Consider the following 138479-nt stretch of genomic DNA (forward strand, 5'->3'; position numbering starts at 1 on the left):
CGCACTTTAGAAGATGACTTGAGCTGCTGTGCAGAGCGGGGGGAGGGATTAGGGTGCCCCGGGGGCTGCTGTCTTACCTGGTGGACTCTGACTCTGACGCACATGCTGCCTGCTGAGAGAAGCAGAGGCCCTGGCGGCAGATGGAGGAGGTGGTGGGGACGGGCCCGGGCTGCGTGACTGTGGGGTGGGGCTTGGGGGTCGGCTGAGGGTGGGGACCCAGACAACTCTGAGGTTCCTGGTGTTGGCACCTTGAGAGACGGTGAGACGTTCGCCGACACATGGGCAGCTCTCCAGGAGGCCTGGGCCTTTTGACCTCTGGCAGGAGGGTGGGGGTGGGGGCTGTGAGGGATCTGAGAGAATAAGGGCCTCAGAGGCATTTGCATGGCCCTGGATGACGCCTGCGGATGTCCTTCATGGCTGGGGCTTTAATTCAAGCTGTTTCGCTCTGCAAACACTGCCCGAATGCCCGTGCCACAGCAAGCTCTAAGCCAAGGACGCAGAGCCCTTCCCTCAAAGAGCTGACTGGGTGCAGGGGAGACAGACACGCAGGCTCGCATTTATCTGCTAAAACGTCATGGTAGCGTGGACGTAGGGAGGAACCTAGGTGTGGGCTTCCCAGAGGAGGCAGCTCTTGAGCTGAGACTGCTGTGACAGCCAAGCAGCAGAGGGCCTGCCAGGCAAGAGGTTCTCTTAGGTACTGTCCTTGGTGAGCCCAGTTTCTACAACGAAAAGGCCAGCCCTGCCTTCTGTGAGGAGAGGACAGACTGTGACAGCCAGGGAGGCCTCGGGCTCTGGCTGAGGCCCTGGATGCCCTTGGGCTCCTCTTGACTCTACTTGGCTCTTCAGGAGGCTGGCTGGGCCCGCTTACCTCATCACCTTTGTCACCACTACTTAGTGTTCCTTCTTGGACCTCTGAAGACTCACGTCATCCCTTGGGATGCATAGCAAGCACCTCTCTATACCACGCTGCTCAGATACACAGCCACACTGTGGTGGTGGCCCTGCGTAGGCCATGCAGGATTGTTCCTCTCATCCCAAGATCCACATGGCCATCTCCTAGTGGTAAAGGCAGGTGTGGTCAATCTGGGAGGCCCCTAAAGGAGAGGGAGAGAAAACGGTAAAGGAGAAGAGTTGGCTGGGGGGTGGATCGCCTCAGGTGGGCTGTTAACTTTTAGGGAAGTGGCAAACACAAGCCTCCTCTCCACTGTCTTCCCAGGTGTGGCTTCCAGCCATGAAGGCCAAGGGGTTGGAGATTTCAGGTACCTTCACCCGCCAGGTGGGCTCCATCTCCATGGACCTGCAGCTGACCAACAAGGCCCTACAGGTCATGACTGACTTTGCCATCCAGTTTAACCGCAACAGGTGAGCGCTCCCAAGGCCAGTGTAACGAGAGCCCTTGCTGGTGACCGCAGGCAGGGGCCGAGAGCTCTGGGGGGTCTGGTGCCTCACAACTGCATCTCAGGCCAAAACTCTCTAAAGCAATGATTTTTTTCCCTTCCCCATGACCTCTTTATGTGGACTCCAAAGTACCAGGCAGAGGGGTAGGTTGTCTCCCCTTATTTTCGCCTTCCTCCACTGCTCAAAGAGCGTTTGCTGACAAAAATCCCCAGCTCCAGACTAGGAGCCCGCCTTCGGCAAACACCCCACATGACAGGATGGAGCCTCCTCTCCAGGCCTAAGTTGCTGCCACCTCAGGGCCTAGCTCTAAGAGTGCTGACGGGGAGTGGGCCTGCCTCCCAGCCAGCCCCTGTGACACAGGTTTAAACCATCAGACGGGGCCTCTGGGAGTGGTGCTGCTCCGGGCTCCTCACCCCACTAGGTCCCCTGCTCTGGAGGTCCTGGGGAAGGTTTCCTCTCTGGTACCGTTGGGGTCTTCATGGACCAGGCCAGCTAGGCCAGGGCTCTCTGGGGGACCCAAGCAGCCTCTCCTGATGATTCTTCTTCCTGAGCGGCTCTAGTGATGAGCAAACTGAGCCTCTAAGAAGTTGACTGAAGGGGCTGCTTCCTCAGGGAGAGCCCTCAGGCCGGTGGGTCCTGACCCTCTGTCAGCTCTGCTACTTACTATCAGATGGCCCTAGAGTTCATAGAAGCACTCCAGGTTCCAAGGGGAAGTCTCGACGATTACTCACAACAGACTTAGAGCGTGCTGACAACGCCCTAGGTGGCAGGCCCTGTGCCGAGGACTTTAGAAGTATTATCTTACTTTGAGCTACTTGACAGCCCAGTGAGGTCAATGCCATTTTTCCCTTTTCAGTAGATAATGACACCTGGGCTCAGAGAGGACCAATGCCTTGCCCAGGATCACACAGCAGGCTCTGGGGGATCTTCCAGGAAAGCCTGAAGAGCGGGCCACCACAGAGGCCTGGGGTTCCCCACATCGTCTCCCACCATGTCCCAGGCAGGTCTGATTCCCATCGTGGGCAGAGTGCAGGCCAGGTCAGGCAGCTCAAGCTCTGGATCTCAGCAGTGCTACTCATCCCATAGGGTCTGAGCACAGGCCTGCCCCTCCAAGTTTCCATGTCTTGGAAGATGAGAGAATGTATACCTCTCTCTGTTTTTATGAGGGTAGGAGTTGGTATAATATCAAATGCCCAACCTGGGTACAGTGAGCTGTTGCTTTATGGTCCTGTGTGTCATGCTCCTGGGGATCCTCCCCTCCTGATTTACCTACGTGTTGCTTTACTAAGAAGTAGGGCTTTCCTGTATCTCTGGCCAGTTCTAGCCCAGACAGTAAAACCTGGTGTCTCGCTTGGGATGGTCACATCCTTCTTGGAAGATGGGGATTGGTAGCAGAAACTTGGGCATTCAGAGTCTTCAGTTAGAAGCAGCTTATAGTTCAGGCCCCTGATATTAGCTGGAGCTTCTCAAGTGCAGGACAGAGCAAGGCCATGCTCACCTTAGGCCTACAGCTGGCCCAGGGCTCATTCTTCCTGTCCACACAGCCACTGAGAGTGGGGATCAGGAACTTGTCCATCTATCCTGGGCCTAGAGCTCAGGTGACGCCAGCTTACTGGAGAGGCTTCTTGCCAACTGCTGCCCTAGCTCTGGAGCCTGAGGAGCCCACCCATCCCACGTCAGCACGTGCTCCCCCTGCCATTCCCGCGGGGGCTTCTCTCTCCCCAGCTTCGGCCTGGCCCCTGCTGCCCCCCTCCAGGTGCACGCACCACTCAGCCCCAACCAGACTGTGGAGATATCCCTGCCTCTCAACACGGTGGGCTCGGTCATGAAGATGGAGCCTCTGAACAACCTCCAGGTGTGTTCCAGGCAGGGCTAAGCACCCCACTCCTTAGCTGCCCACCTACCACAGGGGAGGAGCCTGCTGGAGGGGTCTGGGGCCTGGCCTTTGTTGGCAAAGGGGTGTGTCTTTGGAGCTGTGCTCTTCGCCAGAGATCTGGCAGGGGGAGACCTGATCCGAGGGGACAGAGGGGCGTGGTTACCAGGGAAGGTGCGTGAGGGAACCTGCTCAGGTGGAGGCACAGGGAGCAGGCCCTTCCTGGGGCTTCACAGGTGGTATCAAGCATCAGGGACCGATTGGGTGGCCTTGTTCCTAGGTGGCTGTGAAGAACAACATTGACGTCTTCTACTTCAGCACTTTGTACCCACTGCACATCCTCTTTGTGGAGGATGGGAAGATGGGTGAGTCCTGAGGGTGCCCCGAGAGTCCCTGGAATATAATGATTGGCTTGGCCCCACGATGGAGTCTGTGAGTCGCTGGCCCCTCTGCACAGCCTGAGGCGAGGGTCACACCTCCATCAAGGACCGCTGGGTGTTGTGTGGCCAGCTCTGTCCCGCAGTGGGGGCCATGCCATGCAGGAGCTGTGTCACTCCTGAATTCTGCTCTGCCCGCCCCTCCACCTTGCCCATAGTCCTTAGACAGTCCTCCCACGGCCCCCCGAGCTGGGGAGCCCAGACCATGTCACACTCGATGTCCATCTCCTGTGCGCTGCTTGGAACCCCTAAGAAGACTCATCTCCATGCCAGGAGGGCTGCCAGCTCAGAGCTGAGCAAAGGCCTTTGCCCACGTCACCTCTCGGTCACCACAGAAGCCCTGTGACACAGGCTGTGATTAACGAGCAGGCTGCTTGGGCCAGAGCAGGTGGGAGTGCATATGTGGGTACTGGGAAGGAAGATTTAAGGCCCAAGGCGGGGAGGAGGAAGCCCAGGATCTTTTGGGAGCAGCCCTGGTGGCCGCTCTCACAGAGCTGAAGGTTTGTTCAGGGAAACAGGAGGGGGCCATGGCAGAGCTAGTGCCTGTCTTCGGCTTCAAGTTGGCACCCCCAAAAGACCCATTTCTTGCTGGATGTTATTGAGTGGGGCCCCAGGTTTATCAGGGTCCTGCTTTCTACATTGGCCCCCCGCAGACCGGCAGATGTTCCTGGCCACGTGGAAGGACATTCCCAATGAAAATGAAGCCCAGTTCCAGATCAGAGACTGCCCCCTCAATGCGGGTAGGACTCTCCAGCCCTCCCCCGCCTTCCCACCCTGCCCACACTGCCCCTCACCTGTACCCCCGGCCCTCTCCCACCGCCGACTGGGGGCCCTTCTCACTCTCAGAGGCTGTGAGCAGCAGGCTACAGAGCAGCAACATCTTCACGGTCGCCAAGAGGAACGTGGAGGGCCAGGACATGCTCTACCAGTCCCTGAAGCTGACCAATGGCATCTGGGTGCTGGCGGAGCTGCGTATTCAGCCGGGCAACCCCAGCTTCACGGTGAGGGTCCCCGCTCCTGCCCTGCCAGCCCTGGCGTGTCTACCTCCATGTTCCGGGCAGCCTCTCCTTCCCTGTCTCCTTCCCGGACCAGGGGTCAGTCTGATGGGGTGCGCTCTAGCCCAGTTGAACCTGACATGAATGAGCATCAGAATTCTGACCCTCGCTTCCAACTCAGTCCCATCAGGTTACCCAGATAAGACACCAAACTGTGTCACCAAACAGTGAGCTGGACTAGAAAATTCTATACAGTAGGGCCCCGTGAGGTGGCCCAGATGGCCCAGGGCCCACCTGACTGGGAAATGGCACTGCTGGGCCCAGGCCTTGGCCCTCCTCCCGCTCTTCCCTTGCCTGAGGGCCTGCCTGGGAGGGTGCTGCCAGCGAGCACCGTGTCCTTCCCGGCCTTTGTGTCAGACCGCAGTCAGGACATGGCTTCCACGGAGTGCGTGGTTGTCCTGGTGGCCGTGCTGCTGTTCAGGCCCCAGAGAGCGCCGGGCTTTGCTTCTCCCCCTGCACCCCGGTCTCTGGCAGGCGTGGCCCTCCAGACGCTGCTCCCCGGGCCCTGCTGGCGGCGCTGGCTCTGAGGTGGGGTGGGGGCTGCGGCAGTGGCTTCGGCGGTGGTAACTTCCATCTCCCTGTGTTTGGTTGCTGCATGCCCACCTTCCCTGCTGGTGCCCGTGGTGCAGGACCTGGAGGTTAGCAGATTGCTCTTCTCTTCCTCTTTCCCCTCCACCCTCCCCAGCCACACTTGCACAGCCCATCTCCTGGCCTGGCTCCAGTGCACCCTGCCTCTCCTAGCCCCGCCTCCCCCTGCTGCTCCCCAAAGCCGGGTAGCCATGTGTGCAGGCCGCAGGCACGGAGCACCCCAGAGCTTCCCAACCAGGTGAACCCGATTGAGGAGCTGGTACTCCCACTTCCCAGCACGCACAGCACACACACAGCCCTTCAGAGGAGATCGGGGCCCCGCAGGGCCACCACTGCCGGCTTCCGGAGCGCCATGCACTCCTCCCCTTCCTCATCGCCCCCTGGGGCAGCAGTGATTTTGGCAGAAGTGCTGGTGGCACTTGCTTCTCCTCTGCCCGCCCTTCGGCTCCCACTGCGGCAACACCGCGTGTGCCGGAACCCAGGAAGACTCCCCGGTGCCCCTGCCCCCATCTCTCCAAGCAGAGGCCTGCGCCCTCTCAGCCCCCATACCTCCTCGGAGACCCCAGGCTTTCCTGGGGAGAAGGGGCCCCAGCAGCTCTGTGGGCCGGGGACCAGGCCCTCCCCGCCGGCCACCAGCTCATGATTCACGCTGTGAGGCCCACGGGGGCTGGGCTGACGGCAGGTGTGTGGGCTGCGAGTATATTTGGTCCACACCCAGCTGGCCGTGGCAGCCACCCCCTCCGCTTTACTACACAGCTGTCCCAGCCGCGCCACCAGCAGGCCACGTGTGCGCACCACACTCTTCCATCTGGCTCTTGCCCTCTCCTCCCTCCCTGGGTTCCTTCCCAGCCCCAGAGAGGAGCCCGGGGAATTTTGAGCCCTCTCCATCCCCTGACCTCTCTCCCCCTGCAGCTGTCCCTGAAATGTCGAGCGCCAGAGGTGTCCCAACATGTGTACCAAGCCTACGAGACCATCCTCAAGAACTGAGGCCCCATCCATTGCCCACTCCAGCCTTCTGCCAGCCCCAACAAGGAGTCCCTGGGAGTGGCAGCACCTCCTTTCTGGAGAGGCTGAGCAAGGCTCCTGGCCACCATGGAGTTCCCTGGTCCTGACTGCCGGGCCCGCGTGGGTCCTCAGGGCAGGGCAGCATTCCTCCTGGAGTGAAATCTCAGTGTACCCCTGTGCTCGGGGACTCCCCTCTTCTGTTGCTGCTGACAGGGTCAGGTGAGGAGGGGACCAAAGGAAATAGAGCCAGAGAGGCCACAAGCTGATCAGGCAGACCCAGGGTTCTTCTCTTCCTTTTCCCGACCAATGCCTGAAGGGTGACTGTGTGGCTCCCTCCTCGGGCTCCTGGCTTCTCATGAAGCCCCCTGCCCCTCAGTCTCTCTTGGGTCAGTGTTAGAGGGCCTCCCCATGCCCGCTCTCGGGCCAGGCTGTCCTGGTGTGTGTGGAGAGTCCCTTGGTGTGCCAGGAGAGCCCCTCTGTCGGGTCTGGGGCTCCTGGGGCCTGCACCCCTACCCTCCCTCTCTGCATCCACCCAGGCTGGGCCCCTGTGGTTGTGCCAGTCAGGCCTCAGCCTCCTGAGCACTGACCCATACGGGCAAGATGGGCAGAAACGTCCAAAGACCCGGCCCAGGCTTCTGCTCCCCGGCAGTTGTACACACCCACTCACCCCACTCCTTCTCTTGCCCCTGAAGATGGTGACTGCCTACAATATAGTCCTTGGCGTCCCCTGTGTTCCTGGAGCAGAGACAGGACTGAGGGATGGGGCACGTGGGTGAGCGGGGTGCTTCCCATCTGGGGTTTCTTTGGGGTTTCTCCTTAGTGTCTGCTGCCCTCCCTGTGGCCTCCAAGATTTCAGTTGTGTCGGACAGAGCATTAGGTTTTCCTGTACTGCTGTTTAATAATAAAGAAAGATTCTGCTTTTGGCAATCACGGACACTTTTTTCCCCCTCCACTAAATGTCAGAACTGAAAATTGCCTCCAAGTGGTGGAGGATTGTTTTCTGATCCCTGCAGTAACTGTAATATTCATAGTATACATACATACACATACATATACATACATATGTATACTACAGTATACATAATATACACACACGTATATATAATGTATGTTTACTCTTATTTTCAAAAAGAGAAAGTGAATAAAAATGATGACATCAAGTGTGTCCCTGGCCGGTGTGTCAGGTCCTGAGGCTCTTGGGGGTGGGGTCCTGGGTCCAGGATCAAGGGCTCGAGCTGTGTGCTTAGCCCCTCCCCTGGCAGTCTGAGGACAGCGCCTTTCCCTCTACCCTGTCCTTAAAAACAGACCTCTGGGGCCTGCTGGTCTCCCAGGCACCGCTCCTGCCCTTGTTCGGAACTCCACCCAGCTGTCTCGCCTTTTGATGTTGGCCAAGAGGGCTGGCTTCTGTCTTGGTTTTCCTCCGCTCCCTGCCATCACGAAGGCTCCTAGGAGCCGAGGGGAGGTACTCTGGTGGGGGGGTCGTTGCAGGAGAGGGAATGGTCGGGTAGGCGGGGCACCAGGCCTGTCTGGGCAGGCTCCTCTCCACCCTGAATCTGCAGCCAGCTGAGTGGGGCTACTAAGCTGGCGCCCACCCAGCTGCCACCAAGGACATCCCCTGTGGCCTAGTGCTGGCGTTGGCCTGGATCCCAGGGGAGGGCAGCCAGACCCTGGGCAGGGCCCCGATGGCAAAGCTGCCTGTGGTTCTCAGTGCCTGGTGGCCCGGGGACCTTCAGCCTGCCTCTAAGGGAGGAGCAGCCTGGGTGCCCTCACCCCATTTCAGCCCAGCCCTTCCCTGCACTGCCCACTTCTGACCCACTGCTGCCTTCTAGCGCTGGGGGGCTGAAAGAAGATCGCATCAACAGGAGTACCTGGCCCTCCACTGCCCCACCTCTGACCCCCGGAGCTGAAAAGTCTAGAGCCAACCAAATCCCTTGATGGCACAATCCAGGTTTCAGTTTACCTGCAAGTCCAGGGCTCAGAAGACCCTTCACTGATGCAGCTGGAGTACCGCCGGCTGTGGACTAGAGGAGAGGGGTTTGGAGCCCTTGAGGAGACTTTCACCCTGGCCTGCATTGTCACCTGTTGCTCCTGACTGCTTGGGGTCTGGCTCCCACCCAAGAGCCCTGTGCTGCACTGCCAGGGTCACGGCTCCCCACCCCTCTGCCACCGAGGGCGGAGTTGTGCAGGAAAAGCTGTCCGCAGTGGAGTGGTATTGGGTGAACAGGTCCAGGACCACGTGGCTGGGGGTGAGGAGAAAGTCTGGCCTGCTCGAATGGAGCACCTGGGGTTTGCCCTCGTGTAAAGCTGTGCTCAGGCCTCAGGCCATTGTGGGCAGGACCTGACCATGATTGTGCCTTTCATCCATTCACAGGGCACCTGGCATGATGGGACCCAGCAGAGTCTTAACACTTGCAGAGAGTGGGGCGCCTGGGTGGCTCAGTCGATTAAAGCATCTGCCTTCGGCTCCGGTCATGATCTCCAGGTCCTGGGATCAAGTTCCAGGTCAGGCTTCCTCCTCAGCAGGGAGTCTGCTTCTCCCTCTCCTTCTGCCCTTCCCCTCTACTCATGCTCTGTCTCTCTCTCTCTCTCTCTCAGATAAAGTCTTTTTTTTTTTTTAATTTTTAAAATTTATTTGTCAGAGAGCAGAAGCAGGGGGAGCGGCAGAGGGAGAAGTAGCTCCCCGCTGAGCAGGGAGCCCAATGCCAGGGTGAATCCCAGGACTCTGAAATCATGACCTGAGCCGAAGGCAGACACTTAACAAACTGAACCCCCCAAGCCCCCCCCAAATAAAAAAAATCTAAAAAAAAAAAAAAAGAAACCGAGGCAGAGAGCATGCTCACTCCCAGTTCCCCAAGCCTGGGCCTTCCCACATCACTGCATCAGAAAAACAAGCACCCAGGGGCACCATTAAGGCCCAGGCTTTTAGGAGACGTGCTTTAGGGGATAGCCAATCAGTCCCAACTCTGTACCCTTTGGCTTCCCTGTTTCCCCGCACCTTACTGAGGACCCATCATGTGCCTCTTCTCTCTCCTCAGGTCACACTGCCTGGTCCTGACGTGCTCAGGCCTGCCCCCTCAGGGCCTGACACCTCTCGGGAGCCTTAGCATCCTGCCGAGGTTTTGAGCCTTCCCAACCAGTCAGGGAATTCAGCCAGGAGCCTGAGGGGTTCCCTGTGTGCCAGACACTGGGCTAAGGCCTGCGGGGTGACCTCATTTTCTTTTCTTTATCTTCAGCTAGTGGTTTGCTTTTTAAAATTTTTTTTCCTATGGAGAGGGCTAGATTCTGGACCATTGGTAAAAGATAAGCCACACAAAAGATCCCTCCCACCCTTCCTCAGTTCTTAGTTTTTCTCCCTAGAGGCAAACTTTGTTGCTAGATTTGGTTTTTTTTTTTTTTTCAGGAATATTCTGTATTAGATTAGAAGCAAATCCACAGAGATATTTACCAAACAAATGGCAGCACATTCCAGATACTACCAGCACTTTGCTTTTCTTAACCTATCAGTATAAACAGACCCACCTCAGAATTTCTTGTGTGAACAGGTTGCCATTAGCTGGTGCCTATGGACGGACATTCGGGCTGTCTCCATCTTCTGTGAGTCCAAGGAACAGTGCAGTAAATATCTGCCTACATATGCCCTTGCTCATGGGCAACAGATGTAGCTGTAGGATCTAGCTCCAGAATTGCTAGACCGGAGAGTATAGCATTTTCTGTTTTAAATCGTACTTCTTGTTTTGAGAAGGCAATGTATTCACATAGCTCAAAATCCAAAAGGCAAAAAAAGAAGTGAAAAATCCTACTCCTCATTCCTCTCTGCAAAGGAACCAATGTTACCTTCCAAAGAGACTCAAAGATGTCTAATACGGCTTTTTCCCCTTTTATACACAATGGGTAGCATGGAATACACCCCGATCTGCACCATATTCTATGTTGGAGACTTCTAGATTATCAGCCCATTACAGAGAGCGTCCTCATGCCTTTTTATAATGGCTGTGTGGTTTTCCATCGAATGGAGGTACCATCCCAAACCAGAAGCCCCACAATGCCCATTGAGTTGGTCTTGGGTGTTGCTAGTACGAGTGATAGCAAAGAATATTCACTTTCTTTTTTTTTTTTTTTTTTAAGATTTTTTAATTTATTATTTGACAGAGAAAGAATGAGAGAGAGCACATGAGAGGGGGGAGGGTCAGAGGGAGAAGCAGACTCCCCGCCGAGCAGGGAGCCCGATGCGGGACTCAATTCCGGGACTCCGGGATCATGACCTGAGCCGAAGGCAGTCGCTCAACCGACTGAGCCACCCAGGCGCCCGAATATTCACTTTCATACATGGATAAATTCCTCAGGCACAAGTTGCTGGGTCAAAGGTAGGTGCGCTCATAATTTTGATAGCTCTTGCTAAAAATTCTCCAATTTACATTCCTGCCAGCCAGGAGTGAGATGCCTCCGTTCCCCCATACCGTCACAGACAACCCAGTGTACAGATGTGTGCCAAACTGATGGTGAAGAGTGGTACTTTACTGTTTTTTTTTTTTAAGATTTTATTTATTTGACAGAGAGATATAGCGAGAGAGGGAACACAAGCAGGGGGGAGTGGGAGAGGGAGAAGCAGGCTTCCCGCTGAGCGGGGAGCCCAATGCGGGGCTCGATCCCAGGACCCTGGGATCATGACCCGAGCCGAAGGCAGACGCCTAACGACTGAGCCACCCAGGCACCCTCCTATTCTCTTTTTTTAAAAGATTTTATTTATTGATTTATTTGAGAGTGAGCGTGAATGCGCACGCGTGGGGGTTGGGGGCAGAGGGAGAGGGAGAGAGAATCTCAAGCAGACTCTGCACTGAGTGCAGAGCCTGGTGTAGGGCTTGATCTCACAACCCTGAGATCATGACCTGAGCTGAGATCAAGAGTCAGATGCTTAACTGACTGAGCCATCCAGGTGCCCCTGCATGTCCTATTCTCTGAGCTGCTTCATACTCATATTTCATATTTTTTGCCCATTTGTATAGTTATTGGTCCTCTTCTTATCGATCTGTCATTATTTCTCCCCATTTTGTTACAGTCTTTTACTTTACCATGCCAAAATTGTTTTTGTATGCTATCTTCCTTTAATCTCTTTTATACTTGCCTGATCTGGTGCTTGTCTGATCTTCATTTGTGCATTTCAATCCTGTTCCATCTGGGCTTTATGTTAGGGACAAGGTAGGGATCCAACTTTCTCTTTTCCCAGATGGTTACCCAGTTGTCTCCACACCATTCACTGAGTAATTCATCTTTTCCCCACAGAGCTGAAATGTCATTTGTAACATGTATTACATTTCCATATGTATATGAGTGCTTTTGTGGACCCTGTTCTGCCGCAGAGAATTTTGTCTATTCATTGGCCACTGCATTTTTTAAAAAAGTATTGTACCTTTATATTTCTATATTTATAGTGCCCTCTTATTCACCCTCTTTGTCCCAATTGAACTTTAAACTAGTTTGTCCTTGGGTGCGTGGATGGCTCAGTTGGTTAAGTGATTGCCTTCGGCTCAGGTCATGATCCTGGAGTCACAGGATGGAGTCCCGCATCAGGCTCCCTGATCAGTGCGGAGCCTGCTTCTCCTTCTACCTGCTGCTCCCACTGCTCATACTCTCTCTCTGTCAAAATCTTTTTTTAAAAAAAGAATAATATATATTTATAAAATAAGTTATGTAATATATAATTTGTAAACTAAACTCCAGACTTTATTCAGATTTGACTAGTTTACCCACTCATGTCCTCATTCTGTTCCCAGATCCCACATTCCATGTGGTTGTCATGTCTCCTCAGGCTCCTCTAATCTGTGACAGTTTCTCAGACTTTGTTTTTTCCTGACCTTGACAATTTCAAGGAGTACTGGTGGGGTATGTTGTAGACTAGCCCTCAATTTCGGTCTGTCTGATGTTTTTCTCGTGGTTAGACGGGGTTGAGGGTTTAAGACCAGAGAGTTGCCCTTCTTTGTTACATCAGATCAGGGGCACACAACATCGGTCTATCACTGTCACGTTAGCCTGATCACTTGGCCAAGGTCGTGTTTCCAGCTTTCTCCACTGTGGAGTTACTCTCTTCCCCTTCCCCTAGTCTGTTCTTTAGAAGCAAGTCACTAAGTGAAGCCTACACTTGGGAAAGGTTGGGGGGGCAGGGAGTAGCTACAGAATGACTTGAAATCCTTCTGTAGGAAAGAATTGGTTTCTTCTCCCATATTTATTTATTAATTCAGTCATTTATATCAGTCTGGACTAATAGATATTTATTTTCCAATTTGGATTTAATCCAAAAGTGCATTATTTATTTTGTTGCATACATTGTTCCAATTTGGCCATTGGGAGCTCTTTCGGGTAGCCTCTGCGTCCCTTTGATGTGGCCCATCCTTTCGTTACTTTGCGGCTTCCCTTGCTTTCTGGCATTACAAGATGCTCCAGGCTCATCTTGTATTTGTCCTGCCCCGACCCTAGCATCAGCCATTTCTCCAAGGAGCATGGTGCCTTTCATTGGCGAGTGGCCTTAGAAACCAAGATCTAAGTGCTGGGTGTGTTTGTTGCTCCTGGGCTAGCACTTCTAGGACCTCTCAGCAGACAGAGCTAGGAAATATTTGTGTGCACGCTTACCCGTGTAGACACACATGTCCCTCCGTTGTTTTGTAACTAGTAGCTATTTGCATATAAAAATGAAATTGTTTTATATGTACAAATCTTTTACCCCTCCCACCTTACTAAATTATCTTGTTTTTTTCTCCGTTTTATCTCATCTCCTCCCACAACTGTGTGAAGTCAAGACCATTGTTATCCCATTATGGAGGGGGAAACAGGCTTAGAGAGTTTAAGTAATTTGCACAGATTACACACTCCTGGGAGGAGACCTCAAACTCAGTCCCACTCTGTGCTGCCTCCTCATGTCCTGAGGGCCTTCAAGAGGCTGACCACTACACTCAGTGGGTGGCATTATAAGGATGACCAAGGACCCACTATATGCCAAGCATTTGAGAGAGGGGTACCCCCCCATCCAGGGCTCAGGGGGTGAGTCACTGTTGGGACAAGTGGACTTGTGGACAAGTGTTAAAGGTCAGGACAGACGATGATGCAAGGTCGGGGTGGGGCCCAGAGCAAATGCTCCTGGGAGCTGGATGCAGTCCAGGGTGCTCGACCCCAGGAAAGGGCTGGAATCGGGCCAGCTGGGGAGAAGCTGTGTGGGCACAGGTGGCAGGGAAGGGCGGTGCTCAGCAGGCTGGCATCAGGAGGCTGTGGGCTCAGGATTCTCCACCTGGTGCCTGCCCTGCCCTGCCCAGGGCCTCCCAACAGCCTCCCAGCCCACCCCACTTTCTGTGGCTTAACCCTTCAGGGCTCAGCTTAGGTGTGGCATTAGGCCTTTCCTAAGGCCCCAACCTCAGTAGGCTGGTGCCTCCCCTGGGTCGCCTCAGCCCCAGAGACCCCAGGCCTTTCCATCTGTCTGTGCCTGGCTGCATGCCTGGCTCCTTCACAAGCCACAGAGGGTAGGTAGGAACCAGCCTGGCCACCATGGGCTCAGCACCAGGTCCTATGCTCCACAGGAACAGATGTATGGATGCTTGATGAGTGCTCTCTGGAGCACCAAATGGGAAGCATGTGAGGAGCCTGGGAGCCGTGGTGCAACAGACAGCACTCCGGCTGCCTCTCCTTGGGGAAGGAGTGAGGGGACCGCCGAGGGAAACTTAGAAATTCACATCCCAGCCCAAGTTCTCTGGCTTGCTAGTCTTTGGGAAGTCTGGCACCTGGGCGGCCCACTCCCATCACTACTCGGCTCAGTCGCCACGAATGAAAGGGGCTTCCTCAAAGTCCCTTCCCACGGGGTCACAGGCTTCAACTGATCTTTTTCTGAAGGCCCTCTGGTCCCTGGGCTGCTCAGATAGTCAGACCTGATGGCTCAATGTCCGGGTTCCAGTGCCCGTGCCACCACTCTCCTGCTGGGAAATCTCAGGAAAACCTTTGCACCCTTGGGCCTCAGTGAGCATGCAGCTATGGGTCGGGGCGTGGGACCTCACAGGCCCTTGCTAAACGGGGACTGCTGCTAGGGGTGCTGGCGCACGAGCTTCCTAGGGAATGGGTCACTCCTGTGCGGTCTGCAGGGCTTTTTAGGAGCTTTAGGACATTCCCCGTCCAGAGTGTCCTCCATCATTCCCAAACCATGCAAACCATGCACTGAGAAAGCACACTGGGACCCAGAGATGCCCCCCACCCACCCACACACAGCCCTGTTTGCTGGTTCTGAAGAAGCCTTGCCCAGTAAGGCACTCTGTCAGAAAGTGAAGCAAGGAAGGTTTTCCGGAGGAAGGACATGCAGAACTAGCTCCCAAGGGTGGTCTTGTTCCCAAGGAGCGAGAAGAGAGGGTGCTCCAGTCAGAGATGCGGGTCCCACCCAGGGCCTTAAGGAAGACCGTCCTGATGTCAGCCCCGCACCCTCCTGAATGCCAAAACAGAAGGGGAGCTTAGTTTATTTATGCTCAGCCTTGTTCGCCAAAGGAATTGAGGCAGCTCACAAAACCCATAAGTCTGAAATGTTATAGAGTGGGGAAGTTGGGTGAAGGGAAAGAATCATGGCAGGAAAGGAAGATGAAGCCAGTAGTCCCCCACTCACTGGGCTTGAAGACCTAGAACACCTGCCAGAGGTAGCCACAAGTCTGGCTCTGAGCTCCCTAGTGGCTGAGGAGAAGAGTGAAAGCAGACCCAGTATGGGAAGATGAAAACACAACCAGTACACAACCTTCTGTGGCCATCACCTGCTTCCCTGGAGGATGCACCCTCTCCTCACTTCAGGGTTAAGCTCCCCTCTCTCCTCCACTTCCCACTCTACGCTCCTACAATTCCTGGATCCCATGTGTTCTAGAACCTACTCTCCTAAGGTAGGATTTTCCCCTCTCTTTCCCTCCCTGCCTCTCCGGTGAGCTTTAAGACTGGGAATGCTTGTTGAAGAGACACCCAAGTGAAAACCTTGGTCAGTGCAGAAACATAGAGCTGTCTGTACCTGTGCATCTGGTCAGAGAAACGGGAGAGCTCCCCTCTGCAGGGAGGAGGCAAGCAGAATCAGAGGATGGGGGCTGGACAAACCCAGACTTTCCAAGCTGTAATGGTGAAGGAGCTTCTCACTAGCTCCAGGGAGGGGGGAATTTGGGCTTCGAGGGAAGCTACAGGCTACAGGTGGAGAAAACTTGGCCTTAGCAGTGACAGAGGTGATGCTGACCAATTTCTGGATCTTTCAGCCTTGTTGGGACAGGGCTTCGGGGCTGAGTTTCTGTGACCCGGTGTGTACCAGGCTCAGCACACTCTGTCCAGCCCCACCTGTATGACGGCCACCTGATATATTGTTTCATGCTGGACATTCACCTCTGTGTGCAGGACCAAAGTGGGAGGGCTCCTCAGAGGAGACCACAGGCTGTGCGTCAGGGGCCATCCACTGCCCCCCAACCTTGGAGAGCCCCCTCCCGGGCCTGTTTTCCTCTCTCAAACGGAGATAACCAGGATAAGGCTGTAGATTGAGTGATCACTAGGCAACAGCTTAGTAAAGGGCCCAGCACGTAGTAGGATCTCAAGCAAGGTGCCTGCGTCTGATGGCTGCGGAGCAGAGAGCTGGCGCAGCGCGGAGACTCGCCCAAGGTCACACAGCTGGGGCTGTAGATTCGACCCGGGCGGCCTGGCTCCAGCGGGCTGGGATTGTCTGGAGCCAGCTTGCGGGAGCGGTGTTTGGAGGAGCGGACGCGGACGTGGGCGGGAAGGGACTTCTATTTTGGAGCGGGTGAGAGGAGCGCGGGACACGGAGGGGGCTGGATCCCTCCCCCGGCTCCCTGCGCCCCAGTCACCTTCCCGCGACCCTTCCCGGGAGGAGCGTCCCGGGCGGGTAGGGGGGAGGTGGGGAGGGGCGGGCCGGCGGTTACCTCATCGCCGCCTCCGGGAAGCTCCGCTCGCTCGCTCGCGCCGCTGGCTGGGGCGGCGACTCAGGGCGCCGGAGCGACAGAAGGACGGGGGGACGGAAGCACCGAGGGGCAGCGCCGCCCCCGCGCCCCGATCCGCTGCGGGACCCGCGCGGCCAGAGGTCGGACCTCGGTGCTCGCGCTGCCGGCGGCGCCTCCAGCCGCGCTGCGGGGCGGAGGCGGTGTCTGCACCGCGCGCGGGGTCTGTTCTCTCCCGAGCTTCGGCACCTGCCGGAGCTGCTCGCGCGTCCTCCGTCGGCCTGCTCGGCTGTCTGTCTGCCCTCCGACCACCGCCCGCTCAGTCCTCTGGCCCGGCCTCTCCCGGCCCAGGGTGCTCCGGGCGGCGATGAGGAGCGCGGGGCCAGAGCGCACCGGGCAGGGCACGCGGGGCTCACGGCGCGCCGCTGGCCCATGAGGCTTTCCAGCGCTGGGCGCGGCAGGGCGCGCGGGCCATGGGGGGCAGCCTGCGGGTGGCCGTGCTGGGCGCCCCGGGCGTGGGCAAGACGGCCATCATCCGCCAGTTCCTGTTCGGTGACTATCCCGAACGCCACCGGCCCACGGACGGGCCACGCCTCTACCGGCCCGCGGTGCTGCTCGACGGCGCGGTCTACGACCTGAGCATCCGCGACGGCGACGGCGCTCGTCCGGGTCAGAACCCCGGGGGTCCAGAGGTAGCGGCTCGAGGGGCGGGCAGGGGCGTGTAACAGCGTGTGTGTATGTGTGACGGGTGCTCGGTGCACACGTGCGTGTCTGCCTGGACAGCCCCCGGGGTGCCCAACTGTGTTCATGGATTGAAGGATGAACGTGTCCTGGGGGGGGTTGTGTGTGTCTCTCTCCTTCTTCACGGCCTGGAGCTGCCCAAGATCAGGCCCGAGGCCCTGCGATTTTGAAAAGCGGCTTTTTCTCACTCGCCTAAAGTGCCTGTATATTTGCCTGCCTCCGCTGGTGGCTCTGGATCAGTGCACGGCAAGCATGGTTGTGTCTCCCTGAGGGTGAGCACTGTATGTTTGGGGCCTTAGGCAGAGCCTCAGTGGGGGGAGGATGGGGCCAGACACAGGTGTACTTTCTAGGGCGGTCATTCTCTGCTCCCTTACTCCTGTGACTCGTTTCGCAATTTGTGCGAAGTCCAGGACAGACTTTGAATTCTTGGAGCTGGATGCCTCCGAGGGGTGAAGAGGAAAGAGCATGCAGAATTAAGCAGGGCTTCCTGGAAGGGGTGACGTTGGGGCTGACCCTGGAAGGATGAGTGAAGTTTTGATTAAAAGAAGTGGCAGAAGCCTGCCAGGTGGAAGGAACAGCATGTGCTTAGCGGGGGAGGCCCGAATGTGTACAGCTGTCCATAATCCATGGTCTCCGAGGGCCTGGGGAATAGGGAGCCCAGGGCTTAGAGGCAGCTGTAGTAAATAGGGAGGGAGGGCCCAAGGGGCCAGCCCCGAGCCGAGCTTTGGAAAGCTGGAAGGAGGAAGCTAGGGGGTGGGCAGAGAGGAGGCCGAGAGTGAGGAGGGCTGGTAGCTCACTGGCTTCAGGCCCGGGTTAGAAATTTTTACCCTGGCCACTGTGAAGACCGTAAGGGCCTAGGGAGTTTGTTGGGGGGAGATGGCGCACAGGGGTTGGGGACGGCTGGGGCCTGAGGATGAACTGTGGGTTTAGTGTCAAGACCCTTCAGAGGGTTTGGCAGTCAGAGAGTGAGAAAGGGTCTTCTGGCAAACTCTGGCCTCCCGCCCCAGGAGTGGCCGGACCCCAAGGACTGGAGCTTGCAGGACACGGACGCCTTCGTGCTCGTCTATGACATCTGCAGCCCGGACAGTTTCGACTACGTGAAGGCGCTTCGGCAGCGCATCTCGGAGACCAGGTGGGGACGCGGCCACAGGTGTGTGTGGGCAGAGGAGGGGAGCTTTTGCCAGACTGGCTGGGCCTTTGCCCAAGGGCAGTGGGTGGGTTCTTCCCCAGTCCTGGCCGGGTCTCGGGCCTGCCAGCTATGAGGTCTTTGGGCCCCTTGGGTCTGGTATTTCCTTGGGGGGGGGGGGTGTTTTGGGCTACGGGGGTGTATATCCCCACTGGGGGGGAGGGGTGTCGGGACGTGGGGTGTCCGGCACGGCAGCCCGCGTCCTCATTTGGCCCACAGGCCGGCGGGCGCACCCGAGGCTCCCATCCTCGTGGTAGGCAACAAGCGGGACCGGCAGCGGCTGCGCTTCGGGCCTCGGCGCGCTCTGGCCGCCCTGGTGCGCAGGGGCTGGCGCTGCGGCTACCTCGAGTGCTCCGCCAAGTACAATTGGCACGTGCTGCGTCTTTTCCGCGAGCTGCTGCGTTGCGCTTTGGTGCGCGCGCGCCCTGCGCACCCGGCCCTGCGCCTGCAGGGGGCGCTGCACCCGGCGCGCTGCAGCCTCATGTGACTGAACTGGACGACGACGCCGATGGTGGGGGGAGGGTGGTTTGATTGGAACAACCGGGTACCTGGATTGGACGAAATTGCCCAACTTCTCTCGGATTGGACAGGACAAAGTCTCCTCCCTGATTGGATGAGGAAACCTCCCAGTCAGTCTCCTGGGCGACAGGACTCTCTTTGAGCCTCATTGGACCTAGCCAGGCCCCAAGCTACATTGGGCTCAAGCAGTCCTTTCTGGGACCTCATTGGGTTACAATCCCATTGGACTTGGCTATTCTGATTGGAAGCTCTCAGGTTGCTCCTGCGGCTTCACTGGACAGACTCTTAAGTCACACCTCTCGGGAGGTAATAAAGGGGAAAACAATGCAAGCGCACCTCCCATTTCTCGGATGGGCTGCAGGGTCTCAAGCTTCAAGGTCAGAGCTGCCAGGCATTGCTCCCTGGCACCTAATGCCTGAATCCCAACATGTAATAAGCGTTCCCCAAAAGGTGTGATGGCCCCAAGGCTGACCCCAAGAAGCAGACACAAGTGGCTGGAACAGTACTTTAATGTCAGGCTCTGCAGGGCCACAGGACCTCAGGAGGGGTCCTCATTGGCCTCCTCTAAGGCATTCAATAATATTAGTAATTAAATAGCAACGCTCATCCCCCAACCGGAATGTACGACAGAGGTCCCATTGTGCCATGTGGTCCCAAGGGGTCTGGTCCCATGAGGTCTGGTACCCGAGAGACAGGGGTGGGGGGGCTCCCTGATGCAGAGGGGTTAAGGCCACGAAGGAAAAGGAAGAGAAGGAATGTGGGCCTGGGGTGGGGAGGGGGCAACTGGGCTGTTTCATCACATCCAGGAATCCGGCTCTGCCCTTGGGCTCACAGAGTGCAGGGCATGCCAGGACCCAGGCTCTGTGGATCCAGATGGACGTCGAGGGCCCCGAGGCGTGGGGATGCGTGAGGGTTTTCGGTCTGGCTGTGTGTCCATCCGGCCCCGTGCCCAGGTCCTTGGGAGCTCCAGGCCAGCCGGGGGGCTTCCAGGTGCGTCTGGTGGGCCCCCCACACCAGGGCAGGGGCTGCCTTCATCAGAAGAGCTGGACAGGACTGGGCCTCGGGGCCCGGGCAGCCCATTGGCCATCCGGCCAGAGTCCCCAGGTTGGCCACACTTGCCACCCAGGACACTGAGGGATGAAGAGGAGCTGCTGGAGGAACAGTAGGCCGAGTCAGGAGCTGAGGGGTCTGGGGCCCGAGCTGGGTCAGAGGCTGGTACTGCGGGGCTCCCGCCAGCAGCGGCCTCAAGGGCTCGGGCATTGGCCAGGAACTCCTCTTCCAAGCGCCGGAACAGCTGCTGCTCCTGCTTCGGGTCAAGCTGTAGCGGGGTGCGGAAGGCACTGGCCGGTGTGGCGCCTGCCTCTGGGGTGGGGCTGGAGACCCGGAGAGGCCGGGGCGCCGCAGGGCTGCGAGCCCGGGCAGTCTGGGGGCTGCTCCTGCCCGAGCCCCTGCTGGCCCTGCCCCGGGGCACCCACGAGTGCTGCCCGTCTCGGTCCCTGCGCACCAGCAGCGTGGTCTGCTCATCGCGGCTCTGGCTCCGGGCCCGCCGGGCGGGGCTGGGGGCCGACAGCTGGGCTGCCCTGCCTCCGGGGGCCCCACGGGGCCGCCCCCGATCCAGTCGGTCTCTGGACTGGCTGCGCGGGGCGGGGAGCCGTCTCGGGGAGGCCGGGGTGCCTGTGGTCAGCCGCTGGCTGGGCCGCTCCCTCCGGGGGCCGGTGCCTGAGTCTTCACCGCGGACACCAAGGGGGCCGCTCTGGGCTGAGGACGCTGAGGAGTCGCTGTCCCCGGAGTAGCGGCGGGAGCGGGGGTGGGGGGGCAGCTGGTCCCGGGCCCTGCGGCAGGGGAACGAGAGAGAGAAAGAGAGAGAGAGAGAGATGGGGCATCCAAGACAGGACTGACATGCAGAAAGGGCCGGGAGAGGAAGGAATAAGCAGCCAAGTGGTTGGGGGCGGGGAAGTCACCTGTGGTGGTGGTGGTGGGTGGGTGGGGGTGGGGGCTGTCAAGGGCTTCGGTCCTCCTGGGGACTTCCAGAGAGAAGTGAGGGACTTGGCAGCAGCTTCCGGCAGCCGGGGCCACCCCCCACCCCAAGGCAGCGGAAGAAGCCAGGCTCCGAGCTCCCCCTCCCCAGGCCTCCGGCTTCCTAGGCAGGCCAGGGGGAAGCGGGTAGGACTGGCCGCCACCCAGCCCCCAGGGCCTGCCCCAGCTGTGTTGTTCGGCTGCTTGGGTTGCCATAGAGATAGGAAGCCAGGCCTGCCCCCACCCACGGGAACTTTTCCCAGGGTGTGAGTCACTCTGGAGCACAGGCTCCTTCGTCATCCAGGCCAGGGCGGACGCACCCCCCCGCCACCCTCGGGACCCCTCACCACCCCCCACCACCCCTTGGCCGTCCTGCCTCTCACCTGAGGGGGGTCTCTGTTCCCTCCTTTGAGGTGCGTAGGCTAATGGGCGTCACTTCTGGCCGGGAGCTCCGTCGCTCGCCCCCAGGGGCTGGGCTGCCAGCGCGAGGGCTGGGGGTGGGCGACACCCTCTGTGGGGAGAAGGTGCGAGCCCTGGGCTGGGGCGGGCGGTGGGCTGCGGGGGGTGAGAGGACAGGTGGCAGGTGAAGGGTGGTGCCACAGACACGAGCGCTCTGCCCGCCCAGCCCCCCCCCCCGCCCCCGCCATGGGCACTGACCCGAGGACGAGCAGCGGCATGGGTCATGCTTGTCCAGATAGTGCTCCAGAGTGTCCCAGCCGCCACCCACGCGCACCATCACGTGGCTTCTCAGCACCTGTGGGAGCCCAGCGTGGGCAGGTCACGGCCTGTCGGATGGGCCCGGCAGCCCCCCGTAGGCCTGCAGGGCAGCCCCGAGCTCTTACCCGCACAAAGATGAGGAGACTGGAGTCTCCCACGCGGTACTTCCCCTCCGAGACTTTGATCATGGGAAACTGGTCTGGGCAGGTGCAGTAGCCCAAGATCTCCCTCACCTGAGGTCAGACAGGAGAGACTGGTGGTCAGGGATCCAGTCCCTCCTCCTGGGGCCTGATGTCAGCAGCTCGAGGCTCAGGAGGAAGCAGGTCCTTCCGGGGAAACGGGGCACGGATTGCGTTGCCCCAGCCTTGGGTGCGGGCTCTACACTTGACCTTTCCCCCACCTGACCAGGAAAGGATGGTGGCGCTGTGGTCAGGTCAGGGCTTGGGACCCCAGTGAGGTGCATCCCTCCAGCCCCAGAGCCTGGGGCAGTCCTGGAAGCCGTCCTCACTCCCCCTTCACCTACTTCACAGAGGCTGAGGCCCCACAGGGAGGCCAGGTCCTGGGAGGAGGCAGGCCGTGGGACACGAGTGCAGGGGACCCACACCACATCGGTGCCGCAGACATGTAGGGTGGGTGTACACATACACACACACACACACAGGCCACACGCCCAGCAAGCACACATCTGCCCACATGCCCCCGCCAAGGCCAGGAGCTGCCAGGCTGGCTATGTGGGCGGCCCTGCCCGCCTCCCAGCCCACAGTGGAGCCCGAGGAAATGAGCAGGTGGAGCCTCGGGTGACCCTGGCCCAAGACAGGGGTGGGGTGGCAGCCTCTGCCCATGGCCAACCGGCTACCCCCTCTGGGATAGGCACATCATAGTCCTAACCTCCTGATAAGAAGGAAACTCTTGGCCAGGCTGCGGGGGCGTCAGGGATACCTAGGTCCCGAGAAGAGGAGGAGGGAGCTGGGGGTACGGTCTGGCACCTCTTGTGCTCACAGTAGAGCTGATCCCGTCCTCCTAAGAGGACTTCTGGCTCCTAGCAGCAGCTCTGGGCCTGGCTTCCCAGATCGGTGATGTGCGCAGGGCTGCGGGGGGTGGGGGGGGGGGCCTGTAGAGCCCTGGGGAGCTTCCCTCGGCACTCACCGAGAGCCTACTGTGTGCCCGGCATCTTGCTCAGAGCCAAGGGTCACAGGCACCCACTCAAACCTCGAGCTCTGTGATGTGGATGCAACTGTCTAGCCCTCGAGTACATACAGAAGGGGTCAAATCATGCGGCCCCTGGATGAGGGAGTATACAGCACTTCTCTGGTGCACGGGGAGCCCTTAAAGGAAGCGGGGAGATCATGCAGTGCAGTTCAGATTTTATCCCTGGCCCAGCGGGGCCATGTGCCCTCCCCCAGCACTTCTCCCTCTCTGGGTGGTGCCCATCTCCTTGGGGCCAGGTGTACACTTGATGCTCAACATGTGCACCACCCCATGGGACAGGCTGTCCCATCCCTGGCACGCGGTGCGGGCGTAAGGCAGGGCCATGGGCGCGCGCCCTCATTGGCGGACTCACCAGCTCGTCGAGGTTGCGCAGGTCGCTGGGTGTCATGCGGGGCCCGCGGGCGGGAGCCCCTTCTGTGGTGGCAGTTTCGGGGGCATCCTCCTCGGCCGTGGGGGCATGGGGGGCCGGGGGTGCAGCACGTAGCTCCCGCTCGATCTCCTGTTCAAACTGCACAAGGCGAGGGGCGAGCAGGCCGAGGCGGGCCCCACGCCGCGCCACCTCCAGCAGGCACAGCACCACGCTTTTCTCGTTCTTTCGCAGCACCAGGTCCTCCGTCTCAAACATGAGCACTTCAGGCACGCCCAGCTCTGTTCGGCACCAGCCGATGAACGTGGCCACGTTGTCGCGGGCCATGAAAGAGCCAGGCGCCACACTGTGCGCCTGGAAGGCCACCCCGCGGGCTGGACGGGCAGTGGCCAAAGCGCGGGCGGCCTCGGTGACAGCATTGGCATGTTGGCACAGGGTGGTGCCCGTGGCCAGCCCCGTCAGGAAGCCATCACCACCGCTGGGCAGACCCAGGCCATACAAGGCGTTGAGCCACTCGGCCAGGTCCTCTTTCATGGCCTCCACGTAGGCCTCACTCGAGCGGAACGGCCGCACGCTCTTGGCTGCCGAACCCGCGATGCCCGCCACGGGGTCGGCCATGCTCGGGCCAGCCGAGTCACTGTGGGTGGGCACGGACACAGGACTGCTGTGAGGACCCAGGAAGCACTCAGTACAGACTAAGCCGCTGACCACCTGCAACTCGCCAGTCATCTCAGGCCAGATGCCTGGTTTTGTGTGCTGGCTGTGAGAAACTTCACTGTACCTCAGTTTCCTTGTCTGTGAAATGGGTACAATAATAGTACCTTCCTTGCAGGACCTAATGAGATAATTTGTATGAATGACTTAGTATCTGTAAATGTTTGCTATTTCCCTCTGGGAGGGGGGTGGTGGGGGACTTGGCTGAATCCTCCCTCCCTGGCAGGCACACATGCATCCTTATTGCCCCCCATGGTAGGTGGAAAGCAGAGCCCTAGAGATGCAGCCCACAGGCGTGGACTCACAGTGGACAGGCAGGACCTGTCCAGGAATCCGGGTCCCAACCGCAGGAATGGTTAGGGCCATCACTCAGGGCTGGTACCCGGCCCACCTCCTCTGCGAAAGTCCCGGGTACTCCGTCAGCTCCCCTTCCCTAAGGACTGTGTCATTATAACAACGACATAACAGCAGTAACAGTAACCGCAATGCCCCTGCCCAGGGCTGGGTGTTACTGATTTTATCTCCATTTTACAGATGAGGAAACTGAGGAGCAGAGAGGGCAAGGGCTCGCTCAAGGTCGCAGAGCAGTGCGTGGCAGAGCCAGGCCGACCTGAGCCGCGCTGCGGATCGCAAGAGCTAGGGGCAGCCCTGGGGGTGCCGGAGCCAGGCCCCGCCTCCTCCGAGGAGCCTCCCCAGCGCCGCGGACCGGGTGCGTGCGGGGCCGGGACTCGGAAGGGCCTCCAACAGCCCCCGCTGGCCTCTCGGCTTCGGCCCAGAGAGGGTTCGGGGGCCGCCCAAGGTCACACAGCCCCGGGGAACGGAGGCCGCAGCTGCCAGGTACCCGTGAGTGCGCGCCAGGCAGGGGTTGCTGGGGGTCCCCGCGCTCACCTCGCTCATCCTGCGGCCTCGGGGAGCATCGCCCCGGCGGGGCCGAGCGGGGCCGGGCCGCCGCAGGGAGGCGCCGCCCGAGCCACAGCGATCCGGTCCCGCGGCTGAGGCCTCCGCACCCGCCCGCCCGCCGTCTCCGCCCCGCCTCCCTGGAATTCGGATCCGGCCCGAGGGGGCGGGCGGGGCCGCGCGCTCTTAAAGGGCCAGAGGTGTTCCGGGGCTGGCGAGGCGGACCGAGGGAGGAGCTGGAGTCTCCTGACTGGAGTGGGGGCGGGACCAGGGCCCCCAGACGACCCCACCAGCCCGGACGCCCCATCCCCGCTCAGGCTGGTCTCTGCGGTCCCTTCCAAACCTCCTTGGACTCCTGGGGAGGTTTGGGCCTTTTTAATTACACCCCTTCCCCGGAGAGCTGCCTCCTCGGGAGGGCCGCACGGCCTGTTCCCAAGAAGAACTCAGGAAGCGATAGGGACCGGGGCTGCAAAGTCACCTCCGTCTGGAGTGAACCTTCCTAGGTCAGATAAGTGAGGCCAGCGTGACTCCGGGTGCGAGCTTCCTACCAGCAGTGCAGGCCTCGTGGAGGGGGAGGATGGCCTATTCTGCCCGCCTGGCGTGCCACTCCTCACTGAATGCTCGCTCATCTTTAACCTTGAGGTTAAGAGAACCCGTTTTTCTGATGAGGACACTGAGGCTCAGAGGGGGTAGGCAGGTGGCTAAGGCCTGCGGATCTGACAACTTGGCCCCTGCCCTTTGTGGGGAGGCCCGTCCCCAACCACCTCTGGCTGCCCAGGTCAGGCACAGAATTAAGGGGAGAGGAGGATAATGAAGTGGCCTGGGTCGGTTTGGCTCCGGAGGGTTAATTGCTGCTGGTTTCTTTTCAAACTGCAGAGGAAGGACCTGGCTGGGACCAGCGGGAAATCCTGCCCCCTGCTGCTGGCTGGGCGGGGAGGCCAGGCCTGGCTGGGCTGCAGCCTCGCTGGCCAGGTCAGGCCAGCCTGGGGGGAAGCACCACCACCCATAGCCAAGTCTCAGAGCTTTCATAAAGCTCCTCCTGTGCACCAGGCCTGCTCTGTGCCCTTGACCTAAACTAGTCAAGTCACCTCTATGAGGGACTCTCTTTTGCCCAGACTGGGGCTCAAGAGAGCAGCTGGTGGAGTCCGGGTTTGAACCTGGCTATAATGGGAATATCCTCATTCAAGGATCAGGGCCATTTGTTGAGTACCTACTGTGTGCCAGACCTGCTGGTGCCAGGCTGATCACGTGCATCATCTCACTGAGTCCTCATGACTCATGGGCTCACAGCCCAGTGTCCTAGATACCCAAGTGGTGCAGGTTCTGATCTACCCTCTCCTTCAGCACTCCTACCCACAAAGAGTGAGGAAGGCCGGTAACTAGTAATAGTAATGCCTGACACTTATGTGGCACCTACTGTGTGCTGGGTCTCTTCTGGCACTGGGAACCAAGAGCAAAATGTGGGGAAGGAAACAGCCAGCTCTAAGGGTTCACAGTGCGGTAGGGAGGCAGCCCCTGGGCTGAAACAGGGATGAGGCACTAGGGAAGAGAGAGCGGTGGAGCCAGGGGGTGTGGCCTGGAAGTGTGGGGTGGGATGAGGCTGCAGTTTTAAATCAGTGGTCAGGAAAGGAGCTAAGGGAAGGAACCGTGTGGATGGTTAGAAGGAGAGTATTTCTTTTTTTTTAAAGATTTTATTTATTTATTCATGAGAGACAGAGAGAGAGAGAAGCAGAGGGAGAAACAGGCTCCCCGCAGAGCAGGGAGCCCGATGCGGGACTCGATCCCAGGACCCTGAGATCACGACCCGAGCCGAAGGCAGACGCTTAACCATCTGAGCCACCCAGGCGCCCTAGAAGGAGAGTATTTCATGCAGAGGGAACAGCCAGTGCAAAGGCCCTGAGGTGGGCATGTGGTTGGTATGTTCAAGAAAGAGTAAGGAGGCCTGTGAGGCTGGGGTGGAGGGAGGGATGAGGATAGAGAGATTGGGGGCGGAGCGAGTAAGCCTTTGTGGGCCCTGCCTCTTTGGAGGGACATGTGAGCCATGGAGGGATTTATTGCAGGGGAGGGGTGTAACCTGACTTAGGTCTTTACCGGTTCCCTGTGGTTGCTGTGGTGGGCAGGGCAGGAACCCCCGAGGAGACCAGGTGCTACCAGTGGGGATGGTGGAGAATGGTGGATTCTGGCTGTATTTGAGGGGAGAGCTAATGGGATATGCTGGTGAATGGGTGTGAATGTGAGGACAGAGTCAAGAATGACTCCCAGATCTGGGACAGCTGATACCTGGGAGAGAGGGCTGCTGGAGATGGGGCAAGGGAACTCCGGTTTCAGGGGGAAGAGCAAGGTGTGGAGATGAAGTAATTTAGTTCTCAAAATAATCCTATGAGGTAGGGTGATTTTATGTGTTCTCATCTTACCATGTGGGGACACTGAGGCCCAGAGAGGGCAAGGGATGTGTGCGGTCAGTAGCTGTGCAGGAGTTTGATTCCTGCTTATATCTACCTTGCTCAACGACAGGGCTCTAGACATAAGAGAGGTCAGATTGAACCCAGGCCCTGCTCTTGGTCACCGTTGGGTGAGATGGTTAAGCTGAGTCTCAGTTGTACTACGTGTACAATGGGACAGTTGCATCATAGAGCTGTGAAAATGGTATCATTAGTTAGCAGTCAGGACAGATGTCTACTATTCCTCTGAGGAAGAGGGGACATGGGGGTGGGGGCTTGCTGCTCCCTATCTCCCATCCCCTGCGCTGTGGCGTGCCATCACAGAGGCCCCCTCCAGAGCACAGACTCCAACAGTCTGATTATAGGACAGGTGGCAGGGGTAGGGCTGACTGGCATGGCCAGACTCCTGGCCCAGGCTGTGGAGGGCCTCAGCTTTGACGCCCTCTGTTGTGTGGTGACCTCTGCTGTTCCTTGCAGGACCAAGGGAAGTCACAGAAACTGCTGGAGGGACGTTAGGGCTATGGTTGTCCTGAACCCATTCCCGCAGGGTGTGCGGGAGGCTGTGCATCCAAGGCAGACCTGGTCTTGCCCGTGGCCAGTGGGCACGTGGCCGGATTTCTGGCCTCCACTGCTGGGTGCCGGGGAACTGTGTGCTTGGCCTGGGTTGCAGGTGGAGGTCAGACGATGGCCACGGAGTCTTCAAGTAAAGCCCTCACTGGCGGGACTCGGCCCTGGTGCCGGGCAGCTCAGGGGCTGGTCGGGTCCACCCCAAGCCCGGCGGGTTAGCCTGAGCCCTGGGGGAGGAGCTCTTTGGGCTCCTCTGTTCCAAGGCGGGTCCAAGCATGACAGCTGCTTGCTCCCGCCCTGGCTGTGGGACAAGTGACCCTCTGCTTCCCTGGGCTGCCTCCTGTGCCCTCCAGGAGAGAAATCAAAGCCGGAAAGCCCCAGAGGGCCCACTTTCCCGCCTGCCTCGGCTGCACTGCCCGTCACTTGCCCTGTGCCCGGCAGCTCCGTGTGTGTGTCGGGGGGGCGGGGAGCGGGAGAGCCAGCCGTTGGCCCTGGGGTCCCGGTGTCCGGGAGCCTGGCTTCCCGTTGCCTCGGCCGCTGGCCCCGGTCACGGCCCTGTCCTCGGCCCCACAGCTGCTGCAGGCCTGGAGCCCCACGTTCCTTCCCCCGGGGCAGGTGAGCCACTCGCTGCGGTCCGCGGTCGCTGTCCCCACCGACGCCTCAGCCTTTGCCCGGGACTGTGGCGCGGGGCCTCGCGGGCCCACGAGGCCGTGACGGAAACGGTTTCTGTGTGCCTGACCAAGAGCTCCTGGAGAGTTCGGAGCAGGCTGTGGGACGGAAGCAGGACTTCCCTGGTGGCCGCAGCCCCGCTTTTCCTCCCCGTCCAGCTCCAGGGGCACTGACGGGCTTCGCGCCGCCCTTGGAGACGGAGCTTGGAAGCCGGGCAGACGTCCCTCTCGGCTGAGAGAAGTCAGCCCTCCAACATGAACACTACCAAACCCCAGGCCTAGGCGCCGAGGACATAAACACCTCTCGCAGGACTATTCGGTGCTGGCGACGAGCCCCTCTCGAGGCGGGGACACGAGCCACTCCTGGGGCAGCCTCAAGCCCCAGGCGGGAGCCAGGGAACGCCGGAGGGCTGCCTGTCACCCCTTAGCACGGGCTGCGGGCCGGGCGGTGGCGGAGCCCTACCCGGAGCTGCCAGAGCCCCGGCCTCCCAGACACAAGACACCCGCGTGCGGGGAGCGCAGGCTCTGCAGGGACACTGCCCTCGACTCTGGCCTGGCCCGCCACCTCATCCGGGAGACGCGGGTAGGCTCCCTCCTCAGCGGCTTCCCGGTAAGGGAATGCAGCGAGGTGGTGCTTGGCACCCCGCACGAGCCCGGGGATGTCGTGGTTAAACTCGGGCCTCAGGGTGTGCACCCGGGCTCTGATGCTTCCGACACCTGCCAGGGCCCCTTGGAGAGCAGCCCTGGCCTGTGTGGCCAGACTCCAGCCAGCAAGGCTGAGCGGGGCAGCTGAGGTCACAGGGGCCTCGGGGGTCATGGCACGTGGGCTGGAAGGCCTTGGCCAGTTGTAAGAATTGCGGTGACTTAAGGTGTCAAGAAGTCACTCTGGCGTCTGGGGGGCAAGGGCTGGAGGGGCCGGGGGAAGCGGGGAGCCCGGCGAGGGGTGGCAAACGAGAGGTGGGGGGCGCTGGTGACTTAGATACTGTACTTTGAAGAGAGCCTGCTGGGTTGGGTCGGGGGCCGGGGCAACACGAGATCAAGGCGGCCAGGAGGACGGTGAGGCTCCGCGCGAGGCGGCAGGCGCCCCGGTTTGCTGAGCTGGGCTGGAGGAAGGGGCCGGCTCCAGCCCTTCTGTGAGCCCATCACTCAGGAGGAGGCCAGCCAGGCAGTGTGGCTCAGAGGCGGCCTTCCTACCTTTTGAGGTCGGTGTGTGTGTGTGTGTGTGGGGGGGGGGACAGCAGCCACCAGAGGGCCGAGGAGGGACCACTGATTTGGCAACGTGGTCACTGGGGACTTTGAGAACTACCCTATCAGTAGAAGCAAGACTGAAGTCGGTTCTAGGGAGTGGGTGGGCACTAGGGGAACAGAAAAATGGCTTGGCACCTAGAGGGGCTGATGAGGGGTTTCCCAGAGGTGGGAGAGCAATGCCTATTCTTGAGAAATGACTCGTCACGTAAAAGATGAAGCCACAGAGATGTTGCATGTACGTCCAGGAGGGCTGGGAGTGCGCCCAGGACCTGTCCCTCACGGGCGCGTAGTGCAAACCCTAAGGACAGCAGGGCCACTGTGAGCAGGGAGGGGCGCACGGGCTAAGAGGTTTCCCAAGGCCTGCTCTCATGGGCCAAGGGATGAAGAGGAAATAATTTATTCCAAATTCTTCTTGTGCCTTCCCCTGGCAAAGGTGACAATCTCTCCTTAAAGCTTCAAACACTAGCTGGTTTCACTTATCATTCTTTAAGCTCTGAAAAACCAGAGTAAGATACAATTTGTGGACTCTGGAAATATGGACTAATATAGTTATGCCGAGAGAAGCTGCGGCTGCGACTTTAGGTTACGCAGGACTCGCTCCACTGCTTCAAGTCAGCACACTGAGCAACTGCGCTTCTGAGCCAGGAGTCCTAGCTGCCAACATGATTTCCAGAAGCGCCCAGCCCCCATTCAGGACTTGTGTGCAGCCCTGCCCTAGCTGGTCTTTGCTGACTGGGTTATGTTTAGGCCTGCATCTCTTTCTTGAGCATCTGGTGATCAACTATTTGCAGACTGGGTTACATCCAGTTGCTTACCTGGAAAACCTCTCTTCCCAGGAAGGCACATTAGGGCCTCAATCTCTGGATGCCTGAAATCACGCATGTACAGGAGGGCATCAAGACTTAAAATCTACTGGCCTGGATCTAAATAGTCTTCACCAAGTCCAAGAAAAGACAAGACTGACCAAAAAGGCCCAGAGGTAAAGGGTCTGGGATTCTTCTCATCTCCGCAATTTCAGAAACACGCTCCTGGGGAAAAGCCCTGGCTTCTGACCTCACACAAGGCAATCAGAGAGAGCTGAACAGCGGCCTCTATTTACCAAGTTCACAAACTCTGACCTGGTAACACCAAGAAAATGTCACATCAAACGGTTCCCATTAGCGGTCACTGATGCAGACCTTTGTTCTGAAGCATGTGGAGCCCAACTTGGAACGCCTGCTAAACCAAGACAATGGCCTGGGAGCCAGTCAGCCACGGTGCCTGGCCCTCCGCCACGGAGCTCCTCCCTGCAAATCAGCCAGACCTGGGCCAGATGTCCCCGTGGCTAGAGCTAGGGTTCTGGGTGAAGGTGACAATGCAACCCCCATTTCCTTGCTGGCAGCACCACACCCGACATGGTGCCATCCTGACCATTTCGGGTTTCCCCTCCCAGGATGCTGGAAGGAGCGCCTATCTGGTGGGTCAGGGTGCACTCCAAGTAGACTCGCAGCGACTGTGCAACAGAGGCCGAGAAGGATGACTGTTTATAAACATTTGGAATTTTATTTAAAAAAAAAAAAAAAACATCACAACCATGAACATTGTTACAGTTAGAGGCCCTCTTGGTTCTCCACAATGATACTGAGCATGCTCACAAGGGGTTCCCATTGTTTAGTCTTAGTTAAACAACCACCTTTAAAAGAAGGAAAAAAAACTCGGCACACTACCATTTAACTTGTTTTAATGTTTCTTCACAAATGGTGAAAAATACTAAAGTACAGACAAGGAATAATCATAATGTTGTGGCCAACATTATAAATATGGAATTATAAATTTAAAACATTTTCTGGTTTAAAAAATAAATCTGGTAGTCAATGCAGCTCTGCGGGGTCTCTGCGTCTAGTAGGGCCGGTCTCTGCGTTCCTGACGGTGCTCGCCTCTGCAGGGCCAAAAGGGGTGAGGGGTGAAAAGGGGCAAAGGAGAGGGAGCTTCCCACCAGAGCCCGCCCCAAGCCCGCCCCATCACGTACTTATCCATTTTTCCAGGTCCTCCGCGCCCGCCTCTTCTTCCTCCCATCTGTTCCATCAAAGGTCCAGGGGGCCCACCAGGGCCGCCCCGTCTTCCTCCACCAAAGCCACCTCGGTCCATGCCCCGGCCACCACGGAAGCCCCCTCTGTCTCCACCACGGCCACCTCTGAACATCCCACCGGGACCACCGCGGTCCATGAGGCCGCCTCTTCCGCCCCGCATGCCACCAGGGCCGCCTCTGCCACGGTCACCACCTGAAGGAAAAGGACAGATCAGCAGCAAGACGGGGAGGACGGGTGGCTGCTCAGGATCTGCTGCCTTCTCCCAGAGCAGACACAAAGCAGACGCTTTACTCGGTCTGCATCTCTGGGGCACACTTTAGAACAGATGATGGAATCTCAGGAGCTCCAGCGCCAAGACTACACTTCCTGGGACACCGACCTGGCTGTGAGCAGTGGACGGCAGTCGTTTACCAAGCCCACCAAGGCAACAAGAGAGGTTTAGAACCAAGATGCTGAGGGGATGCGCCCCAAACCTGTACCTACCCGGGGGTGGAAAGGGTGGTGGAAGGAAGCCTTCGGGCTTCGGGGCCTTACACTGGTTGCATTCTGTTCTCCAGGCGAAGTTCTGGTTTCCACACCCCCTGCATAAAATTACATCACAACAGAAATCGCTAACCGAGCTAAGGCAGTTAAGCAAACGTGAGCAAGCACACACCGTATTCCGCCAGCACAAACCCTGGAGCCTGGTCAAACACCATTAAGAGGATCCGCTGACAGAAAATGGCTTTAGAGCCACAGCCTCATGCAGCAATGCACCCAAAAGACCGGTGGAGGATCCAGAAAATGCACAACCCTGTATGTACACGTGGACCCCAGGAATCCAGTGGGATCAAGACTTCCTTCAGAAGGCTCTGAAGATGGACTGATTAGGCCACCCACCCACCCCATGAATCCGGGTCATCATTATACTCCTCGAGACAAGACAAAGAGAATCCAGCAGTCCTCCTCCCCACAATGGGAACGGGTGGGACAGAGAGTGACTTCACTAGTGTAGGGTCTCAATTTGTCAAGAGAAGTACATACGGATTGGGGCACTGCCAGTCTCCAGCTCGGTGCTGGACATTTCCTCCTCCGGATGGGTTCCCTCGAGAACCCCGAGGCCCTCTTGGGGGAAAGCCACCTCTGTCTCCTCCACGGCCTCCCATACGACCCATGGGGCCCCCAGGACCTCCTGGGCCTCCTGGACCTGCAATAAGAAAGAGCCAGTCACCTCTGTATAGCATTAGATTTGCTGCAGAGGAAATCTCTATCATTAAGGGAATTCATACAGATCACAGCTGTCACCGTCCCTTCATTTGCCGCAGACATTTCTGCAGGCTCAAGGACCCAGCTGCACGCCTCCTGTGCACATTACTTTAGTTCGCTCCCACAACCCGTACAGAACGGGCATTCTCATGCAGACAGAGATACCCAAGCAGAGTAAATAAATAGCAGCCCGGGGTTGACAGCCAGGCACTCCAGCCCCCCTAACCAAGAAACCCGTTCTTCTCTTCTTTCAGTCCTGCAAACTTTTAACTGTCAGCATTCAGTGGTTCAGTATTGATTTTACATGCCTTTTTATTTCTAATGGGCTTGTCTACACTCTAGAAATCAAGTTTCTCAAAGACAAGCGTAAAAAAACATTGACAGCAACACAAAAGCAGCTCAGGAAAGAGGTCTGGTAAATACCTCCACGAAGTGGCGGCGGCATCCCTCTGCCCTCACGGGGAGGCATACCACCCCGCATGCTGTTCATCGGAGGCTTCTTCCGAGCAAGAGAAACCTTAAGTTTGCTCCCTTGAAAATCTTTCCCTGGATCAAGAGAACAGCACCAATTACTCCCAACTTGCAACTCTTCCATCTTTGAGGGACTGGGCAAGGCTAGACCACTCCTAGCTCCCCGACTCCACCACACCGTCACTCTCAACCACCCCCATGGTAGCATGTGCCCCATCCACAACCTTCTCGAAGATCTTCACTGGTAAGCCCACAAAACATTTTCAAAAGATACGTCAAAACCCCTGTACCCTAGGGAGGGAAGTAAGCCAGGGGAAGGCCGAGTGCACTGGCACCCTTGCCCCACAAAGGGTGAGCAGCAGGGACAGAAGTACAGTACAGAGTGGCCAGGAGATGAGAGCCAGACCTGTCCCTTGACACTTTCAAGTTGACTTTGTCTGCAGGAAAGTTCCAGAATCAATGCCAAGGCCAAATATGGATATATTTAAACTCAAATGTATACTGGATTTTTGTGCGGTGATCTGTACTTTCTGCCCATGCTTAGAGAAGCATTTACAATTTTAGGCAAGATGGATTTGTAAATAATGACTCAAAATAAGGGATCTCCTAACCCAGGGCCAGCAATGGGGCCCTCCCATGGCAGAAGGGAGCCAGCCACACTGCTTCCCAACAGCCAGTCGGTGCTCCTCCTCCAGTCTCCCGCTCCTATGGCTCTCAAGTTCCTCCTTTCTGCCACGTGTACCTGTCCCTTGTCCCCAAAACCACTTCGGAGAATGATAGATATTCGAACAGAATTACATACATAAGCAAGCAGGCTGACATGGGCAACATTTGCTACAAGACCCTTCATGTGCCCCAGTGAGCACCCCCTGTTGACTGTGGGGCTCCTACCATCAAACCACTCCACAGCAGCCTTGGCAGTTGGTGGGTCTTCATAGGACACTGTAGCATCACCTTTGGGCTTTCCTGTTTCCTTGTCCAAGTAGATATGGATCATGGGTTGTCCGGTTCTCTTGTTCATCTAGGCACATAAAATAGCACAGTCAGGCTGTGACCAGAAACACTGCTTTTTGGGGGAAAAGTCCATGTGAAATTCAGAAAAGTCCCCTAAATTGTCAAAAGTAGTAATTTTTCATAGACACATTCAGTAGGACGTTAGTTTATCTCTGAATAGTGGAACTAAGCGTGCCTTATTTCCTAAATTGCACAACAAACATATACTTAGGTGATTTTTTCCTCTTAGGTGTAGGTGTCATAAAACCAAAACAGGCCTAACGTTCCAAAGTGTGTAAGTGAACAGTACGGTTCCCACTGCTTCCCTAGTTGTCATCTCCTGGTGTCCTTGCACCTGCCCCAACATTTTCTGTGCCCACGCTAACAGACTCCCAGTGATAACAGCCGCCTCTTACGAGGCAGTCAGGCTTTGATGCCATCACACAAGCCAGTCTAGCATAAAGTGAAAATCACCCTTACATCAGTAAGTACAGTATACAGGGTTTTGAGTGTGCTAGAAACACCCTTAAGCCTACCACAGCCAATTTTTCCTCCACAGGTAGAACACACCATAGCTTTTCAGCTGAACACCAGATCCAACTGGCTTGAATTCAGGAGCCACACTATAGAATATGGCTTCGGGGCACCTGGGTGGCTCAGTCGGTTGAGTGTCTGCCTTCGGCTCGGGTCATGATCTCAGGGTCCTGGGACTGAGCCCCGCATCGGGCTCCCTGCTTAGCAGGGAGTCTGCTCCTCCCTCTCCCCCTGCCCCTCCCCTCTACTTGTTCTCTCTCTCAAAATCTTAAAAAAAAAAAAGAAGAATATGGCTTCATTTGTTTTCTGCATTAAAAGTGCATATGATCAAAGTCTAATTTATACATGTTGTTTAATATAACACCTAGTGATACCTGAGAGTATTGATTTATAGGGCGTTTTTTTTTTTTTTTAAAGCTAACGTTTATAAGATATACATACTAATACTTATGTTTTTATAAAGGACATATACAGACTGAAAAGAAATATGGCAAAATAGCGGTACGAATGATGGGGCTATGTGTTTTTAAAATTTCATTTTACAAAACTGACAGTATATGCTACTTCCTTTTTTTTTTTTTTAAAGATTTTATTTATTTATTTAACAGAGGGAGACACAGCGAGAGCAGGAACACAAGCAGGGGGAGTGGGAGAGGGAGAAGCAGGCTTCCCGCAGAGCAGGGAGCCCGATGCGGGGCTCGATCCCAGGACCCTGGGATCATGACCTGAGCCGAAGGCAGACGCTTAACGACTGAGCCACCCAGGCGCCCTATATGCTACTTTCTTAACCAGGGGAAAAAACCCACACATACCTGAATAAACAACATACTATATACATCACAAGTAGAGAGAAACCTTCATTATGCATCTCCTATGCTCTACCAAAATCAAATCTATTTCTATATAGTTGTAACCACCACAAATGTCATTTGAAAAAGACCATTCACAATAACAACTAAAAATCTAAAAAAATAAAACTAATAAAGACTGGGGCTGGGCGGCTCAGGCAGTTAAGCGTCTGCCTTTGGCTTGGGTCATGACCTCCAGGTCCTGGGATCGAGCCCCATGTAGCACTCCCTGCTCATTGGGAAGCCTGCTTGCTTGCTTCTCCCTCTCCCTCTGCCCTTCTCCCAGCTCGTGCTCTCCCCCAACAAATTTTTTTTTTTTTTTTTAAAGACTTTGAGAATGAGAGAGTGAGCAAGAGCGCATGAGAGGGGGGGACGATCAGAGGGAGAAGCAGAATCATCACTGAGCAGGGAGCCCGATTTGGGACTCGATCATGGGGCTCCAGGATCATGACCTGAGCCGAAGGCAGTCGCTTAACCGACTGAGCCACCCAGGTGCCCCAGATAAAATCTTTAAAAACAAAAAACAAAACAAAAACTAGTAATAAAGACTTGCAAAACCTTTAAGGAGATGGTCTTTACTAAAGACCTAAGTAAATGCGCATATGATACTCATGGAAAAAAACTACTGTTATAAAAATGTCAGTTCTCCTCAAACTATCTTATAGATTCAATAAACACCCAGTTGTGGTTTTTAAAGAACTTCGTAAGTAGAATTCTAAAATGTATATAGAAGAGCAAGGTGTAAATAGCAAAGCATTCCTGAGGAAAAATAACAAAACAGAAGAATTTGCTTTATTACAGATATCAAGAATTAGCATAAAAACAGCTGTGCTATTAGTGCAGGATCATACAAAGTAACTCCAGTACACAAGACCATTACAAATAGATCCAAACCCCCTGCCCCATCAAATAAATACATAAAATCTTAAAAAAAAGGGGGGGGGGCCCTGGGTGGCTCATTAGGTGGAGCATCTGCCTTCAGTCCAGGTCATGATCCCAGAGTCCTGGGATCAAGCCCCGCACTGGCCTCCCTCTTCAGTGGAGAGCCTGCTTCTCTCTCTACCTCTGCTGCTCCCCCCTGCTTGTTTTGTCAAATAAATAAAATCTTGAAAAAGAAAAAAGAAATATATCCAGGTACGGGTGGAATTTTAAGTGATAGATAAAGTACGTATCATCAAGGAAAGGATGGATCCTTCAATAAATGTTGCTGGAACAGAAGGTCTTGTATTACAAATAGACACAAACCAGTAAGGACAAGACTGATAAGTTCAATTACATCAACAGCTTCTTCTACTCATCAAAAGAAAAGGAGTTAGAAACTGGGAGAATACATGTGCAATATCAGACAAGGATCAGCCTTCAGAGAACACAAAAGAACTATATGTAGGGGCGCCTTGGTGGCTCAGTCAGTTAAGTGTCTGACTCTTGATTTTGGCTCAGGTCATATCTTAAGGTTGTGAGATCAAGCCCCTCATTGGGCTCCTGCTTGGGATTCTCTCCTCCTCCCTCTGCCCCTACTCCCTGCTCTCTCTCAAAAATAAAGTAAAATTAAATTAAAAAAAAAAATTCTTTAAAGAACTATGTGTAAAATAACAAATGATAACCCAATGAAGACTGAGTACAAGACTAACAGGCATTTCATAGAAGACAGCATGTAATTAGAACATTATTAACAGGATGACTGACGGGCATTAAGGAGGACAGGTGGTGTGATGAGCACTGGGTGTTATACACAACTTATAAATTACTGAACTAACGTTACATCTAAAATTAATGATGTACTCTATGTTGGCTAACTGAATTTAAATTAAAAAAAAAAAAATTAAAGTGGGGCGCCTGGGTGGCTCAGTCGTTAGGCGTCTGCCTTTGGCTCGGGTCATGATCCCAGGGTCCTGGGATCGAGCCCCACATCGGGCTCCCTGCTCTGGGAAGCCTGCTTCTCCCTCTCCCGCTCTCCCTGCTTGCGTTCCCTCTCTCGCTGTGTCTCTCTCTGTCAAATAAATAAATAAAATCTTAAAAAAAAAAAAAAAGATTTTTATTTATTTGACAGACACAGCGAGAGAGGGAACGCAAGCAGGGGGAGTGGCAGAGGGAGAAGCAAGCTTCCCGCGGAGCAGGGAGCCCGATGTGGGGCTCGATCCCAGGACCCTGGGATCATGACTTGAGCCAAAGGCAGACGCCTAACGACTGAGCCACCCAGGCGCCCCAAATAAATAAAAATCTTAAAAAAAAAAAAAAAAAAAGCAACCACTACCACCCAAAACAAAAATACCAAACGTCATTAGCAAACAGGGAAAAGGATATTAAAACGACATTTGCCAGGCCCTTGGGTGGCTCGGTTAAGCGTCTGACTTCAGGTCATGATTTCAGGGTTCTGGGATGGAGCCCTGCATAGGGCTCCACACTTAGCGGGGAGTCTGCTTGTCCCTCTCCCTCTGCCCCTCCCCCTGCTCGTGCTCATTCTCTCAAATAGATAAAATCTTAACAAAAAAACCCACCACGTTTCCATTTTCTTCCAGCAGATTGGCATTAATTTAAAAATTCAGGTGATTCCCAGTAGCAGTGAAGAGGTGGTGAATGTGGTCTCAGGAATGCTGGTGCCATCCACTAAGTTGCTCAGCCATACTAATTAGTTAAACACGCACACAGCCTAAAAACCAGCAATTTTACACCTGGGTACAGTCGATCCTCATTACTTATAGATTCACTATTCGCAAATTTGCCTACTCACTAAAAATTCAATACTTGTGGTACTTTTGTGGTTACTCACGGACATGTACAGAGTGGCAAAAATTTAAGTTGTCTGATGCATGTGTTCCAATCGAGCTCAAATGAGACACACTGCCTCCCCCACCCCCCCCACCTCAGTCCAGCTCTCTTTAGAGATGACCAGGGGATGGAGACTGTGTAGTGCAAGAAATTCTGTCCCTGGGGCCAGCTGGATGAATCTGTATGCCACTCATGCAAATCACCAAACACTTCAGAACCTCATTTTCTCTTTGTAAGAGAAAAGAGATCTACCAGAGGGAGTTGTTTTTAAAATTTAGAATTATAATGTATGTGAGATGTATGTATCCGTTCACACACTTGCCTGAGAAGCAGTGGTTCAGAATCCACTAATTCAGTCTTTGCAGTGACTTTACAGAACTACTGCAAATAACAAGAACCAACTGTACACACACAGAGACACTACGGCACTGTGCCCCAGGAGATGTAAGAATGTTCACAAACTTAGAAATAACCCAACTGTCTATTAGAGAATATATGAATAACTTGTGACGTATTTATAAATAAAATACAGGATTCCCAAACTTTTTGAGTTTCTGACCTGAGGACCCCGGAACCCCCTTCTCAAAACCCTCGTTTCTCTTAGTTATCCCCACCTAACGAAGAACCCATGTTTAACTCCAAGGGTTCCTATCTGTTCGTTTCTAGTATATCCTAGAATAGCGCTGCCTTATAGTAGTGTTTAATAAACATTCTCCAAAATTATAGGAAACAAACCATTACTGAGTGTCCATCCATGAAAAGAAACGGTACAATTCGGGATGGGCGTGCGGAGAAGGGATAAAATTGGGAAAGAAAAAAATGTTAATGTTCACTATTTTAAAAACTGTGTTGTAATCCGTATTTCACAAAAAAGTGTCCCTCTAAGTATTCTTACAATTAGCTGACAATTATAAAGGATGGAATTGTTAAGTATGCCCAACCACATTTAGCATTTTTCTACAAAAATAAAAGAAAGGTTTTCTTTTTGTTGTTTTGGTATTTTAAGGAACAAACCACAATATGCCCAGAAAGAAAGGTCAGGCAACTTCAGAAGCAGTCAGATCTTCAGAAACTCTAATCATCATCTCTTTAAAATGCCTGCTGATTTGGAAGATCTGCCAACTCACATGGTTATGCTTTTACTTACCTTAACAACTCCACACTGCTTAAAGAAGTCTGCCAGATCATCTAGAGTCACATTGTCATTTAAGCCTTGCACATAAATTGCACTGTTGTCAGAGTCTTCATCTGGATCTACAGGTGGGCCTTACAGAGAAAAGAAAGGAGTTATTATCCTGTATCTACAGGGGCTGATTAACCCACTAGTCACTACTGCTCACTGGTAATTACTACAAAGCTAAGAGAACTACCAGCCACACTAACAAGAATGCCATGGAACTTCTGGTCTCCTTTGTCTAAGGCTATTATGAGTAGCTGCTCCCGATAAAGGGAGCCCTAAACTGCTTCTAAAAGCAAGAATATCACACTGATCTACCAGGCTGCTGAGCTCTAGCATGCACTTACTTCGGTGCTGTTCATTTATAAAGCATGATACAAAATTCAAGAATTCAAAATTACCTAGATCAAGATCTGGTCCTTCGTCCATGGGTCCTGCCAACCAGGAAAGATCACATAAAACACTATTAGTGCACGTCTTGCAAGCTATAAACCTTACAAACACACATAGCTATCTACTATACCACCGTTTGATGGGGCGTCATTAAATTCAAAATGACCCGCACTGCTAAAATGGAGCAGTGCCCCTTTAACATTTGTGAAAGATTTGCTAGGGTTTTGCTTTTTTTTCTTTGCTGGTTTGCTTTTAAACCATTAACCAAATACACTCTCAATGCTTATGTGCCAAATTAGTGTTAAATTTAAGTCAAAATTTTTCCTCCAAACAAACCAAATTTAAAAAATGTATTCTCCCCCATATTACAGAAGCAGTTGCTCAATACTTCAAGTTACCCTTTGTTTTGTAACCATAGGTTAACCTTATTACCCCTAAGACAATGCCGGCAGTACCCATTAGTCTCTTTGTATAGATCATTTTTAAACCGCTTATGAAACTAATAAAAAATTATAGTTTTCTAAAAACTGACTGTATTTTTTTAAACACTATCCATGGTAATACTCAAAAACTTACCACCAGGCTTATTGAAGCCACCTCGCTCTCCAGCGCTGCTGGGGGGATAAACGAAGAAATGAAGGCCTTTCCCTTTAAAAGCCAGTACCGCTCTGAGCCTTGGGGGGGCTCGTGGGGGAGAAGGGCACTGGCTAAACACATCTCCAAACAATGCATCTCTCTCATCTCGTCACTATGCCTTTCTTCAGGGCAGCTTGCTCAAATTTCCTTTATATACAACCTTGCTTGTCTGATTGTACACACCAGTGTGGTTGGTTCCTTTCATTTCGGGGGCTGGTATTAATAGTGCAATACTTGGCAAATTAGGGGGGGAAAAATCGATCCCAAACACCCACCCCATCAGCTGAAAAACAGGGAGAGCTTGTTGTAGAGAGGAGTAGCAAGCTGGGGCAACTGCTTTCCATGTTCATAAAGGTGCACCCTCAACCTCTCCTAGGGGAGAGCCAAGTGAGGCTTCCTAACAAGTCACAGTATAATAAAGCAGGAGACAACCACATTAAACGCCTACAACACACATCAGAGGACGCATCCAGCCAATCTTCAGCATAAAGCCATACAATTCAGGGCACTAATGGATTTAAACAATCGCTGTGAAAGGAGAATTTACAACAAATACCAAGGCTCAACGGACTGGGGGTGCAACTTTATAGACACATCAGTTGAGAACAGTGACGACAGCAGTATAAAATGACTGCTTTACATACTGTAAAAACAGGGGGAGGGAATATGAAGGGCCTTTTTTATTTTTCCTTTAAGATTAAATAAAGGCAGCTCCTCAGTGGGAGGCCCTGAGCTTTTTCTAACCAGTATTGCACCTTTAATACCTGAATATACAATTTTCAAGCTGTTGCATGCAGCTTTGTTTCCTTTTTAAAAGTACACACCATAAAATGTTCTCTCTCTTTAAACACAAAAGTTTACACTTTAATGTTATACAATTCTAGAGTATTATACCTCCTCTGGTTCATTACCAAATAACAAGTATGCAGTTACCAAAGTTACAGAAGGATTCCATTTATACAATGAATACATTTTGTTAAAAATATTCTATGTATATTTTTCCTCTCCATATGGACACCGTGTCTAGTCCCACTTTTCATTATGCTGCCGGCTGAGTACTGAGTACGGGTACTTTTTAAGTATTGAAGTGTATACAAGGCTCTCACTTTGTAACCTGTAGCATATAAATGCGACAAAGCATGTTAAAAAGTTTCCACGTTTAACAGCCAATGAAAATATCAAAATACTGAGGCAATGAAAAAGGGCATGTTAACAACATTGAGTGCCTTACCTGCAGAAGACACTGAAAACCATCACCACACCAGAGTGAAAAAGAGGGGAGGGGAGAATGCCCCTCCTGTCCCCAAGGGATCCAACCGACTGCCTCACAGTCAGTTGAAAAACCTGTGGGAAAGCCATGACTTTTTTTTTTCTATGGCTCCAGGAGACTTCTTCAGAAAGAGGGGATCCCTCTACTAGCAAAGTCTAGCAAAATTAGTAGAATTATCACTTCTGGAGTATTAAAATGAATGAACTTGAAATTGGTTTTGCAATTGGAAAATACTAAGAATTCTAGGTGATTGGAGGAGACGTGATGATAGTAATTTCAAGTGTCTACGTCTATTTTAAAACATCCATAAAGAAGTGAAACCTTTATAATGGAATGACATTCTCCAAATCAGACCGATTTTACTTAATACCAAATTGTTCATCAATTTTTGTGTGTTGTCAAGTAACTGTTTCTTCCAATAAAGATTTCACCAAAGACTTTTAAGTTATGCAGAATATGCAGAACTGCATTTTCAATCAGTTATCTTTCAACAGGATACAAATTTGAGAACACAAAAATTAAAGATCAACTTTTTATCTAATTTTGAAGGCCATTTCTATATAAAAAAAGAAACCCCACCCAATTTTTCCTTGAACCAACAGTGGCACCAAATCCAATTTATACATAATATGTATAACATTCTGCATAACTTTTTTTTTTTTTTTTTTTACTAGTTTATATAGGGACAGAACACACACAGAACTAAACCTTCTGGATTATGTTAACCACCAACATTATACCTCACCTTCATCAAAGTACAGACACCAGAAGGGGAAAAAGGGGTGGGAGAAGGGAGGGGAGGGGCAGGCACAGGTAGCAGGGTTATGCTATTGATCTAAACAAAGTTTTCTAAACCAGATTGTGCCATCAATCAAAATGGTCAAACCGATTTAGACTTCTCAAAATCTCCAACAGGGAGTGATCCTGTAATTATTTACATTACTCTGCAAAAAGCTATTAGACTTTTCTGTGTACCAGGTGCACCTCAGGCCATAGTTCAGGAATTAGGGGACCAAGATCTTCATCATTACGTTCAACAATTCCAAATACAAACAGAAGTTGGGGACAAACATTGTGGAAAACAGCTGCATTCCTTTTCTGCAGTATATATACACCAGGTATTTCAAGACAACCATTCAGAGGCAATTAGTTAAAAAACCTAGGGGTGTTAGAAGGGTTGTGTGTGTTCCATCCCGAGTCTATTACCCACAGAGGCTTTGACCTCTGGAAACCATGAAGGGAACTGAAAGCTCTAGTTTCAAAACCATTCTTTGTTCTCCCCAACCCAACCAAGTAGATTGGCAGGGAAAAAAGCGAACTGCCACTTAATCTATGCCACAAAGATGACATTTCCATGTTTTAGAAGATGGCCTGGGCTCAACAGATTGTCCATGGAAATGTAGAAATAAATTTCTTATGTCTTTCAGTCCCTTCTTTCCATTGAAAATCCTATGGATGAAACAAAATTAGGTAAAAGGAGAAAAGGTTTGCTCTTACCCCATTCCACCGCGTCCTCCTCCCCGCCCACCTCTGCTCATGCCTCCACGATCAAATCCCCCTCTTCCCCTGCCCCGGTTATCAGGGCCACTCATGCTCCGGTTCTCTCCTGGTCCGGAAAATCCTCCAGACTCCTGCCCATAAACACCCATGCTACTGGGGTGGTCCTGTCGGAATGAACCTGAGGAAAGAGTCACATCTGTAAGCCATGGACCAGCATTTGAACCATTGCCTGTCGTACTTTCTCCTGGAAACACAGAATGCTCAATTGCAAGGTACTAACCAAGGCACCATCTTCTTTAAACCTAACAAAGCACCTCTAAAAGTAGGGTCTTTTAAGTTTAACCGAAACTGCTGGTTCATCAAAGCTGAAGTAATCTTACAGTTAGCCTAGAATAAACCACCCAAATAAGAAGAAAAGCCCTCAGGTCAACAGTTTACAGGGTTTTGTATCCTAGGATGCCTCCAAAAGCTACTTCTTTAAACTACTCTCAAGAAACAAAAACCATGGGGCGCCTGGGTGGCTCAGTCGTTAAGCATCTGCCTTCGGCTCAGGTCATGATCCCAGGGTCCTGGCACCGAGCCCCACATCGGGCTCCCTGCTCAGTGGGAAGCCTGCTTCTCCCTCCCCCACTCCCCCTGCTTGTGTTCCCTCTCTCGCTGTGTCTCTGTCAAATAAATAAATAAAATCTTAAAAAAAAAAAAAAACAAAAACCAGGGGCAGGTTTCTTAGGGCTTTAGTATGTTGCTGAAGCTTGGGCTCCATCAAGAAGCACTACTCATCTCATAGCCATAATGAAACACACCCATGGATGGAGTTTCATTAAAAAACAACTATCCAGGTAAAAATTAAATTGTGAATACAGTTTTGAGTTTTTGGTTACTTCTCCATGTGAAACTAAGTGTTCTATGAGAAGGACTTTTTTTTTTTTTTTTTTGCTTTATAGATGTAAAAAAAAAACCCCAAACCAAAATATAGCATTTACTTGACTATCAAAATTGCACTAGTCTCCCAACAGCTATCTGCTCACGTCCTTTTAATGAGTTGGGGTGGGCAGGCCACAGGAGTGCCAGCTTCACTCAGTGTATATAACCTCCTTAAAGAGAGCAAGGCTGGCGTCTTAAAATGTTTTCTCTGGTCAGTTACAAACTCTCTTTTCTTTTTGGCAAGGCATACTAACAATTAAATTGGAGAAAAGCACTCATGTCTTTAGTGGGACATCCAAGTGGTTAGCCAGGATGTTATGTCCTAAAGATGCCCTAGAGTCCAAAACTAAACAACGGTAAAGACCATTTCCCCATGTTCAGAAACTCCAAACATAATCATTCTTATTTGGTTTTCTCTCTTAGCAACTCACTCTGCTGCCCGTAGCTGCTGCTCTGTTGGCTATATTGACTTGGAGCCTGGCTGTAGGATCCAGTTTGGGGGGGATAACTAGTGGGCGGCTGCTGCCCATAGCTGCTTTGTTGACCATAGCTACTCTGCTGTCCATAGCTGCTCGGCTGCCCATAGGTGTTCTGCTGAGAGTAACTGCTCTGATCATAACTAGTCGGCTGTGTAGAGGAGTAGCTGAAAGAAAGAAAAAAAGCTTTTTAGGAAGGAGAGGCTTGTTATTTCTTCAAGCCCCCTAAATATAAGAGACATTCATAGCATATGACATAGAAATCCTTAAAAAACACACTTACTTTCTACATATCAACAGTCTGAATTTAAAATAAGCAAATATTTTTGTATTCAGAATACAGCTTTAAATGCAAAGGAGGGGAAAACTACTGAGAACCAATCTATACATTATACAACCCTTAGAGTCTTCTCTTTTACCTCCCACCTCCTTAAAACCATAGTTTTCAATTAAATTCAAGGCAAATTTGGGAGTTTGGTGTTCCTGCATTAAGGGAAGAATACGCGCATGTGTACTCAGTGGGAAAGCCACAGAGGAAAAGGAGGCAGTTAAGCATGGCAGTTCTAAGCCTGCCTCCCAACAATTCCCGTCAATCATGACAGTGACTGTTCTGAAGGTACAAGGATGCCCAGTGTGTGTGTGTGGCCACACAAACATGGCAATTTTCTCTTGACGTCTGTTCAAGTTGCAAATTGTTTCGCTATATACTGTATACAGTTTCAAACTTCCAGACATGCTTGATCATCTATAACTTTCAGACATGCCTGATCATCTATGAAATCTTAACGAAGAAAAGATGGATAAGGTAACTTCAGAATCATGGCACCGTACAAGAGTATTCAGTGGATCTTCATCTTTCGACATGTCAACCCCAGGCAGAGAAACTAACCAATGATACCTTTCTTACATAGAAATAAAGCTTAATTAAAAGAACTGCTATTAAACTTTAAATGAACTATGGTAATGAAAATAAAAAAAGACATCATATTTAAAAGTACTACTAAACTAAGCCTCCCTCATATTCCCCAACGTGGCTGTACAGACTCAGGAGCCTCTTTTCACGGAGTGTACCTACTCAACTGGCCAGGGTTACTACCCTCAGCAGCACAGGCGGGCTCTGTGGAAGAACTGCTGTAAGCCCTGCCCACTGCTGCTCCACGCTGTACATGTACCCGGCCAACTGTATTTTGTTCCCAAACCTGTTCACACCTGCTGCACTTTCATGCGAAAACCAATGAAACTGAGTGCAAAAAAGGGAAGTGCTACCTCTAGCAAAACTAAGTTAACACTTTAGGACACAATTCAGACAGTTCATTTGAAAACTTGCTTCTAATTAAGTATGAGTGAGAAAACTTGCAGTTCTTCCTCCACTTTACAAGAAACCCAAATGAGACACTGTAGCTGCTGGGGTGGTTAACATGTAAGACAGAGTGCAGAATAAATCTGTAGACGAAAGGCCCTGGCCCAATCATTAAAAGACCTGTGCATGGGGGCACCTGGGTGGCTCAGTTGGTTAAGCATCTGCCTTTGGCTGAGATCATGATCCCAGGGTCCTGGGATCGAGCCCTGCATTGGGCTCCCTGCTTAGCAGGGAGCCTGTCTCTCCCTCTCCCCCTGCTTGTGCTGTCAAATAAATAAATAAAATCTTGAAAGAGTTGTGTATGAATGGACCTCCAAGTTAAGTTAAATATGAAATGATTAAAATGAAGTTTCTTTCTTTCTTTTCCTTTTCATGTCTTCCACTTTACCCATCCTAACTGCATTGGAGGAGGTGGCTTCTACGATTGGGTTTACCTGCTTTCATATACTTCTGTTTCTCATCCATCTGAATTAACTAAAAGAGCAAAATTAAAAGGAAGAACCTAGAATGGTAAAAATGTTGTTTGTGTTTAGAGAAAAAAGTTACTGACTGCCAGGTACTGCTACAGGAACCTAAGACTGAAGTTTTAATGTGTGGTCAAGGCTCATCACTGGGAAAGTCAGATAACCCGTTTCACCTGAGGAAGAAGCAAGCTGGTCAACAGCCTGAAAAAAAAACCTGTTATTCTACTAGCTCACTGGCCATGAGAACAAAGATACTGACCTGGTAGGAGGATAAGATGGTGGTGCTGTGACTGGCTGCATGGGGTAGCTCCCAGGTACCTGGGGATAACTGTAGTTACTCTGTCCATATCCTAGGCTGGGCTGGTTGTAACCCCCTGTGCTAGATTGAGGTTGACTAGTCTCAGCGGGTTTGTTACCATCCTGCGGTCTAAAAGGAGAAATAAAAAAGTAAGACTTTTTCCCTCAACCATAGAACTCCTGGGTAAGACCTCTATAACCTCTGAGCAACGTGCAATGTTAGGACTGAGCTTGGAAGTAAATACAATTGTCAACTGAATTATCTCAAACCCAGTCTCGGTCCAACTGTATTTGCTGGAAGAGAACACTTCTATGAAAGGGGGAGAATTAATCACACCCACAGATGAGATACCAACATGTTCCACTCGTTCCACATTAGCAGCTATCAAAGGCAGTTACAGTATTTTCTATTGCCAATTTAAGTGATCTGGGAGGGGAGGTTGTTTGTTAGGGAAGAAAATGCTTTTTTTTTCCCCCCAAAAAGGACTGTTGGAAGACAGATAAGAAACCTTAACAATAATGCAAAAGTGTCACGTTAGAACATTTATATAAGTTCATGGCATTTATAAATTTAGATTACTGTGAGTTGAAATTTCTCATTTATTAAAACAGACCTGAAAATACATTTCCTAATTTGGACTGCCACAAATAAATCTAACCTTGCCTGAAAGTCTCCATAATGGAAATACCAGAGTAGGGGAGGGAACCACCCCCTCCCAACCCCAGCTCCCAGGAATGCTTGGATGAACTGGGAAATATTAAATAATGAAAACCAATCCTAGTCTCAAAGGAAAAAAAACAAAAACCCCCAGGGTTTTCTATTACCTCTTAGCCCTAAGAGTTCGCAACAAGACTGTAATAAAGTGAGCTATTTTAAGCAAACCGCCAAGAATGAGCAGGCAAACCAGATAGGATGTGGAAGTACTGGTTTCTCCAGAGCTGAAATGGGTCACAAGCCCCCTCTTTCCAGTGGAAAAGGGAGTAGCTGACACTGATCATGAGACAGTTTTAAAGTGGTAAGGACTAAAAATCAGGGAAAGAAAAGGAACAACAACAAAAAATTATAAAAAACCAATTAATATATAACCCCCCCCAATCTATGGCTTGGATATACTGTTGCAATGGATCATCAAATGGGACTTCCAATAGTTGAGAACATTCTGAAATGCCTAGGTCACCTGAAACGGAGCCCTAGAGGAATCAGTGAGTCAGTTTAATCTACCTACTGCACAGGATGTCTAGTAGATGTAAACTACCAAGTAGCTCTGATTACTCACTGTGCACTTTAGAAGTAATTTCATGAGTGTTTGCCAGAGCTAAGTTCTTACCTCTATAGTAGGCAAAAAGTCTAGGTTACAAGTTGATCTCTTGTTTATTCCCTAAAAAGTCTTCTTTCAAATCAGAATTCAATGTTCCTTCAAGATTGTATGCAGAAGCCACCTATGTGCATTGCCTAAAGCAAAGACCTGAAATCTTCTGTTAAGTAATAATCAATACTGTTTACCTGCTAATTAGTCATGGAGTATGAAATTGTTTGCCAAAATATTCACCCCAAAGCAGGGTACCCAGTTAAGAATATATACTTGCCTGTGATATTTAGATAACCAAGCCACTACATAATACAGAAAAAATGTCAATTCCTTCAACTGAGACACCAGTATATGACTTCCCACCTCCTCTGTATTGTGAACTGCCACGTTTTCCCCAAAGAGAAAGCTGTTATCCATTTACAAGGTCAATAAAACCAATCAGTTGTTCTGTTGTGAAGGAAAACACACATTCCATTTTTTTTCCTGGGTTTGGTAAAGTAAATATAATAGTCTCCTCCTACCCTAAAAGGTCACCCTTTTGAAACTGAATGTCTAGAAACTAGATATCTGGCCAGTGACTTTCCTCATCTTAGCCCCTGGATGGCACAATTTCTCTACTAAATGGAGAACAATGTATCTGTGGTGTGTTCTAGAGCATTGCTGTGATGACTATAAGCACATAGCCAACCTCTAACAGTAAGTATTTAAGAGTAACCATTAAAAAGGAATGAAGTCCTGGATTCTCTAAGTGCGTGTAATTGCTCTCTTTCCCGAAACAGGCTGATGTGCTCTGGTGTAAGAACTAGGGGAGTGTGGCCTTACCTTGCAGGTGCGGTGGCTGCCGGCTGCTGCCCATAGGCTGGGTAAGCAGGCTGAGTGCCGTAAGCAGACTGAGCTGCATAGGAGGCCTGGGTGGTAGTAACCGTAGCAGTGGTGGTATCGTAAGCACCAGTGCCGTACCCCTGGACAGGCTGACTGTATGCCTGGGGGGCAGTTGGAGTAGTATAACCTAGAACAAAGGAGAACGACGTCAGATTTCTGGCTCCTCAGAGAGCTGCCTAGACACTTGCTAACAAAACAATTTGTAAGCCACCTACTTTAAAGCATCACAATATTTAGCCCCTTTAAAAGGTTCCCCTCCAGTATGAGTAGCAACAAACCAATATTTAAAGCCTGCGTACCCAGTTTTCAGCATGGCACTCTCTTTAGCTCTAAAATCACACCTAACAGGAGGAAACAGGGTATGCTACAGAAGTGTTGGTACAGAAAACAAGGTTCCTGCTGCACCTTCCCCTCTGGATTAAAGAGGAGAAAAGTCTGCTTTTGGGGATCCTATACCAGTCTTGCAAGCAGGCCTTCTTAACAATTTCCTCAACTAGTTAAGTATCCCAAAAAACTCTCAAGCAGGAATAAAACGTCCCAGAAAGGGAAAAGGCAATGACACATTGCTAAAATAGCTAAAAATAATGATCCAGGTAGTATTTTTAGCATTAAAATTACTTTGCTTTCAGTCCTGAGCATTCCAGCATGGGCAGTTCATTTTTAGTTAAAGGAAACTGAAATCCCAGAAAACATGTGTTTAATTTTCAGTGGGAGATGTCCAAGAACTGCTACTTTTGTTTCAGGTAACAACTAAAAAGATGCTTGTTACCAGCACTAAATTTTGAAATGGAACTTGAGTAATAAGATACTACAAATTACATTTGCTTAAATATAACCAAAACGTTATCTTATTTGACCTTTCAGGTAAATGATTTTAATTAAACTTAATACTCCCCAAATAAACCTTCAAAAGGTCAATGTTTTTCACATGTTGAAACCATCTAAGAGTCTACGCTTGTCATCAAATTACCCACCCTCCATTCTTTTACCTACCACCAGCAAAAAGGTCTTTTTCCTGTTTGGAAATATTCAAAGTAGACCCTAGAGCTAGCCCCATGCTAGTCCCCTAACTAGGTATCACAAAGACCTGCTGCGTTCAGAGGTATGAGGCAAACCAAGGTAGGTTCTCTCCCTAGTTCCTGCCTCTACCAGACCAGGCAGGGATGGAAACCCTTTCATCTGGAACTTGGGTTTGCAGTGTGACAAAATGCAGCTCCTAACCTGAGTCCTTATTCTGTGAGATGTGTTAGAACCTTTCCTGGTGCTGGGCTCTTCTCTCTGACCCCTTCTCATGGTCAATGAACACAAGCCAGCCATGCAATAAAAACTTGGGTCTAGTTATCAGCATTTATATCCATCAAAAAATAGTCCACATCTCACTAAAGTAAAAGAGTTTGAGTACTTAAGACAAATCTTGAATTAAGATCGCTCACTTTAGTTAAAATTTAGGGCCGTAACTTCAGTTAGAATAAAGTGTCCTCACTATACGCACAACTTACTAGCCAACAACAAATACCAACTTCTCTTTGTACAACCTAAAGTGTCACCTCCTGTAGCACAGAGTGTAATACTTTTTTTTCTCCATTCCGAACATTTTAGGGAAATTCTGAAATTAATTATACACAAAGACAGTAATTTCCTTCTCAAAACTGCTAGGTTAAAATGTGTATGAAAGCATAATGCACAAAACAGAGAGCCCCAAGCAATGGAAGGTTTTTGAGTTGGCATGTCACTCATCTGTTTATTTAATTTAAAAGTTCCTTGCAGAGTCCTAATGTCACCCATATAAAGCACTCATTTATTTAAATTTAACTGGAATCTAATTCCACCTACCCTATTACTCCTACACAGATTTTTTTTCCCCTACATGATGACAAGGCCATCTATAAGAGTCACAAGGGCAATTAAAAGCAACAGCAACAACAAAGACTGATCAGAGCAATAACTGAATATTATAAAACTACGCAGTAACTGTTAGAGGCTTGAAGTGCTAAAGATTACGGTAATAGACACTGGGTTAATTAATAATCTTTTAATTAATCTCTAGTACCCACACAAACAGCCAGGCAAATGAGCAAAAATTAACAGAGCAAAATGATTTAATGACAATAAAAAAGATCAACGGCAAAAGACAACACATCTACTTTGTGCTGATGACTTTAAGGAAAAAGGTAATAAACATTACACAAATCAACCAAAATTTTTGTTCAACTTGAACAGTAAAAACTAAAGTTTCTATTCTAATTAATGAAACGAGATTTATATGGCCACTTTCTCTTAAAGCTTAATTAAAAAAAATTCTATTGAGAGAAAAGGGTTTTTTTCCTACATTCCTTTCAGTAATTATCCAATGACTTTTATGTGTAAAGACAGCATGAAGTAAGGAAAAAAGTGTGCTTGAAGCCACTTACTACCTGTGAGGGTCCTAACTTAGTTTGGTTCAGCCTCAGTTTGCCCACCAGGTTTAATTCCAGTCTCTACACTCCAAAGGTTGATGGGAGCATTAAAGGAGATATGTATGGCTCCCCATAAACTATAAAATCCATAAAACAGTCCTTATTAAGTGCAGTTTCTTGCTCATCAAAGCCACTGGTTTCTTTTTTTTTTTTTTTTAAAGATTTTATTTATTTATTTGAGAGAGAGAGAATGAGAGACAGAGAGCACGAGAGGGAAGAGGGCAGAGGGGGAAGCAGACCCCCGCCGAGCAGGGAGCCCGATGTGGGACTCGATCCCGGGACTCCAGGATCATGACCTGAGCCGAAGGCAGTCGCTTAACCAACTGAGCCACCCAGGCGCCCAAAGCCACTGGTTTCTGTATCAGAATGTCCTACATTTTTGTCTTCATGGTGGGACTTGTTCAATTATGACAATGAGAACACAGGACTCTAGAGAACCTAGAAGACCCGTGTTTCCTATAAATGACTTTTTCATATCCCTATAAAATGGTCTAGAGATGCCAAAGGCTTAATCTAAGCTGTATTATTTATTTTCAAGTGATACTTTTTTTTTTTTTAAAGATTTTATTTATTTATTTGAGACAGAGAGAATGAGAGAGAGAGAGAGCACATGAGAGGGGGGAGGGTCAGAGGGAGAAGCAGGCTCCCTGCCGAGCAGGGAGCCCAATGCGGGACTCGATCCTGGGACTCCAGGATCATGACCTGAGCCGAAGACAGTCGCTTAACCAACTGAGCCACCCAGGCGCCCTAAGTGATACTTATTTTTAAAAATGAGGGAAGGTTGGGGCGCCTGGGTGACTCAGTCAATTAAATGTCTGCCTTTGGCTCAGGTCATGATCCCAGGGTCCTGGGATCCAGCTCCACATCAGTTTCCTGCTCAGCAGGGAGCCTGCTTCTCCCTCTATCTCCGCCTGCCACTCCCCCTGCTTGTGCATATTCTCTGTCAAATAAATAAATAAAATCTTAAAAATGAGGGAAGGTGGTCAAAAGCTACAAACTTCTGGTTACAAAGTTTTTATTAAATAAATTATAAAAATAAATACATCCAAGGATGTAACCTACAGCATGGTGACTATAATTAATAAATCGTATTGTATATTTTAAAGTTGATAAGAGAATAGATCTTGAATGTTTTCACTGCAAGAAAAAAAAAAAATTTTTTTTTTTTTTTTTTAAGATTTTATTTATTTATTTGACACACAGAGAGAGTAAGAGCACAAGTAGGCAGAGCAGCAGGGGCAGAGGGAGAAGCAGGCTCCCTGCTGAGCAAGGAGCCCAATGCAGGGCTTGATCCCAGGACCCTGGGATCATGACCTGAACCGAAGGCAGCCGCTTAACCGACTGAGCCACCCAGGCCCCCCACAAGAAAAAAATCTGTTAACTGTGTGTGCCAATGGGTAGTAACTAGACTTTTTGTGGCAATCATTTCACAACATATACAAATATGGAATCATTAGGTTGTATACCTAAAACTAATTATTATATGTCAATCATTAATAAAAATGAAAATAGCTTGACTACGTAAAGTTCAATCTCACAATTTCAAAATTCTGTGCTAAAAATCCAAACTGCATAGTTCTAGCTCCAGCTTTTCCTACAGTTGCAGCTAACACCAGTAAAAGTGTAAACATTTCCCATCCTATTTGAGATATGCATTAGTTACACAGATTAGGAAATACTGCCCATCAAATCCAGGACACTGTCACTCAAGGAGATAAATTACAGATACAGGTTTTTCCCCTACTAAAGACTCTGAGATAAAACTACATATAACTTAGGGAACTGAAAATAGTTTGACAATAAGTTTTTACATTTTAAGACTTTTGTATTGAATATTCTCTTATAATAATAAAGACAGGAATGGGTGGGTGGGGAGAAGGTAGGGATTCTAAAATGTTACATAGCAGCATTAAACATAAAAATCCTTGTAAATTTTTCACATACTCCACTCAATCCTAGCATTAGGATACAATTTATTCTAATTCTCGGAGTAGTTTATTTTTTAGCTCCCTGGAATGCTGTTATTTAAGACATACTATGAATTAAAATAATTCATTAACATTTAAAACAGAAAATAAAACGTATCTGGACTGGAAACCAACCAAGAGACAAACATTACATGCAGGGTGGCAGTCTGTTCCTCTAAATAAATCTACTCATGCAATTTTTCCTTCAGGGAATAGGGGGGAATCAGCTGGGGAATAGTCATCTGAAATACCTTTGGGAAGGTGAACAACTATTATTAAGGCTTGACACAAAATAATGTAAAATAAAGCAAAACCTTTCCCAAAATCACATAAAGAAAAGGACATGGATCTGTGAATGGCACCTGAAGCAATTTCCCATTAGCACCTTGTTGTGTGTGATGTTAGAAAGTTTGAGGGTTAAACAGATGAAAACACCTAAAGGGTCAACATTACAAGGTTAGACAAGATGGAAAGCATTTCCCATGCAAGAATGAGCAGGATAGTCAAACCTGTACTGGTCCCTTCTACTGTGGAAAGCACAAAACAAAAAGTAGAGGGTACACTATCAGATGAAGCAAACAGATGTGAAAATCAGTTTGATTTTAAGCAGCTCACTTTAAGAAGGCTCACTCTTACCCAGTATTACCATTAGCACAATCTTTTATATATTCTCCATTTTGTTATAAGATTATTTGATACACTGAATGAAATAGTTAAAAGGAAATTATCCCACCCACATTCTATGAGAAATCCTTTAGGAGAATATAAGGGAAAGGAAAAAAAAAAAGAAAAAGAAAAAATAGCTCCTTCTAAGAATAAAGGATCCTCAGATGCCAAGGTATGGAATAGAATATACACCTGAGAGCGTAAGTAACAAGATTCTTAGCAAACACCCCAGTGGCTATGACCCAAAAGTCTCTCCAAGGCAGGCCTTACCAGCGGGAGGCTGTCCATAAGAAGTTGCATAGGCGGTCTGCCCATAGGTCGCAGTGGTCTGAGCCTGGGTATAGCTGACATCAGTGGGCTGTCCATAGGTTCCATAACTCTGCTGCCCATATGCCTGCTCAAAGAAAATGGATGCAAGAAGTTCATATATAAACCTTATATTTTAGCCAAAAAACAGACTGACTTATTTCTAAGGCTCTAAAAACTGGAAGAACCAAAGCCAAAAATACTGCTTTCTAGTAAAGATTGTAAAAAACAGACAAGTGATCACAGCATCATGAATGCCTTCTTTCCCTTACCTAATCTGCTCAAATTTTTATAAACCTAACTACAAAAAAGTTCCTGAGATAATGAGGCAAACTCCCAGTTAACTATACAGGGGATTAACAAGACACTCTCAAGGGACGGGCAACAATGGAACAGGTGTATAATTGCTATAGCACTTAGTGTAGCACCGTTTTAGCAACTGGAAACAAATGTTAGGAAGACAAAACGAACCAAGAGAAAGAAAATGAAAATGGGATTAAAATCTGTTAGTTCTAAAAACCAGATTTTCAGCCTGACATAAAAATTTAAAAACTTGCACCACTTCAAAGAAAACGAACTAGAACACTGCAAGTCTTCTGAAGGTTAACATATCAAGAACTGTCTTTTGAACTTGGACATCAGTAATACTTAAAACCTGGTAAGGAATGAGGTATTCTTCCACCTATTAGCAAGATCACATTCTAGATTTGAATGACCAGTTATGTAAGATCTGCCAGAGACATCACCCTTCTGTCTGTCCCAGAAAGTTTCAATGGCAGAGTTATTAGTATCCATTTTAGTCATGGACCATTTCAGAATTCGAAGTGGTCTTGAGAACACTAGGACCCTAATTTCCAAAATCTGTTGGCCTAGACTTTTAAACACAAACTCATGTACTGGAAAGGGCTCAGAAGCTCTGTAGCTAGGCAGCCATACAGAGCTGACCCTGCCATTTACTATGTGACCACTGGCAAATGACCTATCTATGCGCTGCTATTTTTTGTTTGCAAAATATCCTAATAACACCTTCTCCTGCAGAAGCACTGTAAAATTAAATTAATTTAAACATAATACAATATGTAGAAGGACCAATTACTGAGCAAGGCACTTAACTTGAGAGATGATACTAGAAAGGTGTGGAGAGCTAGCAACTCCCAGTTTGGGGATGGTGTCATTTATAATGGCACTCCCACTGTGCAAGTTTAAAACGCCTGAGTACTTCTATGATTACAAGCACATCAGTGCTTGCTTCAGTAGCACATGTACAAGCACGTCATACTTTTCTATTACCCGATTTTTAAAAAAGAGCCGTACTAGCTATTGTTTTAATGGCTGACAGAAATATTTTGTTTGGGGACGTAACCACATATAAATATCTTAAAGATTACCTGGGTGGTCTGTGCATATCCTTGAGTGGGTTGGGCGGTGTATGCACTGTAGCTGTAAGAGAAATTAAATGCAAGAACTGAATATAGAACATTCAGATTCCGTTACAAAATCCTCTACAACTCCAAGAAGCTTAGTATTCTAAAAACATTATAATCAGTCACACCTAAAGGACTGTTATAAAAAGACTGACTTACCCCTGCTGGGCTGCCGCTTGGCTGTAGGTACTGTAATCTAGAGAAAACAAGGAGAGAAAATAATGTGAAGTCAGCAGAGACAAGGAGAAGAAAAAAAAAAGGGGAGGAGAAATTCAGGTGGAAGAAGATAAATTCTTTCAACTGTTTATAGAGAGGAAGTACAGGCCAACACAGGTCCGAATGAGTATCTCTTCTCTCTTAACACCAAACCAAAAAAATAAGTCTAAGCCAGTTAAAGTTCAGAAAGTTTGAAATATAGTGCCAGCTAATGAGGTCAAGATCAGCTGATTTGGCAGATACTTTAAAGGTTCCCATGACCACAATTCCCTCCCGGGCCCCTTAACTGCAGGCTGTCATTTCAAATACATGACCATCATCCTAAGACTAACAGAAAACAAGATGAACCAACAGAAGTTTTACCTTCATATAAAAATGAGGCATGCCACGATATTACAATGTTTAACATCAGACTGGTTACAACAGTAGCTACATCTCCCCCAAAACTAGTTTTTCTATCACCCCCTCACTTCAGCATTTTGAAAACGAACCATAATTCCAGAGCAGGGCTGTGACATGGAATGGCAAAAAAGAAAGTCATCCCAATCCAGTATTTTAAAGGATTTCCTGACTGTATCAGGGCTACATCTCTATAGTAAGTCAAAAGCCAAACACAACATAAATTGCAGCAGAGTTAAGGCAGAGAACAAAGCATGTAATCTTTTTGGGAGTAATTTGGTTTTAGGTAACAACATCTTTTTAAAACTCACAATGATTTCAACTAAAAAAAAAAAAAAAAAAAAGGCCCACAACTTTACTTTTCTTCCCCTCTCTTCTCTTTCTAATCTTTCCTGTAATTTCCCTTTTCATATGAAATGTAAAACATGCACAAAAAAGGACTAAAAACTAGTCCACTGAGGTGTCTATACGAGTAGTGAAAACAAACAGAAAACAAAATGGTGACGTTTTTCACAGCACTACTGAACTAAACATACATGTATGTTAAAATTTAAGGATTTTTTGTATTTTTTTTTTAAAGATTTTATTTATTTGACAGAGAGAGATAGTGAGAGCAGGAACACAAGCAGGGGGGAGTGGGAGAGGGAGAAGCAGGCTTCCCGCTGAGCAGGGAGCCCCATGTGGGGCTCAACCCCAGGACCCTGGGATCATGACCTGAGCCGAAGGCAGACGCTTAAGGACTGAGCCACCCAGGCGCCCCGAGATTTTTTTTGAGAGAGAGAGTGTACAAGCAGGGGAAGCAGCAGGCAGAGGGAGAAGTAGGCTCCTTGCTCAGCAGGATGAGGGGCTCAATCCCAGGACCCTGAGATCATGACCTGAGGCGAAGGCGGACACTTAACCATATGAGCCACCCAGGCGCCCCTTTAAAAATATTTTAAAAAATTCTACCCAATCTTTGCTCTCCACAAGAAATACATACCTTATTCTATGCTAGAAGACAGTACTGCCATTAGTGCTGAACGAAAGGGTCCTTTCTTTTCCAATCGGAAAGTAGCCCCTCATTTGAAAGCAACAATGGACATCTCAGCTCTTCAGGGAGGGGTTTCTACCCCCACTCTATCCAAAGCCTGCCTCAAAGTCTACCTGGCCTGAGAGCACTGTGCTGAATCCATCTTTTAAAGTAGGCTCACCTTTCTACCACTCTACCTTAACTACTTTCCTTCCTCTGTACATCCTTAACTCAGAACCCTGATTCATCATTATCAAATCAACTGCCTAAAGGTTTTGTATAATGAATAAATTGATTTAAGACAATCTAATGGCATTTTAAGGTTAAACCTTAAGGCATTTTCAATAGCACTACAACTCTTGCTTTCTATGTCCCACATAAAAAGTAAATGCAAATCACTTTTTCCATGAGGCATTTACGAAACAGACAAATGAAGCATCAAAAAATATTTCAACCTACGTTTTGCTGAGGTGTCTCATGAGAAATGATTCTAAATTGCTGACATGGAAGTTCAACTTTGCAAGAGGACTTTTACACAAGAACAGTTATGTAAAGCAGAAAACTGGCAAAGCTGATACAGAACAACGAATGATCTCAGATCCGTGTGAAACCATCCCATTTAGTCCCATACTGGTGGGCTAAAGGAGGTAGCAAATTTGTTTCCTGAAAACTTATGTTATCTACCTACAACTCACAAACATTATATGGGCTCAAAAATGTTATTTACACAATGGTTAGATTTTTTAGCAGTCAGTCATGCTTTGTTTTTAACCCCCAAATGTGCAGCTGAAGACTTTCACTAAAAATACAGGACAGGTTGAGAAGAAGGGGCTGTAATCCAGGGGGCCTCTAAAGTGCTGGCAATGTTCTCTTTCTTGGTGGTGACTTAGAGGAGTTTGCGTTGTAATTCTTTGTTAAACTGGACATATACTCTACTTTCCTATACATAATATACACGAAGAGAAAAAACATCTAACATTACCTAAAGTAGTGGCTTTTAGAAACTTTAGAGTACTCACTATCGACAGTAGAGATTTAGAGCTTCAAGCTACGTCAGGAGTTAAAGTCAGTATGGGGCAATTTGTGGGAACCAAAAACTTTGCTATAATGTCAAGAGGTTAAGGGCTCAAAAAGCTCTTAAAAAGATCTAGCCTCACTCCTTCATTTTGAAGGAAAGGAAGCCAAAGTCCAGATAAGTATGTGATTTCCCAAAGTTCCTCCAGCTGGCCTACTACTGTGTGTCTATGTGTAACACAACTGTAATTCTAATATAGTACATGGAGATTTCCAATAAACAGTGAGCAAATTAAACCAAGAAACTGGCATGTCCAGCCACGCAAAAATTTCACCATACACATTTTGACTCCCCTCGCTTCAATAGGGAAGGCAGAGTAGCACTCTCCCTTCCCAAATTCAAACACTGCAAGGAAGAGGAAGGTGGAAAGGGCCCTGCGTTTCGGAAACCACATCCCACCAGGATGTGTCTTGGACTGTGGTATTTCAGAGTCCTCACTTCTAGGGGCACTCTGAACCTTGGCACTAACCGCCGGCATTTACCTGCCTGTTTACTGATCACACAGCTCGGGAAGACTTAAATTGTCTTTAAGTTGCTGGATTCTCGACCCGTTTCAAATTAAATCTCGGAAGGACCCAGAGCTTTTCCGGTCTTCCCTCGACTTCTCCCACTGCTTCTAAGGTCCGGTGTTAGGTGGCCTAAGAATACCCCCAGAGGCAAAAAATGCCCCACCCTACCAATAACCGCAGGTTAGTGCACCAACAGGCTGCGAACTGCAAGTGCTGTTTAGGTTACAAGCTTAAACAACTGCCGTATACAAGACCACCCTAGATTATCACATTCGAGCTCCCGCCCCGGGTTTTCTTTCAAAGTCCAGCACGCGTCTCCTTTCCCTCTTCTAGCAAACCACGAAATAAACAAGCCTGCCGGCTTAATCTAGGCGAAGAAACTTGCGAGACGACTGCTTAAGCATAATTCAAATGCCAACTCGGGCCTTTTGTTTCTCCTAGGTCAAAGAGGCCAGAATTTTCTTTCGGTAGGGATTTCTGGCCTCGCGATCCGGGTTGGTCGTTTTATACAACGGATCTCCCTCGGCGTTTGCTGAAAAACGGCCCCGGGAAGCACTTAATTGCTTTTTAGGGAGGAAAGGAGGTGGGATTAATAAGAGTAAAAACGAAGAAGCCCGGGGGTGGGGGCGCCGATTTGGGGGGGCGCTGAAGGGGGAAGCACATTCCGCCCAAAACCCTGTCGGGCAGAAGTTCGGTCTGGGGCTGGAACCCGCCGAGAGGGCAGCTCGGCCGCACCGGACGCCCCAGCCGACCAGGCCATTACGGGGCGCCCGCTCATAGGTCGACACCCCTCGGCTCACAAACCCGCGAGGCCGTTTTTATTTGCTGCCCCCCCCGCCCCCCCCCGCTTCTCGAAGAAGCAAAGTCGCCCTCCGGCTTGAGCCGCCTCCCTGGAAATGGGAGGGGGTGGGGAGAGTCAGAGGAGCAGCGTTGCTGCGGCTTCTCGAGCGGCCGTCGACCCCCCCCCAACACCTCCGGCTTAGGGGTGCCAGGCTCGAGGCCTTGCCCAGCCCTTCCCCAACCCCCACGCGGGGCCCGGGAGGCCGCAGGCCCCGCCCACGTGGCGGGCGACCGGGTGCGCGGGGCCCGACGGCCGCCACACAATGGAGACCGCGGCAGGCCCCGCGCGCTCCCGCCGCCGCTTGCACCTCGCGCGCCGGGGGCGCCGGAAGGTTCCAGAACCGGCCTTCCCGGTGGGGGGAGGGGAGAGGAACGCGGGCCCTCGAGCTCGTCGGGCCGCGGCGGGTACCTCACACCCTTCTCGGCAGCTCCATTCAGTCGTCCCGGCCACCCCTAGAGACGAGCGGCCCCAGATTTGGGCGTCCCGGCAGTAGCCGGCGCGACCGCAGTTCCACCACACTCACCCGTGGACGCCATTTTCTCTCCTTCCTTCTCGTTCTCTCAACGTCCGTCTCCCTCTCACTTTCCCTCTTGGCGCCGCACTGCGCAGGCGCGAAACCCGCAACCTCGGGCGCTACCATCGGGCCAGGCCACGGGGGTGAGGGAAGGAGGGAAGAACCACAGATTTCTCGTCCTTCCCGCCCGCAGCTCTTGTCCTAATGCTCTCTAAAGGGCGCTGGACTTGACGTGCGGGCCAAAATAGCACAGAAGGGTCTGGAGCGGCGGTGAGCGGGTACTGGTATCAAGCCGGAGAGATTCTCCGTACAAGGCTAAGCTCTTCGGAATGGTTTCGTCCGCTGGCTCTAGGGACCGTCTCTGAAGAGTCTGCCTTGGAGGGACACGGAGGCCGGCGGGAGGGCTGGGGGAAGGGACCCGGGCCTAGAACAACTGCTGACTAATCGGCGGGCGGCGGGCGGCGGGGGAGGGGGTGGCGCGGCGGCTCGGCCGGGGTCACGCGCCCGAGTGCAGGCAGAATGGGCTTGGGGCTCTCGGGCCTTGCCGGGAAGCTGGAGTCCCGACTCCCAGCCAGGGGCCCCACCCGGCATTCCGGGGGCGGGGGGCGCTCTCTGCAGTGAGTACCCCGGACACGTGGCCTGGGCCGGAGGGGGAGGGGGCGGAGGCGGGTGGGGTAGATGGGAGGCCCCGAAGGTAGAGCCCGATCCCGAGAACCCCTCCCCCCTCCCCGTAACGGTCAAGGTTGAGAGGGCCCTTTAATCTTAATCCCCCATCCAATACCCTTGTTTTTACAGAAGGGGAAACTGAGGCCCAAGGAATTTGGGTACTTTTCCTAAAGTCACAAAGCTGAGTCCGACCCACACCCTGGGACCCCCACTCTCTCTGTCACTCGGAAGAATCTACCCCATCCTAGTCTTCTCATTCTGTCCTCCGAGCTTCCCAGTAAGGTAGGCAGGGCCTGATGGTGCACAGCCCCATTTTATTGATGAAGACATTGAGGCCCAGAGGGTTCCAGTTCCAGTTCTGTTTGTCTATGGGCAAGTCTTTCAGCCTTGTAGAGTGCCTATTGGCGGGTGGTTTTGAGGGTGCAAGAGGAGGCTTTCAGTGGGTGTCTTGGCTTTGGGCAAGGCTGGCATCTGTCTGCCTTCCTGGACTCAATCTAGTCTCCCCAGGTAGGTACCCAGGTCCAAGGAAGGGCAGGGCTCACCCAAATCTTTCAGTGGGACCTGGAGCCAAGCTAGAGTCTCTCAGTGAACACATATGGAGAACTTGGGGATGAGTAAGAGGAGGGCACTCCCACCTGCCCTCTGCCTAGACTTCCTGCCCAGGAAGAAAGACAGGCCAAGCTGTGCTTACTAGATAGGATAAGATCCATGAAGCAGGAGATGGGGCATTTGAACTGGGCTTCAAGGGGGTGAATAGGAGTTTGCCTGTTGGAGAGATGGAGGGAGGGACATTGCAGGCCAAGGAGCTTTCTCCATTTTTCCGGCAGGAAACTGACAGGTGGGTTTTGATGCTGAGGTTGCCCTTGGCAAGGGAGCAGATGAAACAGTCTTCCTGTCTCTCTGGGATTCTGCTTCTTGCCTCATGAAATCAGCTCACTGGGAGTCTTGACACAGGCCTGGCCAAGGGTGGGGGGGTTTTAGCAAGTCCTGTGCCTTGTGGGCCAGAGCTTGAACCAGCTAGGCTGGAGCAGCTGCTTCCATGTTGAGGCCTCCCCTGGTTGGACTAGCTGGTGGCTACCTCTACCTCCCACAGTCAGCTGGGATGGCTACAGTTTATCGAGCAGGAACTGTGGGCTGGGTCCTGCCTTCGTCCATTCCTTTTTCTCATCCTATGAGGAGAGGATTTTCATAATCCCCATTTTACAGATGAGGAAGGAGAGGCTCAGAGGATGGAAAACTTGTCCAGGGATGCACAGCAGGGAGCAGTGGAGGGGATCCTGGAACCTTTCTGTGAAAAGGGGGGCTAGGGCCAGAGGGGCTGTGCTCAAAGCTGGAGGGAGGGGATGACTCTGTCCAGTGTCGCTTTGTATGTACTCAGAGTGTGGGATTCCTGCCCCTCCTCCAGCCCTTCTGTCTCACCTCCTTCCTAATCTGCCTGCTCATTGGCTGGCCTCACCCCCTTCGTCAAGGGCAGCCGAGTCCACCTAGAGCTCTAAGGCTGGGCCCGGTGGAGGGGAGGAGTGAGGAAGGTGGCTGGTCTGCAGCTCCAGGGAGGAGGGAGGCAGAGGAAAGCTGGAGATGGCCCTGAGTTTGCCCTGGGATGCTGCACCCCTCTTTTTGGGAGTCCAGAGCCCCAGTTCAACTTCCCTGGCCTTGTGCCTCCCACCCCAGGCTCTTCTTCAGAGCCCTTTTGGCTCAGCCCCTCCCCATCCTCACACACAGGCAGAGGTGATGGCAAGATGGCTAAGCATGTGGTTAGCATCTGAGCTCCTCTATGGGCGAGTTGCTGGGCCTGCCTCTCCAGCTTCAGTTTCTGCTTCTGTAAAATGGGGCTATCCGGAGGGTAGGTGGAAGGAGTTGGATAAAAATTGCGGTAATAACTGTTGTTATCGTTTTCCTTTACCCCTAGCACACAGCCTCAAGACCACCCTTGACACCTTCAGCCACGCTATGCGTGCCCGAGGCCCCCCCGGCCTACCATCCCCGGCGCTGCCTCTAGCCTCCTCCGTTCTGATGCTGCTCCTGAGCAGCCTGTGGCTGGTGGGGGCTGGCCCCAGCCTTGCCCTGGCCCCGGAGCTGCTGCCTTGGCAGGGTGAGGGCTGGCCCCTTAGGCCTTGGAGGAGGCAGGAGGCTTGCTCTAGGGCCTGAGACTGGCTCTCAGAAGCGCCATGCATCCTGCACTGGTCAAGCAGGGATAGGACTCAGTGCATGGGGGAAGGTTGGCCTGGGACAGGAGCGTGCCCAGCTCATCCGCAGCCAAGCAGGGAGGGCAGAGCACCAGAGGGGCCAGCAGAGGGGTGGGAGCCTGTAAGTAGGAATTCTATTCAGATGGCTTCCCTTTTTGGTGGCTTTCCCTTAAAATAAGAACTAAGGCTTTCAGCTTAGTATGAGAATGTCGAGGAGGTGCTGGGAGTTTAAAGGGTGACCCCCGTGGAGTGCCTGCTTCCCAGCAAACGTTAAGTGACTCATCCACAGTCGGATTGCTCTTGGGAAGACTGACTGGTGGGCCCGGCCTGTTCTGGTTAACACAGCAGGAGAGCAGTTGGAGCATTTAGAAGCCCTTGGTCCCCTTCATGAGTAATTAAAGTGCTCGAAGTGGGCACTTTGGCTCCTGGGGAGAGGAGGCTGGCTTAGCGGGCGTCCTGCAGAGGGTAATTGCCAACCTGGGCCAGCCTTGGGGGTTAGGGCCACTAACCTGGCACATACGCTCCTTCTCTCCCCCAGCGCACCGGCTGCTGACCCATGCTCTGGGCCACACGGCCCTACCCGGCCTGCTCCTGAGCCTGCTGCTCCTGCCCACACTGGGCTGGTGGCAGGAGTGCCACCTGGGCACGCTGCGGTTCCTGCATGCCTCTGCCCTGCTCGCCCTGGCTGCCGGGCTCATGGGGGTGCTGCTGGCGGGCCTTGGGGTGTCCAGTGCAGCCGGCGGCTGTGGCTACATGCCGGTCCACCTGGCCATGCTGGCTGGGCAGGGTCACCACCCTCGCCAGCCCCAGGGGATCCTGCCACCATGGCTCCTGCCCTGGCTGCTGCTCGCCTTGACACCACTGCTCAGCTCCGAGCCACCCTTCCTGCAGCTGTTCTGTGGCCTTCTTGCTGGCCTGGCCTGTATCCTTTGCCAGGGCTCAGGGCCCGTGTGGACCTGGGTTCCGTGGCTGGGCCCCCAAGGTGGCCGGGAGGGAAGTGGCACAGGGTGCTCAGGCCCAACAATGTTGGGAAGTGGCTCAGACGCATTCCGGGAGCATCTCCGGGTTCTCTAGCCAGGCTCCGGGCAGGGGGTGCTCAGGGCCAATGACCAGGGGGAGGTGCCAACTACCATTTAAAGGGGAGCCCAGGGGGGCCAGGGTGGCCCAAGCAGGCACCCAACCTGGCCCTCCCCAGTGGGGGTAGCATCTGAGGTACGATGTGCAGGATGAGGGGATCAGGGGAAGAGAAGTGAAAAAGAGAGCCGGCCAGGAAGGAAGTACAAGGCCAGGGTGGGAGGGAGCCTGGGGCTCAGCGCTGAAAGGGGGAACACCTGTGGTGCATTAAATACAGGCTTTTGCTTCAAAGATGCTTCATGCCTGTTGGGGGAAAATGGTGCCTTTGGAGAGAACAGTGGGCGCAGGCTGACCCCCCTGTGGTGTTTTTGGGCCTGGAGACACCAGCTGCCGAGCCTGGCTGAATCCTGGCATGGGGAGTATGTCGCCCTGGCAGAGGGCAATGGGGGGGTGTCAGTGGGCCCCAGGGTGGGCCTTGAGTCGGACCTGAGTAGTCTCACGGGGCTCTGGGGACAGAGCAGGCAGGAGGGGGGGCGGGTGGCTGAAACCGGGGCGGGGGGGGGAGACCGCTTTTGTGGGGAGATACACCTGGCTTCGCCTGTTGCATGCTGAGTAGCTTCTGGCGGGTTCCTTTCCTGAGGGCCTCCACTTTTCCCGAGAGCTGACTAGGGTGAGGAGACACAAGGGAATGGCTGGCACACACTGGGCCCGGGGCCTGGCATGCAGTTTGGATCTCTCCCGGCACCCCCCCTGCTGGTTGGTTTTGGTTTTTCTTGACCAGCCGCCCTGCCCTGGGCAGCCAGACGCAGCCGGGGCCTTCCAGTGGCTGGAGCTGTCGGACCGGCGGCTGCAAGCACTGCAGGAGGGCGTCTTGTGCAGGGCCCTGGCCGGGTGCTGGCCGCTCAGACTCCTTCCTACCCCAGGTGGCCGGGCCGAGCTGCCCGTCACCCATCCCGCCGGAGTGAGGTGAGCGCGACACTGAAGACACTGCCCTGCTGGCAGAAGCTGTGGCGGGGGCTGGCAGTCAGGCCCTCTTCTGCTTCTGCCCCTCCAGGCCTCCCACCCCTGGACCTCCTTACATGGCCTCCCCTAGCCTCTGGTCCCGCGGTGAAGGCTCGGCCCAGCGCCCGCCAGGCCTGGAGCCTGTGCAGCCGACCTGGGAGGGCTCCTCAGAGGTGGGCCTGGCCTGGGCCGGGCCCAGCTTCCCCCCAGGGACCCCGCTGTGGGCAGCCCTGGATGAGCAGATGCTGCAGGAGGGGATCCAGGCCTCACTCCTTGACGGGCCAGCCCCGTGTTCTGAGACCCCGCTATGGCTGCCTAAGTCGTCCGTCTCCTCTCTGCGGTAAGGCGGGTGGCCCGGGGGGGCGGGGGGGCGCCCTGGGGCAGGGGCTGGAGGTGGCCCTGACGTTCCCTCCCTCCGCCCCCCAGGCTGCAGCAGCTGGAGCGCATGGGCTTCCCCACAGAGCAGGCGGTGCTGGCACTGGCAGCCACAGGCCGAGTGGAGGGTGCTGTGTCGCTGCTGGTTGGCAGGGAGGTGGGCACTGAGGCCCTGGTGACGCAGGGGAGGGGTGGGCCCGCTCACCCTGAGGGTCCTGGTCCCCCCTAGCCCTGTCCGCCCGAGGGTCGCGGTGTGGTGCGGGAGAGCCCCCTCCGGCACCCCACGCTGGTACTGTTCAGAATAAAGACTAGGTCATTTTTCAGCCTGGACCTCCTTGGGGGCAGCTGTTGTCTGACTCTCCTGTGCTCGCAGCAGGGGGGAGGGATGAATGAATGCGCAGTGAAGGAATGACCCATTACAGGAGAACAGCTCCTTGATGTGTGGAGACACACCTCCCCCCCACCCTGCCCCGCGTTGTGTGTGGGCAGGGAAGGCCACCGAGGAGAGGGAAGGGGCTCCTGGCCCAGCCCAGCCGCACCCCATCTAAGCACACACTGAGACCAGGCCAGTGGGACATCAGGACATCAGACTGGGGGCCTTTATTGGCTGGAGACCTCTACCTCCAGGGGGCCCCTCCCTCTCCATGCCCCCACCCCCACCTGGGACATGGGAGGGGCTGGGGGCTGCGGGGGGACAGGACCTATGCAAGGAATCCCCAGTGTCCTGCCTGTTGAGCTCAGGGTGGGGACCCAGCACCAGAAATCAAGGAGAGGAGGGGTACGGTGGGCTCCCCGAGGTTTGGCTGGGGAGGAGGGGGTGGCAAGCCTCGAACCTGCCCCCCATCCCCTGCAGGCCTGCATCATCCTACTTCACAGAGGGAGATGGAGGCCCAGGGCCCTGAGCGAGGCCTCACCTCTTGCCTGAGCTGCCCCTCCCTCTCAGTCCACTGTCCCTTCTCAGCTTCATATTAGGCTTGCACGGGGAATCAGGACTAAGACTTGCCCATCCCAAAGGCCTAGGTGGCAGAAGGGACCCTGAGGACATTAATAAATATGGATGGGCGGTCCCTGGAGGCAGCTGGCCAAGTCCAGGCTGGGAAGGGAAGCCTGGCCTGGTCTGCCCCTAGGGCCGCCCCCGCCCTCAGCCTCTCTCGCTGTGGCTCCTGGGGGCCACGATCCGGTAGTTGGCCGCGTGTCCTCCCCTCTTGCCCCGCAGGAGGCTGGGGGTGCCTGTGCCGACGGGGCCTGCCCCCGACCCCTCTGGTTCTGCCGGAGGGAAGGAGAGAGTCAGGGTTAGTGAGGTCTGTGTGAGGTGCCCGTCTCCCTTCGGCCCTCGGGGGGCTGGGGCGCTCGGTACTCTGCCAGGTGCACTCTGCCCTGGCGTCTGGGAGGCAGAGCTGTGAGAAAGAAGGGTGTTTGCAAGCTGGTTAGTGCCTCCCCTCCGCCCCCGGGAGTTATCAGCTCCCCACCCAGTGAGAGCACTCAGGGCCTCTACTGGATTTTCTCCATCAAGTAAGGATCAATGAACCTGCCATGTTTCTGAAATGCTTAGCACGGAGCGAATGCTCCATAAAAGTATAGTCCTTTCCCACATTTTGGGGGCAGAGGCGTGCCCTGAATCATCCCTGTTTCATAGCTGGGTAAGCTAAGGTCAGGGAATAGACTCACTCTCCCCCTCTCCTTGGGTGAGGCCACGTGTGGTCAGGAAGAGTTTAGAAAGGCCAGGCTCTGCCACTGACCTACTGACAGCTTTGGGCAAGTCTAGTCTCTGCCAGGGCCTCAACTGTCTCATCTCTAAAACCAGGAGGGATAGTTCCAGATGTACTCTGAGGTCCTGGCCAACTCCAGTAATTATTGAAATTAGTTCTAATTTGGCCCCAACCTGGAAATGAGCTGTCCCACAAGAGTGAAACTAAATAATTGGCATTCTTGCCACCTGGAAAACTCTTACTCATCCTTCAACACCCAAGCAAGGCCTACCTCCTTCAAGAAGTCTTCTGCCACTAACACTTCGGTCCCCCTCTAAGTTAAATAAGTAGGTCAGGTAGGTGGGGATGGGCTATTTTTCCAGGGCGAGAGGAACACTCAAAGAGCAGAGCCCCAGGATGGGGGACTTGGCTGAGCCTCCAAAGTCCTGTTCAGAAGGACAGACACTTGGACTCTGGTGAGCACCAGCTTCCCACTGGGGCACTGCCAGGGGAGTGAGCTATACCCTCCTAATCCTAGCTGTCTAGCACTCTGACCCTGTGTGCCCCAGCCTCCCATACACCTCTGGGCTGAAATTTGGGGCCCCTGGGACAGACAGGTGTGTGTGGTCACAGTCAAGGGAGATTTCATGCCCTAAATCAGGGAGCTCAGGCTCCAACATCAGCTAGGGCCAAGTCCTGGCCCCACCATGTACCAATGATGTGGTCTTGGGCAAGTCACAGAATCTCTGAGCCTCATCTGCAACATGGGGATAATACCGTGTCATACCCCTGTGGTAAGGGTTTAAGGTGACCAGGAGTGGAAAGTGGTTTTCGCATGCTGGATTATTATGGTCACTAGGTGTGTTTTTGACCCAGCTCTCCTGCAGGCCTGGCCACTGTGAGTTGGTCATGAGATGCTACTCTGACACAATCAGATTCAGGGCCCGTGGTCTCCCCTGGGCCCCGCTCAGGGCCTGGCAGAGCAGAGGTGTCCACGAACTTTTGCTGATGGAGCAAAAAGAGCCAGTCCTTCTGAGGACAGACCCACGGTGGATCCCTGGCCTCACCACTACTGTTGCTGTGACTCTTGAGGAAATCACGTGAGCTCTTTGTACTTCTGTTTCTTCATCTGTGAAATGGGCATGGTGTCACCCACCCAGCAAGCTTGTTACAGGGCTGGATATAAATCCCCCAGCCTGGTGGGCCAGATGTGTGACGGCTGTTACCATCTCCTCATTACTGATTATAACCTAAACATGAGAGCTCAATCTGGGTCTTTAGTTAGCACCTGCTGTGTACAATGGACAATGGGGAAAGTTCCTTCTTCTCTGCTTCCCTCCCTCTCCCCTCCCCTTCCAGGCCCACAACTCGAGCTGGCTTGTGGGGTCACTCTCCCAGGCTGGTGGCCACAGCGAGGGGGCGTGGCCCTTCTCAGGTGACCAGCACTCCCTCCCTGGGCTGCTGGATACAGAGGTGACTAAAGTGGAGATGGGCTACAGGTCCAAGGCTACAGTGTGTCCCTTCTGGGTCCTCTCCCTGTCCTCCCGAGAGGACAGCACCTGAAAAAGCCTGGGATTTGGTCCTTGGGCCCTGAACTGTAAGAGGGGGAGGAGGTCTGGAAGGTGGCCACTGATGTTTCTAAAAGTTAGAGAAGCCCCGTGGCAAGGTGGGAAGAGCTTGGGAAGCCTACCACACACCCCTTCCAGCCTCCAGGCCTTTGTGCACACAGGGCTCTCCATCAGGGCTGCCCTTTCTGTCTTGTGCTCACACACTCACAGGGATCTTCCGTGACCCAACGCAAGTGTCCCCTCTGCCAGGAAGGCTTCTCCACGCTGCAGCCGGAGGGGATTGCCGCTCACTCACATCCTTTGGTGCTCCTGTCCCCCATGGCCCTCATCTCTATAGACCCTGAGGATTCCCCCTCACTTGATGGGCCCAGAGTGGCCACCCTGAGCTGGCACTCAGTAGGTGTGCCCTACAGTTTTGCTGAATGAAGGAGGCTTGGCTGTCATCCTGGCCCTCCTTCCTGCTCGGGGACTCAGTTTCCTCGTCTGTAAAATAGATGTGAAGGTGGACATGATGTCCGAGGCCTTTGTGCTCTGATGTACTAGGGTTGGGCTGTGAGACGGGGCGGCTGGAGGTGGGAGGAGGGCGGCCGTGGGGGCCTCTTCCAGCCTCCAGGCCTTTGTCCACACAGGACTCTTCGTGGGTAGGTGAGGACTGGAGCTCAGCCCTGAGGGTGGCCAATCCCTGCCTCTCTCCACGGCCACCCACAGGCTCGGGTTTAATGGGAGAGAACCCTCCTTAGCCCCACCATGAAAAGCCAGGCACCGGGAGGGGTGCTGCCCACTTGGTGTCTAATCTCCTTCCATACCTTCTACCTCCCTTCAAGAGCCTTCTCAGACTGGGGCCTGCCAGGTTCTCTAGCCTCAGCTGTCACTCCCTTGCAAGCTCACAGAACAGTCTAGCCTCTTGGCTTTGGCTCGTGTTGTCCTCTGCCTGTTTACTCCTGCTGTCCTTGCCTTTCAGGTTCATTTAGAGGATACCTCCTCCAGGAAGCCCTCTCTGAGATGCCCTCCCCCACACACCCCAGCCTGGGGCTGGGGCACTTCTGTGCTCTCATAGCACTCACTCCACCGTGGCGTTCCTCACCCCAGGTTTAACAGTTCCAGGGTGACCCCCCCGTGCCCCTGTACCCTACACTCCCCGACAACAGGACTAGGTCTGTCTGACACTGTGTGTCAGACACAAGGTGTCAGGCACCGTCTGTCTGTCTGCTGGCTGGCGGGAAGGACTAGAGAAGGAGTGTCTGCTGGCCTAGGGCCACCAGTGGGAGGTGACTTCTGTGTCCCTGGGCCCTTCCTGGAAGGGACCGCCCCTACCTGCCCGCCCTGCCGTTACCTGGCCAGATGATGGCTTCCAGCAGGGTGACTCGTCTGGCCAGGAGCTCCAGCTGAGCCTGCTGCTGCAGGAAGCTCTGTAAGCTAGGAGCCTGATGGGAGATCAAGAAGAGCAGACGGTGCGAGTCCGGCCTCCGAGGGCTGGGCCGGGGAGCCGAGGGCAGGGTGTAGGGGCCAGGCACCAGCCAGCTTCGAGGCAGGAGCCCGGGTGTGAGTCTCTATCGAGACCTCGGTCTCCCCTTCTAAGTGGGGACGGGGCCTGCCTGGCTCCTCAAGTGAGCAGATGGGTGGCGACATTGGTGGGTAAGTGCCTGGGGTGGGGGTCTGGCTCTCTCCCTGAAGGGACCTGCAGGATGGGTTAGGAGGACCAGAGGGGGACCTGCAGCTGTAAGGGAGACACTTGGGGCTAGGAAGGCCTGCCCTGTGGGAGCCTCTGGGGGCTTCTGGGGGAGGGGAGGTCGAAACTAGTGGGGGCTATAGTACCTGGAGTACCCTGGGGCCTGAGCCTGGCTTCATCACCCACAGTCCCCTGTATTTCTGGAGTCTAGCTCCATGACCTATTGTCCTGTGGGCTTGGAGACTGGCTCTGTTACCCATGATTTCTGGAGAGCTGAATGAAGCCTGACTTTATTACCCATGACCCCCTGCTCTGCTGCAGTCTGGCTCTGTTACCACAATCCCCCTTACTTTATTACCCACGATCCCCTGCTCTGCGGCAGTCTGGCTTGGTTACCCACAACCCCCTGCTGGTCTGGAGTTTGGCTCCATTGCCCCTAATTTCTTCCAAATTCAAAATCTTTCACCTCTGCTTCCCCTGCAGGCCTGGAAGCCACATTACCCACAATGCCCGGAGGCCCAGGTCTGACCACAGAGGTGGGGGGCCCAGGTCTCTAGGGCCCCCTTTTCACGGGGAGGGACCAGCCATCGAGGGATGGGTGGCCTTGCTCTCTCAGGTCCTCACCTGCCTAGGGCAGGCACCTTCTCCAGCCTCATGGCTGAGTCCAGGCAGCTCCACCCCCGGAGGGCCTGGGGAAGGCTAGCGGGTGGGGGCTGGGCTGTCTGTCCGTCTGTCTGTCTCTACTCACCATAGAGCCCAATCATTGTTTCCAAGATTAAAACCCTCTCAGCTAAAATCTTCAAAGCCTCGCGTAGTTGGTGCAACCCCTCCCCCTGCGGAGGAAAGAGACAGATGCAGCCGTGAAGGGGGCAAGGGAGGGGGCCCTGCAAAGCTTGTTGGTGGCCCATGCCCCACCCTGGACATGCACCTCAGCCCCACACCACCTGCCACAGCCCAGGGCCCCGCGGACAGCCAGGATAAGACCAGCAGAGGACGGGGGCAGGGGGGCGGGGCAAGACAGGTGGAAGCAGCCCCCTCAGTAAGTCCTGATGGGTTCCAGCTGGCTGCTCTCTGCCCACACCCCTGCACGGGTGGCAAGGGGTTGCCGATTCTCAGGGGCTGCACTGCCATCCCAGAGCCTGCCCTGGAGACTGTCACGGGGCGCCCCTGAATCTCTGTTGCCTGATACCTGCATGATTCCTGCCCCATCCCTAGGCCCCATGCACTCTCGTTTACTTAATAGTCTTTAAACTGAGTCACTTTTGCCTTAATACTACATTAATCTCACTCTAATGAATTCCATCAGTGGGAACAGGCTACTGACGGATATCCTTTCCATTCACATCAAAATGAATATGTACAAGTAAAATGAGAAAATGTTTGAGTGGCATCACTTTTGGGAAGTTGTGCTTAAAATGCTGGAAAAGCTGAGGCTCAGGCCCAGGTGTCCACTCTCCAGCCCTTCTCACTTTGGGCTCATCCCTCCCTGGGCTCGGACTATTCCAAGTCCATATTCTGCATGTCCTGGAATCAGGCCCCCAACCCCACCCTCCCTTCTAAGCAGTATCTCTGGGTCTGCAGCCCCCAGGCCCAGGGATGTGGCAGTGGGCCCCCAAAGCCCCTCCCCCACCCCCACCCTCCAAGCAACGTCAGCTGGCACCCCAGGCTCCTGCTAGTCTTCACTTTCACTTCCAATTTGTCTGTCCTTTCCTTCCCCAGCACGGGGTCCACGGTCGGGCTGAACGTCCACACTCCCTCACTCCTTCCTCTCTCCTAGTCCAGACTCAAGCTAGTTCCAGAATGTTGATATCTTAATTCCAACAGAGCACAAGGACAGCAAATAGAGTGATTCCAGCCCTGACATATCTGGGAGTCTCTCTCAGCGTCCTTTACTTAGTACAGACTAAATAAAGGGATGGGGTAGAATATGCCTATTGCTACAACAGAAATCTGACCCTTTAGGGTTCACCAAAACATCTAACAACTGAGAGTCCGCCCAACATGTCCATGAGCCTGCTGTAGCATTGCTGGGACTGTCCATTATAACCCAGCTGTCCTGGCCGCATCACCAGTTTGGGGCTACCCTCGGGCCACTAACTGGCCACTGCAGCCTAATGCCTAGGGTCACCATGGGCCACACACCAAAGTAATCACTCTTCAAGTATTACAGGAGCAGGCTCTAAAAATAGATGACCTTCAAAAATTACATTAAGCCACTCCGGGCATGGACGGTGGGACAAGCTGACATCCTGAATGTCCTGTTAAGAGGGTGTCCCCTGGTGCTCCTGCCAAGAGCATTTAACTGCATCTCATCACCAAGAAACAATCAGACAACTCTAGATGGCGGGATATTCACAAAAAGACAAAGTCAAGAGAAAGAAGAAAAGGACAGGGACTGTTCTAGATGACAAGGCACTAGAGATGTAACAACCAAGTTCAATGCATGAATCTTGATTAGATCTTAGATTAAAAAAAAATAGCTAAGGGGCCCCTGGGTGGCTCAGTCAGTTAAGCGTCTGCCTTGGGCTCAGGTCATGATCCCAAGATCCTGGGATTGAGCCCTGCATTAGGCTCTCTGCTCAGTGGGGAGTCTGCTTCTCCCTCTACCCCTCCCCGCTGCTAGTGTTCTCTCAAATAAATAAATAAAATCTTAAAAAAAAAAAAGAAAATTAGAGAAAACATGTCCAACTAAGTCCTGCTATTTGGATCCCTTCCAAGATGGGTGGCCTGTTGTTTGCACTGGTAATGCCCCAGTCCCCTCCCAGCCTGGATTGAATATCCAGGGCCTGTTGGACACCCCCACTCAGCTTTAACACAGACAGCTCCCAGTTTCCCTGGACAGAACCCAGTGGGGCTGCTTCTCTGGGCTCTCTACTGTAAAGTTTGCCTTAAGGGCTTGCTCCCCCTCACAGTCAAGCCAGCACCAAGTATTGCTTAGTCTATGGACATCCATCTGTCCTCACCGTACCCCCTGCCAATTCCAGCCCCCACAGTCTCTTGCCAGGATGACCACAACAGACTCCTGCCTGGCGTCTCTCTTTCTGCTTCTCCCGTATTGCCCCCTTCTCCCATCTATTCTCCACACGGCAGTCAGAGGAACTGTTGGCAAACAAAAATCTGACCGTGTCCCTTCCCTGCTGTTAAATACTTCAATGACTCCCCACTGTCCGCAGGACAAAGTTCAAATTCCTCAGTATGGCCTCCTAAGTCCTGAAAGCCTGTTTGACCTCCATCTCACCCCTTGACTGTCACACTGTACCATGCCAAGTATTTGCAGCTCCTTGAATACCCCAGCCTCACTCCAGCCCCAAGGACTTTGAACATGATGTTCTCTCTCCTCTGCTTGAACACACTTTGTTTGGTTAATGCACCCTTCAGGCCTCAGCCCCCATCTCCTCTTCCAGGAGGACGCTAAATCGTCCCCCATCACAGCTGAGCCATCTCTGTCCTGTTGCCGCTGGTTACTGGTCTGTTCCACCCTCCCACTGTGAGCACCTTGAGGGTGGGGGCTGTGTCCAAATCACATCTATATGTCTATGGTGCCCAGCCTGGGGCCTGGCACCCACCGAGGAGGGACTGGTTTCCTCGGTCCTGGGAGCTGAAAATCCTGGGCTTCAGTTCCATCTCTGCCAACAATTTGCTCTGCGGAGTTGGGCCTCAGTTTTTCCTGTCTGAATGAGGGGTACAAGCTTTGGTCTAGATGGGCTGGTTCAGCTCAGTCGCTCTGGGGGCAGTGCCTGCAGTTCATGCTCATGACCACTGGGTGTCACTGCTGAGCCACAGTCGGGCCAGTGGTTCAGGTCTACCTGGGGGTTGGTAGGTGGAGAGTGGCCCCCTCAGGGCCCTTCCCCACACTGGACCTCATGCCCACCTATCCCCAACAGAGCTGGTCCCCCAGTCCTCAAAGCCTCATGCTGACCCCAGCCCAGCAGGCCCCCCTCAGGCAGGTGGCAAGCAGGGGCAGAAGTACAGTGGGCGAAGGGGAGGCAGGAAGATGGGCAAGGGCCCTGCTACCTCTTAGGCGGCCCCTCCCAAAGGTGGTCCTGAGTTCGAGGCCTGGGTTGGGGCCGTTCAGGCATCTGTTCTCTTGGAATCCCCATGCGGGGATGGAGCTGCATAGTCTAATTCAGCCTCATTTCACCTCTCCCACCTCTCCTGGGCTGAGTAGGAAACATGTTCCCAGAGTGGGAGTGGCCAATGAAGGGGCCTAGGGGAAGCAGAGGGCTGGGCTCACACCAGTCTACCTGACCCCCAGCTCGTGTCCATATTGGCAATGTGCTTAAGAGGCTCTGGAACCACTAGGGAGTGAAGGGTGTGGGGAGTAGAGTGAGCGTGAGGGGCTGGGAGAGGCTTGCTGGAGAGGTAACAGGGCCCCCAAAGTCATGGGAAGACACAGGGAAGTGCTCGTGCAGGGTGAGGGGCTCCCACGGCTGTATCCATCACTGACCCCACAATCAGGAGCAGAGAGGGCAAGGCAGGCACTGGGTGCATCCCATGTCCTCATTGACCAGTGCCCGCTAGGAAGTAGGGCACCCCAGCCAGACTGCACCAGGGAGGGACCGGGGGAAAGGGAGGCCTGATACCAGCCTTCTGAATAGCTTCCCAGTTTTCTCTCCTGTAGGGGTGTCTGCCCCCACCCCACCCATTTTCCAAATGTGTATGTCACGATGGTTTCCAAGTCCCTGTATTGTGGGATTTTTGGTCCCCTCCCCCACCATGCATCTCTTGAGTGGGCAGATTTCTAGGCCTGGGAACTCATTCACGGCAACTATCTCCAATGATTGTAAAGGTTTCTAGGACCCCACATGTGGTTTCTCTGTCCCCTTTCTCATATACGCTATGTCTCCTGTGTATGTGACAGTTTCTAAAGGCCTTCCTTCTCAATCTTCATGGGCTTCCTATGTGTATAGTGGTTTCTCTCATCTCATTTTCCATGGTTCTCCCATGCATATGATGGTTTCTAGGCCTCTCCTCCCACTCCCCATGGCTCTCCTATGTATGTGATGGTGTCTGGGACCTCGTGTTAATTATAGCTCTTTTGAGAATAGTGGAATCTAGGTCTACTGACCTCATTTACCATGTACGACGTATATGTAATGGTTTTTAGGCCTCCCTTCCCGTGATCCATGGATCTCCTATGTGTACGGTGGTATCTAGGTCCCTTATCCCTTTTACCACAGGGCTCCAGTGTACCTCACTGTTTCTACGCCTCCCTCCCTACGCTTCACAGCTTTCTCAAGGCCTCCTGTCCACTGTTTTGTGTGGATATTGATTTCATGCTTCCCTTTCTTCTGCAGACAGAGCAGAAGCCAAAGCCCTTGCTGGGAAGGGGCTATGGAGGCAGAGGATGCAGTCTGGACTGGGTTAGCCCAAACCACCCAGGAGGAAAGGGCAGGGTCACCCTGGCTTGGAAGGGCCACAGACGGAAGGCGGAGACAGGGACGAAGACAGAGACAGAGAGCGTGGGGTCCACTGATAAGGCTGACCCTGCCTGGTTGGGAGGGACAGGATGGGGAGGGGGCCAGAGTGGAGATCTGTCAAGGCTCCTTCCTAGGAGACCAGGTTGTAGTGGGGATTTGGAGGAGGTGCCCCCATTCCAAATGATCTCCTGAGTGCCCAGGGCAGGAAGGGGCAGTGGGAGGTCTGTGCTCAGCTGGAGCTTACCCAGTGGCTCTTCTCCCCACGGTCTCCTTTGGGGCCAGGTTCTCCCTGCAAGGAGAGACAGAGGTAGAAGGAATGAGAGAGGGAAGGAGGAAGGGAGGGTGGGAGCCTGTGGAGGGGAGGAGAGGAGGAAAGAGGGAAGGAGAGATTGGGAGAAGCTAAAAGACTGAGACAGAGAGTGGCTTGTATTGGACTGACACCAGGTTAAATGCACAAAACAATGATTTGAAGGCAATGGAACATAATAAAGAGCAGCCAGAACTGGAGGCTCTTTGACCTTTTAAAAAATGGAACTGCCCTTGGTAAAAAAACAAACAAACAAACAAAAAAAACCATACATATATAAGTATGTATGTATATTTATACACTTATGGCTTTTCCCCTGAGGGCACACCCCAGCCCCCTTGGCCTGGCAAATAGCTCAAGCAGGAAGCTTTAGTCTTACTGGGCTGAAGAATCACAGGTTGGAGTGCAGACTGCCAAAGGAGGAGGAAATTGAAAGGAAATCCTAGAAAGCAGGGAGCCACAGTAGGGGAGTGAGATCTACATAAATACCCCCCTCTAATCCTTGGATGGTCCGTGAACTACCCATCCTAAAGTCACAAAGCTGAGTCCAACCAATACTCTAGACCAAAAATCAACATTCTTCAGAGGAAGATAACAGAATCCAGATTCTCTTTACTTCATTATCTATATTGTCCAGTATGGACAATTACTAGATATATAAAGAAACAGGAAAACATGACCCACAATCAAGAGAAAAATAAGTCAGTAGAAACAGATCCATACCAACCCAGACACAATTTAAAATATCTGTGATATTTATCATCAAGGAAATGCAAATCAAAACTACAATGAGCTATCACCTCACACCTGTCAGAATGGCTAAAATCAACAACACAAGAAACAACAGGTATTGGTGAGGATGCAGAGAAAGGTGAACCCTGGTGCACTATTGGTGGGAATGCAAACTGGTGCAGCCACTTTGGAAAACAGTATGGAGGCTCCTCAAAAAGTTAAAAATAGAACTACCCTATGATCCAGCAATTGAACTAAGTATTTACCCAAAGGATACAAAATACTAATTCAAAGGGATACATGCACCCTGATGTTTATAGCAGCACTATCTAAATAGCCAAATTATGGAAACATCCCAAGTGTCTATCGATTGATGAATGGATATATAGTATATATATAATGAAATATTATCCAGCCATAAAAAAGAATGAAATCTTGCCATCTGCAATGACATGGATGGAGCTAGAGTATTATGCTAAGTGAAATAAGTCAGGGAAAGACAAATACCATATGATTTCACTCATATGTGGAATTTAAGCAATAAAACAAATGAGCAAAAGGAAAAGAGAGAGAGGGAGGCATACTAAGAAACAGACTCTTAACTATAGAGAACAAACTGATGGTTACCAGAAGGGAGGGAGGGAGGTGGGGTGATGGGGATTAAGGAGGGCACTTGTCATGATGAGCACCAGGTGACATATGGAAGTGTTGAATCACTATATTGTACGTCCCTGAAACTAATATTACACTGTAAGCTAACTAACTGGAATTCCAAAAAAAAACTTAAAAAAATAAAATATCTGTGATAAATATGTTAAGGAATGTAGTGGAATTGATATTGGTGGGTGATGAGATGGGGAATTTCAGGAGATCTGTGAAAACTGTAGGAAAGCATCAGATGGAAATCCTGGAATGAAAAGATAATATGAAATGAAATAAATGAAAAAGATAATACTTGAAATAAAAAATTTGTTAGCTGGGATTAACAGAAGATTGGCCAGAACAGAAGAAAGACTTCTTTAACTTGAAGACAGGTCAATGCAAGAACTCAAACTGAAGCACAAGGAGGAAAAAAGATTTTTTTAAAAAAATTAATGGAGCTGGGGCACCTGGGTGGCTCAGTCGTCAAGCGTCTGCCTTCGCTCAGGTCATGATCTCAGGGTCCTGGGATCAAGCCCCGCATCGGGCTCCCTGCTCCGCGGGAAGCCTGCTTCTCCCTCTCCCACTCCCCCTGCTTGTGTTCCCTCTCTCGCTGTCTCTCTCTCTGTCAAAGGGAAGACTTTTTGCATGCCACCAACCCACCTTACTTGGGTCTCCCAACAAAAATAACACAGGGGCACCTGGGTGGCTCAGTCGTTAAGCGTCTGCCTTTGGCTCAGGTCATGATCCCAGGGTCCTGGGATCGAGCCCCGCGTCGGGCTCCCTGCTCTGCGGGAAGCCTACTTCTCCCTCTCCTGCTTCTCCCTCTCCCACTCCCCCTGCTTGTGTTCCCTCTCTCGCTGTGTCTCTCTCTGTCAAATAAATAAATAAAATCTTTAAAAAAAAAATTTTGTCTCTAAATTTGATTTAAAAACAAAACAAACCAGACTTTTTGTTTCTGGCATGGCACATGAGGAGCTCAGAAGTTGACATTCTGTCCTAATAAAAAGGAAAATCCTGAACAAACTGGAAAATCAACTCTTCTTAGAGCCATCAAAGCAGTGAGGTCGCAGGACAAATTACTACCCCCCCAAATTGCAGAGAGAGGGGTGGGTTACAATTTCCTGAGCAGAAGCCTCACTAGGAACCAGTGCCAGGTAGGAAAACCTAAACATAACTGACGAATTGCTGGAAGCCAACTCTCAATGTGGCCGACGCTGAGAGTTAAACATTCCGGGGGGGGACTCAGTTTGGGGGTAATCCCCACATCTGTGTGAGTTTTATGCAGGAGCTCTGTCAAGTCCTCACAGTGAATGCTGTGGAAAAATCTCCTCGTGCTTTCAGCAGGAGGAGAGGGAAAGGAACCATCTTGAAACACTCCAGAGCATTCTGTTGTTCTCAGCAAGGCCTGCTCTCAGGAGAAACTGTTTTACTGGATCCTAACCTGCTGGGGTCTTATAGGAGCCTAATTGACCTGGGAGTAGGGAAATACCCAACTATAGCTGGCTTTAGCCTTCCACGTGTGGGAAGAGAAAGCCCAGCTCAGCCCCCGCTAGCCATCTTGTCCCAACTAACGGGGAAAAACAACCCCCACCAAAAAACAAAACAAAACAAAACAAAAAAGAAATTAAGAAGTGCTGGTGAAGTTCACAGTCCATGGGTATAGGCTTAACGAAAGACTGAGACTTAACCATAGGACTACGGAACGCTTCCTCCCCCTACACACCTAACCACTACATTACTAAAGTCTCTTTATTGCCGTTCTTTTCACCCAGTACATCATGTTTACCTTCAAACAAAAAATTACAAGGTATTCCATAGGCTGCCTTTGAGTTTTGTTGACTGTTTCCTTTGCTGGGCAAAAGCTTTTTTTTTTTGACACTTTTTTTTTAATGACATTTCAAGATTTTTTGTTTATTTATTTGAGAGATAGAGACAGTGAGAGAGGGAACACAAGCAGGGGGAGTGGGAGAGGGAGAAGCAGGCTTCCCGCTGAGCAGGGAGCCCGACTCAGGGCTTGATCCCAGGACCCTGAGATCATAACCTGAGCTGAAGGCAGACACTTCACTGACTGAGCCGCCCAGGTGCCCCTGTGCAAAAGCTTTTTATCTTGATGAAGTCCCGATTGTTCATTTTTGCTTTTGTTTCTCTTGCCTTTGAAGAAGCGTCTAGCAAGAATTTGCTGCAGCCGAGGTCACAGAGGTTGCTGCCTGTGTTCTCCTCTAAGATTTTGATGGATTCCTGTCTCATAATTAGGTCTTTCATCCATTCTGAACTCATATGTGGAATTTAAGAAACAAAACAGATGAACATAGGGGAAGGGAGGGAAAAATAAAATAAGATGAAAACAGAGAGAGAGAAGCCAAACCCTAAGAGACTCTTAACTAAACAAACTGAGGGTTGCGGGAGGGGAGGTGGGGGGGGGATGGGGTAACTGGGGGATGGGCATTAAGGAAGGCACTTGATGGAATGAGCACTGGGTGTTGTATGCAACTGATGAATCACTAAATTCTACCTCTGAAACTAATAATACACTATATTTTAATTAAATTGAAATTAAATTAAAAAAATTTTTTTAAATTACAAGGCATACTAACAGGCAAAAAACACAGTTTTAAGAAACTGAGCAAATACCAGAACCAGAGTCAGATATAGCACAGATGTTGAAATTATCAGACCAGGAATTTAAAAAAAACAACTATAGGGCGCCTGGGTGGCTCAGTTGGTTAAGCGACTGCCTTCGGCTCAGGTCCTGATCCTGGAGTCCCGGGATCGAGTCCCGCGTCAGGCTCCCTGCTCGGCGGGGAGTCTGCTTCTCCCTCTGACCCTCCCCCTCTCATGCTCTCTCTCTCTCTCTCTCATTCTCGCTCTCAAATAAATAGATAAAATCTTAAAAATAAATAAATAAATAAAAAATAAAAAAATAAAAAAACAACTATATGGGGCACCTGGATGGCTCAGTCAGTTAAGTGTCTGCCTCCAGCTCAGGTCATGATCTTGGTGTCCTGGGAACCCCACATCAAGCCCCACATCGGGCTCCCTGCTCAGTGGGGAGTCTGTTTCTCCCTCTCCCTCTGCTCCTCCCCACTGCTTGTGCTCTCTCTCAAATAAATAATCTTTTAAAAAAACAACTATGATTAATATGCTAAAGGCTTTAATGGAAAAAACTGACAACATGCAAGAACAGATGGATAATGTGAGCAGAGAGATGGAAATTCTAAGAATCAAAAAGAAATGCTAGATTTTGGTTGTCGGTGCTCTTCATAGAGTCAGTTAGCTAAGGGTCATCCCATTCTTCCCAGGCCTCTTAAGAAATATTTCAATTCTAGCAAAGGCCCTGCTTTCTAGTATCAGGAGCCATGGTCCAGAAACACAAATTAAACAGAATTTTAGCCATTTATCTCCCAGACTGTCCCTTTCCTGACATTCTACCTAGAGCAGGAAAAAATAATGAAAACACTACCTGCAGTCACTAGTCCTTCAGTTTCCTGGCCAAGATTTCATATTCCTTTAGAGATACCTTTCAAGGAAAAAGTGACAAGGGAGGGGAACATGGGGGATTTCAAAGGTACTGATAAGGTTCTACTTCTTAAGCTTGGTGTTGGGCACATGAATATATGATTTAATATTATTATTTAGATTTTTCAGGTTAAAAATTTTTTGCATGTATATTTGAAAAAATGCTAGAGATCAAAAACTTGAAACAGAAATGAAGAATGCCTTTGAAGGGCTCATTAGTAGACTCGGCATGGCAGAGGAAAGAATCTCTGAACTTGAGAATATGACAATTAGAAACTTTCCAAACTGAAAAGCAATGAGAAAAAAGCAGAACAGAATATCCAAGAATGATGGGACAATTACAAAAAGTATAACACATGTAATGAGAAGACCAGAAGGAGAAGAAAAAGAAAGGAACAGAGGCAATATTCGAAGCGATAATGACAGGATTTTCCCAAATTGTCAGACATCAAGCCACAGATCCAGGAAGTTCAGAGAACACCAAGCAGGATAAATGCCAAAAAAAATACTATACCCTGGGCAGATCATATTTAAACTTCAGAAAATCAAAAAAGTATCTTGAAAGGGGTGCCTGGTTGGCTCAGTTGGTAGAGCATGAGACTCTTGATCTTAGGGTCATGAGTCTGAGGTCCATTTTGGGTGTAGAGATTACTTGAAAAAGAAAAAGTTAAAAAAAAAAAAAAGTATCTTGAAAGAAGCCAGAGGAGAAATCAACTTCTGTAGAGGAACAAAGATAAAACTTCCATCCAACTTCTCAGAAACCATTCCAGCAAGAAGAGAGCAGAGTGAAATATTTTAAGTGTTGAGAGAATAGAACCACTGACCTAGAATTCTGTACCCTATGAAATTACCCTTCAAAAGTGAAGGAGAAAGAAAGACTTGCTCAGAAAAACAAAGACTGATGGAATTTGTTGCCAGTAATCTGCCTTGCAAGAGATGTTAAAAGGAATTCTTCAAAGAGAAGGAAGTGATAAGTCAGAAACTTGGGATCTACATAATGAAAGGAAGAGCATCAGAGAAGTAATGAAGGTAAAGTACAAACTTTTATTTCCTGTATTCTTTTTTTTTTAAATTTATTTATTTGTCAGAGAGAGAGAGAGAGAGCACAAGCGGGGGGGGGGGGGGCGTAGCAGGCAGAGGGAGAAGCAGGCTTCCTGCCGAGCAGGGAGCCCAATGTGGGGCTTGATCCCAGGACCTGGGATCATGACCTGAGCCGAAGGCAGACTCTTAACCAACTGAACCACCCAGGTGTCCCTATTTCCTGTATTCTTAACTGATCTAATAGATCAAATTGAACACTTTGTTCAAAATAATACCAACAATGTATTTAATTACGTATGCTTATGCATGTGTGTATATGTGTATATAGGTATATTTACATATAATTATATATGAGTGAGATGAATGACAGAAATGATGTAAGGAACAGGAGGGAAGAATTGAGAATATTTTATTATAAGGTATCTGCACTAACCATGAAGCAGTATAGTGTTATTTGCAAGTAGATTTGGGTTAGTTGTAAATGTATATTGCAGACTTTGGGGAAACCACTACAAAAAGTGAAAAAGGAAGGGCAGTTGATGGGCCAAGAAAGGAGAGAAAGTGGAATTATATGAAATGATGAATTAAAACCGCAAAAGGCAGAAAAATTGTAGAAGACAAAAATAGGAACAAAGAATAAGAGCAACAAATAGAAGACAGTAAAAAATAGGGTAAATATTAATTTAATAATCCCTTTAAATCTCAATGGTTTATTTTTTATTTTTTATTTTTTTAAAGATTTTTCTTTATTTTTTTTACAGAGAAAGACACAGCGAGAGAGGGAACACAAGCAGAGGGAGTGGAAGAGGGAGAACAGGCTTCCCACAGAGCGGAGAGCCCAGTGTGGGGCTCGATCCCAGGACCCTGGGATCATGACCTGAGCCAAAGTCAGACACTTAATGACTGAGCCACCCAGGTGCCCCTATTTTTTTATTTTTTAAAAAAATTTTATTTTTATGTAATCTCTACAGCCAATGTGGGGCTCAAACTCACAACCCTGAGATCAAGAGTTGCATGCTCCAAAGACTGAGCCAGCCAGGTGCCCCTAAATGTCAGTAGTTTACATACACCAATTAAAAGTCAAGGAATGTCAGAGTGGATAAAAAACCAAGACCCAACTATATGTTGTTTAGAAGAAGCCCACTTTAAATATAAAGACACATATAAAGCCAAGGGATGGAAAAAGATATACCATGCTGGCACTAATCAAAAGAAAACAGGAGTAGCTATATTAATTTCAGACAGAGCAAACTTCAGAGAAAGTAAAGTTATCATGGATAAAGAGGGACAAATCATAATGATAAAGGGATAAATACTCCATGAAGGCATAACAATCCTTAACGTGTATATGCCTAACAACAGAGCATCGAAATATACGAAAAACTGATAGAACTGCAAGGAAAAATATAGGAATATATAGGAATATAGGAACCTGCTATATCTGTTAGTTGGAAAGTCTACCGTCCTCTGTCAGAAATGGACAGATCTAGACAGGCAGAAAATCAGAGAGAACATAGTTGAAATCCACAATACCATCTATCAACTGGATACAATTGACATCTATAAACTACTTCATCCAAAAACAGATGACACATTCTTCTCAAGCTTACGTGGAACATTCTGGGCCATAAAATATATCTCAGTGAATTTCAAAGAACAGAAATCATACCATGCATGTTCTTAGGCCACAATGGAATTAAACTAGAAATTAATAACAGAAAGATAACTGGAAACTTCCCAAATACTTGGAAATTAAACAACAGACTTCTAAGTAACACATGGGTCAAATAAGAAATCTCAAGAGACATTTTAAAATATTTTGAACTACACAAAAATAAAATGACAACTTATCAAAATTTGTGGGATGTATCAAAAGCAATGCTTAGGTGGAAATTATTGTATTGAATGTATATATTAGAAAAGAAGAAAGATCCTTGGCCTTAGAAAAGTGGAAAAAAGGAGAGTAAATTAAATCCAAAGTAAGCAAAATAAAAGAAATAACAGAAATTAGAGCTGAAATCAATGCAACTGAAAACAGGAAATCAATAGAGAAAATCAACAAAACCAAAAGCTATTCTTTGAAAAAAATCAGTAAAACTGACAATCTCCTAGCCAGGATAATTAAAAGAGAAAAAAGAGACAAACAGATCAATGGAACAGAACAGAGAGCCCAGGAATATAAACATAGTTAACTGATCTTTGACAAAGGAGCAAAGACAATGCAATGGAGCAAAGATAATCTTTTTCAAGATGATGGTGGAACAACTGGACACTCACATGCAAAACAAAAAAATGAAGAAATTATACCAATTCTTTACAGTCTCTTTCAGAGGACAGAAGCAGAGGGAATAGGTCCTAACTCATTCTATGAGGCTAGCATTACCCTAATACCAAAACTGGACAAAAGCACTATAAGAAAAGAAAACTACAGATCAATATCTCTCATGAACATAGATGCAAAATTCTCCAACAAAATATTAGCAAATGGAATCTAAGATGTATAAAAAAAATTATATACCATGACCAAGAGGGATTTATTACAGGTATGGAAGGCTACTTCAACATTTGAAAATCAATTAATTAATCTGTCATCAACAGACTAAAGAAGAAAAATCACATGATCATATCAGTAAGTCCAGAAAAAGCATTTGATAAAATCCAACACCCATTCATGATAAATACTCAGCAAACTAGGGATAGAGGGGAACTTCCTTAACTTGATACTTACTTAACTTACTACTAACATCATAGTTAATGGTGAGAAACTCAAAACTTTCCTGCTAAAATCAGAACAAGGAAAGCATATCTGCTCTCACCAATGGTCCTCAATATCATACTGGAAGTTCTAGCTAATGAAATAAGACAAGAAAAGGAAACAAAAAGTATACAGATTGGGAAGGAAGAAATAAAATTGTCCTTGTTTGCAGATGACATGATCATTTATGTAGAAAATCTGAAAAAAATCAACAAAGAAACTCTTGGAACTAATAAGCAATTATAGCAAGGTTGAAGGATACAAGGCTAATAAACAAAAGTCAATCATTTTCCTATATAGCATTAATGAATTAGGGGAATTTGAAATTAAAAACACATTACCATTTACATTAGCACTCCCCAAAATGAAATACTTAAGTATAAATGAAATGAAATATGTATAAGATCTATATGAAGAAAACCACAAAACTCTGATGAAAGATAGCAAAGAACTAAATAAATGGAAAACTATTCCATGTTCGTGGATGGGTGGCCTCAATATTGTTGAGATGTCAGTTCTTCCCAACTTGATCTATAGATTCAATGTAATCCCAATCAAAATTCCAGCAAGATATTTTGTCGATATTGACCAGCTGACTCCAAAGTTTATACAAAGAGGGGAAAGACCCAGAATAGCCAACTCAATATTAAAGGAGAAGAACAAAGTCAGAGGACTAACATTACCCTACTTTAAGACTTACTATAAAGCTACAATAATCAAGAGAGTATGCAATTGGCAAAAAAATGAATCTAGACACAGGTCTCATACCCTTCAAAAAATTAACTCAAAATGGATCACAGGGGTGTCTGGGTGGCTCAGTCATTAAGCTTCTGCCTTCGGCTCAGGTCATGATCCCAGAGTCCTGGGATCGAGCCCTGCATCGGACTCCCTCCTCGGCCAGGAGCCGGCTTCTCTCTCTCCCACTCCCCCTGCTTGTGTTCTCTCTCTCACTGTGTCTCTCTCCATCAAATAAATAAATAAAATCTAAAAAAAAAAAAAATGGATCACAGATCTAAGTGTAAAATGCAAAACTATAGAACTCCTAGAAGATAACGTAGGAGAAAACTTAGATGACCTTGGGTTTGATGATGATGTTTTAGATATAATACCAAAAGTACAATCCATGAAAGAAATCACTGATAAGCTGGAATTCATTAAAATTAAAAACTTCTGCTCCGGGCGCCTGGGTGGCTCAGTTGGTTAAGTGACTGCCTTCGGCTCAGGTCATGATCCTGGAGTCCCAGGATCGAGTCCCACATCGGGCTCCCTGCTCAGCAGGGAGTCTGCTTCTCCCTCTGACCCTCCTCCCTCTCGTGCTCTCTCTCATTTTCTCTCTCTTGCAAAAAAAAAAAAACAAACAAAAAACAAAACTTCTGCTCCGCCAGAGACAATGTCAAGAGAATGAGAAGAGAAGCCACATACTGGGAGAAAATATTTGCAAAAGACACACCTGATAAAGGACTATTATCCAAAATATAGAAAGAACTCTTAAAACTCAACAATAAGAAAACCAATTTTAAAAAGCTTTTGCAATGGGGCACCTGAGTGGCTCAGTTTGTTAAGTGCCCAACTCGATCTCAGTGTCGTGAGTTCAAGCCCCACGTTGGGCTCCTTGCTGGTTGTGGAGCCTACTTAAACAAAAATAAAATAAAAAATAAAAAATAAGAAGCTTTTGCACAGCAAAGGAAACCAACCAAAAAAAAAAAAGAAAAAGGAAAAGAAAAGAAAGAAAAAGAAAAACAAAAGGCAATCTATGGAATGGCAGAAAATATTTGCAAAACACCTATCTAATTAAGAGTTGATATCCAAAACATATAAGGAATTTATTTTTATTTTTATTATTTTTTAAAGATTTATTTATTTATTTGAGAGAGACAGAATGAGAGAAAGCACATGAGAGGGGGGGAGGGTCAGAGGGAGAAGCAGACTCCCCGCTGAGCAGGGAGCCCGATGCGGGACTCGATCCCGGAACTCCAGGATCATGACCTGAGCCGAAGGCAGTCGCTTAACCAACTGAGCCACCCAGGCGCCCGCATATAAGGAATTTATACAACTCAACTGGAAAACAACAACAACCCAACAAATAACCCAATTAAAAATAGGCAAGGACCTGAATAGACATTTTCCCAAAGAAGATACACAAACGGCCAATAGGTATGTAAGGAGATGCTCAAGATCGCTAATTATCAGGGCACCTGGGTAGCTCAGTAGGTTAAGCCTTCGGCTTAGGTCATGATCCCAGGGTTCAGCCGGGAGTCTGCTTCTCCCTCTCCCTCTGCCCGCCACTCCCCCGGCTTGTGCTCTCTTTCTCTCTGTCAAATAAATAAGTAATATCTTTTAAAAAATCACTAATTAGGGGCGCCTGGGTGGCTCAGTTGGTTGAGCAACTGCCTTCGGCTCAGGTCATGATCCTGGAGTCCCGGGATCGAGTCCCGCATCGGGCTCCCTGCTCAGCGGGGGGTCTGCTTCTCCCTCTGACCCTCTTCCCTCTCGTGCTCTCTGTCTCTCATTCTCTCTCTCAAATAAATAAATAAAATCTTTAAAAAAAAATCACTAATTATCAGGGAAATGCAAATCAAAACTTTAGATATCAACTCATACCTGTTAAGATGTCTATTATATATAAAAAAAAAAAACGAGAAAACAAAAGCTGGTGAGGATGTGAGAAAAAGGGAACTCTTGTGCACTGTTGATAGGAATATAAATTGATACAGACTTTATGGAAAACAGAATGGAGGTTCCTTAAGAAATTAAAAATAGGGCGCCTGGGTGGCTCAGATGGTTAAGCATCTGCCTTCGGCTCAGGTCATGATCCCAGACTCCTGGGATTGAGTCCCGCATCGGGTTCCCTGCTCAGCGGGGAGCCTGCTTCTCCCTCTGCCTCTCTCTCTCTGTCTGAATAAATAAATAAAATCTTTAAAAAAAAAAAAAAACTTTCAATATAGGAGGTGTGTTCTTTAAAAAAAAAAAAAGAAATTAAAAATAGAATTACCATACAATCCAGTGATCCCACTTCTGAGTATTTATCCAAAGAAAACAAAATCACTATCTCAAAGAATTATCTGCATTCCCTTGTTCACTGCAGCATTATTCACAAAAGCCAAGATATGGAAACAACCTTAGTGCTTGTCAATAGATGAATGGATAAATGAAATATGCCATGTATATATGCATGTATGTATGTATGTATGTATATAATGCAACATTATTTATCCTTTAAAAAAGAAGGAAATTTTTCCATTTGTGACAACATGGATGACCCTGGAGGGCCTTATGCTAAGTGAAATAAACCAGAGAGAGAAAGACAAATACTGCATGGTATCACTTATATGTGGAATCTTAAAAAAAAAAAAAAAATGAACACAGAGAAACAGAAACAGAGTAGAATGGTGGTTGCCAGGGCCTGGGGCAGGGGATGGGAAAGTTGATAAAGGAATATCAATTTTCAGTTATAACATGACTAAGTTCTGAGGATTTAACATACGGTATGGTGACTGTAGTTAACGATACTGTATTGTATAACTGCAATTTGCTAAGAGAGATCTTAAGTGTTCTCACCACATATACACACACACACACACACACACACACAAAGTGTGTTTCTTACAGAAAAGTTTCTTACAAAACTAAACATACTATATGATCCAGCAATTGCACTCATTGGCATTTACCCAAATGAACTGAAAACATGTCCACACAAAACCCTGCACATGGATGTTTATTCATAACTGCCAAAACTTGGAAGCAACCAAGATGTCTTTTAGTAGGTGAATGGATAAATAAACTGTGGTACATATGATGGAATATTATTTACAGCTAAAGAGAAATGAGTTATCAAACCATGAAAAGACATGGAGGAACTTTAAATTTAAGCATATTAGTGAGGAGGGAGGGATGAAGGGTAGAGCACCAAGGATTTTTAGGTCAGCGGAGCTACTCTATATGATACTACAATGGTGGATACATAACAGCATACATCTATCAATACTATAGAACGTACAACACCAAGAGGGAACCCTAATGTAAACTACGGACTTAGGGTGATAATGTGTCAATGTGGATTCAGTTGTACCAAATGTACCGCTGTATGTGAGATGTTGATAGTGGGAGAAGCTAGGCATATTTGAGGACAGGGAGTATATGGAAATTCTCTGTACTTTCAGCGCAATTTTTCTGTGAACCCCCCAAAATGCTCTCTAAAAATAACTTCATCAATTAAACAAAACAACCAACCAAAACAAAAATCCTGGCAACCTTACTGATCTAGTAATCTTAGCAAACTCAAAGAGGATGAACACAGAATCACACCCAACTATCTCATGATCAACCTGTTGAAAACCAAAGGTAAAGAGAAAATCTTAAAAGCCAAAGAAAAAAGACGTATTACATGCAGGGGAACAAGAACCACAGCCAACTTCTCATGAGAAGTTGTAATTCTCTATGTCAGCCAGAAGACCATGCATGGAACAACATATTTAAAGTGCTAAAGGGAGGAAAACTGCCAAACTATCATTGTATATCCAACTGAAAATATCTTTCAAAAATTAAGGGAGGGGCGCCTGGTTGGCTCAGTTACTTAAGTGGTTGACTCTTGGTTTCAGCTCAGGTTGTGATCTCATGGGTTGTGAGACTGAGCCCCACGTCAGGCTCCCCACTCAGCAGGGAGTCTGCTTGATGACTCGCTCCCTCTGCCCATCACCCCATGTGCTCGCTCGCTCTCTCTCAAATAAATAAATCTTTAAAAAGAAATTTAAAGGGCGCCTGGGTGGCTCAGTTGGTTAAGCGACTGCCTTCAGCTCAGGTCATGATCCTGGAGTCCCGGGATCGAGTCCCGCATCGGGCTCCCTGCTCAGCAGGGAGTCTGCTTCTCCCTCTGACCCTCCCCCCTCTCATGTGCTTTCTCTCATTCTCTCTCTCTCAAATAAATAAAATCTTTTTAAATAAATAAATAAATAAATAAAATAAAAAGAAATTTAAGGTGAAATGAAGACAGTTTTAGATAAAAGCGGGGAGGATTTGTTGCCAGCAGACCCATACAGGCAGAGCTAAAGGACATTCTTTAGGCTGAAGACAAATGATACCAGATAGAATCTGGAGCTACAGGAAATCATTAGAAATGATAAATATATCGGTAGATGTGAAAGACTATTTTCCTAACTTCTTTCAAAGTCAACTGTTTAAAGCAATAACAACAATGCATTGTTGGGATTATAACAAATGCAGAAGTGAAATATATGACAGTGATAGAGCAAGGTTAGAAGGGGGCAAATTATACAGTTGTAACATTCCTATTTATACATGAAGTGGTATAATATTAATTGAAGCAAATTGTGATAAGTCAAGGATGCATATTGTTATCCTGAGAGCAACTGTGAAAAAGTAACACAAAGTCACTGGAAGAGATAAAATGGGACTGTAAATAGTACTCAGTCTAAATGAAGACAGGAAAAAGGGGAAAAAATTAAAAAGATGGGGTAAATAGAACACAAATAGCAAGATGGTTGACAAATGGAACCGTATCAATAATTCTACATATCATTAAATGTAAATGAACTCAACAGTCAAGACGGTTTAAAAAATAAGTCCCAAGTATATGCTGTTTACCAGAGATATACTTTAAATAGAAAGACAGGGTTGAAAGCAAAAGGATTGAAAAAGATATACTATGCAAATGCTAAGTATAAGAAAGCTGGTGTGTTTATTTTAGTATCAAAGTAGAATACAGAACAAAGAGTATCACTAGAGAGAAAGATATTAATTTCATAAAGTTGACATTAAAATCCTGAACATGTATGCACCTAATAACAAAGCTTCAAAACACACTAAGGAAAAATTGACCAAACTAAAGGGAGAAATAGACAAATCTACAATCATAGGTGGAAAGATGGAGAGTGAAAGAGAGAAATATAGAGTGTCAGACAGAGACACAGAGGAAAGAGAGAGACAGAGAAACAGATACAGAGACAAAGAGTCCAAGTGAGGGAGAGGGATGTGACCTGATCCTAAGAGGTTGACAGGACCCAGAGACAAGGAAAGAGAGAGATGGGCCATGCCCTGGACAGGAGGGAGAGTCAGGAGCTCTGGTTGCAGTGCAAGGAGCCACAGCAGGGTCTGGACCTGCGGGATCCCGGAGGGGGTGCTGTAAGGGGGGCAACATCACTCACCCGCTGCCCCGTGGAGCCTTGGGGGCCAGGCTCCCCACGCAGTCCCTGTGTGGGAGGGAGGAGAGATACGAAGTCAGCTATTGGGGGGTGTGACCCAGGGACCCCAGGACTCCCCAGAATCTTCCACCAAGGGTTGCCTCAGTACTCACTCTCTCTCCCTTCTCTCCTGGGTGGCCAGACATTCCTTTGGGTCCAGTGGGGCCTGGAGGTCCCTGAGCAACAAGACAGGGCCTCACTCTTGTGCTGAGGCAGGATGGGGTGGGCAGGGACTTGGTAGGGCAGAGAGGTCAAGGAGGGAGCCTCAGTTTGGCCTGGGCCTCTGGGTTCTTTATCACACTCCCAGTGCCTGGCACACAGCAGTGACTTTGTACAGCTCAGGGTTCAGAGTTATGGCCCTGGAGTCAGAGAGTCCCTGCCCTGATCCGGAAGTTGCCATGTGCTGGCAGCAGCCCTAGGTCAAGAACCTCTACCTTTCCTGGCTGCATGTGCTGACAATACTTGTTTCTCCTTACATGGACTGAATGAAAAGATTTATGGAAAGTAGTTTGCATATTAAGTGCTCCATAAATGCTTGAATGAATGAATGAAGGATGGATGGATGGATGATGGATGGATGGATGTGTGGACTGATTAAGTGGGTGGGTGGATGAATGGATGGACAGATGAATGAGAGCAACTGGAGAACTACCCACCATGTGTCCAGGACTCCCAGGGATGCCCATGGGACCAGGAAGTCCAGGGGGACCTGGAATAAGACAGGATGTCCTCAGGACTGAAACAAAGTACAATGCCAGGAAGTCCACCATCCGCTCCCTCCTGAGAGCCACAGTCCTAGTCCCTCTGCCATTTCCCAACCCTACCCCTTACCCTGGACCTGGACTCAACTTACCCATGGGCCCTGGGGGGCCTGGGAGTCCAGCTGGTCCCTGGGGCCAGTGGCTGCTGGTCTCAGTGAAGGTATTGGACAGTAATGGGTCCCCTGGGAGGACGAAAGATGGTGAGTCAGCAGGGCTGGGCTGGAGTATGACAGTCAGTCTTTACCTGCCACCTCTGCGAAGCCAGCTGGGACTGCCCTGTGGGATAACCTGCAGTGTGGTTGGGGCTACCAGGCAACTGCTCCAAGGGTCGGGAGTGTGGAGAGTACTGGTCACACAGGACCAGGAGGCAGGGAGACCTGGGTTCTAACCTTACCACAGTCTAGCTGGTGACATCCTGCAAGACTCCACCTCGCTGAGCCTGAACTGCCATACGTCAAGTGGGAATAATAGTAAAAGCTACTGTTTATTGACCACCTACTTTGTGCCGGGCTTCTGTGCATGGGGGTCATGGAGCTCTGGGAGAACTGTACAGTCAGTCTCCCCATTGTACAGATGAAGAAACTGAGGCTTGGGGAAGGAGAAGGAGTGGTGAGATGGAATGAACGGCAGGATGGGGGAATACAGGAATGGTGCCCAGCCATACACCAGACATAGGGCACAGGTAGGATTGAATCTGGCCCTCCAAGCTCTGACCACTGGCAGCACGCACGTAGGTCAGGCTGGGGAGGAGGCGAAGGATACACGTCAGGGCCCCACTGGGCGGGGGTGGGGGGAGCTTTCTGAGCACAGGGCCAGGGAGCACAGAGCTCATTTCCTGCTGCCAGGCCTTGAGCTTTCCGGTGCTCTGAGGGCTGGATCCTGGCCAGCTCCAAGGCTTGGCAGGAGGGCCTCATGCCGGTGGTTCCAAGCACAGGCTCTGGAGGACGCCTGGGTTTGAAGCCAGCCCCCCCCTCCCAAGTCCTGGCTATGTGATCTCCCCTCTCTGGCCCTCAGTTTTCCTCATCTGAGAAGAGAGGAGGACAATGGCATCTGTTGGGAGACTGGGTGACACGTAGTTGACCAAAGGCAAGCCTGGTAAACAGAAGGTACCTGGTAGATGGCAGCGGGACTGGGGTGATGGTTATGCCAACCTTGCCCCCACCCCACCATTATCTCTCGTGACCCCCGAAGGACTCACCATACTGGGGGTTCCGGGTGTGGGGTGGTCCAACAGGGGCTGGGGGCCCAGGGGGCCCCGGGGGACCAGGGGGCCCGGGTGGGCCTGGAGGCCCCTTCTCTCCAGGGGTGCCCACGGCTCCAGCCTGGCCAGGGCTTCCTGGGGGGCCCTGAGGACCTACAATGAAACCAGGGAGTTGGTGGGCATCTAGGAGGCAGGCAGGCCCAGGGTGGCTGCAAGAGGGCAGGACAAGGCAGCCTGGGGGCATGGGGTATAAGAGGGCTCCAGAGGCCACAGGCCCAGGCCTGTCCTGGCTCTGACCTCCTTGGCCATGTAGGGGGATGAACAGCTCTCTTCAGGGGCTTTAGGACAATGGACACTTGGTGCACAGTGGATTCTTAGGAAATACTGATTTCCAGAATGTTCTCTTCTCTCCCTTCCAGGCTTCTGAATGAATTGTTCCCTCTATCAGACCTCCCTTTGTTCTGCCTGGTGTCCACTTCAAGTCATCCTTTATGCCTCAGCTAAGATGTTACTCCTACCAGGAAGCCCTCTCCACCCCTTACCCCATCCAGGCTGGGTCTACGCTTCCTTCCTTGGGCCTCCCATACCTGCAACATCCCCCAGAAGAACCCTGGTCACATGGTGGGGGGCACTGCTGTTTCTCCACTGCCTGGGCCCCCCCTCCCCACTGGTCTGGGAGCTCCAGGAGGCAGGGACTGATCTGACCCCACCCCAGTGCCCAGCTCAGAGCCTGCTAGGGTAGGTGCCCCGGAAGCATGGGTGCAGTGAATGCAAAAGAGGGCTTCAGGGAGCCCAGGCGCAAGTGGAGGGGTGCTGAGCTGAGACACAAGTGGGTGGAAGGGGCCCAGGCTACCTTTGGCCAAGGAAGCGTTCACTGACAGGGCTGACCTGGACAGCTGGGGGTAAGGGCAGTGCTGTGGGCACTCACCTGGCGGGCCTCTCATCCCCACTGGGCCTTGGCTGCCAGTGTCTCCCTTGGGGCCAGTGGGCCCAGGAAGCCCCTGGCCACCAGCTCGATCTGGGGGAGAAAGTTCATCAGCTTGGCAGCGCTTGCCCGACCCTGGCCCCAGCCCCTCAGCCAGCCCTACCATCTCGAGGGAGCAATGGGGCCCTCATGTTCTCTCTGGCTCTGGGTAGCCCTGGGGCAGGGGGGTAGGCAGGGGTCAGTTTCATCCAGGGTCCCTGCCCCCAGGTCCACTGTGTGGGACAGGGGCAATGGGGCTGCCGGGCCCTGTCCCCTCAGGCCCACTGGAGAACTGGGAAGACCGAGGCCCAGAAGGGGGTCAAGCTGGGAGTCAGTAGCAGGGTGGGGACTGGAATCACTCCCTTGATTCATTCCCACATGGGAGCATGCCCCCTACTGACCCACTCACCTCGGAGGCCTTCATCCCCGGGGCTGCCCTGGGCAGCTGGGGAGCCCCAGAGTGGGACGGGGTCCCCGGGGGCAGCTGGGGTTGGGAGCACTGCCCGCTCAGTGACAGTGAGCACTGCCACCTGTGGAGGAAGAGGAAGACAGGGTAGGTCCCAGGGTTTCATCAGGGTCAGGCCAGCTGTGGGGCCCCCGTGTTGGGTGCAGGAGGCCCATGCACCCAGCAGAACCCAGCCTGGAGTGGAGACCCAGGGCTCAGAAATGACTGATTTTCAAACTGCACAATTCATCCTTAGGAAAGCCAATACACGTGGTCACTGCCACCCAAGTGGAGCTTTGGGTCGCTGTGTTTGCTGGGCTGTGCGGTTTTTCCCACACTGACCTGCATCAATAATCTGAAACTTCTCTTGGTCTCTTAAAGCACCACAGGCTGGAAGGATTTTTACTAAATTTGGAGGGAAGTTTGGGGGGGTCTGACATGAACTAGAGGCCCTGGGTGTATACAAAACCACTTTGGGACCCAGTGTGGGGGAGCCTCTGAAAGGTCAGAGGTGTCTGCTGAGCCACTGACCGAGGATTAAACAGGGGCCAGAGGGGCCTGGGTGGCTCAGTTGGTTAAGCGACCGACCGTTGATTTCAGCTCAGGTTGTGATCTCAGGGTTGTGAGATCAAGCCCTTCATCGGGCTCCGCACTCAGCGCAGAGTCCGCTTGGGATTCTCTCTCTCCTCCCCCTCTGCCCCTCCTCTCCTGCTCATGTGCATTCTCTCTCTAAAATAAATAAATAAAATCTTAAAAAGGTGGGGGGCTGAATGCCCACTGACTGGGAGTGGGGGGTCGTGTGGTCCCGTCCAGAGAACAGCTGAAACTCTTGGGCAGACCCTGAACGGAGAACCATGCCTCAGATCTGAGACTGAGGCCCTCATACCGGCTTCTCCCGGGAGGAAGTCCGGGGAGCAGTGTGGGCTTCCTGGAGCTCCCACACCTCATAACCGGGGTTCTAGTACATGCTGTTCAGAAGCTTGGTTTTTCCCCCTGATACATGTGACAAAATGGAGGTGTTGTGGATGACTGTCTGTCTGGAATTCCACCGAGCCATGCACACTAATTCCGCAACCACCCCTTCGGCCGTCTGGTTTCCAAATTTCCCTATCCATTATTAACATTTTGGTAAACATCTTCACATCGACTCTCCTTAAGATAAATTCCCAGAGTGACGGAGGAAAAGATATGCAGATTAAGTATATATGTCTCTATGTGTGCTTAGAAAATCTGGAAGAAAAAATGCTTAAATGTTGACCGTTGCTCCCTCTGGGGACACAAGTGACTGCTGCAGATGGCTTTCTGGTAGGTTTTTCACAGTTCCGAGTTTTTCATGTTTCTAAATTTAGAATGTCTTACTTTTTTTTTTTTTAAGATTATTTTAGAGAGAGAGCAAGAGAGCGTGCATGTGCTCGCATGAGCAAGAGGCAGGGGAGGGGCAGAGGGAGCGAATCTCAAGCAGACTCCCCACTGACTCCGGAGCCCAGTGCGGGGCTCCATCTCACAACCCCCAGATCATGACCTGAGCTGAAATGAAGAGTAGGCCGCTCAATCGACTGAGCCACCCAGGCGCCCCTAGAATGTCTTACTTTCTAATTGCTAAAACCTTTTTATCTTGAAATAACTTGAGATGCCCAAAGATGTTTTGCTTTGGAAACTGGGAAGATAGTATTATTATGGTGGTGTGGGTGTGGGGGATAAAGGGCAAAGGTGACAGGGCAAGTAGGGGACCCGGCCATGGGCTCTGGGGGATGTCTGCAAATCTCTGGCTGGGATGGGGATGGGGCTGCACAGGGGACCTTCGTAGGCCTCCCCGGGGAAAGGAGCAGGCAGGCCATCTGACTCGGAGCAGGCTTCCTGGGGAAGGGCACGGAAGGGAGGCTAGCTTGTTCTGGAGGGGGGGTGGGCGCCTGCTAGGGAGGCCACCTGCTCGTGGGTGCTAAAGCTCAGCTCAGCTGCACTGTGAGAATGATGAGCCGATGGGGTGTGGGGGTGTAGGGAGGGGGTGGGAGGGCCAGAGGAGGGGCAGCTGGTCACCCACCTTGGCCTCCAGCACCTTCAGCCGCTCGGTCAGCTCTGACACTTTGCTGCAGTTGAGGCAACCTGCAGGGAGGGAGGAGGCTGGGCCCAGGTGTCTTAGGTTCCCTGTGGAGCCCCTCAGCCCCGGGGTGGGGGGCAGAATAGAAGCAAGGGGACAGACACCTGATGACCCCAACCCAGGAGATGACCCAGCGCAGGGAAGGGGCTATAGCCATGCCCTGAGGGTCTCCTTTGGCTCCAGAGCCTCCAGAGCAGAACCAGGGACCCACCTCCTGCAGCCTTGGCATCCAAGATGCCTCCTTCCCTGGAAGCCAGGGCAGGAAATCCTGTTGCTTCCCCCTGGGTGGGGCTGGCCTGGGCTTGCCGGCTTTGGGGACTGACACATCACAGCCTGGACTGCGCTGGCCTCAGACGTGCCCCCCTCTGATCCCTCCCTCCACAGCCACCGGCCAGCTCCTCTGGCCTCCCCAGCGATACCCCTAAGTGATCCGTAGCAGTTCTGGCCTGTTATGCAACCTCAACCTCCCAGCGGCCGCCTACTGGGACTAGTGCTTACAGGTTCGTCTCTCCACGATCCTGGGTGTTGGGACGAGTGTCACTCCAGTTCACATCTGAGGACACTGAGCTCAGAGCAAGGGTGCGGTGAGTCCTTAATGAGCACAAAGTCTGGGGTCGAGTCCCAGCGCTGCCCCTTCCTGGCTCTGGGCCTTGGGCAGGGCTGATCTCCTCTCTGACCCTCAGCTTCCTCCTCTTTAACATGGGGACAATGATGCCTTCCTGGGGCTGGGAGATTTAAATGAGTTGACAATGGAAAGCACCTGGCACAGTGCCTCATTCATTGCAGACGCTTAGAAAAGCATCGTTTCAATAAAAAGAGGAAACTGGGGGCTTGGGCCCACGTCTGCCAGTCTGGGGGTCATGAGTCTTGGGGTGCTGGGCCCAGGTCGGACTCCCACTAGGGCCCTGGGGTGGGCACGCCCCTAACCCTCCACTGGGAGACCCAGCCGGCCTCAGGACCATCACCACATTGCCCAGGCCCCCACCAGGCCTCCCCTAAACTGGAGGGACCCCAAGCAGCTGCCCTGGCACCCACCTGAGAAGGCTGTGGGCCGAAGCGCCATCCGTCGCATGGCGTTGCCCGACCATCTGGGCTCCACGAAGCCAGACGAGCCTGCAACTGAGGGACAACGGGGGTGAGGGCCCTGCCGGCCTACACCATTCTTGTTTCAGACCCCGCCCTGCCCATCTGCCGCTGTCGCCCCAGCAGGGATCCCTACTCCCCTTAGCGCAGAGGGAGACAGAGGCCCAGAGAGGTGGGACAGTTTCCCAGGATCACACAGCATGAGCTGGGCTGAACTGGAACAAGACAGCCAACCTGATGGGGTTGGGGACAGCGGCGGGCAATGGGTGGGGGCCATGGTGAGGCTTCCCCAGGGACCCCGGCAAGCTGCATGGGTTAAGAACTTAGAGCTAACAGATGCAAGGCCAGGTCCCAGCCCTGCTACTCGCTGACCTGTACGACTTGTCCTCTTCGGACCCGCCTATTTTCCCATCCGTAAAATGGGCTCTTAAGGCCACTACATCTCCCAGGCTGGTGTGAGGTCCGAGGAAGGCGATGTGTGCGAAGCAGCGCACGGGGCACACAGCAGGCAGCTGGGACATCGCTGTCCACCCTCTCCCTGCCCCAATTGGTAAGAAGACACAGAAGTGGATCCAGCCCTGGTTTTAAATGAAAACCAGAGGGAGGCTGGCTGCCTGGGAGGGCAACGGGGGCTGTGTTCCAGGAGCCCACCCCTGCCACCACCCCTACGGAGAGCCGGCCGCCCTGGCCAGTCTGGCTTTGGGGGCCTGGTTTTCTCCACAGCCAAAGGGATGGGCTGGCCAAGCCGCGGGGGGGGGGGCACAGCTGGAGGGGCTCCAGAGCCAGCGGTAGCAACCGCCCCCCTCCGCCCCCCAGGCCTGCCTTTTAAGGCCCCACAAGTGCCGTCCGGGGGGTGGGGCGGGGGGAGAAGACCCAAATAAGGCCCTGGCCCGGCAGCTCAGAGCCAGGCTGTGGGTTAGTGCAGGGAGTGAGGCGCCGGGAACTCAAACCAGATGGGTGCCTCTGGCCAGCCCCCAGCAGGGAGGCCGCTAGACCCTGCTCACCATGGGGCCTTCGCTCAGACTGGGCCTGCATCCCAAGCACGCCCTCCCTGGGGACCTGTGACTTGCCCCAGAGCAGGGAGTGAATCCCACCCAGGACAGAGGAAGAGGCAGGTTGGCAGCCCAAGACTGGGTCAGGGATTGGGGACAGGTCGGGGGGGGGCATACCACTGTGAGCCATGGCCAATGTTAAGTGCTTTATATACCCAGCTCAATCCTACAGAGTAGGTAATAACAGCTAGCACTTAACTCTGGGCCGGGCACATTCCACTAAGCACTTCTCATATACAGTCTTTTTTTTTTTTTTTTTAAAGATTTTATTCATTTATTTGAGAGAGAGAGAATGAGAGAGAGAGAACACATGAGAGGGAAGAGGGTCAGAGGACGAAGCAGACCCCCCTGCCGAGCAGGGAGCCCGATGCGGGACTCGATCCAGGGACTCCAGGATCATGACCTGAGCCGAAGGCAGACGCCAAATGACTGCGCCACCCAGGCGCCCTTCTCATATACAGTCTTAACTCATCATCCTCCCAAAGCCCTCTAAGTGAGTGCCAGTATCACCTCTACTTTACAGATGGGGAAACTGAGGCACAGAGCTCCTCATTTGTCTATGCTCAGACAAATGGATGAGTGAATAGGAATCTCTCTCCTGGGGGAAAACAAGAAGGCTGGAGCCTGGACTTGAACCCAGGTCGGCCTAACTCCGGGGCCTGACCTCTCTCTGAGCCAGCCTGCACCTTGAGTCAGCCCATCGCGCAGAGGCAGGGAGGCCTGGCACCAGTAGGAATGTGGGCTCCAGAGGAGAATGGGCTCCCCGAGCTCTCCTCACCCTCTTTGCTCCCAGGTGAAGACACAAAAGGCCATTTTATTACCCTTTGCAGGACGCGAACAAAAGAAGCTGCTGTCTCTCCAACCCCGTGGAAGTCTGGGCTTTTTCTGGGATGAAGTTTGGCAGAGCATCTGCCCAGCCCGCCCGCCCGCCCCCGCTACCCTGTTATTGTTTCCCTGTTTTTCCACGGCATTCCTCTAACGTGTCCTGTAACTGTGTCAGTTCCCAAGTCCGCTGCCCATCATCCGTCACCCCCGTCTGGCTGGAATGTGAGCCCCACCAGGGCAGGGACCTAGCCTGGCCTGTGCATGGCCTGGAAAAGTGCCCGGTGCATAGTAGGGCCTCCGTGGCCTCAATACACCTTCTGTTCATGAAGGCATGAGTCGCTGGCTGAAAAATGAATGCAAAGCAAACAAAATAAAAGGCAAAATAATGTGGACAACAGACACAATGGTCTTAAAAATGAGCATAAATCTTCTAACATCACACGAGGGGTTCCCTGAGTTATTTGTGCACTTGTGGTTGGAAATTCTTTTCATCCAATTTGCTTTCATGCATTTCACTGAGAGCCAGAGAGAACTAGAAAAGCTAATGAAAACATGGTCTGACCATCAGCATAGATGTAACTGGCTCAAAGTAATGGCAAGTTAAAATTTTAAAAGGAAGGAAGGAAGGAAAGAGGGAAGGAAGGAAGTTAGTTAGTTAAAGAAATAACAAAACTGTCCAAAAAAAATCCCAGAATATGTTGGTTTTGGTTTCAGGATTCACAAAAACGATCCCCCAAACTCCTCCAAATTCTTTTTTTTTTTTTTTTAAGATTTTATTTATTTATTTGACACACAGAGAGAAAGCACAAGTAGGCAGAGAGGCAGGTAGAGAGAGAGGCAGAAGCAGGCTCTCCATTGAGCAGGGAGCCCGATGCGGGACTCAATCCCGGGACTCCAGGATCATGACCTGAGCCGAAGGCAGTCGCTTAACCAACTGAGCCACCCAGGCGCCCTCCTCCAAATTCTAATAAATGGACAGAACTACTTTAACGGGCAAACCAGGTTGTAAAATGGCCCTTTAGCATAGCAAATCCCAGTAGGGAAAAGGCCGAGGGTTGGGGGGAGGTCTCCTGTTGTTCAAAAATATCACATCCTTCCCACTGGTGTTGGGCTAGGGCCCTTGGAGCAGACCCCAGTAGGCTGAAAGCCCCCCTCACCCCAGCCTGGTGGTCTGTCCCAAAGGGCTGCCCCTCAGCCCAACCTCGCCCTCTCAGGGGCTCCAGGCTGGGTCTAGGATCACAAACCCCAGCTCTATTCTGGAAGCCTGACAGTGGGCTACTTTCCACCACCTGGGAGGTCTCCACCAGTAACACACACACACACACACACACACACACACACACTCTGCCTCCTATCCCCTTCCCGGCCGCGGTCAGTCCTATGTCACCTCCTCCAGGAAGTCTTCCCAGACAGACCAAGGTACCCACCAAAGCTCCCCCCTGAAGCTCTCATCACTCCATACTCCCTGTCTTGATCTGCACTAGGACGGCATCATGGACAGTTTTGAGCCCTGTGCCCCCACAAGCAGCTCCCCTTTCCTCTGCCCAGGACCAGGGTTAAGCTAAGAAGCCCCTTCTCATTGGGTCCTCATGAGAACATGAGGCCCAGAGAGGAGAGGCTACCTGTCGGCACAGCCAGATGGGGCGGTGGGGATTCAAACCCCACGCTAAGCTGGGAACGCAGATGCGAGAAGTTGAGAGTGTCCCTGGGCTTCATCTCTGCCTTTCTCTCTCCGGACAGGCGCTGGGAGAGGGGCTTTCTCATGCACAAGCCACCCACAGGTCTGCCGCGTCCAGTGACCACAGCCACAGGGATGCTGCCTCCCCAGCCCCCGGCCAGGTGTCCTCCTGGGAAGTTACACTGCAAATGTAAATATTTGCTGCTGTTGGCCTGAACCAAGGATGGGGTCAGGGGTGGGGCCGGGAGCTCCGAGAACTCCGGCAGGCCTCTGGGAAGCCTGTCTGTGTCTGGCCTGGCCCGCTCTTCAGGGTAAAATGAGGTTCCCATTCGGAGGTCAGGTACTGGAGAGACAGGAGCAGTGCTGGTAGGATGGGGGCCATGGTAGCCAGGTGGCAGCCTAAGAAGGTCGCAGGCAGAGGGGACAGCTGTTGCCCGGGCTGTGGGGTGGGAGAGAGGGCCAGTGTGGGCCGGGGCTAAGATGGAGGGAGGGCAGGGCTGGAGCACATCACCGGGGCAGCCAGGAGGGTGGAGAGGGGGGCACCGGCTGGGGGTGGAGGATGGGCTGGCAGGAGTCAGGAGATGGGGGTCGCCAGGTCTTGTAGACGGGAGTGGAGTAGAGGGGTGGCGGACCTGGGCAGATTCCTGCAGCACTGAGCCCACAGGATCCTGAATCCTCAGAGCAAAGCATAAACCTGGCCCTGTAACTGGCATTTAGTTAGGGATGGAGAGGTGGTGAGGCCGCCCCAACCTCCCATCTGTTCTTCAGCTTTTCTGCTGTGTGACCTCGGGCAAACTTCTTCCCTCTCTGGTTCCCCATCACAGAAGACAAGCGCTGTGGGGGTCCCCAGATGGGGAAGGGACATGTGCACTAAGGACAGCGGGGACACTGAGGGGCACACAGAGGTCGCCTGACTCCAGGGGATCCCATGGGAGAGGAGGGGTAGGGAGCTCCTCTATCTTTCTGTCTGCGCGGGGTTGGGGCTGAGAAGCGCTTCCGCCAGTCTCATGATGCCCCAACTGTCTGAATGTCCTCCCCTGGGAGTCCCCAGCTGGTGCTGGTGCAGAGGAAAACTCCTGGCCCCGGGTCATACGGATGGACTCTGAATCTGGATGTGACCCCAAACAAGGCATTTCCGTCTCCCAGCCTCGATTTCTACATCTGGACCTCCTGCACCGTGACACGACAGCATGACGCTGGTGAGTATGAGTCATGGTGCTGGGCACGGCAGACAGGGGATGCTTTCCTTCCCCTTGTCACTGTAACTGCGGGAGGGTCTGGGTGGGGGGGGGCGGTGGTGGATGCTGCAGACCCCAGGTCAGAGCCCTGGCTCTACTCTGAGAATCCCAGCTGCAAAGCTTACTTGCTGTGTGACCTTGGATGAGACCTACGCCCTCTCAGCCTCACTTACGTCATCTGAACAATGGAGCTGATGGGTGAAAGATCTGTCTGCTGGGACTCCCCCCAGGCAGGATCACAGGGAGGCCACAGAAGCCCTGTCCTCAGCAGGGCCCACCAGGGGGTCAGGACCAGCGGACGGAGTACCTTCTGGCCTTGGCCCTTCCTCAAATGTTTTCCAGTGGGAGTGGGCAGCGGGTGAGACCCCAGTCTGCCTCCCTCCCTGCCGTCTAGTCCCCCCTTCCCAAGGGCTGGAGGCACTAACAGAGGCTTGGTCAGGCAGGTCCCAATCCTGGCTCTTCCCATGCTGAGTGACTCCAGGTCAGCCCATTCACTTTCCTGAGCCTTGGTTTCCCCATTTGTAAAATGGGGCCCATTCCAGTCTTTTCCTCCCAGGTTGTCATGAACATCAGAGAACAGCCTTGCTCATCATCACAGAGCGAACATTCCCATTCTGCAGATGGGAAAGCCAGGGCTAAGAGCTGTGAATGAGTGAAGCATCTGGAGACTAGGGCCCTGGGAATGGGGGTGGGGAAGCATGGGGAGGCCTGTTTGCTGAGCAGCTGACTGAGAATTGTGGTCTCAGAGGTCAGAGGCAGGATAATCCCAGACAGCCATCACAGAATCCCCAGCACAGGGGCCTTCGGCTCATAATAAAGTACAAGGTGGGTACTTTTCCATCCAGGTGACTTCCAGATAGAGACAAGATTCAGAGAGGTGGAGTGACTTGCCCCAGGTCACACAGCAAAGCGCGGCTGATCTAGATCTGGATTCTGGAATGATGGGTGCTCCCTCTCCTCCTTCAGGCCACCCAGGCTGCTACGGTGATACAGCTCTGTGGCCCCAGGTCCATGTCCCAGTGCTGGGCAGACTATGAGGTCAGTCACCAGCAGGGGAAACAGCTGGGGGAGCTCAGGTTCAACCCAGCTGTCAGAGGAAGGGCAGGGCCTGGGATGGGCCTGCAATGTCCTCACAGTTCCCCACCCCCATTCCCAGGGCTCCTAGCAGAGCAGTTTTCCAGAATATCCGGGTCCGGGCATCCCTTTGCTGAGCTCTGACTGTATGGGTTTGGGAGAGGCCCCTCCTGTCCCATCGATCATCACATTATGCCCACCCTGGGCAGTCACTCCACCTGCAGGGTCTTTACTGTTGCCTTTCATCCTTGAAACATCCCTGGGAGGCAGACTCTAGTATCCTGCCCGTTTCACAGGTGAGAACACTGAGGCTTAGTGTGGGGGAGCCCCAGGCCCTGCAAGAGCACACAGCCGCTTGGTGCTCGTTAGAGAGGGTGCCCCTCCCTCTGAGCGGGCACGAGACGAGGGCCACCTGCACTGCAGCCTCCCCACCCCCCAGCCCAGTGCCCTTGCACGATGACTTGCACAAGACATGGGGAGTCCCCGGCCCAAGGCCGCACAGCTGGGGTGTAGCAGATCTGGCCTGGCCCCACGAGGCCCTGGATACTCCTGTCCCCGGGCTGGGATCGGAGGCCCTGCCGAGGTTGATGGCTGACGTGAGGGGCGGCCCAGCTCAGCCCCTGCCAGAGCCCTCAGCCTTGATCCTGGCTTCTGGATGCGCCGCCGCCAGCTGCGGGACCCAAGGGTACAGGCTCTGCCCCCACCTGCCCCCACCCTCACCGGCTCCAAGATGGCCCCGCAGACCTGGGAAGGTCTGCCCTTGAGAGGGAAGCCAGGGACACAGTGGCCTGCCTTTGTCTGGGCAGGCCCTGCTTGGGCTCAGGCCTGCTTGGCCCAGGTGGCCCCCCCACTCCGGGGATTCACCCTCCCCCCTCCTCCCCCAGCTCCTCTGTGGCCTCTTTGGCAGGAGCCCCTCCTGGCTGGCTCACCTCCTACCCTCTGGGCCCTTCTGCCTGGCCCGCTTTCTCCCAGCAGGGAGGGGAGGGTCCCATTCCTGGTTCCCCGTCACTTCTGCCCTCCCACACTGGCCTGGTGGCCACCTCTCTCTACAGGACCCCTGCTGGGCATGGGCAGTCCCCCGCTCCCTCTGGCCATCCCACTAGAACTGGCGACTCCGCAGCCCCACAGGGGAACCTGCCAGGCCCCCTCCCCACCCCACTTTGTGGTGAGCTCTGCCCCGCACCCTGTGGGACTCTGGGCATGGAACTCCACCTCTCTGGGCCTCTGTTGCCCAGTCTGTGAACCAGGACTCTCATGGGGTCCCAGGGAGGTGAAGCATGTAAGTCTTTCAAGAAGCACCTATGAATGGTGATTTCTCTTAACATTATGTTCTCCTGATCCAGAGGCCATGTCTCACATGTTCCTGTTTCTGGAATCAGAATAGGTCTTGCAACTGATGCTGCTCTGGGGGCCCCGAATGCCCCTTTCCACTGAGGTGCCTACAGGACAGGTTCTTGGGGCTGGTTCTAGGCTGGTCTGGAGGGCCATTCTGGGAACACAGCCCTTGGTGGGGTTCAGGTAGGCAGTGAGGGCAGGAGGCACCCAGACTGCTTAGCAGAGAGGCAGGTGCCCTTGAGGAGAGGGCTCTCCAGGTGAGCATGTGGCCAGGGTGTGGGGAGGCCCGGGCTGTGTCCTCCGCTCCACAGAGGTGTTGGGCGCTTGGCCCTGAGCCACACATGTGGCCTGCAGAGGAGGGGGCTGGGCTGAGAGTGTCCCCCGTACGTGGGACACGCACTACGTGTGGTGCACCCGTCCCTCAGACCCTGACTGCCACTTAGCAATTGTACACCCGCCACCTTCCTGAGCCCGGGTTTCTTCACCCGCAAGACGGATACAAGCATCCCATCCGCGCCAACCTTGACCAAAGTGGTGCTTTGCTTCTGTGAGCTGTGAGCACATCCAACGGACACGTCCAGATGGGTTTTCCCCAAGCTTGGAGGAAAGACTGGGATGGTGTGACTCAAGATGTGAGCTCCACGGCATGTATGGAATTTCTCCAGAGGTCGTGAGAGCCCCCCAAGAGGCAGGCGGTCAACACCTGGGGGGCCAGCAGGCCCCAGCTGTGTCCGAGCCATGCCTCACTGGTGGGCCCCGGTGTGCACGCTGCTGAGCGTGCGGCGCCCACCGACTTAGCAAGGGTTGACTGCTCCTGCCGCGCGCCCGAGGGAAGGCACCCGGCCTGCACCTCAGGGTGGTCCTACCTTCCTCACAGTTCACCCCTGAGTGCCCGGGGCAACACCTCCACTCACGCGCGGTCACCGTCTTGTACATCACCTTGTACGAGGGTCTCACCACGGTTCTGTAGCTGAAAGAAGGGCCCAGGGGACCGAACTCAGACAGAATCTTCTGCCGCCTTTCCCACTCACCTGGATGTCCATGGGGACAATGTCCGGGGTCCTCTGCCGCCTCTGGGCCCCTCTGGAGTCTCTCTCCTCCTGCATTCTGGGAATCAGCCCCTCCAATCCCTCCTAACCCCCCAGGTTGGGGCGGGGGAATCCAGATACTAACTGGACAGGGAGTCCCTGCAAGCTGGCCTGTCCCCAGAAGTGAAGCCTCACTAAGTGAATGCATGTGGGTAAATGGTGGAATCCTTCCCCCAGGAAGCCCTCCAGGTGCCCCAGGAGCAGAAGGGGAGGTGCTGAGATTGGGCATAGGACCACCGGCTTCTGTTCCACCAGGGTCTTGCTCACCTGCTCCCCGGGCAGCTCATGGGCCAGGGGCAATTCTGCAGCACTCGCTGAAGGTAGGTGCCATTTTGCACGTGGCATGAGATGGTCCGGGTCACCACATAGGAGCACCAGTTCCTGAAACAGACCCACAGTGAGGAAGCTCAGGTGCCATGCACAGCCCCTGCCCAGGACCCCAAGGGGATGAGTGAAGAGGTCCAGTTTCTCTGCAGGAGCCCCGAGTCTCTAGGTGGAGAGACCCCTGAGCTCTCAGAGTCCTTTGGGCCCCAGTGGGAGTCTCGGTGGCACTGTGGCTGAGGGGTGAATCCAGAGCTCTAGAGGGGGCAGCTGTGCTGGGGGCGCTCGGAAGGTCTCGGGGAATGAGCTGCGGGGAACAGAATGATGGTTCCCTGCTCAGGATCCCGCAGCACTTTGCACCCCTGTCAGGCTGAATGAAGCTGGCGATTCATGTCGGCCCTCTCCCCCCCCTGGCATGACAGAAGAGAGGCCCTGTCTCTCTTCTCCTTGGGTCCCCCCTCTGTGGGACAGCCAGATGTTCCAAGCATGGAGGACTGACTTCTCCAAATGCCAATTAATAATCATAGTGCACTGCATATATTGAGCACCTACTGTATGCTAAGGGTATTTACATTCACCTTCTTGGTGAGCCAGGCAGGTACCTCCCCACATTTTACAGAGGGGTAAAATGAGGCCTAGGGAGGGGAAGACAACTGCTCCTGTCCCAGAGGTGACACATGGTAGAGCTGGATTTGCACCCAGGAATGTGGATGGCCCAGCCTGGGCGACTCCATCCCAGAGACCTCAGCTCCTGTTTCTTCCCCATCTCCTGAGCCACGGTCCGTGGTTCTGCGAAGGTCCCAACCTGGGAACCTGCTGACCCCAGGCTCGAGGCCACAAAGGAAAAGTCTGGTGGGGTGGTGGGCTCAGGCTGCAAAGGGTCACCTAAAACAGTCCCTCCTTTCCCAGCCCCGGCAAAAAATGCAGGGCCCGTGACCTTGTGCAGGCTGAGGGCTGCTGAGCGCCTGGAATGTCTGGGCCATCACAGAGGCATCTGCCACCACCGAAATCCAGTCTCCCTGTTGCTGGCCCACCCAGAGGACCATGTCCTTGGCAGGGACCTGCCAATTAACTCATTGTGGGACGCTGGGGAAGTCCCCTCCCCGTCCGGTCACCCTGGAATCAGTCCAGGAGGCAGGAACAGCCCCGCCAAAGGCAAAGCGTGGGAAGGGATGGCTCTGTTTAGACCAATGACCTGGCAGAAGCTCCACGCAGCCGGTGGCCAGCCAGCCCATGGGAGAGGTGACAGGGGCTTGTTGCAGCGCTGTTGGGAACGATGCAAGACCAGGAACAGCCTAAACAGCGGCAGGCCGACTAGACACGGAAAACCAGATGCTGAGCTAGAGCCCAAGTTCTCCCCGTGCAGACCACCGTGTCTGGTTAAGTGAAAAACCCAAGTGCAGACCAACAGGTGGAGAAAGATTGCGTTTCTACCCAAATAAGAAAGCCCAAAGACTACTTATACATACATGCACGTACATAGCTGTATGTGCATAAAGGTAGGAAAAATCACAGGCTCGCGGCAAATTGCCACCTCTGGGGGCAGAGACTCCGCTCTGTCTCCTGGACTAACTGTAGCCTTCGGTTATCATGCTTGCCACACACCAGGCACTGGGGCCAGGGCCTTCCCCGCGCCAATTATGAGCACCACTTTACAGACGGGAAGACTGAGGCTCTGGGGTCTGCGATGTGCCGCAGACACCCCGGATGAGCAACACGGTCACGGTTGGAACCCAGGTCCATTTAACCCTAGAGTTTGCACTCTTAACCTCCTGCTGGCAATTTTTCTCCTAATGAGCAGGTGGGGATTTTAAAAGTTAAAAAAATACATTTCAAAAATTGTCGGCGCCTCACTCTGCCCCGTGCCCTTTAGATCCCCTGGGTCTCTACAGCTGTGCTTTTGAACCTGGAGTTTTGTTTGTTGTGGGGGGCCTAAACCCCTTTGAGAAAGTCATGTCGGTTGTGGCTGCTTTCCAGAAACATGCATAAAACTCAGAGTGCAAGTTTTGCGGGAGCTTCCTGAGTGCTGTCCCTCATATGCACACGCACACATACCCGTCCCTCCATGCCCACACCCTGGACTGGGCTGGGGGAGGTGGGCCTGGGACTGCCCACAATTGCCTGACCTGCTCCTCTTTACCGGGGGTGGGAGCTAGAGAAAACAATTTTCTTCTTCCTTAATTAAAATCGCCCCCAGGTGGGTCACTGCCTGGCTCCCTGGTTTACTTCCCATGAGCTAGAGTTTGCTTGAATCCCCTGCTTAGGAGATATGGGGCTGACGGCTGACTAGCCAGAAGGGGATACTCAGGCTATGTGGGGTTCAAGGTCAGCCCCCGGCCCCTCCCCTGGGGCGTGGGGAGTCACCAATAACCACACGCCACCCCTCCCCGACCTTGAAGACCCCAGCGCCCGCTGTTCCCAGGATAAATCCAATCTTCTGCAGAACCCTGGAAGAGGGCTGGACCCTCTGTCTACTTTCCACCAGGGCCGCAGGACCTCTTTCTAAAGCACAGACTTAATGCTGCCACTGCCTGCTGTGAGTCTGCAGTCTGCCATGGCTCCCCATTGCCCTGTGAGCCCAGACCACCCGGTCCTGCATGCTGTTCTCCTGCACCCTCCTGCTGTCCCTCTTCCAGCTTTCTGCACTCCCTCCAAGTGCTGGCTCTCCCCCACCTCAGATGTTTGCATTCAGAGTCCCTCTGCCCGGAAAGCCCTTCCCTCGCTCCAGCAAACTCCTGTTTGTCCCTTAGGTCTCAGTCTTAAGGTCCCAGGAGGGGTGGGGCACCTCCAGGGGTCCCCTTCAGCAGCCCTGAGCTTTTCCCTTCCCTGCAGATGCCGAGGGAGGGCACTGGCAGGGACCAAGCCACGACGGGGCTCAGCCTGAGGGTGCTCAGGGAACGTCTGCTGAATGACTGAATGACCAAGAACAGACAGTGGGCCTGGGCAGAGGAGCCAGGACCCAGGTTCCCAGAGATGTGTACAGTACTTGCAAGCCTGCCTACAATCCTGCTGCCCCTGGGGGCCCTGTCTCCCAGGACGTGGTCAATGAGAAGGTACCCGAGAACCCTCGAGGCTGAGCCTGTGGGATGGGGCTAGGGCAGGGGCTGGGAGGAGGCACTTCCCTTCCGGGCTTGCCACTCGTGCCCACTCAGCACCTCCCGGGCCCCCAGAGGCTGCCGGAGGAGAGAAAACAGGCCAGACCAGCTCAGCCTGGCACGGGCCGCCCCGTAAGGCCCCCCACCCACTTGCCCTCCACCCCCTGCCACGGGGGCCCAGGGGACTTTGTCTCTGCGGGGCCCAAGGCTGCGATCCGGAACAGTGATAGGGGCTAATTGCAGGAGGCAGCCAAGCGGGCCAGGGGCCAAGGGCCGTTATGAAAAGAAGAGGAAAGAAAGGAGACGTACAAGGTGGGGGCGGGGTGATTAGAGCCAGAACCCCACTCTGAAGGCCAAGTTCCAGTCCTGGCCCTGCTGCTTCCTAACTCGGCAACCTTGGACAAGGCCCTGACCCTGTTGGCACCTCACTCGGTCCATCTGCTGATGAGGACGGCAGAATCTCCTCTGACAGAGGAGATTTCACACACACCGTATAGCCCGGTGCTAACAGCTGTTGTTCTTGGACTGGGACGCGGACCCCACGCCCCACAGCTGGGGTCTATCGGCTTCCCTGAGACACCCCAGCATGGCACGTTCCGTGCAAGGTCCTTCCCTTGACTTTGGGATAGGGATTGCCAGGCTCTGCATTTTACAGGGGCGGACCCTGGGGCTCCAAGAGAAGTCACATGGCCGGGTCACCCATGTGGGCGCAGAGCTGGGGTTTGAGCTCCCGGGAGAGGAGCTGGGGAAGAGAATTCTCCCTTCTCCTTGATTCTAGGACTTGCCCCAAGGAAGCCCATCCTGCAGGAGGAAGTGGCCTGGGCCAGGACACTGGTGACGGCTTCTACTCAAGAACCACAGCGCTGAGATGGGTCCATTAGAGGAAACAGGGATTCAGGAGGGAAGGGACCTCAGGGCGGGCAGGAGGCAGCCCCGCGGGGCTTGGGGGACCGACAGGGGGCAGGGGTGAGCCAAGGCAGCTCTGCACAGCCCCTGGGCACCCTGGTTCCGGGGGTCTCAAAGTCTTGCCACATTCCTAGGGCTGGGGCAGCCCCTTGGATGTCTTCCAGGGCCTCCCCCTCCCCAGGCACAAAGCCTCTTTTCTGCCTCTGATCCCTTGGCTGCCAGGGGGTGCCTGGGGTGCTGGGCTGAGGGTGGAGGGAGGGCTGGGGTGTGACGTCTCCATCAATGCTGGGACGTGGCCACCAGGGGAGGTCCTGGCAGCTGGGGACCACAGATTCCTCCAGCTGGGGGTCCCTTCCTCCACCTAATGTCAGTGATAGCAGGAACCACTGTTCGTCCTTCCTGTGGGGGTACGTCCCCCCTCAGAACAGGCCAGTGGTTAGGCGGCAAGGGGAAGAAAGAGCGGACCTGCCTGAGGTCACACACTGAGTGAGCGCCAGAGCCAGGGCCAGAGCCCTGGACTCCTAACCACGAGCTGCAAACCTCTCCCAGACCCACAAGCTGACACCTTCTCTTTGGGTGCCAAGGACACTGGATTGGGAAACTGGCTGGCCTGGATTGAGGTGCCAGCCTCTCCCTCTCTGGGCCCCAGTCTGATCTGTAAAATGGGAAAAACGGCGTTGCCCACAGGGCTTTGGTGATTTTAGACCACTGTGAGACTTCCAGGACTACCAGCTACCTGCCCTGGGCCACCATCCTGCTCCGATCCAGGAAGCCCTGGGGGTGGGGGGCGGGCGGTGAGAAGCCCAGGCTGCGAGGCCCTGCCCTGGACTGGTTGGAGGGCTGTCTGGACCTTAAGCCCTCTCCACCATCATCCTGAGCCTGACCCTGGGAATTCAAGTTTAGGGTCTTGGTCATCTTGGCATCTAGGATCCTTGGGGTTCACATTCATACCCTGGGCAGGTCGTATTCTCCCTCTGAGCCTCAGCTTTCTCCTCTATGAAAGGGGGACCATCAAAATGCATGCCTCCCATGGCAGTTGGGAAGATTCTGGAGGTGGTGGGTGCAGGTAAAATGCCCAGCCCAGGTTAGCTGCGGTCAGCATACGGTAGGTGGTGGCGGCTGTGATATCCGCCACCTGCCTGTCCCTGCCTCAGATGCCTTGGCCACCTCTTCCCTCCAGCCCTAGCCATGTCACCTGCTCTTGCTAGCCCAGCAGGGGCATGCTGGCCCCTGACTACGGGGAAAGGGAATTTCTGAAAAGAATTAAAGAATTGAGGCCCTAGGGGGCGGGGGCCGGGAAAGGCCTTTGAATGGGATGAAAAGGCCTGAAGAGGCCTGGCTACTCAGCATTGTCTGCCTCAGACAAATGGCTGGCCTTCGAGAGGGGACCCCAGCAGGGGTGGGGGCTGCAGCCAGGACAGGGGACACGTTCAAACACTGTTATCACGTTCAAACACTGTTATCACGTCCAGAGAGACACAGATTCGAATCCCAGCACTTCTATTAATGGCCCATGAGCCCAGAAGATTATGTTGATTCTCTAGGGTCTCAGTTTGCTCATCTGCTAAATGGGGACAGTGCTTCCTACCTTACTCAGTCCTTGAAGGATTAATGACCACACTGCAAATAAGGGGCTCCTCCCTGGGGAGATACTCCACAAACACCAACAGAGAATGTCCCCAGCTCCAGAAACAGCGGCAGGAACACAGAATGCCAGGTCCCTGGGGTGGCCACTGACCCACGGATCTGTGAAATTCCACCCCAGTCTTCTTCCTCCGAGGGAAATAAATAGCCGGGGTACTAAAAAAAGCCGAGGGCAGGGAAAAGAGAGCAGGGGTCCCCAAGGGTCAGCCAGGGGATGTGCTGGGCTTTTCCTCCGTGCAGGCAAGGGGGCCCTTGAGCTAAGGCGATGGAAGTCCCAGGAGGCGGGCTTCTCCCCCGTTGTTCCCTTCCCCCTCCTCTGGGGCTCTGGAGGTGAAGTGGTGGGGAGTGGAGGGGGCTGGAGGGGAATGCCGGCTCCGGACACACGGAGTCGGGGATCCCCGCACCGCCGGGAGCCTCCTCCAGATAGCGGGGCTGGCCCAGGTCCCTACTCCCATCTGGCTGGCACCGAAGTGGGGGGCCAGGTCCCCTTCCCAATCCTTGGCTTGCACGGAGGTTGGGGGGACGTGGGGGGGGCAGTGCCTGGAGTCCCGGCCCCGGGGCTGGCAGGGCACAGAGGTGGTGGGAGGCAACCCTTACCTGCGTCCGGAGAACGGGGCTCCCCCGACGCTCCACGCGGCGCCGCCTCCCGGGAGCAGAAGCCCAAGGCAGAGCAGCGCCCAGGCCCGCGGGCCGCCCATGCTGCGCCCGGCGCCCTCCGCGCGCGGCCCCTCGCCGTCGCCGCCCCCAGCCTGCCGTCCCCGCCCGCCCGCTCCGCCAGCCTCCCCCGACGCGCGGAGCCCGGTTCCCAGCGCGGCGACGGGAGGGCGGGCGGGAGGCGGGCGCGGGGCGGGGGCGCGCGTTCCCGGCCTCGCCCGGCCCCGCGGCGCGGCCCCCCGCCCCCTGCGCCGCCGCTGCCAACCCGGAAGGAGCCCCGGGGGGTCGGGCGCCCCCTCCGGGAGGCCCGCCAGGTGCCCACCTGAGCTCGGCGCCCTTCGCCGCGTGACCCTTTGAGGGCCAGGGGCCCAGTTCGGAGGTGCCCTCTCACGTGCTGCAGGCGGGGGAGCTGAGCCCGGACCCAGAGCCGCCACGCCTGAACTAATGATGCCAGGGCCCTCATCCCCTCCCAACATTTTTGAGAGCGCCAGTTCCCAAGGCGCGCGGGATGCATCCCATGCACGCAACAAAGGCTTCCCGAGCAGTGAGCGCCACTGTGTGCGGGGCACCTCGCCTCCACTTCACATCCTGTCTCGGTTTAACCTTCAAACCACTCTTGGCGCCGGTGGGCACAATCATTCCCATTACACAGAGAAGTAAACTGAGGCGCAGGCACTCGTGGCCGTCCCTGCCAGGAGAAGACCTGAGCTGGTCATTAGGTCAGTGTCCACCCTTACTGCCATTTTACAAATGGAGAAACTGAGGCACAGAGAGGCTCGGTCTGTCAGTGGTTGGAAGAGATGGGATTTGAACTCATATCTTCTGACTTCAGAGAGGTCAGCTCTTTTTTATGGGGTGGGGGGAAGGGCAGAGGAAGAGGGAGACAGAGAATCTTAAGCAAACTCCATGCCCAGCACAGAGCCGGTGGCCGGGCTTGACCTCACAAGCTGAGATCATGACTTGAGCCACCGCCACCCAGGTGCCCCAAAGAGGGGTCAGCTCTTAAGCACAATTAGGGAAGAGGGCAGATAGAATGTTGGTCTGGGCCTCAGTTTCCCCGTCTATAACAAGGTAAGGACTGGCTTAGAGTGGAGTTTCTTTATGTGGGGTACTTGGATGAGCTTCTGGGGAGAGACGTGTGAATCCCTCAAAGGTGTATACAAGTGTGCGTGTGCACGATGTGTGCATGTGTGATGGTACTTGTGATACGTGTGTGATATGTGTGTGTGCAGGTATGATGGGTGTTTGTGGTATGTGTGTGAGGCCTGTGTGCAGGTGTGTGATGGATGTCTGTGGTAGGTGTGTGTGTTTATGGGGAGGAACCACAGCTATCATTAGAGGGGACCCCTCCAAAATCTCAGGACAGTCTCTAACCTCCTCTTCTGCCTGGATTGACATGCAGCAGGCAGTCCTGGGCTCGGGAGCCCCCTGCCCAGCTTGGCAGTGCACCAGGGGCCTGCCCTTCAGGATCCTGCTGTGGCTTGTCCAGACCCAGACCCAGGATCTCTGCTAGAAACACTCCAGCAGGCTCTGCCAGCCCCTACCTCGGATTCCCAGGGACCACCTCCCTGGGACTCACCAGGGCTGGGCAGGACGGGAGAGAGCATGCCAATATAGAGGGAGCTGCCCACCCCCCCCTCCAGCCAAGGGGGCAGGTAGCGAGAGCCAGGTTCAAACCCTAGCTCTGCTGCCTTTGCCCAAGCTAGCTTGGGCCAGTCCTGCCCCTCTCCAGCCTCAGTTTCTCTTTGTAAGGACAGCGGTGTGTTCCTTATGTGGGTGTGGCCATGAGATGTCATGGCCACGCCCTGGCATCCACTGTCCCCTGCATCATCTGGCCCCCCAAGCGTGCCCCTCTTCCTCCGAAGACATCATCACAGCATCAACTCTGCCCCCTTGGGGAGCTGCCTCCTTCTCTTCCATGTGCAGTTTTGGGGCACCTACTTTATGCCCTCTGTCTGACCTCCCAAAATGCAGCTTGGTGCCTCTCTGGTTAGCCCTTGTTTTTGCCACAACGAGATCAGTGACTTCATCCCCCGGATGACTGGTCACTCCCAAGGGGCCATCTCCTGAGCCCCATCAAGCCTTGGGTAAGTAGGCGGGATAAAAAAACCCCATCTCCTCAAAGGGCACCTTGGAGGGCATGCAGCTCTGTAGGAAGGAGAAGGGCTGGGCACTAGCTTCTGTCTGGCTTGGAGGGACTGCCAGATGTCTGGGACCCCCCACCGGGTCCCGGGTGCCACGGGAAGCGGAGCCTGCCAGCTCTATTTGCTCCTGTGATTACCGGCATACAATTTCCTTTACCACTGCCACCGAGCTCATGGGAGCTGCAGGCCACCGCAGGATTTCTCCAGCAAGAGAACCCTCTCTAAAAAGGGACCTCTCAACAAGGGATCCTCCCAGGAAAAGGTGTTATCCACATTTGGATGTCAGAGGGGGACCTGTCCTGGCTGAGGCTGGGATCCCCTGGGGTCTCCTATAACCTCTTGGTGGTGCTGCCTGGGGGTTCCCGCCTGGTGTCAGCCCCCCAAAAGCCTGGGTGTCAATTCCAGAGCAACCTGGTGTCAGCCCCCCAAAAGCCTGGGTGTCAATTCCAGAGCTGTGTGACCTAGGACAAGTCACCTCCCCTCTCTGACTCTCATTTCCCTGCCTAAAAGAACAAGCCGTTGGACCTTTTTAAGATCCCTCTGGCTCAGGAGTTAGCTTCTGGGAAAGTGTGAAAGCTTTGGGTCTCCATGTGGTGGTCCTGGGGCATGGCCTTTTGAAAGCCCCCTCTTTTTTTTTTTTTTTTTAAAGATTTTATTTATTTTTTGACAGAGAGAGAGAGACAGCGAGAGAGGGAACACAAGCAGGGGGAGTGGGAGAGGGAGAAGCAGGCATCCCGCTGAGCAAGGAGCCCGATGCGGGGCTCAATCCCAGGACCCTGGGATCATGACCTGAGCCGAAGGCAGACGCTTAACGACTGAGCCACCCAGGCGCCCCGAAAGCCCCCTCTTTAAGCACAGTTTCCTGGGAAATGTCATCCTGTTTTCTGGTCCTCTTTCCTCCCTGCACAGGAAGGGCAGGAAATGCTGCGGGGACCTGGGGCTTGGTCATTTGAGGTTGCAGCGTTTGCTGAGGCAGAGAGGAGAGGGGCCTGTTGGCTCGAGGTCTTGGGCCTGTCCCTGTGGGCCTCCTCCCTCAGGGCCCGGTGCTATCTGCTGCCAAGACCAAACCAGTAAGACAGCAGCTTCCGTTCCCCAGCACTGACCGCGTGCCAGGTGCTGTGCTAAGCATTTTGCTTGCATTGTCTCCCGCCCTCCTCTCTGTCCCCAGGGAGGCTGCCTTAGTATCCCTAGGTGTGCGGCTTGCTTGAGGCCGGCCGGGGAGCAAGAGGTGCCAGCCTACACCGCCAGGCCACACGGGCACCCTCTGGCCGAGCCCCACAGGGGGGCTTCTTTAGGGAAGAAGAGAACTTGGCTCAGATTTAGACGCCCGTCTGGAAGCTGATGACGTGAGAGAAAACACATAGGCACACACACGTGTGTGGACCACACAGGGACACGGACTCTCTCTCTCTCTCTCTCACACACACACACACACACACCCCTCCTGGAGCAGGCCTTGGGGTCCAGGAAACACAGCCCTTCTGTTGTGGATTCACCCACACGTCCACTCGGCCTAGTCCAAACAGGAAATGCTGTTCTCCTAGCAAACAAACGTGGGCTGCAGGCTCCTTCCCCATGAACCCCCACTGGACACTGTGCTGAGGGGCCCTTTCCTCTGCCTGTGTCCCACAGGACAGCCTCCCTGGCTCAGGGATGCCTCTGTGATCATCAGCCCTGTTTGCATACCGGCTGGGCTGAGCCCGGGAGCCCCACCTGATCTGTACACACATCGTCCCGATTCTGGAGGTGAGGAAGCAGCTCAAGGGGGTGGGGGGCCAAGGGGTGCCCACACAACCATGGCAGCAGCCCCGAGGGGCCCAGGCCTCCTGGCCCAGGCAGTGCCTGGGTGTCATGAAAGGGAAGGGGCCGGGTAAATGTCAGTGGCCTTCAAAGCTTCTGCCCAGACAAAGGGTAGGGCCGGAGGGCTAGGCCTTCCCCAAGCCTTTCCAGGTTGGGGAACAATGCCTGCTTTCTGTGCCTTTGATCTGGAGGCCTGGCCCTGTTGCCCCTCCAACCCAGAGCAGGGGACACCCCGCTGGGCCAGGGCGGGGGGCACTGGGGCCCCTCCAAGAGCCTGCAGCTGCCTGGAGAAGTTATTTATGCTCCATGGAGCTGCCCTTCTCGTCCAGTTCATTCCGTCCTCACAGAGCTGGGTCTGCAGCTAGAAGGGAACGGTAGGAAGGAAGCTGTCAGAAAATCATAAATTAGCCCTGCAAGAGGGCCTTCTGCCGTCCTCAGGAATCCTCGAGAGGAGAGGCCTGCACCTTTGGGAGTGGGGGCAAGACAACAGAGTGGCAGGACCGGGCACCTGGATTTGGAGTCAGGAGACCTGGATGTTCTGTGTGATCTAGAGGGGGTCCCTTCTCTCTGGGCCTCAGTCCTCCCATCTGGAAAGTGGGGATGATACAAGACTTGGGGACTCTCCTGTGACTGTGCTTTGTTGACTGTGAAGGGATGGACAAATGAGAGGCCTTCTGCTTAACATTTGTCCCACTTCCCATCCTCTGGTACCTTCCCCCAAATCCCCCCTCCTTTCTCCTGTCTTCCACCTCTGTCCCATCTGCCTCCCCGTGAGGTCCCTTATTCTGTTTCTCTTTTCACACCTGTCCTCCTACAAAAATGGGTTAATGAGGTCTCCTTAGGCAGCATCCACCTAGCTGGGGGGGAGGGGGGTCAGGTAGAAGGAGGAGCTGTGAGCTCCTTCGCACTAGAGTGTCAATGACTAATATGTTGAATATTGTTAAATGTTGGAGGGCAGTTTACAGAGATTCTTCCTCATTTAAGTCCTAAATCACTGGTAGTGGAACTTCTAGGCTGGTAAGGGGGATGTCTGGTGACCAAAGGTCTAGGAACGAGGTCTGCCAAGTGAGAGGGCCTTCTGTGTGGGAAAGTGTCTATCTCCCAGCCATAGTGAAGTGAAGCCTCCCCCCGCCCCGGATACATGTGGAGTGGTGGCCATAAGTCTCTGTGGTTAGATGGCAGGAGTGAAGGGCAGGCAAGAGGAGTCGCTCAGAGCAGAGGCCCCGGGACCCTGCCGGTCCTAGGTGGTTCCTGCTGGGCCATGAGCATGTGATACCCCTGAGATGAATGGTTTCCCTCAGAGGAAGTGCTTCTGAGGGGGAAGAGGAGAATGAGAGGAAGGGGAGAGAGGAAGAGTCAGAGGAAGACAGAGAGATAGAGAGAGGTACTCAGAGAGAGAGAGGGAGGGAGCCAGCAAGCCCGAGATAGATGAAGACAGGTGGGCCAGCGAGATGTAGAAAGTAGATGGACAAAAAAAGAAAGAAAGTAGATGGACAGAGAGACAGAAAAAGAGACAAGCAGAAAGGCACAGAGAGAAGGTGCTTCAGGAAGAGGACCCCAGGTTCTGTGGGAGCTGGGCAGAGGGACGGAGGACCAGGGCACCAGCCCAGCACCACTCCGGAGCCTCATCCATTTCTCTGCACCCCACAGGCTCTGGCCTCCCTCAGAACCCCGCCCCCTGCCCCCAAGCATGGGGAGCCTGTCTCCCCCACTGCCCCAAGCCTGGCACTGGCTGACCTGGGCTGGTACCAGTTGTGTAATAGAGCCCCTGGGTCCAAGAGGAATGGATTCCCTAGCCTCCTGCTTGGCCTGAAGAGTCTTAAGTGGATGGACAGCCATATGGGGGGATGTGTGTTCCTTGAGCACTTGGACTCCAGGCTCTTCCTGCCCCACCCTCTGGTCCAGCCCTGTGGCACTAAGCCTGGATCCTGTGTCCATCTGCCCACCCCTTGGCTTTGTCCCATCCAGCCTTCCCCTTTCATGGGATGTGGCCTCAGTCTCCTTGGTGGCCTTACCCCCTCTCTGACCCTTCCAGTACTTCAGGATCTTCCCAAAGGCAAATGAAGCTAATTCACCATGTGGGGAAACCTTTGGCCTCCCTGTTGCCCTCAGGTTGAAAACTGAATATGGCCTGGCCTGCTCATCCTCTCTCTGCTCCCGACCCTGGGACACCAAATGTGTCTCAGTTCTCCCGACCACCCTGTGCTCTCCAGCTGACCACACAGCTTTCCTATCCTGTCCCTTCTGCCTGCCAATGCCCACTCACCATCAGTCTCAGCTCAGCTATCACCCCCTTTGCCTCTAGGAAGATGTCCTATACCCCCCCAAGACTGGGTCATGTGTCCTGGGCTTCCCCACTCACAGCATTCTGTGCTGGAGCCATCTGTTGATTTGTCTGGTTCCCTTGATAGATCCATAAATAGGCATAGATGCTGGGCCCTTTTTGTAATTTTTCTAAGAGTTCTAGGAAAGATACATGCCCCAGACACCATCAAAGATACATTTGGGTACTTTAAAATTTCTGCATAGAGAAAGGTAATGTGATTAACTGTGGGAAAATTAGCAACGTATCAGTCAGGAAAAAAGGTTAATTTCCTCCACATATAAAGAGCCCTTACAAATCAATATCATCAATGACCCAGTAGAGAAATGAGCAAAAGGTATGAACAAACAACTCGGAATGAAAAGGCATTCACCTTCACTCAAAAGAAAAGCAATGCAAATGAAAACTATGATAAGATAGCACCCTCCAAAACTAATGCTACACACTTAAACCATTTTTGATGAGATGGGTTGGCAAGGGTGTGGGAAAAATGTCACTTCACCTATGCCCTCTTTGGAGCAGTTTGTAATATGCAATAAAAGGCAAAATATATACTCCTTCAACCTAGCAATTCCACACCGAGAAGGTCTCTTATACCTATATTTGCAAAGAACAGAAGGACTCTAGCGCTATTTGTAGTAGTAAAAGACTGGGAGCAACCTAAACGCCCATTGCAGGAGACTGGTAAATTAAGGCACATCCATCAGGGGAATGCTAAGTTGCCACTAAACAGAATGAGGGCAGAAACAAACTGTGGTACACTCTTACAGTGGAATATTAGTCAGCCATTGAAGAAACAGAGTACTGACACATGCTATAGCGAGGATAATGGATAAACCTTGAAAACATTATGCTGAGTTAAAGAAGCCAGACAAAAAAGTCCACATATTGTATTCATACGTAATGTCCAGAACAGGCAAATCCATAGAGACAGACAGTAGATTAATGGTTGCCAGGGGCTGGGGACGGGGGATGGGGAGGGACTGCTCCCGGCTACCTGGATTTTTAGGGTGATGAAAATGTTCCAAAATTAGATAGCAATGGTGGTCCCACGACTCTGAATACACTAAAAACCACTGACTCGAACGTGTTAAAGATGAATTTTGTGGTATGTGAAATACATATATAAAGATGAGGTAGATTAGGAAACACTTTCCAAGATCAGCTGTGAAGTGAAAAACGTTAAGTACAGCTGTATATAAACGCTGCTGCTGCTTGGGGAGAAATTGCAGGAATATATACCCCTGAATACTTGGATCTCGCACTCACTGTCTCGAGAAGGATTCACGAGAAATTGGTAACCAGCTGCCTTTGGGAAGGTGAACTGTGGGATTGAGGGTGTTTGTTTTCACTGTGAATCCTTTGACATGGTTTGAAAAAAAAATTAATACCCCAAAATACACATGACATAGTCATCATTCCAGCCCTGGTAGCAATTTCCTGCAGCTTGGGGTGCCCCTGGGTGCCGGGGTGAGGTTTCTACGCAGATTTCCACCGCTGGGCAGGCAGAGGTCCACTAGACCAAGGCTGCATCAGGAACTGTAGCTCTGAGCTGGGAAGCGGCCCCCTTCCTGCTCTCCCCGGGAGGACCCCCAAGCTCCTGTCCTCAGCAGGCCTGGCCCAGGGCTTCTGGTTGCTCAGGACACACCCAAATGGACATTGTTCAGGGAGGTGATAGAGAGGTGGGAAGGGCCAGAGGGAAAGGCCTGTCCCAGGAATTGGGTTGGCAGACAGCCAGGGCAGCCCCCCCTGCCCCCCCGCCCCCGTGTCTGCAGGCCTGAGCCACGCGAAGCTGAAATTGGCTGAGTCGTCCCCCTGATCCCAGGGAGGGAGCAAGAGGGGGTAGGGAAGACGGAAACAGAGAAGAGGAGGGTCAGAGATGGAGAGAGACTGAGCCCTCAGGTCCGCACAGAGGAGCTTGAGCCTGACACGGAGAGAGGGCAGGTCCTCATAGAGTCACACAGGCAGAGACAGAGATATGAGTCTGAAGGAGGAGAGGGTGGTGGAGAGGAACATGGGGGCGGGGAAAAGGGGGGTCAGCATTGACCTGCTTCCTACTGGGTCAACCCCAGGCCATTATCTATGGGACTGCAGACTGCACACATTATCACAGCGGCCCATGCAGAGATATTCTGCCCAAGCAAGTGAAGCCAGGGAGGCTGATGAACTGCATAGCTAGCCATGGCAGAGTGGGACCCAACGTCTGGCTCCAGACCCCTGGAGCACGTGGTCAGGGCTGTCCAGGTCCAGAATCGGCCCTGTGGTCCCCTGCCCTGTGGCCATCTCCTTCCTGATAGGGGCCCCCGGCCCATCTGAGCTGCTTGTGCCCTGTCCCAGGGGGACATTCCCAGGGGCACACCGACCTGCCTTGGAGTCCTTCAACAAGAAGGACAGCCTGTTTTCAGGAAGGGGCCCAATATGGGGCTAACGTTGTGAGATTTGTAGCCCCGGTTGACCAGGAGGGTGTTTCAGTCCTGCCTTTGTCTTCCTCCCTGTGTGACCTTGGCCACGTTGCTTCCCCTCCGTGAGCCTCAGTGTTCTTGCTTGGAAAATGGAGATAGCAGCAGCTACCTCCCAGGGTAGATTGCTGTGAGGACCATTTACTTTTTTAAAAAAGATTTTATTTATTTGACAGAGAGAGACATAGCAAGAGAGGGAACACAAGCAGGGGGAGTGGGAGAGGGAGAAGCAGGCTTCCCGCAGAGCAGGGAGCCCGATGTGGGGCTCAATCCCAGGACCCTGGGATCATGACCTGAGCCGAAGGCAGATGCTTAAGGACTGAGCCACCCAGGCCCTCCTATGAGAAGCATTTAAATGAGCTTCTTGCCCAGTGGCTGGCACCTCTGCTCAGGGAAAAGTGCCCATGTTGAATCTGAAGCATGTGACACATAGTTTGCAGAATGAGGCATCTGGGCAGCCTGGGGACCTGAGGGCTGGGACAGACAGAAGGGTCAGCCTTTGGAAAAGAGAATGTCGGGGGAAAATCTAGGGTTTCCTAAAGGCTCTTTGCTACTACTCATTGTTGCTTGAAATGCTTCTATTGGCCAATCTCTTGATTTCCTAAAGCAAGGAAACTTCATGTTGAAATTCAAAGCTCTTCTCTACGAGGGCTATCGTATTTATGCAAGACTAGGCTGAAGAGTTCACGTCCTGTCATTTTGTCCGGCTTTGGGGGCTCAGAACTGGTCCTCTCTAGGTACTCAGCCTGCAATTAGGAAGCTTTGCCAGTAGGTGGCGTCTTGGGTTTGCACCCACATCCATCCACTCCTAGAAGCTGCCTTTTGAGAATAGGGCTACTGCGACTTTTTTCAGATTTGTGGGGAAGAGTGCTGTCATCACTTAGCAATGTCTGTCCTGGGTGAAGGTGGGGAAGGTAGCAGCTTCTCTGCCAGGCATCCTGCCTCCTCTACATTGTGCGGTTGAGTAAATAAGCATGTTTTTCTACTTAATGGTACTTTTTAGAATAGTGGGACTCTTTCATATATATATTTTTTTTTTTAGAGGGGGGAGGGGCAGAGGGAGAGGAAGAGAAAGAATCTTAAGCAGGCTCCACACCCACGCCTGAGCCCAAAGCAGGGCTCGATCCCACAACTGGGAGATCATGACCTGAGTCAAAATCAAGAATCAGATGCTTAACCGACTGAGGCACCTGGCGCCCAAGTAGGGCTCTTTCTCAAACACTTGGGTATAAATATTACAATTGCTCATCACTGTTTAAGAAGGGATGCTCATAAGAACATACAGTTTGGGAATGGATACTTACACAGCAAGGCATTTAAAAAAAATATGTAGGTACAGCCTTCCTTACTGGTCATGAACGGTTAAAAATTTCCAATTTTGGGGCGCCTGGGTGGCTCAGCTGGTTAAGCAACTGCCTTCAGCTCAGGTCATGATCCTGGAGTCCCGGGATCGAGTCCCGCATCGGGATCCCTGCTCAGCGGGGAGTCTGCTTCTCCCTCTGACCCTCCCCCCTCTCATGCTCTCTGTCTCCCATTCTCTCTCTCAGATAAATAAATAAAATCTTTTTTTTTTTTTTTAGATTTTATTTATTTCTTTGACAGAGAAGGACACAGCGAGAGAGGGAACGCAAGCAAGCAGGGGGAGTGGGAGAGGGAGAAGCAAGCTTCCCGCGGAGCAGGGAGCCTGATGTGGGGCTCGATCCCAGGACCCTGGGATCATGACCCGAGCCGAAGGCAGACGCTCAACGACTGAGCCACCCAGGTGCCCCAAATAAATAAAATCTTAAAAAAAAAAATTTCCAATTTTTCCCCACAGTAGATTTATTTTATTTTTTCCCCCATAGTTGTTTTAAAGGGAGAGAATTTTTTTTTTCAAGATTTTATTTATTTATTTGACAGAGAGAGAGAGACAGCGAGAGAGGGAACACAAGCAGGGGGAGTGGGAGAGGGAGAAGCAGGCCTCCCGCTGAGCAGGGAGCCTGATGCGGGCCTCGATCCCAGGACCCTGGGATCATGACCTGAGCTGAAGGCAGACGCTTAACTGACTGAGCCACCCAGGGGCCCCATAAGGGAGAGAACTTTTTTTTTTTTTTAAGATTTTCTTTATTTATTTGACAGACAGAGACATAGCAAGAGAGGGAACACAAGCAGGGGGAGTGGGAGAGGGAGAAGCAGGCTTCCCACAGAGCAGGGAGCCCGATGCGGGGCTTGATCCCAGGACCCTGGGACCATGACCTGAGCCGAAGGCAGACGCTTAACGACTGAGCCACCCAGGTGCCCCAAGGGAGAGAATTTTAATGCCTCTTCTTACCTGCTTTTTCCTCCATGCTTCTAAGCAGCTCTGTCTTGGAGCTGAGATCTTTACAGCTTCCCACAGGTCTGCGGCTGTCTGCTAGCTCGGCCTCTGTCTCCGAGAGCCAGTTCTTGGAAGAAACTATAAAGGAGCAAGAAAGCCTTTTTGGCTGCACCCTTCTTAAGAATTGCTGAGTTTTATAAAATAATTCTTTTTCATCAGGAAACCCTCAAAGGCTTCTTAGAATCTTTTTTAGTGGTAAAACATTATAACGACAATATCGTATCATTAACATTTCTTAAAAGAAAATAAGTCACTTGTAATCCATCCACCTTGATATAATGATTCCTCAGGTTTTTGTTGGGATTTGGCCTCCTTTGTTTTTAAGGCCTTTTTTCTTTTTCCCCAAAGAGAGGTTTTAGCTCCCTGAAAAGCTGTCTTTAGACAGCTGAAAATCCTCCATTCTCCTAGCTGTTTGTCCTTTGAAGTCAAATCTGGTTTCATTTCTCCTCTGTACTGAATGGCTCTTTATGGATAGTCACAGGAGGGATCAGGCGGAGGCAGATATAGGCTGTCTTCTGCACGGGCCGGGAGTTGTCAGTTTCTACACACACGGCGCCCTGTTCAGGCACAACGTGAGTAAACGCGAGCAAAGAGGGTGTCTGCGGGGCCGGACACCAGATATCTTTGTTTGTGGGGATTATGGGCTGTGTCTATATTTTCTTGTTTCTAATTGGTCATTTGGGTGATCCCTAATGTATCATGTTTGCAATTTAAAATAGAAGTTATTTTTAGGGGCGCCTGGGTGGATCCGTCAGTTAAGAGTCCGCCTTCTGCTCAGGTCATGATCCCAGGGTCCTGGGTTGGTTGTGGAGCCTGCTTAAAAAAAAGAAAAAAGGAAAAAAACCCACATTCACCACTCCTAGGTATATACTCAAGAGAAGTGAAAACATACAACCACACAAAAACTTGCATGCAGCCTTGTTCATAATCCAAAAGTGGAAACAACCCAGTGCCCATCATTGGTGAATGGGTAAACATTTATGGTTTATCCATGCAATGGAATATTAGTCAGACAATAAAAAAGAATGAGGTCTTGATACATGCTACAATGTGGATGAGCCTCAAAAACAGGACGCTAAATGAAAGAAACCAGTCACAAAAGACCACAGATTGTCAGATTCCATTGCCATGGAATGTCCAGAATAGGGAAATCTATAGAGACAGAAAGCAGGTTAGTGGTTGCCAAGGGCTAGGGAGAAGGAGCAGTTGGAGGGAAATGAGGAGTGACTGCTAATATGTATAGGATTTCTTTTGGGGACAATGAAAATATTCTAAATTTGATTGCAGTGATGGTTGCACAACTCTGAATATACTAAAGACCATCGACTTGTACGCTTTAAATAGCCCAATTGTATGATATGTAAATTATATTGCAATAAAGCTGCAATAAAACACACATTCAAATGGAACTTAAGATTTTAAAGGTGAAAAAAAAGTGTTCCTCAAGACTCTGAGGAAGGAAGATGGGCAGGGGTGGGAGGTGGAGGGAAAGGTCCAGCTGCGGCTGACCTTCATGCCCCCCAGGAACATCATAGGACACCAGCTGGATGGTGGCTGGCGACCATCTGCAGTGAGCGAGATGGGTGTGGGCGACATGGGCCTTCTCTGGCCGAGCTCCCTGCGCAGAGTGAAGACTAGTGAGCCCACACTATAACCCACCGCCATAACTCATGACAGCAGTGGCCCAGGGGCTGTGGGAGCTCAGAGGAGGCCCCTAACTCAGCCGAGGCTGGCAAGGGAGGGGCATCTGAACTGAGGTTTGGCTGATGAGCGATGAGCGAGTCATCCAGGTAGAGCCCAGGGCAGTCCCAGGTTGTGGAAACACGGAGGAGGCCTGAGGGCAAGAGCAGGCTTAGACCCCCCGTGGGAACCAAGGGCAGGGCAGTGTGGTGGGAACGGGGTTGGGGGAGGGCAGCAGAGGGACGGATGCCTGAGGGGTCCCCGGGGCCAAGTGCTGGGTCCAGGCTGCTTGCCGAGGCCCAGTGAGCTGCTGTGAGAGTTAACTCGGGAGGGATATGGGGCTGGCCTCTGGTTTTGTAAGACCCCTCTGGCTGCACGGGCTGGAGGCTGGGAGACAGGTTGTTGCAGTGGCCTGGCTTGGATGATGGTGTCTGGAGCTGTACACCGGGGTTGAAGGGTGACCCCCAGGTCCTAGAACCTGTGAATGTGAACTTTTGGGGACAAAGGGTCTTTGCAGATATAATTAAGGATTGTGAAATCAGCTCATCCTACATTACCTGGGTGGGCCCTAAATCCAATGACAAATATCCTAATAAGAGACACCCAGAGGAGAGACAGAGAAGAGGAGAAGGCCTCGGGAAGACAGAGGGATGCAGCCACAGGGTAACGAATGCCTGGATCCACCAGAGGCTGCAAGAGGCAAGGAGGTATCACCCCACCCCCCTCCCACCCCCGACCCCCCCAACCCCACCCAGAGCCTTGGGAGGGAGGGAGGCGCTGCCGACATCTTGACTTCAGACTTCTGGCTTCTAGAACTGTGAGAGAATACATTTCTGATGTCTTAAATCACCCACTTTGAGGTAATTTGTTACAGCAGGTCCTGGACCCTGATACAGGAGGTCACAATGGGGGATGGAGAGAAGTCACCAGAATCTAGAGATATTTTTAGGAGGTTGAAATAACCTTTCACACACCTCCTCTCCTGAATCCCCCGGCATAGCCTTTTACTCCAATGAGGCAATAATTTGGGCCTCATTCCTCCAACTGAGAGCTACGTCACTCACCTGTAAAATGAGGTAGTTGGTGACAGCCGCCCAGCCGCTGAGGCTCCGGGAGTGCGTAGGCCTGGTGCCTGCCACACCACAAGCATTCAGTGTGTGACCACGATGGTTATAAAGTCCTGAAACCTTAGAGAGTATGTGAAATAGTATTTGGCTTTGCCAGTTTTCCCCGAGCCTCAGAACCTTCCCCTCTGGCCTCCTGGGCATTGAGTGGAGTAATGGCATCATGGACGGAGTTATGGGTTGAATTGTGTCCCCCCAAAAGATGTTGTAGTCCAATTCCACGGAACCTGTGGATGGGACCTGATGTAGAAGTAGTCTTTGCAGAAGACCAAGTTAAGATGAGGTCACTAGGGTGGCCCTAATCCAACATGACCATGTCCTTATCAAAGGGGGAGTTTGGACACAGACAGGCATGCATAGTGGGGAGATGACGTGAAGACACAGGGAGGCCATCTTCGGGCCGGGGAACGCCTGAGGCCACCCGACGCCAGGAGAGAGCATGGAACCGATTCTCCCCCACGGCCCTCAGAAGGAACCAACCCTGCTGACACCTCAGTTTCAGTCTTCCGGCCTCCAGACTTGTGACACAATGAATTACGTTGTTTAAACGCCCAATTTGTGGTACTTTGTCCTGGCCGCCCCAGGGCACGGATGCCAGTGGGAATAAGAGGAGTCTCACTGTCAGGGGGAACCAGGCATTCCAGGGCCTGTGGGAATACCTGGGGGCCAGTGCCAACCCCCCAGCCCCCGACAGTCACCGACAAGGCCTGCGGCCAGGCTTGGCTGCCTCTCTGCTCCCCACCACCCCAGCAGGAGGGCACCAGACACTTCCAGGACAGAAGTCTGGGATGCATTTGGAAACCCTGGCAGAGGGGTTTCAAGTTCGGCCCCATCCCGGTCAGCGGGGGATCTGCCATCTGGATCCTGTTTGCTGTCCCCTGGCAGGGGAATGTGAGCAGAACTGTGGAACACGGTCAGGGAGGGGGTGGCTCCCTTTGTGGCCAGGGCTCCGGGTGGGGAGACAGCAGGCCTTGTAGTCGGGCCCTGGGCCCTGCCACTTACTTGCTGGTTCACCTCAGGCCACTCGTGGCACCTCCCCCGACTTGGTTTTCTCGCCTGTAAAATAAGGACAATAGCAGAATTTACCTCCAGAGGTTGCTTCCAGGATTCAATGGGATAACGCGAATAGCAAGATGCTTGATGAAGGGAAACGAGATTTTTTTTTATTATTCTTTAACAAAAATTGGGGTAAATATACAGAATATAAAATTTACCATTGTAACCATTTGTAAGTGGTTCAGGGGCTTTAACTGGGCTCCCACTGTTGTGTTACCATGCCATGTGTCTCTAGAACTCTTTTCGTCTTGCAAGATTGAAACTGTGTCGCCATTAAACGCTAACTCCTCATTTCCCCCCCCCCCCCCCCCCCCCCCCCCGCCCCCATCATTCTTCTTTGTCTATGGATTTGACCTTTCTAGGTATCAGTGGAAACATTGAGTATACAGTAAACATACAATCCTTTTTTTTTTTTTAAAGATTTTATTTATTTATTTGACAGAGACACAGCGAGAGAGGGAACACAAGCAGGGGGAGGGGCAGAGGGAGAAGCAGGCTTCCTGCTGAAGGTCAGGACCCTGGGATCATGACCTGAGCCGAAGGCAGACGCTTAACGACGGAGCCACCCAGGCGCCCCAAACATACAATCCTTTTGTGACTAACTTCACTTAGAATGTCCTCAAGGTTCACCCATGTTGTAGCATGTGTCAGCATTTCCTTTTGGCTTTTGGTTTTTCTTTTTTAATGAGAAAAATATTAGTGCTTTGTGCTGTGGTGGGCTCCTGGCCACCTTGGGTGGAGGCGCCGAGCAGCCCCTCTGCTTATACGGCTGAGGGACAAGCGGGTACTCTGGTTCTGGAAGAAGCTTGCTTCCTCGACAGTGTTTGCTCTTGGGGCCGCCTGCACCCCTAACTCTCGTTTGGGGAGCTGGAAGGGGGCATTTTCTTAGGGATGCTGGAGCTCCTGACCTGTTTCCTTTTGAGTTTCTAAAGTTTCTAATAGGAGGTCCTGGGGGGCGCCTGGGTGGCTCAGTCGGCTAAGCATCTGCCTTCAGCTCAGGTCGTGATCTCAGGGTCCTGGGATCAAGCCCCACATTGGGCTCCCTCCTCGGCCTCTCCCCGCACTCATTCTCAATCTCTCACTCTCTCTCTCAAATAAATAAATAAAATCTTTAAAAAAAAAAAAAAAAGGAGGTCCTAGGGTTCTGGGAAGCCACATGGGGCTGGAGCAGGGGTGGGGTGGGGTGAGAACATGGCTGTGTGCTCGTGAAGCCTACGTGTATAAATTTGTGGAAACTAATAAGGGGGTGTGGCTAAAATGCTAGGGGGACCCAGTCTAATTTGGGGTGTCTCAGCCAGCATCTGAGAGGGGTCCTAGAAATCTTCCCTTCGGGGTTGCCTCTGAGTTCAAGTTCTGCCATAAATGCAGGCAGGCTGAACCCTGCCTGAGAGAACCCCCAAATTCCCAGACATAGGATGGAGCCCCTGGCCCCTGGGTCACTCTCAGCCTCACACATGGCCAGGCTTGCATTGCTTTCTCTGACGTCCAGCTCCCAGTGCCCAGCAGAGCCTTCCTCCCAGCACACGAGTGAGATGGAGTGGTTCTTGGAAGGATGGTATACTCAAAAGGCCTTGGGGTCATCCTTCTGCACAGTGATCTTCAGCGTCCAGGGAGAAGGGGATACAGTGGAAGATGGGGCTGAGCATGGGGCCTGGAGGTCAAACAGACCTGGGCCCCTCACGGGCCTGAGCGGGGCATCCGACCCACCTTCATCAGCTGTAGTCTCCTTACCTATAAACTGGAGATTGTATTAACCTGGCCTCCTGATAGGGCGGGCGAGGATTCAGTGGGATGATGTACAACTGTGCCCGGAGCGTTAAGAGTAAATGGCCCTGTTACCATTAGGAGGGAAGACAGCTGCCCAGACTGAATGTGCATCGGGACACCCCGTGGAATGGTTTGGTTTTTTTTTTTTTTTTTTGGATGTGTCAGTTCACTTTCTGGCCACTGGCCTCTTCTAGAAGTTGCACACAGATAAAAGGTCCCAGTTAATGAGGATTCTGGTTAAAGTTTTAAAATTCACAGCAAGCCCACTCCGCATAATAATGTATCAGCAACACAACAATCCTTTAATCTCGAAGGAATTAATTGCTGGGCCCAGAAATTCAGGGCACGCTGACAGAATCCTTAATTTCTTGAGCTGATGGTTTCAAAAAGCGACTGATTTTAGACTGGCTTCTCTCTACGCATCCGCGAAACTCCCACAGTTCTGACAAAGGGCGAGATTGTCTTGATGTCTTACTCAGTAAGAATCATGTATGTGGGGTCTGAATTAATGTCAGCTCTGATATTTGCCTGCTGGGTGGAACGTGGCGGACTGAATCCCCGGGAGAGTCAATGCGGGCTCTGTGGCCCCAGGCATACCGGGCGCTGTATGGGGAATGTCCTCACTCGCCCCACACGTTTGCTGAGTGCCCACTCGGAGCCCAAGCTCAGGTTTGGTGTCGGCCATGCAGGAGCAGGCACGACCAGCCCAGAACACAGACCAGAGGCAAACCCATAGTCAGATAACCCTAACTGTACATCACGATAAGGAAAGAATGGCAGGGAGTGAGGCAGGGTATGTGTAGCAAGTAATAAAGACCTAATTTAGATGGCAGAGCTTAGGGGTGGGAGTGCAGGTCAGAGGAAAATCTTTGTAAGTTGACAGCTGAAGGATAAGGGGAATTAACTGGTGGAGAGGGAAGAGACTGCTGCCACTGGGCAAGGAGACACCCTGTGCAAAGGCCCTGAGGTAGGAATACTGTTCCGGGAGCTAGGAGCTATTTTCAAGGGGGCTTACAGGGACTGAGGAACATGGGACAAGAAAAGCAAAATCATGATCGTCACCATCATCATCATCATCACAGATGAAAGTGAAATATCATAAATGCTTCATATGGGCTCATGTGCTCTGGGTGCTGTGCTATTCAGAGGAATCTGGATTCCATTTTGGCCCCCAAAAAGACCATCCTTGGTGAATATCAAGAGGCAGGAGACAGTGAAGGGCACAGGCTTTGGGTCAGATGACCTGACTTTACCTCCTGATGCCCCTTTCAAGAGAGAAGAGAAGGCCTCCAACCCTCAGCACAGAAGCCGCTTTATTTAAAAAATTGTATTATATCATATATCATATGACATTATTTTAAGCAGTGTTAATGAGGGTAAAATTGACTACAGTAAACTGTACACACTTAGAGTGTACAATTTGATCAGATGTGACATATGTCTAAATCTGGAAAACCTTCCTCACAATCAAGATAATGAACCTATCCACCCCCCACCCTTCCCTGAACCCCAGGCAACCACTGATCTGCTTTCTGTCACTATAGATTATTTTGCATTTTCTAGGATTTTGTATAAATGGAATCATACTGTTTGTACTCTATTTTTTTTTTTTTTGGTCCAGCGTCTTTCACTCTACACAATTATTATGGAGTTCCTCCATTGAAATGTCCATCAAGAGTTCATTCCCGGGGCGCCTGCGTGGCTCAGTCGGTTAAGCGGCTGCCTTCGGCTCAGATCATGATCCCAGGGTCCTGGGATCGAGTCCCGCATCGGGCTCCTTGCTCAGCGGAGAGCCTGCTTCTCCCTCTGCCTGCCTGCCACTCCCCCTGCTTATGCTCTCTCACTCTGTGTCAAATAAATAAATAAAATCTTAAAAAAAAAAAAAGAGTTCATTCCCTCTTGTTGCTAAAGCTATCCCGCAGCTTGCTTATCCATTCACCTGTTGATGATACAGATGGGGGTTTCCAGTTTGAGGCTCTCATGAATAAACCTGCTCTGAGCATTTACATACAAGTGTTTGTGTGGACATGACTTTTCATTTCCCTTGGGCAGAGAGACCCAGGAGTGGAATTGCTGGGTCATAGAGAAGGAGTATGTGAACTTGTAAAGAAACTGCCGAACTGTTTTCCAGAGCGGTTATAAAACAGTCTATACGAGAGCTACAGTTGCTCCTCATCCTCACCAACTGCTGGTATTGTCAGTCATTAATTTTAGCCATTCTAGGGGCGCCTGGCTGGCTCAGTTGGTGGAGCATGTGACTCTTGATCTTGAGGTTGTGGGTTCAAGCCCCATGTTGGGTGCAGAGATTCTTTAAAAATAAAAATAAAAAATCTTGGGTGCTTCGGTGGCTCAGTCGGTTAAGCGTCTGCCTTCAGCTCAGGTCATGATCCCAGGGTGCTGGGATCGAGTCCCGCATTGGGCTCCCTGCTTCATGGGAGCCCAATGCGCCCCGGGAATGAACTCTTGATGGACATTTCAATGGAGGAACTCCATAATAATTGTGTAGAGTGAAAGACGCTGGACCAAAAAAAAAAAAAAAATAGAGTACAAACAGTATGATTCCATTCCCTCTCCCACTCCCCCTGCTTGTGTTCCCTCTCTCACTGTGTCTCTCTCTGTCAAATAAATAAATAAAATCTTAAAATAAATAAATAAAAAATAAAAATAAAAAATCTTTAGGGGTGCCTGGGTGGCTCGGTAGGTTGAGTATCGGCCTTCTGCTCAGGTCATGATCTCAGGGCCCTGGGATCGAGCCCTGCATCGGGCTCCCTGCTCAGTGGGGAGCCTGCTTCTCCCTCGGCCCTTCCCTTTGCCCCCCCACTTGTGCTCTCTCTCACTCTAATAAATAAATAAAATCTTTATAAATAAATAAATAAATAAATATCTTTAGGGGCGCCTGGGTGGCTCAGTTGTTAAGCGTCTGCCTTGGGCTCAGGTCATGATCCCAGGGTCCTGGGATCGAGCCCCGCATCAGGCTCCCTGCTTGGCAGAGAGCCTGCTTCTCCCTCTCCCACTCCCCCTGCTTGTGTTCCCTCTCTTGCTGTGTCTCTCTGTCAAATAAATAAAAAATCTTTAAAAATAAATAAATAAATAAATATCTTTAAATAAAGTTAAAAAAAATTTTTAGCTCATTCTGTGTGTAGTGGACTCATGTGGTTTTAATTTGCATTTTCCTAATGACTGATGATATTGAGGTCCTTTTCATGAGCTTATTTGCCATTAATAAATGGATGGGGGTTTTTTTGTTTTTTTATTTGTAAAACATTTGTTTACATTTTTTTGTCCCCCCTGACACACACACACTTTTTAACTGAGTTGTTTATTTCTGTGTTGTTGTGTTTTGAGAGTTCTTTATATATTCTGGATACAAGTCTTTTATAAGATCTGTGATTTTCAAATATTTTCTTTTATTCTGTGACTTGTCTTTTCATTCTCTCAACATTGTCTTTCAAGAAGCAGATGTTCCCAATGTTGGTGAAGTTCAGTTTATTGATATTTGATTTGTGGATTGTGTTTTTGGTGTCATATCTCAAAAATCTTTGCCTAACCCAAAGTTGCAAAGATTTTTTTCTCCGATGTTTTCTTCTAGAAGTTTTATAGTTTTAGGTTTTTCATCTAGGTTTATGATCTATGTTTGAGTTAATTTTCATAGATAGTGCATGGTGTGGATCAAAATTCTTTTTTTAAAAATTGCATATGGATGTCTGTATTTATTTCCCAAGGATGCCAAGACAAATTACCACATACTTGGTGGCTTAAAACAGTAGAAATTTATTGTGTAACAGTTCTGAAGGTTAGAAGTCTGAAATCAAGGTGGTGCCAGAGCCACGCTTCTTCTGGGAACTCTATAGGAAAATCCATTCATCATGTCTTCTAGCCGCTGGTGGCTGCTCGGCATTCATTGGCTTGTGGCCACATCACTCCCAACTGTGTGCCTGTCCTCTGTGTGTCCGTTATAAAAATACTTGTCATCAGGGGCGCCTGGATGGCTCAGTTGGTTAAGCATCTGCCTTCGGCTCGGGTCATGATCCTGGAGTCCCAGGATCAAGTCTCGCATTGGGCTCCCTGCTCAGCGGGGAGTCTGCTTCTCCCTCTGCTCTTCACCCCACTCTCTCTTGCTCTCTCTCTCAAATAAATAAATAAAATCTTAAAAAAAAAATACTTGTCATCAGATGTAGGGCCCATGCAGATAATCCAGGATAATCTTCTCATTTCAAGACCCTTAACTTAATTTCATCTGCAAAGACCATTTTTCCCCCCAAATAAGTTAATATTCACAGGTTCCAGGAATTAGGATGCGGACATATCTTCAGAAAAGGGGTACCATTCAGCATACTATAATTGTTTCAGCACCATTTGTTGAAAGTATTACCCTTTCTCTACAAAAATGCCTTTGTACCTTTTAAAAAATCAATTGACCATATGCATATATGGGTCTTTTTCCGGACTCTTTGTTCTGTTCCATTAAGCTGCTTGTCTATTTTTATACCAATGCTACACTGTCTTAATTGCTATAGCTTTAAAATAAGTCTTAAGACCAGGGATTTGAGTCCTCCAACTTTGTTCTTTTTTTTAAAAAAAAAGTTATTTTGACTATTCTAAGGCATTTGCATTTCCATATAAATTTTATTTTATTTTATTTATTTATTTTTTTTAAGATTTTATTTATTTACTTGACAGAGCAAGAGAGCACAAGCAGCGGGAGTGGCAGGCAGAGGCAGAGGGAGAAGCAGGCTCCCAGCTGAGCCCAGAGCCCGATGCAGGGCTCGATCCCAGGCCCCCGGGATCATGACCTGAGCTGAAGGCAGTTACTTAACCAACTGAGCCACCCAGGCGCCCCTCCATATTAATTTTAGAATCAGCTTGTTGATCTCTACAAAAAAGCATGTTGGGATTTTGACTAGGTTTATATTGAAATATATAGACTGATTTAGGAGGAACTGACATCTTGACAATATGGAGTCTTTCAACCCATGGACATGGTATACCTCTCCACTTATTTAGACTTTTAAAATTTCTCACAAGAATATTCTGTACAATGTTTAACATTTTGATTTTTTTATCCCTAAATATTTCATATTTTATGCTATTGTAAATAGTATTTAAAACATTTTTAAAAGATTTTATTTATTTATTTTAGAAAGAGAGAGAGCACAGGAACTCGAGTGGGGGGAGAGGCAGAAGGTGAGGGAGAGAATCTCAAGTAGATTCCCTGTGGAGCATGGAGCCTGACATGACGGCATTCAATCTCATGACCCTGAGATCATGACCTGAGCCAAAACCAAGAGTGGACGCTTAACTGACTGAGGCACCCAGGTGCCTCAATAGTATTTAAAAATTTTAAATTTCCAATTGTTTGTTGCTAGTAATACTATTATTTTTATATGTTGATTTTGTATCTTGCATCCTTATAATATTCACTAGTTCCAGTAGCTTTTTTGTAAATTTCATCAGATCTTCAACATAAATATACATGTTATTTGTAAATAAAAGCAGTTTTTCTTCTTTCTCTCAAATACGGATGCCTTTTATTTCTTTTTCCTGCCTGATTATATTGGTTAGAACCTCCGGTACAGTGCTGAATAGAAGATGAGAGTAGATAGGCCTGTCTTGTTCATGATCTTAAGGGGAAAGTGTTCGGTGTTTTCCCATTAAAGATGATGCTGGCTGTGTGTTTTTTGTTTGTTTTGGTTTTGGTTTTTGTAGGTATCTTTTATTAGGTAAGAAAGTTCACTTCTATTCCTGGTTTGCTTAAAGTTTTTATCAGGAATAAATGTTTTTCAGCATTTATTGAAATGATCTTACAGTGTTTATTTTTAAGTCTGTTAATATGATAAATTACACTGATTTTCCAATGTTGAAGCAACTTTGCATTCTTCAGAGAAATCCATGTGGTTGTGATGTATTACTCTTTTTATAGATTATATATATTGATTATATATTCAGAGATGGCTTCTGGAATAGTGGTGTGAGGAGCTCTGTGGCCCCTCTCTCCAGAGAAACAACTATAATTGGTAAAATTTATTTGAAAAAAACCAACCATTTAAAATCTCTGAAAATGCTCCTAAGGGCATATAGCAAACAAAGAAACATTTATTCAAGAAAATCTACTAAATCTCAAAAGAGCAAGAGTCTGTAGCATTTGAGCAATGGCTCATTCCCTCCCTCCCCTACCCACCTCAACTCAGAAAGAATCGGCAAACTTTTGGATAGACAGATGGAGATTATGCAATCTGACGAACACAGAGAGAAAAGAATGCAGAGAGGTGCATAATGGGAGCCCCAGAGGAGAGGAGACAGGTAAAGGAGAAGAAAAACTATTTAGAGAAATAATGGCTGAAAACGTCCCCAGATTTGATGAAACATTAATTCACATATCCAAAAAGCTTAATGGACTCCAAGCAGGAAAAATGTGAATAGATCCACACCAAACACATCAGAGTAAAAATGTTCAAAGACAAAGAAATTCTTGACAGCAGAAAGAAAAATGAGTCATGATCTACAAGAGAGCCTCAATAAGACTAGCAGCTGACTTCTCATCAGAAACAATGCTAGAGGAGTGCCTTGGTGGCTCAGTCAGTTGAACATCTGACTCTTGATTTCAGCTTGGGTCATGACCCTGGGGTCCTGGAATTGAGCCCAGCATCAGGTTCCAGGCTTGGTAGGGAGTCTCCTTGGGATTCTCTCTCTCCCTCTCCCTCTGCCTCTCCCCCATTCTCTTTCTTCCTCTCTCTGTCTCTAAAATAAATAAATAAATCTTCAAAAAAAAAAAAAAAAAAGGAAAGAAAGAAAGAAACAATACTTGAAGGCAAAGCAATGAAAGGAAAAATAAGTCAACCAAGAATCTTATATCCAGCAAAAACTATCTTTCAAAACTGAAGGTAGAATAAAGACATTCCCAGAAAAACAAGAACTGAGAGAATTTGCTACATATTAGTGGATTCAACTTGCCAAAACTGTGTTAAGTGTTTTTGTTTTGCTGTTCATGAGTGATATTGGACTACAATTTTTCTATTCTTATAATACCCTTGTCCAGTTTGGTATCAGGGAAATAATGGCCTCAGAATGAATTGGGAAATATGTCTTCTTATTCAGTTTTCTGGGAGTTTGTGTAGAATTGGTATTATTTTTTCCTTAAATATTTGGTAGAATCCCAGGCCCAGAAGCCATTTAGACTTAAAGTTTTGTTTGTAGGAAGACTTTTAACTACATATTCCAAGTCTTTAACAGATAGAGAGGTATTCTGGTTACTCTCAGTTCTTGAATCAACTTTGATAAATCATGTCTTTCAAGGAACTTGTCCATTTCATCTAAATTGCCAAGTCAGTTGGCATAAAGTTGTTCAAAATACTCCCTTTTTGTCTTTTAAATATCTGCAAAATCTATAATGATGTCACTTCTGTAGTGTGTCTTCTTTCTTTTTTTTTACTGGTCAATCTGGCTAGAGGCTAATCAATTTATTCTAATTCTCCAAGAACCAGATTTGGTTCAGTGATTTTCTCTACTGTTTTTCTGTTTTCCATTTATTTGATTTCCACTTTGATTTTTATGCCTTTTTTCTACTTACTTTGGGTCTCACTAATCTCACTAATCTCCTCCTCCTCCTTCTTCCTCTAGTTTCTTAAGGTGGAAGTTCTCTTCAGTTTTTTTTTTTTTTTTTAATTCACTGAGATTTGTTTCATGGCCCAGAATATGGTCTGTCTTGGTAAATGTTCCATGTGCACTTGCAGAGATGTGTGTTCTGCGGCTGTTGGGTAGGGAGTTGTATAAAGGTCAATTAGGTTGAATGTGGAGAGACCCTGGGCCAGTCCAAGCAATGAAGAGAAGGTTAAGGGTTGTTACAGAGATTGCAGGGGTATTTCTCAGTCATGGTGAAGGTTCAGGCTGTGCAGGGATGGCCTGTCCAGGGCCTGTGGACAAACACCTGCCTATGGCAAGGAGAGGTCCAGGAGGGAGGTGCAGGTTCAATGTCACCTTGGCCTTGGGCCTGACTATATTTTGGCTCCCATGGCTGCCTCCCTGATTGCCCCTGTCACAGGCCCTCTCTACTGGGCTGGGCTGTTGCCCAAGTTTCAATTTCCACCCTCCTGAGGGCCCAGAGCCTTGACATGGTGACTGGGCTACTAATGAACCTCTGGCCACATAGTCACACTGGATTCTGTGCCCACTTGGGTGGGGTACAGGCACTGTATGTTTGTGTCCTGGCTTCTCTATTTCCAGAAGGGTGTCTGTCACACAGTCACAGTTCTATGACACAGCCACAGGAATATAGCTAAGGGGACACAACCCTGAGGAGGCCACATCTAGGGACACAACCACAGGGTTGGGGTGGGTTCTTGTAGCCAATCTCATGTCCTCCCTTCTGGACTTAGCAAAATACTCTCTGGGGTCCCAGGTATCCTCAGAAGGTTCTCCTTGGATAATTGGATGTGCCTGTCACATGCATGTGTGTTTCTCAAGCTCCTGCTGCACGGACCTCTGAGATTTCTGCACATCCCTATGTCCACTCCTTCTCCCTCACTTCTCACCACCTCTCCTCTGGGAAGGGCCTCCTCTTCTGGCCTGTTCCTGTCCATACTTGCCAGACAACCCCTTCTCCCCCCCAGCTCAGCCAGCCCGCCCTAAAACCCACCTTGAGTCTCCCCCATTGGCTTAAGGAGTCCAGGGTGCAGAGTAGTGGGGCGTCTCAGGAGGGCTGGCCCCCACCACAGGCATTACACACCATGCCCTGTGCAAGGACCCAGGGTGGGCCTGCTCATGATTCCTGAGGTCTCTGTGTGGACTCATTCGTGCCCTCAACCAGTACCAGGGGCCTCTAATGTGTAGCTAGCGCTGGGACAGGCATGGGAATCCAGGGACCCTGCTCTCCTGGGGAGTCAAGCCAGC

General features: G+C 51.5%; 6 protein-coding genes and 1 non-coding gene across 14 annotated transcripts in view; 4 read left to right on the forward strand and 3 right to left on the reverse strand.

The window, feature by feature from the left end:
- Positions 1 to 7513, forward strand: part of AP1B1 (adaptor related protein complex 1 subunit beta 1) — a 53653-nt gene extending 46140 nt beyond the window's left edge. For 2 of the 3 annotated variants that reach the window (XM_021703414.1, XM_021703415.1), the window contains 6 exons: positions 1217 to 1362; positions 3124 to 3253; positions 3552 to 3636; positions 4362 to 4448; positions 4555 to 4709; positions 6264 to 7513. In XM_021703414.1, the coding sequence (XP_021559089.1) occupies positions 1217 to 1362; positions 3124 to 3253; positions 3552 to 3636; positions 4362 to 4448; positions 4555 to 4709; positions 6264 to 6338 (678 nt within the window). In that variant the 3' untranslated portion in view covers positions 6339 to 7513. Of the gene's footprint in view, positions 1 to 1216; positions 1363 to 3123; positions 3254 to 3551; positions 3637 to 4361; positions 4449 to 4554; positions 4710 to 5392; positions 5402 to 6263 lie in introns of all 3 variants that reach the window. The other variant, XM_044920876.1, reaches the window with a different exon arrangement.
- LOC123326696 lies at positions 1912 to 2008 on the forward strand. The gene has a single exon (XR_006541265.1). It is a non-coding gene; the product is annotated as a small nucleolar RNA SNORD125 (small nucleolar RNA).
- Positions 7514 to 16734: 9221 nt separating the features above from the next.
- On the forward strand, positions 16735 to 19084 carry RASL10A (RAS like family 10 member A). Its single transcript, XM_021703574.1, has 3 exons — positions 16735 to 16983; positions 18040 to 18164; positions 18438 to 19084. Exons 1-3 carry the CDS (start codon positions 16765 to 16767, stop codon positions 18703 to 18705), a joined length of 612 nt encoding a protein of 203 aa, XP_021559249.1. The 5' UTR covers positions 16735 to 16764; the 3' UTR covers positions 18706 to 19084.
- Positions 19085 to 19231: 147 nt separating this feature from the next.
- Positions 19232 to 24791, reverse strand: GAS2L1 (growth arrest specific 2 like 1). Of its 2 annotated transcripts, none has more exons than XM_044921067.1 (6): positions 24649 to 24791; positions 23032 to 23683; positions 21596 to 21703; positions 21411 to 21507; positions 21137 to 21308; positions 19232 to 20569 (listed from the first exon to the last, which is right to left on the reverse strand). In XM_044921067.1, exons 2-6 carry the CDS (start codon positions 23662 to 23664, stop codon positions 19534 to 19536), a joined length of 2046 nt encoding a protein of 681 aa, XP_044777002.1. In that variant the 5' UTR covers positions 23665 to 23683; positions 24649 to 24791; the 3' UTR covers positions 19232 to 19533. The 2 variants fall into 2 exon arrangements, with proteins under 2 accessions (XP_044777002.1, XP_021559119.1); XM_021703444.1 differs by having other exon boundaries at positions 23032 to 23881.
- A 6492-nt stretch (positions 24792 to 31283) lies between these two features.
- Positions 31284 to 60670, reverse strand: EWSR1 (EWS RNA binding protein 1). 3 transcript variants are annotated; one of them, XM_044921138.1, is made up of 18 exons: positions 60591 to 60663; positions 56178 to 56214; positions 55983 to 56034; positions 54559 to 54682; positions 54132 to 54149; positions 49140 to 49326; positions 46970 to 47137; positions 44842 to 45053; positions 43484 to 43664; positions 40657 to 40694; positions 40089 to 40121; positions 39658 to 39776; positions 34258 to 34387; positions 33319 to 33441; positions 32674 to 32836; positions 32134 to 32231; positions 31590 to 31842; positions 31284 to 31499 (listed from the first exon to the last, which is right to left on the reverse strand). In XM_044921138.1, the coding sequence occupies exons 1-18, from the start codon at positions 60601 to 60603 to the stop codon at positions 31460 to 31462; spliced, it is 1989 nt and encodes a 662-aa protein (XP_044777073.1). In that variant the 5' UTR covers positions 60604 to 60663; the 3' UTR covers positions 31284 to 31459. The 3 variants fall into 3 exon arrangements, with proteins under 3 accessions (XP_044777073.1, XP_044777074.1, XP_021559185.1); XM_044921139.1 differs by lacking the exon at positions 54132 to 54149 and having other exon boundaries at positions 40657 to 40691; positions 60591 to 60670; XM_021703510.2 differs by lacking the exon at positions 54132 to 54149 and having other exon boundaries at positions 60591 to 60650.
- Positions 60671 to 60967: 297 nt separating this feature from the next.
- RHBDD3 (rhomboid domain containing 3) lies at positions 60968 to 66169 on the forward strand. 2 transcript variants are annotated; one of them, XM_044921169.1, is made up of 6 exons: positions 60968 to 61198; positions 63157 to 63339; positions 63972 to 64355; positions 65311 to 65473; positions 65562 to 65849; positions 65936 to 66169. In XM_044921169.1, the coding sequence occupies exons 2-6, from the start codon at positions 63198 to 63200 to the stop codon at positions 66111 to 66113; spliced, it is 1155 nt and encodes a 384-aa protein (XP_044777104.1). In that variant the 5' UTR covers positions 60968 to 61198; positions 63157 to 63197; the 3' UTR covers positions 66114 to 66169. The 2 variants fall into 2 exon arrangements, with proteins under 2 accessions (XP_044777104.1, XP_021559215.1); XM_021703540.1 differs by lacking the exon at positions 60968 to 61198 and having other exon boundaries at positions 62889 to 63339.
- Positions 66170 to 66468: 299 nt separating this feature from the next.
- EMID1 (EMI domain containing 1) lies at positions 66469 to 112937 on the reverse strand. Of its 2 annotated transcripts, none has more exons than XM_044921077.1 (15): positions 112828 to 112937; positions 106532 to 106645; positions 106043 to 106146; positions 97927 to 98004; positions 96835 to 96896; positions 94758 to 94878; positions 94313 to 94402; positions 93382 to 93537; positions 92276 to 92365; positions 92079 to 92131; positions 91536 to 91598; positions 91387 to 91431; positions 76474 to 76518; positions 71558 to 71642; positions 66469 to 67150 (listed from the first exon to the last, which is right to left on the reverse strand). In XM_044921077.1, exons 1-15 carry the CDS (start codon positions 112926 to 112928, stop codon positions 67026 to 67028), a joined length of 1332 nt encoding a protein of 443 aa, XP_044777012.1. In that variant the 5' UTR covers positions 112929 to 112937; the 3' UTR covers positions 66469 to 67025. The 2 variants fall into 2 exon arrangements, with proteins under 2 accessions (XP_044777012.1, XP_044777011.1); XM_044921076.1 differs by having other exon boundaries at positions 97927 to 98010.
- Positions 112938 to 138479: the final 25542 nt, after the last annotated feature.

Source organism: Neomonachus schauinslandi, chromosome 14 (genome assembly GCF_002201575.2).
Source record: "Neomonachus schauinslandi chromosome 14, ASM220157v2, whole genome shotgun sequence".
Classification (NCBI taxonomy): domain Eukaryota; kingdom Metazoa; phylum Chordata; class Mammalia; order Carnivora; family Phocidae; genus Neomonachus; species Neomonachus schauinslandi.

Excerpts from the sequence above, each read along its gene's own strand:
- RASL10A (XM_021703574.1), top strand. The coding sequence starts at position 16,765 with ATGGGGGGCAGCCTGCGGGTGGCCGTGCTGGGCGCCCCGGGCGTGGGC. Across the intron at positions 16,984-18,039 it reads AGAACCCCGGGGGTCCAGAG|GAGTGGCCGGACCCCAAGGA; the intron begins GTAGCGGCTCGA and ends CTCCCGCCCCAG. Across the intron at positions 18,165-18,437 it reads CAGCGCATCTCGGAGACCAG|GCCGGCGGGCGCACCCGAGG; the intron begins GTGGGGACGCGG and ends TTTGGCCCACAG.
- GAS2L1 (XM_021703444.1), bottom strand. The coding sequence starts at position 23,775 with ATGACTGGCGAGTTGCAGGTGGTCAGCGGCTTAGTCTGTACTGAGTGC. Across the intron at positions 21,508-21,595 it reads GTCTCCTCATCTTTGTGCGG|GTGCTGAGAAGCCACGTGAT; the intron begins GTAAGAGCTCGG and ends GGGCTCCCACAG. Across the intron at positions 20,570-21,136 it reads GGAACAGAGACCCCCCTCAG|GGCCCGGGACCAGCTGCCCC; the intron begins GTGAGAGGCAGG and ends CCCCTGCCGCAG.
- EWSR1 (XM_044921138.1), bottom strand. Across the intron at positions 39,777-40,088 it reads AGGACCAGATCTTGATCTAG|GCCCACCTGTAGATCCAGAT; the intron begins GTAATTTTGAAT and ends TTTCTCTGTAAG. Across the intron at positions 32,837-33,318 it reads GCCGCCGCCACTTCGTGGAG|GTCCAGGAGGCCCAGGAGGT; the intron begins GTATTTACCAGA and ends TTCTTATTGCAG.
- RHBDD3 (XM_021703540.1), top strand. The coding sequence starts at position 62,979 with ATGGCAAGATGGCTAAGCATGTGGTTAGCATCTGAGCTCCTCTATGGG. Across the intron at positions 63,340-63,971 it reads GGAGCTGCTGCCTTGGCAGG|CGCACCGGCTGCTGACCCAT; the intron begins GTGAGGGCTGGC and ends TCTCTCCCCCAG. Across the intron at positions 65,850-65,935 it reads TCGTCCGTCTCCTCTCTGCG|GCTGCAGCAGCTGGAGCGCA; the intron begins GTAAGGCGGGTG and ends TCCGCCCCCCAG.
- EMID1 (XM_044921076.1), bottom strand. The coding sequence starts at position 112,928 with ATGGGCGGCCCGCGGGCCTGGGCGCTGCTCTGCCTTGGGCTTCTGCTC. Across the intron at positions 106,147-106,531 it reads ATGAGCTGCCCGGGGAGCAG|CTACAGAACCGTGGTGAGAC; the intron begins GTGAGCAAGACC and ends CCCTTCTTTCAG. Across the intron at positions 94,403-94,757 it reads CGGGGATGAAGGCCTCCGAG|ATCGAGCTGGTGGCCAGGGG; the intron begins GTGAGTGGGTCA and ends TTTCTCCCCCAG.